General features: G+C 40.4%; 1 protein-coding gene across 5 annotated transcripts; it reads left to right on the top strand.

Moving 5' to 3' along the window:
• Positions 1–10961: 10961 nt before the first annotated feature.
• FILIP1 (filamin A interacting protein 1) lies at positions 10962–126888 on the top strand. Of its 5 annotated transcripts, none has more exons than XM_035543160.2 (8): positions 22279–22728; positions 50690–50830; positions 66058–66336; positions 84081–84254; positions 86013–86191; positions 111131–113936; positions 118945–119002; positions 126191–126888. In XM_035543160.2, the coding sequence occupies exons 3-8, from the start codon at positions 66064–66066 to the stop codon at positions 126229–126231; spliced, it is 3531 nt and encodes a 1176-aa protein (XP_035399053.1). In that variant the 5' UTR covers positions 22279–22728; positions 50690–50830; positions 66058–66063; the 3' UTR covers positions 126232–126888. The 5 variants fall into 5 exon arrangements, with proteins under 5 accessions (XP_035399052.1, XP_035399051.1, XP_035399049.1 ...); XM_050709983.1 differs by lacking the exon at positions 126191–126888 and having other exon boundaries at positions 22281–22728; positions 111131–113220; positions 113716–113936; positions 118945–120171; XM_035543159.2 differs by lacking the exons at positions 22279–22728; positions 50690–50830; positions 126191–126888 and adding exons at positions 10962–11092; positions 12283–12340 and having other exon boundaries at positions 118945–120173.
• Positions 126889–127318: the final 430 nt, after the last annotated feature.

Here is a 127318-nt window from a genome sequence, read left to right as displayed (position 1 = left end):
CTCTTCAAGTTTTTGAGGGAGTATTCTAATTAGTCAGCTGAAGAACAGTTCCTACTATAAATGTTAATAGGCAATCTTGGTTTTCTGAACTGGGTATGTGCAGTAATAAAAGAGCAAGTACCCTTGTAAATGACTTTGTTACCTTTTCAAATCATTCTTTTAGAACTATACTTTCATTTTTATGCTGCTTATCTTGGCCAGATTGTGCGATTAACATACTTTTGTTTAGAAAACAACAAAAAACACCTGTTTTGTCAGTCTTAATCTTTAAAATAGGATAAATGAACCATGGAAAGTATGTATCAATATTTCACTCTTCAGAAAAATGTACAAATCTCATAAAAGTGCCCTGTCATGTCCTTGAACTCTGTAATACAAGGATCCACAGTACGAGGACAGAAGTAGCCCAAGTCAGTATAAGATATCAGGAGGTATAGCACTATTTGATGACAGAACTTTTCTATGACTGACATTTAGTGGATGTTTTATAGTGGAGTTTTAGTGGACTGCATTTAGTGATGCTGTATTCTCAGAATAGCAAGCAGAAGCTTTGATATAGCCTAGCCCACCTTTGATTTCAGTTTCACATGGAATTGTCAATTAATTTTTTCATGTAAAGACTCAAGGATTCTACACATCCAACAGTTTTTCTTAGTTTGTCACAAGGGGGCAGATCAGTACTGTTCAAGTTTATCGTTTTTTCCCCTAACAATCAGCAGTAGCAATCTACAAAAGATGTATGTTCGGACTGATAATTTGAGAAATCCTGAAGTACATTGTTGCATACAGTTTAATTTTAACATGAATACTGAATTATTAGGGTTTTACTGAAATAGTTTGATTACAGAATGCGTGCTTGATTTGGAAGATTGTATTTGTAACCTTTAAATTCAAGAAATCAAATTAAACAATATAGTATGATGGATTTTCCACTCTACTTATTTCACTGTTCACATAGTGTACTATCAAACACTGCAAATGGTTAGCTATTGCCACTTTTGTATCATATAATTTATAAATGCAAATGAGAAACATTTGATTCTTTAAAGCTTGCTTCCAAAATTTCTGTCTCTTTCACAATTTCTGGTACTTCTGTGATAATAGCGTGTAGTATCTCTTAAAAATAAATTTGATTTGTGAAGGTAAATTAAAAAGGTAGAAATTTAGTTCCAGAAATACACCTCTTTCTTAAAAAAACAAACCTCTCTTTTACCCTTCACTTTTTGCAAACAGTGTATTCTTACCTCAAACTGCATCCCTCTGTTTATTTGCTACTAAGATAACTCAATAGCCCACTCAGTTGAAGGATGTAAACCAATTTAACTTGAATATTCATCATTTCCTGTGAGTCTTTTTTTCTCTCTTTTATGGATTCTACTCATTCATTGCTTTTCATTCTCTGCTGAAAACTAACATTCTAGGTTTCCTTTTTTGATATTCACCGAATTCAAAGCAGCAGCATTCAGTCTTACTTGTTATGGTTGGGCCTCACTATGTTTACATATACATATGTATACTGAAAGAGGAAGAGAGCTCCAGCTTACAGATCTTTCAAGATAAGGCTGATCTTTCAAGATAAGGCTGTGCTCAAGACCTTAAACACATAGTACAAGCTAGTACCTGGCTTGAAAGGATCCCTTGCATTTTGATCTAGGAAGAGAAAAGTGCTTTTTGTATGAGAGGAAAAATAGAAATAAATCTACTGAATACACTGTATGTTGTAAAGGATGGCCAAATTTGTATTTCTGGTAAAATTTTCCCTGAATTCTGTTGTAGCATGAGAATATTTCCTGTGCTGAGAAGCTGTAGACTGGACATGTACTGTAGCACTTTGCGCAAGTATTTTTAGAATATATGTACTAAACATCTCATTTTTAATACCAATGATTGTAGCAAAATAAATATATAAACAATACATCAATATATTTAGAAGTTGTTACCAGGAAAAAGATAAAAATAGCCAGTTCTGAGCACATATAACAGAAATGTGACCACTGTCACGTGGCAAAAGGAAATTAGAAGAAAAACAGATGATATGAAAAGAAGCCTACCTGAATTTCAGGGATGGATTTAACCAAAATCCTGTGTTCCACAGCATGGAATACTGTACAGACAGAAACTTCCATCTGTCAAACTCTTAACAAGCAATAAAATTTTAAGCACTTGCCTCTTAAGCATTTGCAAAATAAGACAATTCAGAAGGTTGCAATTTGATGACAAATAGTGGTTTTAAAGCATAAATACAACCTGCCTTCAGAAGTATCAGGCCTCTTGTGTAAGACAAGATGAAACACAGAAAAAATGAACCTTAATTTTAGTAGAGTTGCAATCAGTCTTTACTAGAAGGTGGCAAGAATTTTTCGATGAAATAAAATTTCTCAAACCAAATAAAAATAACCAGAGTCTGACACTGAGATCACATGTAGAAAATTCCAGCTTTAATATTTAAGGTATGAGAATGCTATAGGAAACCAAAGACAGAATCTAGTTAGTAGCACCACTTTTTTTTTTTCTCTTTTTCTCGGTATAAATAAATATACATGTATTGTGATAACAGTTCTTTCAAAGGAATTGGCATTTGACTAAAATATTCGGCACATTAAATTCTGATCCCATATTCAAAACCAAATTATTTAAATAGGATTAAAATCTTCATACATATATATATATTCATGTATCTTCAGATGTCAGGTTTTGTTACAAATAAGCAAATACTTTAAATATCTGTTCTCAGTTTGCAGGTCAAAGATACATGGGATGGAGTACAGAGTGGTAATTGTTTTGAGATCAAAAGAAAGGCATTAAAAAGCTTTGTTGAAATATGTACTCTATTTTTCAAAGAACAAGATTTCAACTGGCCTTTGCTTTTTTTCTACATCAAAACAGTGTTATTTAAACACATATAATTATTATGTACAATTCTATTGTTTTAAAGTGTCCCTTGGTAATAGTTAATGAAAGAAACAGAAATGTATTAATTATGCCAAATATTTATTCCATGCTGCCATTACTCCTACTGGTAAATCTAGTGTGTACTGACCTTATTCATTGTATCCAGGACATTATGTAAGGGAAAAGTATGCATAATGTTGTTGTGGACAGTACATCCCACACTTACACAGAATCAAAGTACTCTTTAAGACATTTTGTAGAATCTAACCAGTGATACAGACCAGATGGCAAACTTTCAGCATACTGTGTTTGCAGATTTCAGCTGAGCCCTCTAAGAAATCTTTCTGGATGTGAATGGACTTTCTACTCTCTATACATTTTAAAACACCATTGAGGATTTCTGTCAGATCTTTTCTCTTTAATTCTGAATTCAGCAACAAAGTCTAATGCCCAGAAATCTTTGGAAAGCAGTGACAAAGGCTATGGTAAGTGTTTTTTGTTGTTATTTGTTTCTTTTTAAATTCAGATTTATATTATAATGCTAGAAAAACACTTTAGAAAATTAATTTTGAAGCTTAATTCAGTGGATAAATTTATTGTGTTGTTTAATACATTTTCACTGACTGCATACTAAACACTTTGAATGAAGACTCAACGTCGTCTATTCTGTTGTTAATGATTATGCTGTTTGACTTGGATTTTCTAGAGATATTTACTGATACATAAATGTGTAGTATATGCATACATGTGAAGTGCATGACATTTTGTAAGTTTATTGCATTTAGAAAAAAAGTAATTTATGTTCTATCTTATTTTTAGGAAGGTATTTTTATCACTTTTACTGATATTGTATATATTTCTACAAGAAGAAAGAGGGCATACAACTGAATGGAAATTATAGAGTTTAGAAAAAGTCATTAAAAATGAGAAGGGCACCATGCGTTTTACACCTTACCCAGTTTTGCAGTGAAAATGTCTAGAAACCATCCTTAAGTGAAAGCTTAGTCTGCAAAGGATGTTCAGGAAACGCTGTGTCACAGAGCATCAGGTCTGTTGCCTCTATAATCTCTGTGGAGGACGCAGGGTGTAAGTGGAAAATGAAAAAGTTTCTGAATTATTTCCATGAGAAATATGTATGGTTCATTTTACCCACCTATTTTATATGGGGATCTAAGCCCAAAAGTGTTGATAACTTCTTAAGAAAGAGCAATGAGAGATGGTTGTCGCTCATGTCTTCAGGACTGTATGACAGAATGTCCACTTCTAAGTAGTGAAAAGGAAACAGGAAATGAACATGCAATGCTCCACGTGCCTAAATTTCAATTCCGAGTGGAGGCACAAAGATGGGAACTTTGCTGTGTAGTGGCACTGTGGTTGTGCTGTAGGCCTGAGAAAGTTAACATAATACTGTTGGAATATTCTTAAACCATTTCTTTCCATCCTAATCTTAATACGCTAAAATGTGGTTTATTGCTCCAGCTGATGACTATTTCTGAAGAGGCTGCCCCATCTCAGAACATCTGAAGGTTGGCTTCCTGCTTGGTGAAAAGCTTTCTAATAGAGACTCAGCTTTATGGAAGTTAGCTGAAAGAACAGCTGTGAAAAAATGAAGGGTACTTCTTTACTGGTAAATTAAGCTGGTCCAAAATAATGGCCTCAGCACTGCCATATGATTATACAGTTAAATTGTTGGAGCAAGACCCTGTGACAACTTTGGTTTGTACACACTAACACTTCCCTAGATAGTGCCTGGGAAAGGTTCAGGTTAGCACAGGCCAGGGATGACTCCCACTAGGCAGGCTGGAAGCAGGTGGAGGAGGGCCATGTGGGCACAATATTATTTACAGATGTAGCCAGGGATGGTGAAGCCACAAGCTCAGACTCAGCGTAATTAAGCTGGTAAAATGGAGACATGCAAAGACTGGTATGAAAGGGTGTAGTTCCAAAGGAGTCATATAAAACATCCAGTAGAATGAGAACCCCTGTGGTTTATCTTGCTTTACAGGGTACAGAACTATGCTCTGGGTGCTATGTGCCACATAGCCTGTTCTGCACTGGCTTTGAGGTGTGATCTTCACAGGTGGAGCATATATGTGAAATGTAAAGAGTTATAAATATATAATCAGATTATTTCTGGTGTTTGTCATGCACCTTATGTTTTCTTTTGCTAAAAGTCAAAATATATTTACGTCAGAATGGGTGCTATATATTTGCCCTGAGACTCTAAACAGTTAGCTATTTCTTGCTACAAATGGATAATAATAAGCTTTGAAATCTAAATGAATAAGCTTTGAAATGTTTATGTTTAGAAAATAAGTTTATTTTAAACACTAACATCAGAACTGTGATAGTTTTGGTCACCAATTGCACAATTAGACCTCCTAAGTGACAAACTTCAGCAGTTTTCAAAAGAAGTGGAGCCCTATGCCTCTAGGTGGCATTATGTAGTCATTTAATAACTATGGAAAGGCGTAGAATGCTGACAACCCATACAGATAATGTGAAAACCAGTGAGTATTACTGCACCACAATAAATCTTTTTGTTTTCAAGTAGTAATAATGTTTTTTAATGGTATCACTGCAAGAGCAAGATACAAAATTTGAATATGGTTTTTCTAACAGAATGCTGGTAATTGCTAGCTTATTAACTCAGATTAATATGCATTTAAAAGGATTTCTATAGAAAATATAGTAATATTAAAAAAGGGGACAAATAACAAAGGCATTGTGAGTACAATGCACTCACACAGTGTAAGGTTTTTTATGCAGTTCCTCCATTTTTATCCAGCCTTGACTTAGAGCTACAGATGGGTCTTGGTTAAAACCCTGGAGATGAATAACTCCAAACCCTGATGATGTTCAACACTCATTTCCAGTTACAAATTTTGCAAATGTTCCCCATATTTAGAATGGGACTAGCTCCTGGAACCAATTACTCATAATCTTTAGTGTGCTTGGAATCCAGTCTCAGATCCAAAATGTGCAGCCTTAGTACCCTCTCTACCAAGAGTACTGTGGCCTTTGGGACTTTTTTAACAAAGTCTGTTCAGTCTACCAGTTGCTATGATGGCTTCATAATGAGAGAAAATATCCATGAGAAACTAGTTTTCAAAAGCCTGAGATCTGCAGACAGTGCATGTAAGCCAGAGGATTGTCTCATTAGTAATGGCACCAATTCTGACCAGGCCTATAGCTGTTGTTGATTCACCTTTATAGATTAGGGCACATTTGGTCTTTAAATTTCTTGAGAATTTTGATAAAAATTTGAGTTTTACTTATCTGTAAGTTTTGTTTATAGGTGCTTTTAGTTTAAGTTTCTTAAAAATTTCTTATTTCTGAAGTGTATTATTAAACAGATGAAACAATACTTACCTTGAGCAAACTGTGTAGTCCTTTTCCCCTTAGCTAGTGTCAGGACTCATTAATCTAGTAATGGTGAGAAAAAGGTAAGCTTTGTCTTGGTTCTTTGCTGTCCAGTAGGTCAGCATCTGGATGCTACATTTCCGGATTAGAGGAGAGCCTAACTGTCAAGTCCATGAAATGCACAGCTTGTCATAGGGTAAGAGGGCTTCAAGTATAAAGTTTTAGCTTGGAACCATGCCTAACAGTGCTGCTTCTCTAAGCCCAGGACTGCGCTAAGTGATATGCCTGCTGCATGTACCCATCAGTGTGGCAAAACTACAGCTGGGACAGGCCAGCCAGCTGCACGTGGTGTGCTCAGTGCTGGGGCAGGAGAGTGGCAGTGACAGGACTATTGGTCCTTGAGATGCAGCTGCAGCAGTGGGAGAACCTGAAACTCCTGTCCAATGAAGATCATGCTCCATGTAAGGTACTTGACAGGTCTGCCAAAAGAAAACAGGTGTTGTTCTCCAGTAGTACCTACAAAACAGGAAAGGGAGCTCTTCCTTTAAACATTTCCCACTGTTTTTGATGTATGACATGTTTTTCTAAATGAAGGAGTCTTAATAACAAATAGGGTTTGGTGATGCATAGCTTATATGGTCTGTTGGTAATGGTACTGGCAAGAAGTGGAGAGATACATCAGTCTTCAGTTCATGGTGGAATTCCTTCATTTGTGGCACTGGTGTCTTTCAGACCAAGGAGACTGCCAAAATCTGCGGGCAGCCATTTTAGTGTCTGAGCAGGCAAATTCTTCAGTTGATTACTAGAGGAAGAAGATTTCCATCCCATATGCTTTTAGTATTTGTCATTAGCATATGTGAGTAGAAGGTATAAAAGTATACATTATTTTGATTTTTATTCTTTTTAGATTTAACCTAACAAAATCTCATTCAAATACAGGTATAAGAAATGTAACCTGTTCTTTCACCTGTTGCACTCATTCACTCTACGCATAATATACTAGTGTAAGATCTGTTCTATAATGAACTACATCTACATACAAATGTAGCTAATATAGCATGATAAGTCTGTCAGATACTGACAGAACTATCTCTGAGGCAGATTTTTTTTTTTTTTCGGGGGGAGGGCTTTTTTATTCCTTTGTTACACACTGAATATGATTTACTGTTCTTTATAAAGATCTGATGTAAATAAGGCTTGCATTTGATTAATAAAACATCCCTGAGATAACCAGGATGCTTTCAAGAGGTTTTAATGTTTTGTTCTAGGCCCTTCCTTGTTTATACTGGCTTCGGCTGTTGTAAGCATGACCACAGAGATAGTTTACTTCAAGTTCAAGTAGAAAAGTTGGGTTAAAATTTGGAGAAAATCTTTACTAGCTTAGCTAAATGCATTTGTTCCTGAGGTACATCTCTCTATTGACCCTTAGTCAACAGGTCTCAGCAGTCTTCACTGTCTGTGGCATGATTTTCTGGTGAAACAGAAGAGCTTAAGAAAAAATGAAAAACACAGGGCCACTAAATGTAGTGAAAATGGAGAAAGCCCATGAACAGAAGATTAGCTGTTTGAAATAGCTGCTGAAATGAAAACTTCAAGTTTGTGAAGGAAATACAATTGTGTTTTTGGAGTAGACAGATACCTGGGATCTAGAAGCAACAGTTAAGACAGCAAGGGTGAATGTTGTATCATCGAATTTCAGACATCAGAGAGATTTGATTTAATCTCACCATTTCACCAGTGGAGAGAAATAAATAATTCTAGGGAGTGATTTCACTGTCTGTGTTAGTAAGAGAAGAACTACGCTTTAGAAATGCTTGTTTCTCGTGACACCGCAGGGAGTCTGGACAGCTGGCTCAAAAGCATTCACGAACGCTATAGATTTCTATATTAGTACAGCTGAATCCCATGCTGATCATAATGCGTATGATCCATAGTGTAGATATCACAATGATGGGAAAGTTCGCTAGCAGCTGAGGTGAGAGTCTGGGTTAAAGAGGCTCCTGCCCCTGCTTGCCTCTCCTTTCTTTAGAAATTCCTCTGGTTTCAGATATAAAACTCTCTTAAACCAATAGGTGTTTGGTACCAAATGAATAAACTGCGTAAAGTTTCTATATACAATTTATTAACATCTTTCTTCTTGCAGTATAATACATAGTTATCTCAAGCTCCTTATGGATGTGTTTTCCTTCCATTTATGTGAAGTTCATTGGCTGAAGCCCAGAGTTACAAAAAGTCCTCCTAACACTGGACTATCTAGTCTGAAGTGTCCTCTCTTCAAGTATCAGCTTTCTCAGAGTCATACTGCTTGTATGAAGAGCAATTGTTGGACTACTTCTGACCAGTAAAAAAGTGATGCATTTCTATGTATCCACTACCAGTATCTTGAATTAGTCCCAGAGAGGTGGGGCAGAGTTGGAGCAATATTTTCATATTATAATATATTGAAAGGTTGCAATATATAGTTTGTTATACTGATGGAGTTAGACAAATAACAGAAGCTAATTGCAGAAGCACCATGCTGTTGTTTGTTTGTTTGTTTGTTTGTTTTTTAACAAATAGTGCATTAGTGAGGTGTTCCATAGAAAGAATGAGAAGATTGGGAAGGTGTGGGCAGTCCAGGAGAATGGGTATCACCATAATTCCGTTTTTTTCTGAAGGTCAGGTGAAGGCTGACTTGATTTAATGGCAGCTGAACAGAAAACAAACCTGCTTACGTTCCAGAGGAGTTAATTCAATGATTGTGGTGAAGTCAAAGAAGAGGAATTTGGGAGGGTTTGTTCATTAGGGATTTCTTGGAACAACATTTTGGTGCTTCATCTTTTCCTTTTATATGCTTTAACTCATTTATTTTTATCCTATTCAAACAATATAGAAAAAAAAGTCTTGTTTTTGAAGTTGTTATTTATAAATATTGTTTGCTATATAAATATTGTGTGCTTATTTGGTTGTAACAAGCAGATAATTTCATATTATTTTTGCAAATTAGAAATGTATAAATATTGATGTTGGAGAATTAATGGAACTATGAAAAATTTATTCTGCTGCTTTCTCTTGTACATATTCATTGAAGAAACCTGAGGCAAGATCTGGGATGTCAGAAATATTTACATAAAGAACAGGGAGATGTTCATATTCACTTCTATAAATACATTTAAAGTTTATTTGACCCATATATGTTTGGGCTGAATTTTATTTTATTTTATTTTATTTTATTTTATTTTATTTTATTTTATTTATTTATTTTTGTGGAATCTCTCAAAAGTACAGATCTTATTTTTGGAGTAGCCTATTTTTCCATTTATTCTTGTAATGTATCCAGGAGAAAAAAAAAAGGGGGGGGGGGGGGAGGAGGGGACAGAATAAAAGGACATGCACTAGCTAGGATTAAAGAAAAAAAAAAACAGGTACCATCAGTGGTAACAAAAATATGACTAACCAGTCAGAAGATATTCACTGAATTCACTATTCTGTCCATGACTTGACGACAGCAATGGAAGGACTTTTTCCCACTGTGTGCCTGCAAAGATTTTACTGGATTTGATGGAGAAAGGTCTCAAAGTAAGACGATACATCTCACTGGGACGTGAGTCCATTTCTCTCTAGGGTACAGTGTTTTCCTGCCTGTGACTAGTCCTGCCCGCGTCCTTCTTTCCAGCAGGGTGGAGGCTCTCTCGCTCTGTGCAGTTGAGCGGTACTTGTAACTTCAGACCCTGGCCATCCTTTGCTATCACGTGAGTCGACTGCACTTGACTACTGGTAAATTCCTTACAGTCAAGAGGATAAATGTGCAGCAAGCAGCTGGTCAGGAGCAGTGACTTTTCCTACCATCCTAAGAAAACTTCTCATATGTAGCTCTCACTCTACACCCACCTCAGTTTCACCTCTTGCATCCTGATAACTTAAGATGTTAACCCAGTTAACCACACAAGTAACTGGGCTACTTGTGTGGTAGCTCAGGAGTGTCACATCGGTTGCCAGCTGCTCCCAAATACAGTATTTGTCCAGGTTCACTTTGTCATCAGTTCTAAGTCTTCATGGGTGTTGTGGTTTAGCCCGGCTGGCAGCTAAACACCACACAGCCGTTCGCTCACCCTCCCCCCTCCCTCTCTGGGATGGGGGAGAGAAATGGGAAAGTGAAGCCTGTGAGTTGAGATAAAGACAGTTTATTAAGACAGGAAAAATAATAATAATAATAATAATAGTGTTAATAATAATAACGTGTACGAAATAAGTGATGCACAATGCAATTGCTCACCACCCGTTGACCGATGCCCAGCCTATCCCTGAGCAGCCGGCCCCCCTCCACCCCGGCTAGCCACCCCTATATATTGTTCAGCATGACGTCAGATGGTATGGAATACCCCTTTGGCCAGTTTGGGTCAGCTGTCCTGGGTCTGTCCCCTCCCAGCTCCTGCTGCATCCCTAGCCTGCTCGCTAGCAGGACAGAGCGAGAAGCTGAAAAGTCCTTGGCTTGGTGTAAGCACTGCTCTACAACAATTAAAACATCAGCATGTTATCAGCGCTCTTCTCATCCTAATCCAAAACATAGCACCCTGCCAGCTACTAGGAGGAAAATTAACTCTGTCCTAACTGAAACCAGGACAATGGGACATGCAAGGCCTGTGATAAGCTGCTGTACCAGGCAGGTTCCCCTTTCAGCTCCACTGACCCTCTGTGCTTCTGCCTGATGCACTCTGGTATTCCCAGGGCCTGCTCCAAACATGCCAATCAACAAATACAAAACAGTTATTTTCTTTATTTTTCTCTGTATTTTTTCCTGTACTCCCTGAAGGATGGCAAAGAATATTTCTTCCACAGTTTGATCACAGTGATTGGGGTGAGTATGTGAATGACAAGATGCTCATATGTGCAGAAACAGATGGAAAGAATACAAATTGCCTGCCCAACACCTTTACCACACACAGAGATATACTGTCCCTTCCTCTCTTGTTCCCTTCCAAAAGAAAATGCTCTGAAGAGACAACATTCATGCAATATTTGGACTTTTAGAAATGAATATTGCCCCCAGACAGGTCTCAGTATCTGAGTTAAAGGCCTAAGTGAAGCTGGAGTTATTATAGAAAGCTGCTTTCTACTTCAGTGTAGTAACTGCCTTCAATTTCAATCAGCACAGAAAACTATTTAAAATCCAATTCTATTTTATTATTTCTCATCATGTTTCTGTTCTGATATTACAACAGACCATGAATATGTCTTGTTTTAATGGCTTTTGAAGTTCATTTACATATTTGGAGGCAAACTGACTTTTTTTTTATATGTATCTTTCTATATAAATGTATCAAAATAATTGAATCACCATGTTTGTAGGCAAAGGCCTGCCTTGCTGGCTGTCTCTCGCCTTATGTTAAAGTCCCTGGCTTTGTTACAAATGCCAGAAATGAACCTCAGTGCAGGTGAAGGCTTGGAGCTCATATGCATACTGAAGAGTGTTTATTTTCCTTGGACTTGGAGAGACATATATTTAACAATGTCCGTCAGCTGGCACTGTAAGCCAAACTGATTGCACAGAACAGTCATTTATATCTTGTTAGGTTCTTAGACTGCCCTCATCACTGAAATTTCCTTATTTATGCTACAATACATTGAGCAATATCTATCCCAGCTCTTCATTTTTTCTTTTTTTTTTCTTTTTTTTTTTTTAGCATTAGGACATGTTTCTTTTCTTCTCTGTCCTGGTTGGTTGGTTTGCCTGTTTCCCTTCTGGGCTTTTGCTTATTGCTCAACAGAGAAAGTACAATTCCTACCGATATTTAAGGTGAAGGATGCAGAGCTCTCTTTATCAGATTTTTCCTCCTTTTTTGACAAGCAAGCTATTTGTTTGGTTTCTCTGTTTTATAGAGCACTAAAACTCAATGTGACAAACCAGCCGTATCCTTCAGCTACAGCAGAATTAATCTTGTCTTTAGGTGTTCAGATTCTGCTTCAGTACTTTGTTACCCTCTGTTGAGAATGATTTATTTCACTTGTTTTGCAATGTTTTTCTGATTTGTCTTGTTTTTAACTTAGGATGGTCATGTAGTTCTATTCTGCTTGAGTTAATTCTCAGATATGTCACCACGGTCTGGTGAGTATTAGCTTTTTTATCTATTGCTTGTTTTCTTGAAGGCTAAACTGTCCCTAGAAGAGTCTTAGTGATGGTGTCTTGGAGATCTGTTACCTGCTGGAAATATTTTATATCCCAATCCATCACACGTGTAACACTAAAAAACAAACAATGCAGAAGCCCTTAGTGGATGATGTGGAGGGCATCCTTTTGACAGAAATATAGAAGAATAATTTGAGATTCATGAGTGTCTTCTTGACTTTCTAGAAGGATTTACTTAGGCCTGAGGGAGAAAGAAAACCTGCTTAATATGGAAGAGTTGTGGGAAAAACATGACAATATAAAGGAAATGTAAATTTTTAAAGGTATATATGTGGGAGGGAAGCTCAAAACACTTACAGATCTTGGCCTCCCGCCTTCTGTAAAAGGAGTAACGTGAGGGCAATATTTGCCAAAAAAAAAAGATCTGTTTCTTGTTAAGGGAATCTTAGGCTTAATATAGATTCTAGGCATAATATGCTCTGTGTATCAGCTCTGAATATATAATTGAATCATACATTTCCTCAGTATCACTTAATTAAGCAGTTCAAGAGATTCTTTGGACTTCTCTTAGACAAACACTGACTTTCAAAAACAGATGCTGTGCTCTTCAGTATTGGAGGACCTGTGTCACTTAAATCACCAGGAGAGTGCTATCAGCTTGAACAACCAGCAGTACAGCTTGCTGCTTGACCCTCTATTATTTAGCAATGTACTAACCATGAAGACTTAGGTCTTGACATACAAAAAGTCTTGAAAACATAAAAATGACCATAACTGTAGGAATTTCTGGGAAAAAAAAAAAAATCTGCTTTATTTACTTTCTAGTTAAAAAACAAAAACAAAAAAAAAAAAACAACAAAAAGCTTTGCTTTTTGAAAATGTTACATTCACATAAAATAAGCACATGAAAAATACTACTAGATATATTCATGACATTAATATAAATTATTACTCTATTAAAATGATAAATATAAAATGTGGAATTGTGCTGGAGATCAGATTCTTCTGACATTACTTAATCACAAATGAATGTTTAATCATATCTTGAAGATGAAACAATTAACTGCGAACTAACTCAGATTGTACACCTAACTTAGTGATTGATTTAGGTGAGACAAAACCTGCTCTGATGTGCTACTGTTCATTTTGTGTGCTGACTCCATCCTTGGAGATACTCAAGAGCTGTCTGGACATGGTACTGGGCAGTCTGTTCAGGGTCAGTTTTCTTGAGCAGGAGGTCTGGAAGATGACCTCCAGAGGTCCCTCCCATTCTCAGCCATTCTATGATTCTGTGCCATCTTACGTAAATAAATAAATGAATAAATATTGCAAGTAGAAAGCAGCAATATTTGTAAAGAGAAAGGTGGCCTAATAAAGCAAATAATATAATTTGTGTATAAACTTTTTGAGCCAGTAGTAGCTCTGGCTTCTCTGCTCAACCTTCTTGGTTCTGGTATGCTTTTGAGTACTGAAAGATGGGATACTCACGAATTAGCTGGATGTAGAGCTACCTAAATAATCCTGATAATAAAAAGGAAGAAAACCTACATGGCTAGCAATGGTGATTGTTGCTTACATTTGGCCTGGTGTGTACCTCCTTCTGTTGAGGTTGCTTAAATCCTGGAAGCCAATAGTTTACAGGATACAGAATGTTTAAAGTATTCTCTCTGTTTGTCTCCCTTTCATTTTCCAGACAGAGATGCCTTGCTAGGCCTTCTGCAGTGCTCATGCTACCACTGGCTCAGGTTCCCCTCTGTATTCCAACTCTTGATTTCTGCACCATGCAGTTGCATATTTCCCTATTGCACAGGGATTCCCCATCTCATCTCCCATCACACTATTTTGTTTTCTCTAAAAAAATACATTTTTATTTACAAGGGCTGAGAGGAAACTCTAGTAACTTCTAACTTGGAAGGCTTTTCTTCTTGGTAATTTGCATAAGTAGGCAGGTATTGGACAGTAGTCCAGTGAGATTATCAGAGGTGCATTCTAGATTTTGGTTCAGGTGGATTTTCTAAGCAACTGTGTTGTCAATATATATGGAAAGGGCATATTCCATCAGTTTGCTATTTAGCACTATGAGCATATCAGAGAATCATGGAGTGGCTGAAGTGGGCAGAGTCCCCTGGAGGCCATCTGCTCCAACCTCTGCTCCAGCAGGACCACCCAGAGCAGGCTGCCCAGGACCATGCCGAGGTGGCTTTTGAAGATCACTGAGAAGGGAGACTCCACAGCCTCTTTGGGCAGCCTGTTCCAGGGCTCAGTCACCACCTGCACAGTGAAGTGTTTCCTGATGTTCAGAAGGAACCTTCTGTGTTCTAGCTTGTGCGCATTGCCTCTTGTCCTGGCACTGAGCACCACTGAAAAGAGCCTGGCTCCATCCTCTCTGCACCCTCCCTTCAGGTATGTATACACTTTGGTGAGATCCTCCCTGAGCCTCCTCTTCTCCAGGCTGAACAGTCCCAGCTCTCTCAGCCTCCCCTCAAAGAGCTTCATTATCTTGGCGGCATTTTTTTTTTTTAAATAAAATTCCTGTTGTCATCCTTCTGTTAAAATTCTGCTATCTAAATTCTCTTCCAGTGGTCAATAAAAAAGGCAAAACAATTCTCTCCTAATGCTCCCAAGTGGACTGTGCTCTTAGAGAACTGTCCTCAACACTGCTGCTTAAAAACAAGGCGTTTTGAAAGACCATTTCGTTTTTGAGTATCACTGGCGAACTGTCCGCATGCAAATGAGTGGAACAGCAATTTAACTGAGCACGCCTCGTTATTGTTCACCAAATTCTTAAATAATAGGAAATAGAAAGGAGTGCTTCAGCAGATTCCTCTTCCCCACACTCTGAAAGTAAAACCACAAAGTGTAATTTATGGCAAATGTACAGAGATACCTCAAGAACAAGGCCTGTTGTTTGTTGAACAGTATGATAGAAGTAAGCTGGCTTGCATGTATCTTCCTCTTCTTTATATTTCAAGGTTTTTGATACTTCATGGAGAATATAATCTTGGATTTCAAAGCCCTGCATCCACCCCCTTGCAGAGATGTTCTTCAAGCATGGATTTGTGCCTGACTCTAAATACTTTATCCCTTCCCTCTTGTTTTCCCCAGTGCATGCAAATTATTCTTGCAAATGATTGTCTTTGGGAGGCGTATGTGGCTGGTTTGGTAACGGGACTGGAGACAGTTCTTCATGAAAAAGGTAGTTGGACTGTATCAGGATCAATGCATCAGGAGTGCATTGGTGGCTCATCTCTGGGGCAAAATGAGGAAAGGCTGCTCCTGTCAGCCCACCCTTTCCTAGGTACAGAAGTCCGTGTGGGTACCAATTTTGAACCTCATGGGCTGCTTATATGTGTTTGAGGCACTCCTTTCTCCTCAGCAATTGAAGTTCTACAGATCCACAGATAATATAATAGCAATCTTGGGCTTCTGTCAACAAAATCTGCTGGAGATTTGCTCTTACAAATGATGTAAGAGGCTTAGCTTAAAATGCCTTAAGTAAACTTGGTGTAACCAGTCAGCACTTGACCTGACAGGTGTACATGGAACTGAGCTGGTGACAGAAACCATCGTGGTGTGGGAAATGCAACTGCAGTCTGGGGATGTGCAGTGGAAGCAGCTTCCCTCAGCCCGCAGGAAACCCAACCAGGGAACAACGGATGCTGCTGAAATGACTGCAAGGAGAACAGCCCCTTCCTGGTCCTCTCCCACGATCTCCCTTGAATTAACCCTAGCGTGCAGATAGGTGGCACTGTGTTCTTGGAGATGTCAAAACCAGAACTCCCTTCTATGAGCAGCCAGGAGAGCATGGCACTGTTTGCAAGGACAGAGGTGCTGTTCTTGGTGATCGAGTCCTTGGGTGTTGCAGCTTTAATAATGTATATCAGATGGTCGGTTTTGTTTGGAAAAAATAAATACTTCTGGGCTACGTATTTATTGTTAAATATTCATAGGTTACAAAGACTGCCATGTTTCACCCCAGACTGCTGCATTTCATTTGAAAATGACACATTCATAGAGAGGGGAGAGTTCTGGTAAAAAGTGCATCTACAGCAGAGGGATCTTACCAAGTTCTGATGATGTCTGTACTGCTACATAATCGCAATGAGGGAGTTACATCTATTTGATAATGTCACTTTGCCTACAAGCTGCTTGAACTAATGAAGGCAACACAGCAGAATTGGAGCCATCTTAAAGATAAATGGCCAGGCCCTTCAGTGGTATAAAACAGTTGTTGATCTACTGACAGCAATGAAGCTACAGTTTTCTGGTTCACAGCTTGTTAGATTTTTGAAAAGCATGAGGTACTAAGGGGGTTGAAAACAGTTAAGCTGAACTACAGGATAAGGATGTTTTATTTGGTCATATTCCATAAAAAGTGTAAGTGAAGTTTGTGTCTGTTTCATTAAAAGCAAATGTTTATAAGATTTTTCACGTGTGCTACTAACAATTACCACTGGCAGTTGATACCTTCATGTTTCTTTCCAAGCGTTTTTTTCACATAAATTTGCTTCAGACTAGTAGTAAATGGAAGGTGATATTTGGATTACATTACAGTAATTGATAACAAATCCGTTGGACTCCCTTCAGGGATGAACAGTGCACAGACAAATCTTGAGAAAATACAGGACTACCGTTATTCAGTGGGATTATTCATGAAACATATTCTAGGTGACTTTTCAAGAAAATATTGAATCCTCAAAATATATTCTATTTTTATTTTATGTCACAGGCTTACTCAGGTAGGGTGCTTGTTTAATTGCTTGATTATTTTTTAACAACTGTATGCAACCTGAGCAGGTCCTTTCATAATATGCAAATATCTGCTAAAGGATAGTGAAAAGTTCATGGAATTTAGTCTATAAGAGAAAAGGCTTAGAACGAGCTTGATTTTAATAACCTGCATAGGGAGAAGTGATTTAGAATTTCATTCTGTAATTCAAGGACATCTGTGCACTGTTTCCAAGGGGTTCACAAAACAAACAAACAAACAAACAAAAAAACAAGGCTACCTCCTGTATACTTAGACTTTTTCTGCAGGTGTATTAATCTCCACAGGAAATTTTTTAGGATTCCAGAAACTGAGAGAGGTTGAAGGCTGCTGACTAGCCATTGAACGGGCTGGGAGCTAAAGTCGGCTAACAGCAAATTGGAAATAAATTGCAAAGTTTTGGTTTGTTTGAAATAGTAAGAATAATTAGATGTTGTGGGTGCCCCATCCCTGGAGGTGTTCAAGGCCAGACTGGATGGGCCTTTGAGTGACCTGGCCTGGTGCAAGGTGTCCCTGCCCATGGCAGGGGGTTGGAGTTAGATGATCTTTAAGGTCCCTTCCAGTCCAAGCCATTGTGATTCCATGATTCTATGTTGAGTTGGCAGATTGTCCATATTTGCTTTATGTAACCTTTCTGAAGGATGTGCTTTAATTCACTGCAAGTTGCTGCTTTGCTTGAGGAAAATTCCCCTGCCTTTCCTGTGTAGGAAGCAATATTAGATTATCAAAGTAGCTTATTCTGGCCTTAAAAGCAATTAATCCATGCTCAGCTCATTTTTATCATAGTCTTTGAGCAAGTTACATACCACTCCTAGGGTGTGGCAGTGGAGCAAATAAGATGATTTGCTCCATTTCCAGAGACCTGACTTGGCACTTTCCTCCAGACTTACGCTTCAGGCTGTCTCCATTTGACCCAGCTGTTAGCAAGTGCCAGGTTTTGGAGCTTCAGACTCAAGTGTCCAATTCTGATACTAATCTTATCACTATTTTTCCTGTCATTTGTCATAAACAGTGGTGTGCCCCTCTAAGTCTGATGGGCCATTCGACATTTTTGATGTGGTTGTGTGTTTGACTGTAGTCATCTCAGAATTATGCCTATTTCATTAGGAGAAGACTTATGAAATGCTGATATTTTTGTTGGCAAAATGGAAAAACATCAAATTTAAAACAACCGAAATACCCAAGCATTTTAACATGTTTCTTTCATTAAAATAGTTTAAAAAGAAATTATTTCTGAAGAAAAAAATATAGATAAAGACATCATATGAAGAAACAAAATGAAAGACACCCTATTTTTATCTCATTGATAAAGCATGTAAAACTATTACAGAAAAGATTATAAAACTCCAGTAAGAGTTCCTGGAAATGTGTGGCTGTGGCAAGAATCTTAAGACACTGATTTTTTAGATATATGTCATGTGTTTACAATGAATAAAATTAAGATTAATGGCATATGTTTTTCAGATGTCAAAAAAAATCAGGGAGTAAAAGGTTTAAGCCTTTATAGCAGTGTTAATTACACAATTCCCTTTTAAACTACACCTAGGAAAATAATTTATGTATCTGGGAAAATATTTGAGTTGTGGAATATCACAAAGTTTTATTAGTTTCATTAATTTGGCAAGATTATAAAATAGACAACTAAATGAAATCTATGAACTAGGTGGCAGAAATGTTTTATTCTTTGGTTCTAAAAAAGCAGGTGCTTGAACTGAGGATATAGAAAATCTAATATCTAAAAAGCAATATCAGTTTTATGAGGTGACAATAGTATCTGGAAAAGCAGAAAAAAAATACCTTGCCTTCTCAAAATATAGATCTGAGGGGATGCAGCCCAGATCAGGTTAATCAAAATATGATCAACCATCCTCCCTGTCAGTTACACTGTAAAGCCGAAACAAAGCTAAAAGCAGCAGTGCAATCTAAAATAATACATCTTTTATGGAAGTGAACAAAAGTCTTATAAAACCAGGATGACAGAAGACCCTTCAAGAAAATAATTTTTTTTTTTTTTAGAAACTAAAATACTAATGACTCCTTACCCTTCAATGAAGAGCCGTCTGTACTCTTCAGTACCCTTCAATAAGGAGCAAAGTAATGAATAACTGACTGTAGTTGCTCTCACAAAATTTTACCCATAGTAGAGCTTCTCTGAACATACAGTGAAGGAACTCTAAACCCACTTGGATAATTTGTTTCTGGTATGTTGGGCCAGTTAATTATGATGTACAATATTTGAAAAGAAAAAAGGTATAAAGCACTAACTCTGGATTCCCCCGTGGCTTTAGAGAATGAGATATAGTTATTCACTGCAGTGATGGACAGTTGAAATAAAAATTATATAGTAATGCTAATGTATATTTTCCAGAAGGAGCTTATTTACAGACATTTTCAAGTCAGGTGGGACTGGTACGGTCAGAAGAAGACATCTGTTTTGATCTTGTCAATAAAAAAAAACATGTTTTTTTGTGCTGGTAATTTCTGCCTCAAACCACAGGTTTCTCTAGAGCAGCTCAGGACTTTTTTTTTTTTTTTTTCTTCTGTTTTCTAGTGAAATTGGTACAGAGAAATAGGACAGTGTGGACATTGGCAATACCTTTTCTATATCTGTAACTAACATGATCTACAAAGATGGCAACACATCCTGCACCTCTTGGTCTTCACTCTTTAGGGCTTCATTTGGTCCCTTTTGCCTTGCGTGGCTCTGGCCTTTGGTGTTTTGATGGAAATAATGTTGAGAGCTTCGTCTTCCTTTACAAATTTTCTTGGGAGTATTTACACTGGACTCTAGTATCCTGGCTACTTAATTAGAAGATATCATACTTTCTAGACTTAGTTGTAGGATGTCACTAGGCCTTGGGATGATGCTGTACGTTGACACTAAGACCTCATGTAGGATGTCAAACTAAAAAGTCTCTTCTATGGTTCAGTTTCTTATCTTACTATTCTCCAGCCTCCCCAACCTATGTTTTATAATTATAGTTTCTCTCAAAGCAGTAGGGAAAATACATACATACGTACACATGAAAATGTGAACCATTTTTATACCACACAAAGTTAGAAGTTTTACACTTTCAGGAATTGCGCTGTTATCTATGCTGTAAGTGCTTGTATTTTCTTTGATTTCTGTTTTCCCCATTTTTTTTTTCTGAAATTCCCACTGTTTTATAGGAGAAATATTTATGGGGCACAGCTGGCGAGTATGATTGCAAGTGCAGAAGAATGAGCAGACTTGCATCAGCAGGTCACTGTTGAAACCCACCCACAAGGGCTGGCAGCAGAGATTGTCTCCTAAGAAGTTGCATTGTTTTCCACTCAGTGAATATGCCACTAACTAATGGGAGAGAAATGTTGAGAATCACTTTCTCTGAGATTTATGAGCCTAGTTAATTGTTTTGTTTGCCTAATTTGTTGTAGGTGAATGGATAAAGTACTATTAATATTGAACTTTGAGCAAGAAGTTAAGGCCAGAATAGTCAAAAAGTTACTCATCTGCTTGGAATACCTCAATTTTGTACCAGGGAACAAAATCACATGGTCTTTTTAGAATGTGGATATACGTAACTCACTTCAGTTCAAAGTGGAAGTATGTAACACCAAGCTTTGTGCCAATATATTATCTGTTCCTACAATAATCTTCCAAATAGCTGTTTCTGCAAAATAGAAGTGTTTATATTTTTGTATGTTCTAGATACTCTGTCCAAGTTAAATATTTAAACAGACAACATGAAATTAGTGTTTATTACTTGGTCTCCAAAATAAAATGTATTTGATACAATGGAAGCATTTGGGACATTTATAAATCTACCATCAACGTCTAAATATCAGTTACGTGACATAATACCTAGTATTTACTATATGTTCTTTTTATAAGCTCATTGGGAATGGAAGTCTTCCTTCACTGTTCCTTCCTTGTTTAGAAAATATCACAGCTCAAGCAGAATGTAAACCTGTCTCATTCCAGAGACAGGTTTAGAGCAGCAAGCTACAGCTAATCCTACAGCTGCATCCCATGAGGGCTCGTACTCACCCCTTGGCATCTCATATAGTTGTGCCCAGTTAGGATCCTACATGTTGAAATCACCACAAAGAGCACGATACCTCTCTGCTTCCCGCCTACTATCTGCGCAGTGACCCAGCATCACCAGAGGGTATTGTTACGATTAGCGTGAATCTCCTGCTTTTGCTCTGAACAGATGGCATGTCTCCAGGTACAAATATGGATGTGTAATTTTAAAAATGTCTTTCTACTTTTTTCTTTCTGTCCTTCTTTCTTTCCTTCCTCTTCATCTAACCCTAAATGAATATGGCAAATTGTCACTGGGGTAAAGCTTTCCAAAAGAGGCCCATTTTGCATTTCACTCTGAAGCACATCTCAAGCCAGAACAGAGTTGTTAGGGCAAGAAATATTCCTTGCCAGAGACATTTACAGGGGCTGTTCTGCCATGACTTGGTAGAACTTCACTCCAGAGTCTGAGAGTGCTCAATGGTGTTCCTGGTCAGTTGATTTGGAGACATGGCTTGGAATTAGCATCAATAATTAGATTCAGAAACAAGCGTGGATACACCAAAGCGTATGCAACGTATTGAGTGATGTGTTCCTAATACTCGTTCTTGCCTGCTTCATATCGAGCAAATCAAGGTTTGTGTGGCTCTCCTTTTCTTCTTCAATAAGAGTTAGAGACAGAGTAGTGAAGCTCTTGGTCCTGGGGAAGAAGGTTGTCTTTGGAATAAACATCACGCTGAAAACTTTCCAGCCTAAGCCTTTCATTAATTTCTCTGTGTCATCTTAACAAATTTAAACTCTGTAAAAATTGTGCTGCAAGAAGTTCTCCCCACGTGTAATTTTTCCTCAAGTGAAGTGCATACCTTTCAAATTATAAACTTCCTACATGTCCTAGGAAAATCCTCACTGTATAAATAATTGAACGCATCTGCTGTGAACACAAGTATTCTTTCTCTAGCAGTCTAAAATATATGCCTAAATACACATCTTGTTCTTAGTGCTTTAAATAGTAATTACTCCTGTGAAGTCACTGGAAGCCCTTAAAAGGATTTGACGGTTTCCTCACAATCTTTTCAGTGAATGTAGTAGCTGGGCTGTGCAGTGCTACATCCACTGATAATTCAGCAGCTGAGGAACTCAGCAAAGCCTGCTCCAAACTTCTCAGCTGTTGACAGGCTTGACTTGCTGAGAACACTGGTTAAATATAGCACAAGCGAGCTGAGCTCAACAAAGTCATTGCTGTAACACTGTGTGAAGAGACCAGAAGAGGGGAAATACAATCTGAGAACTAAACTGCCAAAGCCTAACACCACCTAGCAACAGTTGAAAAAACTTTTAAACAAAAGTCTGGGTGAGACACAGAGTATACCTCCTACTTCTCCTGCCTGGGATTTCTGCGAGAAGCAACTCAGTCCTCTGTTCTCTACCCTATTTCCTTCATTCCTTCAGCTACTGGTAGACCTTGAAAAGTGGGAAAAGTTTCTCTCTTTGTGTTCTCCTGGGCTCGATCAGGCTACTGCTGTGGTAGTACTGTGGGACAAGCTACTGCGATCTGGCAGTGTAAAGGATCTATTCCTAAGTTCTTGCTGACAGGTAAGACTGAGCTAACCACTCTAATGAATTCTTTTTACAAGTGAGCTTCTTTGCTACTGATTATTGTCTGCTCCCTTCTATGACCAATCTTCTGCACGATTTGCAAGCTTTAGTAGATAAAAGCTGGGATAAATGTCTTGGATGTTTAGTTTAATGCTTTCATCACTGAAAAACGTTGCTCAAATAACTTTTACAGTTCTTAGAACAAGCGTAATCAAGTAGTTAGTAGTAATAGTAAAAAAAATGTGTGTGGATTTTGACACATATCTTGCTTATATCTGCTCACATGCTGACAGAAGACAAACGAAGATTTAAGAATAGAATACATATCACCCCTTACCAGTGATAGTTTAGCAGCTATTAAAAAACAGTGACAGCCTGTGTGATAAGTAAGAGGAAATAGCCGTTCAGTAACTGAATTCACTGCATAGTTTGTGACCTAGTATATTTGTACTTTTTGTGTCCTTAATAACTTTCAGTGCGCGGGCACACCTGGTACTTTTAGTACTGCTCCAATAGCTCTTGGTTCTTCCTCTTGTACTTATTTATACCAAGAGAGTATTAATCTGTTTGATTGATTAGCTACATAATCTGCATAAGGCAACTTTCCTAAAAACTGACCTTATGTTTGTTATATCCAGGTGTGCTTGAGCTGGGTCATTGTTTTTAAAGTGTTTGTTCCTTTTAGCAAAATTAATTAGAAATAAGTTCTCAGATCTTCTACTGTGACACCACAACAGAAGCCTGTGTATCTGTTTGAATAACCTGTGGTCTTGTAATGGTCATATAACTTAGGAGAGTAATTGCTCAGTATGATTTGCTTTGTCTAAACTAACAAAAGCTCTTTGGTCAATTGAGGAATGAATTTCCCTTGGTCTTTTAAACCCATTTTCTCCAAATAAAATAAATTTGTTATCCATTATTTTTAAATGATGCACTGATTATGAATTCATCTGTAATATGAAGGCAATGATTTAAAGAATGCACTTAACACGTGCAAAAATCCTCTCTGCAGATTTATGTAGAATTGTCTCAGATGAAAAATATTTGTCCTAAGGAAGGGACTGACTGAGTCTATGTTGACTGTCTACACTGTTTGACACTCAGTCTGAGGACTCAGGGACTGCCTCAGGAAGCGGAGAAGGTCTTGCTTTAGCTAAATCATTCTAGGTTCACCCCTGCATACTATGTAAATTACATCAATACCACATCTTAGCAATGATATGCTTGCAGATTGGATGAAACAAAATGCTCTGAAGCTACTTTGACCGGGTGGCTGAGAAAGTAACTGCCTGTGAAACAATAAGATAAATGAAGTGATAGGATGGGGAAAAATTCTTAAAAGCAAAAGTAATATAGTTTGCTTTTTATTTCATAGCAAGCGGCATCCTACTTAAGCACTAAATAGGAATATTTTTGGTGGCCATGATTTAATGTGATAATGATTACTGTGGAATTACTACAGCACTATGGTATCCCAAGTCTAAATCTCAAAAGGAAACTTTGATATTACTTTTTAATGTAGACATATCCTGAGAAAGTTATTTTTTCATAAGAAAGCTGTACAATAAGAAATAAAGCTGAGACAATATGATTTATACAGTTTTTGTCTTCTTGACATAAGAGTGAAAGTTACTGTTTCTTATTTTCATTGAATTAATTTACAAATAAGAAAAACTGTGGAGGAATGTCAAACTTCACCTTCTGAATACATATGAATGACAAAATGTGGGAAAATATGCTAATTACCAACTGCTTTTTGGTTTCAGTTGTTGCTCAGCATGATATACAACTTTAAAATTTTAGTTTTCTTGTGGAATTTTTGCATAGCAAAGCTTTCAAATGAAAAGGGGAAATTTATTAGCCTCAAAATTTTATCAAATGAAGAAACTTTGGAACAGTCTGATAGCAATTTCTAACTCTAACACATGGAGTTGTGGTTTTACATACATCTGTCTTCCTCTCCATTTCAAAATGGAGAAGGAGGCTAAAATTACTCTTCTCAACAGGTGTCCACAAAGAGGCTCTGAGATTTTCCAATCAGATCTGTGGAATATGCAATGTGGCTATTCAACAGATGGTTTCATTTTTGAAGAATAGCCAATTCTACTAATGATTACAGTGAAACCAAGCTCAATTTTATATCAAATCAAAAAGTAATTCAGGTCTTGGCAATATTCTCCTTTGTAGAGATTTTATTGGAAGACAAGCACACTCATTTATTTTCCCTCTTCTATATTATTTTGATTTTGTTTATATTCCCATAGCTGTGGAAAATGAATGATACCATTCATGGTGCTAAAGACTGTGTATCCCTCCCAATCTGAATCCACTTCCAGACTCTGCCTGTGGCTCATTCTTCCACCTTCATTATAGCAATATTATAATTTATGACCTCTTTTAGCCAATCTAGTCACAGTTAAAGTCATCATCTTAACTGAGTATCTTGTCATCACCCCCATCTTTCAATCTCTTTATAGAACATCTGGTTCTTTTTAACACCAGATTCAAAGACTTGAAGTTCGTCTTCAAGGCTCACCACTGTTCTGCCCCTGCCTGTATCTGCTGTGATTTACCCTTACTCCTCCCACTTGTATTTGGTGGACAATTAATCACAACTGTGGTGTTAACTGGTCCATCCTCTATGCCACAGGTTTCAGTAAGCTTGAGACTGATCTAGTGAATAAATTCTCTATTGTGCCTCTCAGTGTAGCACCTGGTGCTACTGTCACATAAAGACTAAACTTCTCTACAAACCAAGCTAGGCTGACCAAGGTAGGACTCCTGAAGTTGTGTTTCCTGGTGGCAGTTTGAAAGTAAGCACAAGTATGTCAGAAAATCTCTACTTTTTCTAGCATCTCCTGTTTTGGTCCTCTGGATCACAACTTTGCCAGTGTAGTCATTTCCATACTGAAAGCTTTTTACTGATATAGATGTATCAGTAAAACTCCTGCTGATAGGAATTCTGTTGGCACAAATTTCCACACGTGGTTAATTTAAGGCTTTTGCTAATCTTATCTAACTCAGTTGATGTGCCCCCAGGCATAAATTAAAAAAGTGCCTCACAGTTGCACTGAGGCAGAGGCCAAGTGTATGCCACTGAATTCAAAGTGAGTTTTCCTTAAAGTTTAATAAGATCAGGTCTTAGTGTTCAATAATTAATAGACAAATTTCCAGTCCCCTCAAGAGCATTTACCAAAAGAGATCATCTATATTAGTCCATTTTTTTTTTTCTCAAGAGACATCTTACTTTTTCTCTCATTTCCTGTTTCTTCCGTTCCTTTCTCAAGGAGCTACTGTTGCAGTTTGCCATACTGTTTTAATACATAATCTGAATCTGGGGGAGGGATTTTGCCCTACTGCATATCTGAAATGCCATTTGGAGAAACAGCTATAATGTGTTTGAAGAAGCCATATAAAACAAGACAAACTAGGAAGAGCTCCATCTACTGATACTTCCTATTTCAACAAACATATTTAGTATTTAAAACCTGACATAAGAACTGAAATCAAGAAGGAGAAAAATGTGCATGTGACAAGATAATGTTATCTGCTACATAGAAAAGTTTAAATGCTTCTTTGTAAGAAGCACAAGTGCCTGTACTTTTTGGTTTCACCATCTCATTCTGGTGGTTTTCTTTTTAGCTTTTTTTCTCTTAATTTCTGTCAGTGTTTCCTGCTGAAGGTTGTTTCCTGATTTTATACGTAATGCCAGCAAATTTCAGAGGTCACTTGTCATGTAAAACAGATGAGAAGTCAGAATTATCTAGGGCATAAAAGTTATTCTTGATACTGGATCTAATAATTAATATTTCTTAACTTCTCTTTTTATCACTTAGTAGCTAGTATTTGTACAAAGTTAGTGTTACTAGGGAAAAAAAAAAGGCATTTTTAGCACAGTCCTTTAATTATTCTTTGAGGTACTGGCATCCAAAGGACAGGAACAATTGTACCTGTTTCCTGTTGAGGAGAGGCTATGAGAGTCTCTAATGTTGCAGGTTGTATGATGCCTAATGTATTTGTGAAAATCATGGCTCTAATGAATTACATAGTGTTCTTTTTTTTTTTTTAATCGAAGATGGCTTTGCCCTATCACTCTCATTCTGCTTATACTTTCTCCAAGTAAAGCATGCAAATGCTAGATGCAAAGGTGATATGTAAAATTACATAGATTGTGATTGCCTCCAAAATGGTTTACACACTTTGCAATTACAGAGAATGAACCAATTCCTACAATTAAAGGCATGTATCCTAAAAGCACAATTATGGGCTATTTTGGAATTATTCTTCTAAAGATACACAGCTGTTAAAATACGTGATATATCCAGGGCTGTTTAGAGAGTGGTGTTATTGAGGCAATGAAATAGCATTACTTTTTTTCTTCCTTTCCAGTTAATAGAAAATCACTATATGTGGTATGATAGAAATGAAAAAAAAAAAAAAAAAAAAAGAATTCCAACATCCACATCCTTAATTTTATGGCTCTACGAGAGCTGAAGCTTAATCAGAAAAGTGCATACGTGTGTGCACATGTGCATGCTTTTTGTGAGAGCAGAAATGTTTTTTGGCATTACGGAATGCATTGCTGAAGGAGTGGGACAAACACATGCGAAGTACAGGGAAATGGGCTGGAGCCTGTACTTTTTCCCTTAAATGGGCAACCCGTCTAGTTGCTGTTAGCTGACACAACCAAAGGGGTGTGTGAATCTAAAGGATTGCTGTACGATGTCCAAATAAGTTTCATTTCAGAGATGATAAAGCTGCAATTAAAGTCTTGATCATTTATTTTGTGAATAGACTCATCCAGATAGAAAGCAGTGGGGTTTCAGAAAAAGAGCAAACACCTCACTGGATTAGCAAAAAAACATTTTGAGTTTGATTTATATACTTTAACAGCTCTTTAATACAGTAAGGATTGCTTTCTTTGCTTTTCCTTTTTGGGGAAATGGTGTCAAAGTGTATAATGTTTTGTGATTTATGTTGTTCAAAAAATTTTTCCAGTGCATGTGCAAAAGTAATATTTTGGAAGCTAAATCCGCTTTCTATCTGAAGTCCAGAGGGGCTTATATGTTGGGGAGGTGTGGAGAGTTATCTAACTAGTGCGTTATGGCTGTGGATAGCAAGAGCTACAGCTTCACTAACGAACTTTCAAAAACCGAGAAAAAGTGGATTCTACTGTAATAATAGGGAATTTTTAGGAACTGGTTTTAAGGCTGCTTCTTTAAAAAAAAAAAAAAAAGTAAAGGAAAATGAAAGGTCATGTGTCCTTGGTAAAAGAATTTTCATTAGAGTTTATCAGACTGCTTGCATTTTTCAGAAAATATAAACCAAATGAATGCAACGGAAAGCAGGAGACTCTTAACATCAGTGTAATCGAACTGCTGCCAACTTGCCTTGTTTATCTAAGAGATCTCTGTGAAAATAAGGTCTTTCCCACACATGCATGAGTCATAGGATGTAATGGGGCTAAGCAGGCTTGCTTCAAGCTTTCTAATGCACGCATATCTAAACTAACCTGTTTTAGTGCCTGTTCCTGTAACTAAATGAGATCTAGCCAGACAACAGGAAGGGAGAAGTGGTGGTGAGTTCATGATGCTATTTCAGTGCAATAACCTGAATGCTTAAGGAAACGATGCAATTTCCATTTATTGGGAAAATTACAGTTACTGTGACAACAAATATACACTAAAGAAAACATACATGATTTATCCTCAAGTTCAAATTTGTGAAAATAGTAGATAGGTTATTCATAAAACCTCATACTATCCGGTTATGTTACTCAAAGTACATTCTTACTTTTAAAATACATAATTCAGATTCTTGGAAAAAATACTCATTTAAAAACCGTAAGCAAGAACATACATGAAAGGGTGGCAAGACACACGTGGCTAACCATGATTGGTTCAGTGTTGAGCTGACAAAAATAATAATAAAAATTAGGCATATACTTATCATGCTAAGCCTATTCAAATCCTTGGCCTGTGATTCATAATTACTCCCAAAATCTCACTTGTCCCACATGTTTAATCACAAACCACTTTGGATCTAAATTTTAAGGTAAAGTTTACAGGTCTTCTGTTATATCTCAATTTTCCCGCTTTTATTATTCCACAAGGACTTACATGATAAAAGAAACCTGAATAGTATTTCAGTAGATAAGGATTTCAATTCCTCAATCTGGTTTAAAAAAAAATAGAGAAAAACTGACATTCTGATTTTTGACTTTGGGCAGTAGGCAGAAGGAAGGGAACCATGACCATGCTAGATGCCCTCAAGCATGTCAAACAGCACAGAACAAGATGTCCCTTCTGCACGGAGGGACACACATGGAACCAGAGCTTCTGAGTGCCAGGGAAGCCATGTTGGTATGAGGCAGCTGGCAGTGGGAACCACTGTTGCTTTGAGTGGCAGAAACGAAAAAAATGGAATCCAAGTGACAAGAGATATCACATTGCAAACAGTAAAAGATGGAGTCACAGCTGAATGTCCTCTGAATGGGAGCTGCCACTTACGGGATTCCAGGACCAGAATTTAAGTGTAAGGGAATGCCAGAGGCCATCCAGTCTCACTCAAAGCGGGGCTAGTTGTAGAGTTTGATCAGGTTGCTCAGGGCTTTGATTATTTTCAGTTATCTTAAGTGCTTTCAGGTCTCACGTCCTGTTTGGTTCACAAAGTTTTGAACATGGCTAGCTGAGTAATATTTTGCTGGTGATGATAATCACTGTATTCATATCCATGTGCTGTAATACAAGGTGACTGGAGAAATGGTTGAAAATAACATAAATCATGGTCCTTTGGTTGACACTTTCAGAATCGCAGAAGATGAAATATCTGTTGGTGTTTGTTTGTTTGTTTTGTTTTGTTTTTGTTACGTTTCCTGTAGTATATCCTTAAATAAGCATAATAAGAACCAAAAATCTCATTTGTAATTTGCTACCCTAGTTTATATCAGCTATTAAAATGTACACCCTCCTCCTTCTCCACGACACATTCTGTTTCAAAGCCAAACATTTAGAATTATGCCATTAAGATGACACGTTTCTGCAAATGAATTCTGAAAAAATGTCAAGTGTACTTCATCGTTATGTTTTCAGCTAGTCCAATAAACTGAAAGACTGGCATAGAGATAGTAAAGAATAAGCAAATAAGGAAAACAGAGATTTTGAGGAAGGAAACCCTGGAGACTGCCCCCAGCTGTTGAGTTCACTTTTCTTACTGAAAACCTCTTTCCAATTGTATCCTAATCAGGAACATTGAGCGATACACTTATGGCAAACAAGATTCCTAGATGGACTTCTGGTTAACCTGGGAAGAGCTTAGGCTCTTTTTGGTCTAGAAAAGCCCTTAGTTGTGGAAGCATCTTGATTTACCTGGTGGTGGTTACTGTAGCATAAAGCAAAGGCAAAGCAGTGGTCTTGTGGAACTCAAAGGGGTGGGACAGGCAGTCTTACCATACAGGATTTCTCACACCTATGGTACCTTTCTAATACGTAGAAACAGGTATTCTGTTTCTCTTTAGGGGGATCAGCCAGTAATATTCCTAAAACTGGATGCTGGAACTAGAATTTTGCCATCATCAGTAGAGACGAGTGGAAAAAGCCAAGGGAATTCTCACTGCCGGTGTTGTACAGAGGTCTTGGATCCCACTGCATTTGGCTAGAGCAAACTCAGCACTTGCTACAGAGAAGAACTTGAGCTAATATCACATGCACACACAGAGGTCATACATATTACCCTTGGAGCTTCTTAAATACAGGCTGCCCAAATGAAACCATAGGGGTTAAGTTAGTGAGAAAGCCACTGTGATGTAGGAAGATGGGACCATGCTCTGAAAGACACCAAAGTGGACTAGGACAGACAAGAAGTGCTTCAGCACAAGGCCAGCAAACGTAATGTTTTAAAGCTTAGGGCATCTAAATCACATGTTAACCAGATAATAGCATCTTTAATTACACTGCCTTGAATCCATATGGCCAGTGGTTTTAAAAGTAGTTTATGAGTTGGAGAAAAAATTAACTAAACTGATTTTCCTACTTTCAGAGAATACTTTCCTAACCACAACATTATTTTCTCTTAAACTAAAAGAGGATAGATTTAGATTATGCACTGGGAAGAAATTCTTCACTCACTGGGGTAGTGAGGCACTGGGACAGATTGCCCAGAGAAACTGTGGATGCCCCATCCCTGGAGGTGTTCAAGGCCAGCCTGGATAGGGCCTTGGCCAACTTGATCTAGCGGGTGGCATCCGTGCCTGTGGCAGGTGAGTTGGAGTTAGTTGGTCCATAAGTCCCTTCCAACCCAAGCCACCCTATGATCCTATGATCCTATGATTCTATGATTCTATGATTCTGTGATTTTGGAACAGCTTTTATGAGAAAGATGGAGGGGATACAATGTCAATAGCCTTGAGACAGAATTGATCTATTTGTAAATGGAAATGCAGGACGGGATTGTTGTGGTACATGAGAGGGCTCAGGAGGACATGTTCAGGGCCCGCTCTGTGAATGTGAAAGTTGCCTGGTTCTGGAAAAACAAATTCCCAGCAGTAATACCGGTTTCTTGTCCCTGCTCAGTCCCTGCTATGAGCCACATCACCTATAGCACCATGGGTCTCTGAGAACTGAAGTACCAGAAAAATATGTGAAGCTAGCTATGGACAGTGTAGTAAGTTTCTCCTTAGCTCCAGTAGTACAAAGGAAACACAGGAATGTATCAGGAATAAACTGAATAATCTATGAAAGTGTTCAGTAAATACCCTGAATGTAACAACAGTTTGTAGCAGCTTCTTAAGAAATAAGCAGGGCAGGAACACCAATTCTGCAGGCCACTACTGTCAGCTCAAAAAATCCCTCTAAGGCAGTAGCAAGTACCTAAGCATGTGGCAAGTGTGACTGCACGCAAGGAGAGTTAATTTAGATACCTCCAGCATTAGTTACATAAACAAAGACTAAATTGCACTACAGGGAATAGACTGTAAGAGTGACAGGACATCTGATAGATTGCTTATTAATGAGAAACACTGGTAAATTCATGTTTCATCTCCAAAATATTTGTGTCATGTTTGAATTTTGTTGTTTATCCCTTTCACGTAGTTTTACTATAAAACGTCAGGTGTTAGATACGTACTGTGGGGAGAAGAAGGCTGGTTAAATGGCTAGCTTTCACATCAGTGACTCCTTGTACGACTCCCAGCAGGCTATTTACTTCAGTACTTTTAATAACACCTGGGATGTTACAAGGATAAATATAGCAGTGACTTTGACACCCTGAGATGTTGCAGTATTGAACATCATGTCAACAGCTTTGAATAAGGAGATTTAAATAGCCTTCCTTGGAAACCAGATTCTACTGGGAGAAGTAGGAATAGCAGTTGAATTTATCTGAGTGACAAGAATATGTATTTTTAGAGGAGCTCTCCAGAGGGAAGCATAGCTGTGCCCTGACTTGTGGGTAGCAAGCAATTAGCCATATGCAGCAGAAAAAGGAAAGAGAAGGACCAGGGTTGTGACCAGGATGCTATGACAAGAAAAACATGCCAAAATAGGAGCCAAACTAGTGTCAATACTAAAAGGCTTCAAGAAAAAGAAGAACATTCCCTCAGATTCAGTTGTACCAGAAGTAATACACAGGGCAGAGAAAGTGCTGTCAGCTCCTGGGGGTGTTATTTTGCTAAGAACTGCTACGGAGCTAAAGGTAACAGAAGTCCCCATGAGTACTAGTGGTATCGGTGGTGGTCTGTTTGCTTTTTTGTGTCAAAAGGAAGGGACAGAGAGTGTTCAGGACAAGCAGCCTGGTACAAGAGGGAGGGTGCTGACGGAAAAAAACAATTTGGTGGGAAAATGTTGGTGCCTTTGAGGGAAGGGGTGGATATGTGGGGAAACACTGTCTGGCACATAGCTGTTCCAAATCAGCTGGTGGTGGGGCATCCCCAGAGCTGCCATGGGGATAAGGACAGGCCCCACTGACTGACTGTACTGGCTGGGGGAAGAGAGAGCTCCCGGAAAACAGGAGCAGCCTGCGGTGCTGCCTGGCTCCTGTAGGCCCAGCAGGTGGCTTGGGTCTCTAGGCCTGCCCAGTTGGCCAAAGCAATGGTAGCAGCTCAGACGGCTGTCTCAGCAACTGGCATTTTCAATAAGGACTTACTCTAGGAATTAGGTTAACATTACATGATTCATCTTTAATTAAAAACAGAGAAAAAATAGAAGAAAAACAAACAAACAAAAACAAACACCACAGCCCTCACAGCTTCAGGAGTTGAAGGCTACAAGCTCTGGATCTGACACCAGAAGGCCACTAAAAAGATTCCACAATGTATTGCTTTAAAATCTCCTGAACTCGTGGCTTTGCAAGCTTGACTCAAAACTTTGTACAAGCACAATTGGCAATATCATTAGACAGGGGATTGAGTCTGGGAGCAGGAAGGAGTCCAACACTCATCTATTTGCCATGGCACACGTGAGGCAGGCCAAGGTTTGCAAGCACAGCTGCCAAAACACAGCAGAAGGCAGCCCAGGGCTGTCACACTGTGCCCTGCCTTGGTTTAATGGCAGCAGCAACTGTGACAAAGGGCCCAAAGCTACTCGAGAGAGAGGTAGGAGATCTGGCATTATTTATTAGTTTACTTGAGAGCCTTCCTGTGGAGGGAAAGAATTGGGTAATAAATTGCCCTTCCACGGATTTCGTAAAAGGAAGATCAGCTCTTTATTGTAAGAGCTTCCCCTGATAGAAATAAAAGGTGCAAAACATGGAAGTCGAAAAAGCCACCACATACCTGGAAGGAAAGGAGTGACAGGGGTTCATCTGCCCCGTACGCCCTGCTCTGCCCCAAGCAGCAGTGGCATCTGTAGTCCTCCCCTGGGACAAGATGTGGGGAAAGGTTGTGGGAAGAGAAGGAAAGCACAGCTACCAAGAAAGGGAGAAGAGTGAAAAATGAAAGTCTCCTGGGTTGGTTATATTAACCTGCAAGAGCAGGGAGTGGAAAGGAAAAGAAACCAGCAGCACCCTTTTACAGGATCCCCAGCTAACTTTAGGAAAACAGTTATTTTTCCTCAATGTTTCCCGTGGTAACAACATTTTAAGGTCTGCAAAAACGCTAGGAAGCTGTATATGTATCATAGCGCTGTACAGAAATAGAGCAATGTTTCAGCAAATGCTTTATTGTTGTGGTGAGGGGAGCTCCTCCCCACGTGTATGACAGCAGCACCCATGCTCTTACAAGGCTGTCATAGAGCATTCATCACTCTTCAACACACCATGTGTCCAGAAGGTTTGTTTAAAAGTCTACAGTAAATCGCATCATATCAGTTTTTCGTTTGTTTGTTTTCTGAATTTTGTGGGTTTTGTTTTAGTCTCTTGTGTGTGTTGTGGGTTTGGTTTGTTTTTTTTTTGGGGGGGGTGGTTGTGGGGGTGGTTTATTTTTTTTTTATTTTTTTTTCCTTTTATAGAGAAAGAACAAAGTAAAACCTGCAGGGTTTTGGACCTGCTGTCCCAAGGCTGAGCCTAATATCTAATCTCTAAGCTCCCCTGGAAAGCCTACTTCATTCTTGTTTTCCTGGTATTCAAACAAGGGACTCTGAGAAAGGGACAGCCAGTAACTTCGTTTCAGGGTGGTCATTTGGTTGCTTCTTGAATCAGGCAGCTTGAGATGCTTAAAAACAACTCCGTGTATCTCCCCCAGAGGATACATATACATCACATCTCTGATGTGTCTAAGCTCCCTTGGCCTCTGTCCAGGAACATCCAGATTTCCTGACTCATGGCAATGTACCCTGTCTGGTTGTACTTCATTAGCAGCAGCTCAAAAATCAGAACAGTATTATGCTGTTGCATAAGTTTTTCCAAGCAGTAAACAATAACACTCCGCCACAAGCTTTATTACATTTATCTTGGAATTCAGGATCCCGAAGAGACTGCAGCTTATTATTTTCTTTAATCATTACCCAAAAAGACTGCAAGATGTTATTTTTTAATAAATATTTTCAGGATAGATACGTATCCTATTAATGAAATGTTCTGAAAAGGAAGAAGAAAATCCTACAGAAGCTACAATAAGATAAGAACTTTTCTTCCAACTGAGAAACGTGGTTATGATTTTATATTATTTTATCAATATTGTTGTCATATCAGCACTTATGCAGTAAAACACTGCAGGCAAATTTAGAGATGCAGAAGCTGAAAATACTTACTAGGAAAAAAATGCATTGTATAGGTGTAATAACATATCTCTCAAAAAGTCCCATTCTAAATTGATCTTTACTTGCATTTCAGGTTTTTGTTTTGAACATTTTAAAAGCAGGAGCATTATCAACTGGCTCAAAGTAGGCTTGAAAATAAACAGTCTACAGCTATTAATGGGGTTCATTAAAAGAAAACTCTGTCTGACTCGAAGGTTTATTTTGGAGCTACGATTGCTCCACTCCCCTGCTTGTGGCATGATGCAGCTGCTCTTTCTTTAATATTTTTGCTGACAGCTACAGCTGACAGATAACATTTCAGTTCACCCCAACATCAACGCTATCTGAAGGATCCCTTACTTAGGCTGAAAATGCTGGCTTCCTCATGGCTTTACCTGCATCACAGCACAACTGTGCGACTATGAAATTAGTCATATCACTCGTTTGTAATGGGGCACATATAGATAGATGGTAACACACTGAAAAATAGGTTCAGGGAGCAAAGTGCAAAGACTGGAGAACCTGAGTGGGTTCAGCGAGAAGGGGACACAGGAATAAAGTAGCCAGTGTTTTACAACACAGTCAGTCTCTAAAAGGCTGCAGTTAAGAGTTTTATTTTTATGAAATACCAGAGGAGACAGGAGTTTTCTAGCCAAGGGAGAATACCTTGGTGTTCATGTAGTCAAAGTGTGAGAGGATTTCCCAGCCTCAGGGCAGGCACAGCTCCAGCCTGGGTGAGCATTATGGCAGCAGCCAGGCCATGTTCTGGGGGAGTGCATGAGCCATACCACGATTGCTGATGGTGCAGCAACAGCTCCTCATCTTTTCCTTGTTTCATCTCCCCTCCCACACTCTAAGAAAATATGCTCCTGGATCTGGGAATAAAAATAATAATGCGTACATAGACATGCAATATGTCAATTGTTATTTGTTGCCATACATTAGTTGTTGCGATATATATATATTATCGAAGTAGTTTTTTATATTCATTACCATTGTTAATACAAAACATATTTTCTCCATCTTAATGCGTAATCTGCTAAAAAACAAACTTTAATTTCTCGGTTCATAAAAGTTTTTGGGTAGTAATCACTCAGTAGTACTGTGATGCACACAAAATGAACTTTTCACAAATATAAGACCTTTCCTCCTAGACAAAAAAAAATAAAAAATAAAAAATAAATTATACTTGTTGCAGAGCTCCCAGTTCTGCCCTTGAGCCTCCAAAGATGTAAGAGAGGGGAAGAAGAAAGTAGAGAATAGTTTTGAGAAGCAGACAGCAAGAGAGAAACCCAGACAGAATGGTGGGAGGGAGATACTGTTCAGTTAGTCCTTTAAAGGATTCCCAGGAAAATTAATTATCATTAAGTCTATGTATATCTTTGTACTTTTTGGATTGATGGTTGAACCTAAAAATAAAAATAAATGAATGCTTTGCTATATTTTTTCAGGATTTGCAGTGAGGCACATTAGTTTTTGTTTGCTTTAAATATCTTACCAGACAGCAAAATACTGTTTTTCTTATGGGGCTCCTCTAGCAAAATTTAAAGAACAGGAAGGCAAGTGGGAGTTTGGAACCATGAAAAAAAAAACACAAAGCAACCCACAAAGGAAAAGGTTAGGATACTTACTATGAGATAGGGATTAAATCACAGTCCTCCACCTCCCAGGAAAATACTTTAAATGTGAGTTATTCTGGGATGACTGCTTCATTCTCTGCATAGAAAAATTTTCTACTTTATATGAAATACTTAAATATTTACTGGAGCAAGAGCAGACACTTGGGGAGACTCAAAGTTAAATGCAACGTCATAGAGTTTTCCTTACTCCATGCGACCCAACACTCAGTCACGTCGAATACCTGGTTTGAATCGTGGACAATTTGAACAACAATTTCTTTCTGTATAGTAAGAACTTTAAACAGTACTTGGCCTTGAAAGGGAATAGGGACTAGTGAAAGAAGAGGACAGAAAACATTTTCTTACCATTTTTCAGCCTCACTCTGATAGTACCTCTGGCTTCTTGTGACTTTAGTGTGGGAAAAAAAGATCAGACATAGCAAAAGGAATTGTTTCTGCAGTTCATACACCACATTTTCATTTCTTTTCTCTGAAACTACATACTGAATTTAACCCGAATCTCCTTCAGAGTACTCAAAACCATGGTTTTAGGTCGGATGAGTTGTTTACTAGAAGATATCACCCAGCATAATTTCAGCTGCAGCATCTACTCAGGCTATTCTGCTTCCAGTCCCCCTGCAGTGGGAATCCTCGTGCAGGTGCTCTGGCTTTTCTCTAGGCCACGGGAACTGACTCGACACTGGAAAATTTGGAGATTAACTTCATATTCCCATTTCTCTCCATAGATATAAGAAGAAAGCATAAGTCATCGCTGAAAAAAAAAATCTACCAGTACAAATAAATAATACAGTGTCATCGTGCTATCAACAAAGCAATAAAACCTAGGTTTCCTGAGCCACTGTGAATCCAGTGGTGATAGTAGATTATGTAGCCTGTAACAGTCTAAGAAATACCTAGAGTATGTACTGTTGTGTTTTAGTTTTGATTTATTCTAAATCTCTTCTTTGGTACAATTCTTTTTTTCCACAGGCTTATCAAGGGTGGTAAAACTTTAGCATTTTTTCATGCAGTTCGCTCAGTCCAGCAGAATCTTTCAGACTCTAACTGAAGAGTAGTGTTGCATCTATGCAACTCCTAAAACCAAAACATTTATTTATTTATTTATTTATTTTATGGAAAGAAAGCCTTTCTTAAACAGCTTGTATTAAAGCTTCATTGTAGTTTAATAGGTCAGTATTCCCAAGGACATCGCAGAGAAATCTGGCAGAGCGTCGGATAGGTTCATCTTAAAAATGCTGTCATAGAGCATTACAGGCAGGAAAACATAAACTGCAGATGTTATGTTGTTTTTTTTATATGTTTTCAGAATGCTGCCAAAATAGGTCATTTGCAGATCAAATAAAGGAAAAAACTTAGTAAGCTTGGCTGAAATTGTTATAAGGAATATTTAGACATTTCTAAGGGCATCTGAAAATGTACTGTCTGTGTCAGCTCACCAATCTTCAAACCCTGTCCTTTTTTCATGTACACTCTAAGAAATCACGTAATCCACTGAGAATATGATAGTGAATGTGAGAACATACACTGCTTCTGATGTTTCATTTACAAATGAAAATATTTGTAAAATATGAACTGTGTTAACAAAAGCTGTGTCTTTATTTTAGCATCTTTTAAAAAGTTTTTTTTTTTTTTTGAACACAGAAGGAAGGGAATGCATTTGTTGATAAGCAGTCTTATGAACACAGCTAGATACATTCTCAATCTCATCTGTTTAATTCTAGCAAGAGAATTAGTTGATCTAAGTGAACTGTTTCAGTTGCTTTATCTTAAATTTTCTGTGCGAGTCCTTCCTTAAAGTCATGGGAAATCTGGGAAAATCGGGATGTTCCATCCAAATACTTCTGTGAGGCTTACACAGACTTCTCTGACCTAGAAAATAATCTGAAACTCTGTTAACAGAGGCATTTAAAGGATTTCTGTTAGTCTCTGTTTTGTCATAATGCTAGCAAAATATAGCTAATCAGCTCTGAATTAGCAAGAGATAAAACTTTGAAGTATAAATGTGAGCAGATATTAAGCTATATTAAAAGCCATGTATGCCAATTGACTTGCAATGATGTTAAGCTGGGACACAGAAGAGCAGAAATACTGCAGAGCAAACTTATAGCAAGACGTCTATCTAAGTTTGCCTGACAATTTTCATTAAAATATCTAGTATTGTATGAAACACAGTTGCTTACAACTTTGCCAAACTTCAGTTGTTCAGGCTGGACGTCTGGCTGAGTCTGAATTGTTTTTGGAAGTTCCAACTAAAATGCTTCAAGCATTTCCAAGAATGAGATGAGAAAAAAAAATGTTATTTGCCCATGTTAAAACAATCCCACAACCATTTTGCTGAAGTTTTAATGTCTCCGTGTTCCAGAGCAATCTACTGAGGTTCAGCTGGGGTACTGCTCAATGGCAAGAACTGACTCTTGCCATCCCTGTGAAAATTATGCCAGGCTAAGAGCCACTGAAAAAAAACATTTCACGAAGGTCACCTGGTAGAGATTGGTAGCTGAATTCTCAGAATAGTCTGTGTATGCTGATGCCAGTCCAGTTGCTCACACCTCACCTGTTGCAGCTGCCCTGTGCACATGCCGTTCCCAGAAAACACACCCATCTCAGGCGTATGGGGCTAAGCAGTGCCCTTCCCACTGCTGAAGCCATAGTGCAGGAACTGAGGTGATGGATCTTGTTCCTTCTGTTTCAACAATTCTTCCTCAGCACAGCTTGTGACACAGTGGGGATAAAAAAAATTAAAAACTGTGAATGGCATGATTACCTTTGCCACTGGGAAGGGAGAGTGGAGAGGAGTAGTATTGTGACAAAATGTTGTTTAAGATTTTGTACCCATCAGTCAGGAGCTCTTTGTTAGTGACAGGTATCATCCACCACCTTTGCCATGAGATGGAAACACTGTACAAATATGCTTCTATTGGCAATTTATTTGGGCCTTCAACTGACTCATTCAGAATCAACATTATCTCAGTTCATGTCTCTCTGTGGTCAGAGCTTTGTCATTGCTCTCTTTGGCACTCAACACTCCCCACCAAGTTGGACATCCCTCCGGGTCTCAGTGTCCACCTTGACTGACCTAGACTTCTAGAGCTATGAGCTCTAGAAGTGCTCTTCTCCGTTCCCTCTCCAACAGCTGCAGCAGCTCAGAGCCCAGCATCACCCATCTGCATGGCACCACACTTCCCTGCAAGGCTGTCTTCTCAATTCTCCACTTTGGATTTGGGCACGGGGCATGCTCCCGAGGCGATTTGCTCAGCCTGTTTTACTTGTGTAGGAGCAGCTATGGCAGCTGCTATTCCCATATTTTGCCATGCTCACTGTTCTCCTTCTCTCTGCTGTGCTCTCCCTCAGGAATTCATTCCATCTGACTGTACCATCTGTCTGAGCACTTCTTATTTGCTTGCCCCCCTCTCAAAAAACAGGGCTTTGCAGTTCTGTTGTGGTTTTGTAGAGCAACAATATGCGTTTCCACTTGTCACAGCTGTATCTTTGTTTGAAAGCAACGTGGTAATGTCCATACAGAAACTGTTAAGAATTTATGGATGACACTTTGGCTATGTCTGTTATCAGGAAATTAGACAATGCCAGTGCCAGTTCTCTGACCCTGAGTGCAATTGTCACTCCGTGGTCATACCTAGTCCTCAAACCTCCTTAGCCTTCAGAGCAGATTGGCTATGTCCAGTCTGCCAGCCCCCAGCGAGGCTGGTCCCCAGCCAGGGCCAGTTCCAGAACCCTTCCAGGATGACCGCTGGTTGGGCTGTGCCAGCATTTTACCCGAGCCCTGGCACTGTTTATCCTGCTAGTTTAGACATAATCCTCATGTCATACTCATCTGAGCACATCGGATGCCTGGGATTGTCTGAGCAATCACATGAAACCTTTTCTGCATTATAAAGAAATATTTTATTATTATTGAATCAGACTTCTCTGAGATCACAGATAGAATGACTGCTTTCCAAGAATATTTTGAACATCCAACACTGGAAAATTCTAACATTGGAAAAAATTTTGTGACGTGTTTAAAACCTTTTTTTTTTTTTTTGAGTTGGTTTAGGCATTATTTTAATATCTCCTCTGAATGCACCTTTGTTTGCTTTCTGCTGTTCTGCTTTGAATGTCTGTTTCCTTGTCCTCCTTTCATTAGATGAGCTTTAAAAAAAATTAATAAAGCTTGGGGACAAATGTTTGCACCTGAGCTATTGTTAATGAGCATAGCAGATGATACTTCAGTCAGATGAGACAAAGCTAATAACACTCCATTGGGTCTTCTTAGTTCTTCATGGACAAACAGCGCTTACAGCTACAGGCACAGTTGTGCACAGAATTTCTCAGGACTGGCTTTACCTCTTTTCAACAGGAAATGTAAGCAGGGAAAAAAATGTCTGCAGAAATGCTTATTTTAACCATATGTAGTTTTGGAGGACTGACTTTTATTGAACTGCAGTTCAATGAGCACCATAAAAAACTCATACGAGCAATTCTAAGCTCTGTCAGAGAAGGGAACAATAATAATTCCTTGATACATCAAAGGCTAAACTGGAAACAGCCAACAAGCCAACCAGAAACTCAAGTAACCGGTTTGTACTCTTGGCTTCATCAGAAGGGAGCACAAAGCTTTAGGTAGTGGCAATGTCACGCTCTGCGAAGCTTTCTGTATTGTTACATGCAGGACTAGAGCATTGGGGTGTGCAGTACCTCATAGGGATTTGATGCCGGCTGAATCCCTTGTCCTTCTCCCCCATGAGAGGACAGAGGCAGTGCCTTAGAGCCCCAGGAGCTGTTCCTTTTCGTGAAGCAGAACCTCAGAGGCAACTCTGTCCTGAAGTGATCACACGAAGTCAAAAACATCACCCCTTTACTTGAATGTTTCCAATGCCCCACGTACAATGCACATTTTCTTAACATTAGAAATCACAATTCTAAATCAAAGCAAAAGGGCTTTTATCTGCCAACATCCTTGTTCAAGATCCTTCTCCAAGAGCTGATGAAATCATCTGACACAAAGCAGAGCAGAGGCTGTATTCTTTGCAGAGCTTTGAGTGATGCATATTTTACCAATTCTGCCATGAGAATGGCATTTTTGAACAAAACTGCAAAGTGAAAGAAGACATAATTTTAAAAATATGCTTATGTGGAATTTTAGCTGTGACATACACCGTGAACGTTGCTAATGATTTCAGATATTAGACTATTCTGAAGCAATTCAATACACTGTTAAATTGTAGCTTGGAAAATGTGCCCTATGTTTCCACTACTTTTATCTTAAGTAGTCTTTCTGGCATAATAAAAATTTGTATACAAATTGTTTAAAACCAACAACTCCAGCACTAATGCAGCTGAAAAGTTTCTGAGAAGCAAATGTTGCATAAATAAATATAACTGTCTGAATATACATGTGATGAAGATCCTTGCTGTTCAAGATACTCACCTTTAATTTGTAGGTGCTTAAGGCATTACCGAAAGCTTAAAGTTATTACTGAAAAGAGTGCTGTGACATCTGAGCCGTGGCATGCAACTCATTTGCAGTGACAAACAACTTTCTCTACCCTTCTTTCTGTCCATGGGAAGAGTTGATTTTGGATTTAATTGAAGGGTGAGGCAACTGCTTTTGAGATAATGTTTTGCAGTTCCCTGCTGCTCTGTTCTTATTTTCAGGCCCATTAAATACTGTTTTGCGAGAACAGCTTTCTCATTTGAACTGCCCAGTAATGACAACAAATTCTTGTGGTTTAAGGCTAACGTGAGCCAGTTCCAGAGCACCTGCCAGGAGATATGATTTTTTTGTACTTCAGCTGAGTATACAATTAGCTTGTATAGTTGCAGAGTATGAATGATAGTTTTTATTCTAAAAGTAGAAGTCTTTTGCATTCGGACAATGAAGGAAACATAACATGTACTTTCAAAAGAATTCAGTGAAAGCATCCTTGGTGGGAAAACAATGTTTTTCATGTCAGTACTGCAGCGGGATAAATAAGCCTGCTTTCAAGGGTCCCAGCCAAGCCATAGTAGTTTAAAAGAGCTGAGCATCAAGTCCTTCAGATTTAGCTCCGCATCCTGTCATAAGCAATCAGATGAAAACAGAGAAGTTTGCTAAATTAGCAGTAAGCCACTGACAAATTTTCCCAAGGTAACGTTTAAGCCTTGCACTCTCTTTTGGCCAACCCCTGCAATTCAGTGAACTTGAAGGAACTCCACAGCATAATTTGCGGCAGCCGGGTACTGCATCTGTGCTCTGCCCTGGAAAAACAAACAAACAAAGAAGCAAACACACAGACTGATGGCCAAAAGCAGATAGCCAGGGAGAGCAAGTACAGGGCAAGGATACAAAACTTCTTCTGAGCACTTGCTGCCTCCAGATATTTTCAAGTTGAAGCTGATGTGGTTTATCTCATAGCAACAATAAGTGAGTATTTCTCCCAAGTATTTCTCCAGTCTCCCTCCAAGCCATGAAACCTTCTGAATCCAGAGACAAGGAGCTCTTCAGATCTGCTGTTCAGCATGAGAAGAACCACCTCATTTTGTTCATCTGCAGAGAGTTTCTGAAAGCTTGTATAAACTAAAAATAATCAGCCAAAGCGAGCAGGTGCCAGGAAGCGACAGGAGCATGCATTAATTTTCTGCTAGGACTCTGTCAGTTGGAAAGGTGTCAGTTACATGCCTTCCTGGCCTCCTATCCAGACATAGACTGAGCTCTGCTGAGCGCTAGATGAGCAAGTGGGAAGGCCGAGGCCCTTGCGATGCACAGAAATGATCAGATACGTCTGTGGGATTGTTGAGAACAGGTTTCCTGATGAATAAAAAGCCTGCACGTGAGTTCTTCCCATGGGGTCAAGATCTAGAATTAGTACTCTAAACTTTTTCATCACCCCTAGAGTGTTTACCTCCAATATTTCAGAGGATTAGAGACAACAGCAGTCCCTAGGGAGGTTCTACTATGCTTAAACTAGCCATAAATTGGACTTAAAGGCTATAGTGCTGGAGATTCCTTAGTGAAGCCATCTTTTATATCTGATAAACAAACCTCAGTGAAATAATGTGGCCTACTAGGATTTTCTTCGACACCTCTTAGGGCCCCGACATCTATTCATTGACTGTCTTATGAAATTAGTTCATGACCTTTGCCTTGTCAGTGTTCAGCAGCTCCATGTAGGGTCTGTGTGCCAAGATACTCTGGTGCTTTTGTTATGTGAATTTGTGGCTTTTAGGAGTTCCACCACAACCACTAATTCATTCCACAGAAACAACAGAGAAGTCATGAGAAAATACGGACTTCTGTTAACTACCAGCCTGGCCCATCATCACACAGGCATGTTGAAATGCTGTGTTTTAATCAGCTTTTGCTAAGTGTAGCAGCCATGCTTAAGTTATCGTCTCTGAATCAATCCAGTTTTATTGGACATGGAAATTATTTAGTTTATGGATTAGGGAAATCGGCCTATTTACACAGTAAAATGCATATTAGTCATTGAGAAAGAAAAGTAGAAAATGACTAACCATCTTTTTTTTTTTTTTACAAGACTTTAAGAAAAATCTATAAATTTTCAACTAAAGATTAGCATAAGTCAACATGTTACTGTTTTAGAACTACATTAGTGTATTTGTGATAAAGTAGTGGAAAAGTAGAAAAGAGACTGGACATTGCTTTAAATTGTTAGGTGACAGTGATTTATGTTACTTTTTATGTGAGAGGAAGAAAATAAGAATTAGCAGTCTGATGGGAAAAAAAAATCAAAGGAGTACATTTTGAAAAAAAGGTTTTGAATTGCAGATATGTAAATTCAGAAACCACAGTAAGAAAATATAAATTCAGCACATAACATCTCTTTTGCAAATACATCAAGTTTTCTCTTAAAACTGGTGAGGCCATTTTCCCCTATGTATAAAAAAATGTTCCAGAACATCAGCCTGCTGAAAGCTCATCAATCTCCATTTATTCATGACAAGTTTGTTTCGGAAAGTGTTTGGAGCACATGGACAGTTTCTGTTCAAATCAAAGACTACTTTTCCTTGAGATAAAATAGCAGTTTAAAGAGGAAATTAGATTGTTGGGATGTATATACATGACGTACAATGCTGAGGTAAATGGAGAACTGGAAAAATGCATATCCTTTCTGATTGTATCCTTATAAATATATAATGAGAATAGAAACAGATGCTATGATGAAGGTCACTAGCATTGTCAGCATTAAAAGTGAAACTGGGATTGCTTTGTTGAGAGAAAAAGGTATAAAGGAGTCATGAAGGGAGGATATTGAATAAGGGGAGGCTGAAGAAGATGGTTGGATGCTCCTTCACAATGCATGAGTGAACATACATGTGGTAAAAGCAAAAGGCAACAACAACCAGAACAACATGCAAAGCTATGTAGACAAACACATACATAAATGGGTGCTTGTTTTTCAGAGTGCTTGATTAAAGCCAGAAGCTTAGTGTGCTTTCAAAGGAATTTTTATATAAGACAGGGAAAGATGTTAAAAGTCAATAATGCAAGTCCTAAACCATCCATTAACTGATGACAATGGAGAGATGTTTTCCATTCTACTGGATCCTTTCTTTCTGAGCATATCATGCTGAATATGAAGAGCTGAAACTAGCATTTTCACAAGAAACTGGTGAGAGATTTTTAACTTTACTTGCTGAATGAACTGGTAATAACAAACCCACTTTAGGTGGGATTAGAATGAGTGAGATTAAGATAAACAAAATCTTATAGTTATGTTTTGGGCATCTTCATAATGAAATTTGCCTTCACTGTGATAATACACTTTATATCAAGATAGCATGCTGGTAATTCCTGTAAAAGTTTTGTCAAGGAGTGGCAGGAAAGCGAACATACACATAGCTCCATTGCAGCAGTAATTTTGTTCCATTCAAGGTGGATGTGTGTCTGTGCATTGAGAAAAAATACCTTTTGTAAATGATTAATTTTATGTAAAAATGCTACTGGCTTTGGCAAAAGTAGACTTTTTCCAAACTTTTTTTCCTTTTTTTTTTTTTCTCCTAAAAACAAGTTTTCTGCTTTGTAGAAGTTCACGGCTTTTTGCTTCAAGCTCAGCATAAGCTATCATGGAAGCATGAGAAAACTGAAGTTCTGTACAGTTTCTCCCAAAACAGACAACAGACAGCTCTCTTTTTAACAAAATGTCTTTCCTCTCACATGTACAACCCATGCTATGACCAAAGTAAATGAGAAACAATCATAATTCTGTTCCTTTGGCTATATCTTTTGGAAATCCTCCAACATAAAATGCATTAGCACAAAAATGTACTTGTCCTTAATTAATTTATAGCTTAGAGCAGAATACCAGAAATAACACTTGAAGTTCAGATACAAAGGTTTTAAAGTCATGGATAAAATATTGTATGAAATTTGTAATAAACCTTAAATAGTGCTGGAGGGCAAATAAAACTAATTATCAATAATCTTAGGAATTTCATTGATGTAGAACTGCATGTAAAAGATGTTTATCTTGTAAAACACTTAGATTCTATTGAATTTATTGTCATTTTGGGAGACAAAATTATTTAAGTTTTTCCACTACCCTAAACAAGTACATTTACTAAACTGAACTATTTTGCGGGTTTTGTTTTTGTGTTTTTGGTATTTTGTTGTTGTTGTTTTAAATAGCTTGAAGCATATAGAATATGCTGTAATATCTTGTTCTGAAGCGTGCATGCTAGAAGGTTACAGAATCTGTATTATATAGTACAGCTTTATATAGGAACATGGGACTAGAAAGGGTATAATGGATCATCAAATTTATTCGCCTAATATTGTAGAAATCACACTTTATAAATCCCCTTCATAAGTTTATCAGGTTTCACTGTAAGTGTCGTTAGGATTTTTGCTGCTGTTACTGCAACTGGAAAATTGTTCCCAAATCTCAACGCTCCAGGTGAGAACCTGTTTCTACCTTCTAGCACAGAATAAATTCTGGCCAATCTGTGCTGTTGGGTTCCCTTGCCAACACTGTCATGTAGTTTAAATGGCTCTTCCATCTCCCTGATGTTTTCCTCCCTGATATATTTATAGACAGCAACTGGATCGCTTAACAGCCCTTATTTTGCTAAGCTAAACAAGTCAAGCTCTTCATTATCTCTTCTCATATGATAGGTTCCCTCTTCCCCAGTCACCCTAGAAGTCCATCTTTGTACCTGAACAAGTCTGAGGTAATGTACTACAAATGACAAAGTACAACAGTCTTGTATAATAGCGTAATAAAAGAAGCTATAGCAAACAGAGTAATAATTTCAGGCTTGCAAGGATGTGCAGTGCCAAATATTTAGGAGATTAAGTAAGGGTTTTGAAATCTTCTAAGGGGATCTTTATTAGAAAGAATGCTTTTATCTAAGCAGTTGATTGAAATTGCAGTATAAAATGTTTTAGGGTTTAATCAAAAGCTGGGAAATCAATGAAAATCATAATTTGGTTGAGAGTTTCAGCCAGCTCTGTATGCAGTTGATTAGACTTGTGACAGCAATCACAGAAGAAAGGGGTCTGAGATTTTCAAAGATTGTTTCACAATAACTGAGAAAATTCCTGTGAATGCTATATAAAATGTGATAAATCTTTCCTGGAAAAGCCACAGTTATATTCATATGATGTCTTTAAGAAATTTCAATGGAAGAATTCGGCTGGTTCCTTGGAGTGAGTGCTGCAGAGTAGGGTCCTTGTTGAGGACAGGCACTGTAAAGCAGAGAGAGTGTGGGGACAACTGATCCCACCACCTCCCAGAATGGTAGAGAAAAGGATATTTGATCACATCCAGTATCCCCTGGTTTCTTGTGTGATAGCTTCTTGGAAATCTTCAGGAAACTCATGACTCCCAGATGTTAAGGCTGTGACAGCTATCCGTTGTTTTTTGTTTGTTTGTTTGTTTGTTTTAATCCTTACTGAATCAATAGTTTCATCAAGTCTAACGGGTAGCTTTGTACAGAAACTTTTTCCTAGTTGTGCTGAACCTGCCATCCCAGAGCTTGGGGAGTCACTGGTGTGTAGGATGCATCTTAGTTTGGAGATGAGAGGGATTTTTTTTTGTACTGAAATCCTTCTTTTTTAAGGAATTAACACACTAATTTCCTTTTAGCTTTTCTCTGTCCTCTAAAGAAAAAAAAAATACACTGTAGGAAAAGAGATGCACTACTTTTAGCTGGTACACAGGCACACAAAGATCAGTGAAAATGAAATGCTCTTAAAAACACAAGCTATTTCTTAAGTGAGAGCAAAGGGGATTCCCATCTGTGGTTAGGAGCAATTCAATACATGCTGAAGAAAATACACGTCAGGGCACTGCACAGGTGGCCAGGGGCTGGGAATGGTGGGCTCCTGGCGCCTCCCTGGGGTGGGGGACAGGCCGTGGACCCGTGGGTGGGCCTGGCTCTGTGGGGCCCATGGCTAAGCATGGCTGGGCTGTGGGGAGCTGGATCCGGCCCTGCTGCAGCCTCACTGGGGCAGGGGGTGACAGCCCCAGGGCTGACTGGGATCCTGGGCCCTTGGGGCCCTGACGATAAATTAAATGGAGCGGCAGTTGTAGAAAACATTTCTAGCAGTAACAGGGTAAAATAAAGCCACAGAATTTGTACACGTGTCCATATGATGCAAAATACCACCAATATGATTGAGCAGGCAGTGGTAAGAAGGGAAGTTTCATCAAAGCTGTCATTAGAGTATCGTGGTCAAAACGCCAAAGAAGACTTCATCTTTCCTCCTGCTTAATTTGGTACCCCAGTCTATGGTTTCTCCCCACCAGGGAGAAAGGGATATGTATATGTGAAAGGGGACAGCTGAGGCAGAGTTTCTCCAAAACAGATTTATAGAGAATCAGTAGCTTCACATCACTACGTTGAGAGTAACAAACAAAAATTAACCAATTTACATTTATTCAGTTAAATTGTGATGTTTACACACCTCATATTTTGATATCATGCGCTTATACAGCTGGTGCATGTGATCAACACCCTCAGCAACGGGCATGGAAAAATGGGGGACAGAGGAGCCCAAGAGGCATCCTGCTGTGAAGGGGTGGGATGTTTTCATAGCCCTAGTGGGTGAGAGATGCCAGGGGGCAAAGTCTGCAAGCAAAACTGCTGCTTTGGTTAGCCCAGTGGGTGGTTAGGAGTGGTTTTGGTGTGGTTGTATGATCAACGTTGGTGAAATCCTTCCTGAACATCAGGAAGCACTTCTTTACTATGCAGGTGTTGGAGCACTGGCACAGGTTGCCCACAGAGGTTGTGGAGTCTCCCTCCTTGGGGACCTTCAAAAGCCACCAGGACATGACAGTGGCTGAGTGACTCTAGGAGTCTATGGCAATGTCTCCTCTTGGGAAGATTTAGGAGTAGCTACTACACTTAGATGACTTTAAAACTATATATTGTGGAAGCAAATTACTCTTAAGGGCATGGTTTTAAACCAAATCTCCTGTGAGCAAGTTTTTTTTGAAAACCATGCACCAAGCCACTATTTTGCATTGAGTACATCAGGTTTTAAAATCATTTAAGCTGATGAAAATCTGGAGTGGTTTTGTAAACTCAGAAGAGTCAAGACTCTTCAAATATGAAGTCAGAATTTAGCCCATTATGCCTTGGTCCACCTTTTTTTTTTTTTTTTTTTAAATTTTAATAGATTAACATGAGCTGGTTGACACAAAACTGTTCTTTATTTCTTATATTTTGTGAATCGCACTGAAATTTAGGCTCTTCATTATGAGTACATGGCTCACTTTCTTTTATCAGTTCTAAATAGTTGCATGCTAACTTTTAAAGACAATAATCTTGCTGCTTTGTTTTTCAAATTAGTTAAAAAACTTTCACTGACTCTTCTGAAGGACAATCTTTTTGTAGGGCAAAAAATTAATTTCTGTAAATCCTATGTTCCTCATACAAATTATCGCCAAATTGCTGTTTGTAAACTGCCATGTCAAATGCGATTCAGAGCTTGTGGGTACAACAGTGAGATAACCCGAGTCCTTGTGCTTGTAGCAAATGTTTTGCGTGATAAATAAATTACTAAATAAATAAATGCTCTACTTTCTTCTAGAACTTGCTGTTCAAGACTGAAGTTTCCAAAACAATTTTTCAAGAAAATTTAAATATTTGTCAATGAAATAATCTATAAAGCTAAAAGGGTTTGCACCAGTTTAATTGTCATTACATCTGGTTAAGACATCTTTACTGTGTCTATGCTTACATTGCTCATAATCCAGTTAATCATGTTCTGTCAATGTAGAGCAGGGACAAAAGCCATCTGTAAATGCCAAGCTGATATTTACTATTTTGCAAGAATTCACATACAGTTTATTGAGAAATAATGGGGAAATGTGTCATACACTGTTTTAGCTGCTTTAAGCTTAGACACTATAGTGGTCCCGCTTTATTCTTTAAGTGTTAATCCCCCCATATGTCTGCATTGTTATTAGGAGAATTATATAAATGATTTAAATAGCAGTCGGTCTCTCAGTATCTGCTCTACTTCCATACTTCCATGGTTATTGGAGTTGTCACCATTGTCCCAGCCTTATTTGCCTTGCAGGCTGTGCAAGGTCTGCAGCTCCTGCTGTGCTGCTGATTGCCCAGCTTGGCCAGGCAAGGGAGTCACACAAGGGAGTCTGTGGACTATGTGCAGTGTGATTACTGGATGGCACAAGCAGGAGAGCTTACTTCTCTGCAGTTGTTTCATCATTGCGTTGCATTGCATTCCATATATTCTGCAGAGCTAGTCTACTCAGTGAGGAACCCAGCATATTACCTACCATTTTTTTATTTCACTTGTTACAGTTACTCTCTTTTGGAAGGAGAGTTTTACTTGGTATTGATTGCTAAATTCGAGCAGAAAGCTGCAACTTGTGGCACCACAAGGAAGCAGCAGGAGTGCAAGGTTTTACTGCCGGGATTGGTATTTCTGTATCATATCTTCAAGTGCATCACCTGGTGTATTCTGAATTATGTGCTCTGGCTGTTGAGACACCTAGATAAAGTCAGAGGGAATCTTTAAATTAAATATATATATATATACACATTTTCAAGCCATTTTAAGTCTGGCAACCTGTGTTTTCCAGCTGGCCTGGTGGCCAGCAGGCTGAGCAAGCATAAGATACTGCTTCTCTGTTTTGTCATTTTTTTGTCAGCCCCTGAGCTTTATCTTTTCTCCAGGGAGCAGCAGGGACCCCAGTCAGCCCCAGGTGGGAGCAGCAGAGCGATGGCACAGGGACAGCTCCATCTTCGACCCCCTCCTACCCCCTCCGGACCTAGATTCTAGCGAAGCCCCTGCTCTGGAAGCATCCCTCAATACAGGTACTGCTGCACACCACGGGCTGCCTGGCCAACACAACATTTAGGAGTTGCAGTTGCAATAGCATGGCTGGAAAGCAACTCTTGAGTTTCCTGCAGATGTCAGCTCCAGGAGGTGAACAAAATAACTTATGTCATCTGCTGCCTTTCAAAGGCTCATTGGAATTGCAGGGCTGTCAGAGCCCTCAGGGATTGCTGAGGATTACCAAGGACATCCTGAATGTACAATATTTTCCCTGAAACCCTTTAGCATATTTTTTAGTTCATAATAAGCATCCTGAGTTAAGGAATTAGTGTAAGGATGAACCCTTCAGCAGGCACCACAGCCTCTAATGACCACATTGGATGCCTCAATATTGTTTGGGATTTTGCTTATCTTTTAAAAGCCCTGTTGCTAGAATTATATGGGTTATACAATACTCCTTATTTCCAGTTTTAAAATGTCTTGTGGTGCTGGAATGTACCTTGAAATTGAGAACCCAGATCAAAACCTGGAAGGCAACCACTGACTAGTTTTCTGAAAATCTCAGAACTTTAAGCCCAGTATCATATCATATTTTGAAATGTCTGACTCATTTGGAAAGTTTGGGATTGTGTATATTAATTATGGCCCCAGAAGATCTATCTTAACAATCAGAAAGCAGCTCCATTTGTAGTCAAGGATTGCAAACACAATCTTCCTGGAACTGAAAATTGTACATTGTGCAATTTTTATGGCTTGTATAGCTTTTCTATTTTTGGTGGGTTGAAACCTGCAATACATCTTATAATCCTCTTTAAATTGTCATTCATAATGCTAATTTCCATTAACATGGCATAACTAAGTTTCTATCTTAAATTTATATAGTTACTATTTTACCTAACAGTGCTACACAGAGAAAATTTTGTTTTTCTCTGGCACAAAGCAGATGTGAGTACAGTTAATGATGTGTTTCTAGTTAATAGATTTTTAAATCAGATTTAACACAGTATCTTCTGTTTTATTTAAAAATGTGCATGTGTTATGAAGTTCAATATCTTTTCCATTACTTGAACAAACCATTTATTTAATCCTTCACCTTTTTAGGCATTTGGAACAGTTTCTCTGAGGTTTGGGAAAGCCTAATAAACTTAGGCTTTTCAGCCTTTAGGAAGATACAATGGGAAGAACAATTCTGTTGTGTTTTTTTTTGTTTTGTTTTGTTTGCCTTTTTAGAAATACCTCTTCAAGGTACAAGAGATCATTACATGACAAGTTTTTATACACAACTGTCCAGTCTTGTTATTGTTAACCTAAATAGAGATAATGCCATGTATTTTGCTACCTGTAGAAGCCAAGTGCACATTTTTTCATACCCCACCTTGAGTGCAGGGGAGATGTGTGTGCTGCTGGCACACCAGTCTGTGGCATAATGCTAAATTCTAGGTTCTGACAATATTTTTATTTTCTAGGCTTTCTTATCCATCTAATTATAATCCGTTAGCTATCTTAGGTCAATCATACGGCAAACTCACAGCTATATAGAGACTTTCTAAATATTGCCATTTCATCGCAGGTCAGTTTTATAGCCCTAGAGCCAACTGGCAAACTACTGAGTGATTATTTTTATTATTTATGCTGTTTGTTTGACATACACTCAATGATGTTGTATGGGAGTAATTTAAAGGATATAGTAGGATACGAGCTTTTGAAATTAACTTTGATTAAGTGAGTTACAGAACTTAATGTGGAGGCCAGTAATATTTTGTGTGTTTGACTGAGTTTTACAATTACTCTAAGGCAGTGATATACAAATACTAAAGGTCTGTGCTGATTAAAGAAAACCATAAAGTGTGACTGGATAGAAATGAACATGAACTGATGAATTTCATTTACCTTTCTAGCTGATAAATATTTTAATAATAAACAAGTGCATGTATTCCTCAAATTACAGTTAGTTTAGCAGTCTTTCAGGTTTAAGGATATAAAATATCCTTAATAATTTGGTAAGGAAATATTTATTTAACTTGAGGACTTTGTCCTGACTTTTCTGAAATCCTTTCAAAGTAGCCTCAGCATATATTCACCAGAGGCTCAGCTGGCTAGTCTGAGCGTGCTTTTCCTGGACTGTCGTGCTCACCAGTCGGCTGCCCTGAGCTGTGGTTTAACTCTCAGCTGGGCAGGTCTGAAAAAAAAAATATCTTTCACTTCTGAAATTCCTGCAGTGTGCATGTGAACAAATACAGATAAGGAAAAGCTCTTATCTGTGGGCCATGCAGGGAATAGCAACAGGAAAGAGGTTGTACTCAAAGTTCACGTAGACATTTGCATGAGGTATAGGAACATGAGAGAGCTGGGAATAAATTGTGGGGGTGGCAAAAAATGAGCATGTGAGAATAGTTTCTGTTACATATTGTTTCTTTAGATAGCTAAAAGAGCACTGTAATATGACGAGATGAACTTCCATCCTCACAGGAGGAAAACAGGTTAATCTTCCTTTCTCCAGACCCCAGGTGAGAAGCTAAAAAGCAATAACAATATCATTTTGAGCAATTAAGACACAGGAAGAAAAGTTAGGCTTTTGATCATAACCAGTATTTATACCTCTTGTTGCACATAATCAATGGGATTTCAGTATCCTTATTGCCTTTTAAGATCAATTCCCATCCGTTACAACAACAATTTGGGAAAGAGAGAGAGTTTTATTCGAGGTTGTCCTGAGGCACTGTTGGGGAGGGGACCCAACGGTCTCTGCCTTCCTCGCAAGCCGCAGGGTTTTGCTGTCCCGTGCCAGTCACAAATCTCTGCCTCCCGAAGCATCCCACTGCCTGGGCCGGGGGCTGGCTCCCTCCCCGAGCAGCCAAGACAGGACGGAGCCGCCAGCGCTGCCTGCCCGACCACGGCACCACCTTGCCAAGGCCACAGGTCCGCCGCACAGCACACCGGAGAAGCAGCCCAAAGTAATTTCTCAGTCACCTACGCTTCCTTGAAGGCAGCTGAAAAGTATTTAAGTAAACAAATAAGTAATGCTGAGACATTACATAAGTGCTGGGAAAAAATATTTTCTCAGACTGTTTTTCAGTAACTGAAGAGAAACAGATTCCTTTTTTTTATATGCCACTTTCTTACATGACTTCTTTACCCGATTTACCAATCAGACTTGCAGATGCCTCCCCCTGGATTTTTTGGGTAATGACCAAATTTTTGGCATCTTTATGAAAAGTCAAGTCAGCCTTTTCAATCTGCATTAAGAGACCCAATGAGGCTATGATATTTAGAGGCACCCACCAGTTTCTTTCAGTAACACTGAGAACCAAATAGCTTTTCTGTCATCTGTCTCCTCATAAGAAACAGGCATTTGAAAAATTTACGATGATTTTTTTTTCAGATTTACCTTCATTGCCAAAACTGGGTCTCTGAAGTATTTCACTTGCTCTAACTAAAAAAATAAAATAAAATCTAACATAGATCCATTGCTTATTGCTGTTTCTGAAATTATTTGTTTTGGACAATAATAGACAAATTCCTCCCCCGCCCCAAGTTTTTCCCTGAGAAGAAGAGTTCAGCACAAGGACTTGTGGCTGGATAGTCAAATGAACTGCTTTCCTATTTAGGTAACCCAGTAAGAGTGAGCTTTTGGCTCTTTTGGATACTTTTTAGAAACATTGGGTTCTCTACTCCTCTCGGCCAGAAGTGTCCCTGAGACAGCGGTTTGTGTGATGATGCCTCGTGGAAAATCCACCCCCAAAGCAAAAGTCACTGTTTATAACTTCATTAATGCAACACTGATTATAGCAGGGACTGTGGGGGGAAAGGGGAGCCCAACCTCTGCCATGTCCTAACTTTTGCCACCGAGTCGGCACTCTGTCAGATGCTGATAATGAGGTGCCAAACATGTGCCCTTGCCTCCCTGCCCAGCAGCAAACTCAGCCTTCATGATGTTGTGTTTATATATACAGCTCCAGTTTATCAGCCAGCCAACAGAAGTGCCCAAATTAGGGGCACAGCCTCTTTAGTGGTGGCCCTAAGGGGTAAAGCTGAGACCTCCCAGCACTTCCCAGGGGCAGGATGCAGCAGTGTCCTCCAGCCAAGTCCTCTCACAGGGATGCTGGAGCATCACTGGCCTCTGCCCACTACCTTTTTCCATGGAAAGAAAGTCAGGGGATGCTTTCTCTGATAGGCAGGAGCCATGGCGGTCACTGAAGCTGCATGACCAAGGATGGGGACAATCCTGAAGTCTTGACATAGCCTCAGAGAGCTTGGGCTCCATTTCAAAGACATTGCAGATTACAAATGAAACCTAGAGCCCTAGTTCAGTCACACAAGTGAGATGCTTAAAGCTGAACAGTGTGACTTTGTGCCAGTGCAGATGATTTTATCTTCATGTAGGCTTGTAAAACACCCTCTCTGTTTGTAGAAGCTCCTTTTAATATCTTTCCATGGCTCTGAACTGAAATTACTTTCTAAGAAAACAGCTAACATTTTTTTACTCTACCATAGTGGAAAAAAAAATGAAAATTCATCTTTTTTTTTTTTTCTGTTTTGTTTTATATTCGCAGCGAGGCAAATGAAACTGACTTAGATTTTATCCCTGTTGAAATTGGATTTAAAGATGTCACAGACATTAAAGCAAGGTGAATCTGGCAGCAAGTAATTTTAGTTTTGTTAATGCAAGACCATGCCGGGGTATTCATTAGCATCTTTTTTTCTCTCTTCCTCTGCTACTCAAGGTAGCTATGCTATGTTTTCAGCTTAGCCTGATTTTTTTTTTTGCTGTGAACTAAAAAGCCCAATGAAGATTTGAGCAGATTAACAGTGAGAGGATGTTCAAAAAAATCAAATCTGCTCAACCTGTAGATGCAGCTTAACTATTTAACTTCATTCTTTTCAAGTGAACAAATTGTCTAGGGATTTTGAAACCAAGGTGTTAGAAGAGCCACCTAAATACGGTTTCTATATCTGACAACTATTAAAGCGGATGAGACCATTTTCAATGCCCAGGTGAACTTTCTGAAAGTTTTTATGCTGCTTCCTGTCAGCATAAGGCATTGGTATTATTTAAATCAGTCAGGCTGACATTTACTCCTTTACTTTTTGCCATGTGTTCTTAAGTCAGTGGAAAGCCTGCAGGAGTACTGGGAAATAATGACAGTCACTGGGCTGGCACTGCCAGGAATGAAGTAAGACTCTCCTTTCATTTTACCTCTTTACAAATGGTAATGACAACTGAAGGCCAAGGTTCTCAGTAATGCAAGAGCCTGTGGAGCCCCACAGTGCTAGTCTGTTTATCAGTGATTTGTAGCAGAAGAGCTCAAATTTTGTATCACCAAGCTCAGCAAAGGCTGGTGTGAAGTGGGGATGTTGTGCCACCTCTCTCCTTCAGCTGTGGTGTCTCTTAGTGATCAGTGCTGAACTGCAGTACTATCCACCAGTACAGACTTAAAAATACACCTCTAGAATAAGTAGTATGCTTTTGCGTGCCTTGACCTAACTTGCTTGAGAAAAATATGTTTTCTTTTCTGTTTTCCCACCACCCTGAGCTTATTTTCCCTCTGTAAACTCAGTATTTATGGTGAGTTGCACTTTCCCTGTGCAGAGCTGAGTAGTTTTCCATTTCCTTTGTTTGTAAAGAAGCAGGCTGTGGAGGAGAGAAAAAGGCTGGAAATTAAGCAGTGCCAGGGCATGAGCACGGATACTGGGAGGTGAATGTCTGTGCTCTTAAACAGTTGGAGTGGTCCACGGCACGCTTTTGGCCTGGCCACTTAACACCCTCCTGAACCATTTGAGAGCATGCTTTGGGAGTCAGCAGAGGCTAGGAGCTATTCCCAGTGGGCAGTGTGGATGCAGCCAGCATGTTATGGATGCTAAGAGGGCTTAAGAGCCTGAAGGATTTTCCAGGACAGCTGGCCTCACAGTCAGAGAGCAGCCCTGGCCATGGTTAATCTCTAGTGTGCGTGTAGCCAGAGAATTCCTTTTTTTTTTTCCCAACAAGAATGATATTATTGTAAACCCACCAAAATTGATAGTGAAACTCAAGGGCAGGTTTAGCATCAGAGGCTTTTTTAACTTCTTGTTTTGTTAGCAGTTAGACTTGACAGTTCTACCTTTCAGGAGGTAGAACACAGCCCAGCTTAAAGCGGGGGGTTAAATTCACCTCTCACCAATAGGCCAGGCATGCATGTGCAAGCTGGTACTCTATGTCTATCAACAACTGAAGCTTCCCACAAAGAAGTCACTGAGAGAGATTTGGAACTTGCTCCCTGCTTTGGTTGACAGCTGAAATTTGAGATGCTGCAGATGTGTTTTTGCACTGTTGTCTCTTGGAGACACTATTTGTAGAAGATACAGGTCCTCTGTATAATTCTTTTTTTCCTTTGCTGTAAAATCTGTGAGCGTATCTACATCCTAGTTCTTTTTGGTTATTTTTATAAAACAAAAGAAATTAAAATGAGTCAAATATAAAATATAGCTATAGTTGTTTACTAGCTTCTGTGAAACCAGAGCTGTGCAAATCACAGCTACTGAAAAGAAAACAGGCTTTGTGTCTGGTCAGCAAGAGACAGCAACGCTTTCTTGGACCCAAACCCTGAACTTTGCTTTGGGGACATTTAGCTTTTTGTCTTGTCTCACACTTGTTAAAATCCAAGTCAATTTTATAATCAGGTATCATTTTGAAGTGAAAAGATGAAATAGATTTTGTAGAAAGCTAATAATAGTTGCCTCCTTTCCTAAGAGTGTTCCTTATTTGTCATGTGGTTTATCAAAACACGTTTCTAGGTTAAGGCAGGATTGCAAGGATGACAGATTGACTTTACTTTCCATGCTGTGTTCCCTTGGTGATACATTGGTTTTAGGTATTTTGGTTGGTCATTGTAAGGATAGGGACAAGGGACCTGGAGACAAAGCTGTGATTATCATCAACTAGCTCCTGTTGCTACTTTCAGCAGTTTTCTGCCACCTTGGAAGCAGAAAAACCACTGTTAATGGAGCAGCAGTCTTTAAAAACTACTTAAAAGAGGTATGGCATGGCTCATGAGTCCACAGTATATTTGATCTTGCAGGTTGTAAGCGTGGTTCTATGGTGTCAACAAAACAGAAATGACTGTTAAGTAAACATTAACACCAAAGATTACCCATTTGCAGGAGTGAAGAATCTTTGGTAGGCCAGCTAATCTGCATCACCTCTCTTACCATTTTCCAGGCGCGTTCTGGCTGTCAGATGATAAAACAAATGTTTAGTAGGTTCAAACTGAAACTGATGGTGACATTGCTAGCTTTATCTTCATGTGAAGCTCAAGGTTTGATATTTCACTCAAAATGGAATAACCAAAAGGGCTGAAAGCTGTAAAAGAAGATGCAATGAACCGCAACAAGGCACAGCGCTCATCCAGCCCTCAATGGGTGGCCATGTCTCAAGAGAGATGTTGAGCCCCATCAGCCCCATCAGCTAGGTGTGAGGTATGTGGTCCCAGGAAGCCATCTCCTCCAAAGATTCGTTCAAGTCAGGAGTAGTCCTGGGCACAGGTCACTCCAGCAGGGTGGAAACAGGCCGTGAAGAGGGTTGAGTAGGAGCCAACCTCCTCCCATCTCTTTCAGCCCGGCTGAAACATGCTAGAAAGGCCGCACCGCAGGCAGCTAGCACTCTTGCCACCTAGCTTGCTCCTGGCCAGTCCCTTTCAGCCACTCTGGAGAATAAATAACTAAACCCTCATCAGACCTAGAGGCATGTTTGTCTAGTGGTGTCAGCTACTTGAGCTGGCTTCTCTGCAACTCCTGTTTGTACTTTCTGGCAGCTGGGATGCACAGTAATCAAAACACGGATGGAGTGATATATAAAAGTTTATTTTTTTGACTGAATGATGATCTAATAGCTTATCATTCCTCATGTCTCATGCATCCAAGATGTTTTTCCAGATGAAGCCTGGGAAACATGAATTTCTGTGAAACAAGTCTATGTTACTCCTTAGTTCGGTCAGCGTGCATTACTCAAGAAAAAGTATTCCAGCTGAAACCACAAGTTTGTCTGAAAATGACAAAGTTAATGGAATTATACCAGCATAAACTCTGTTCTTTGTAAAGCTGTGCCATAATTTAGCCAGAGAAGAGTTTATCTTGGAGTTAAGAAAATGGTGTTAAAGCAGTATAAATCTGCCTTAGTGATGACTGGGTTTCCTCCTAGCTCTGCGAATTTCTTTTCTGCTTTCAAGTAGATTACACCTATTCAGAATGGCAACTGGATATGGAATTTGCAAAAATCTTTTCTTCTTTCAGAACACTCACGATTATCCCTTTCCTTTCTTTTTCCAAGTGAAGGAACTATTATGAACATGATCGCTGGTGAATAGAATCCATGTGCTGTTATGCTCCAGTGTTACAAGAATCAATTTTAGAAGCCATAAAATAAATTTTTGATAAAACAAAAAGGCCTTACAGAATCTCATGCTGTACCTCTACAAGTGTACCTGCTATAACTTTGCTAATGTTCTACCCTATTTGCTAGCAGCATAGAAAGAAAAATTGACCAAAATGGATTAGGGAATAATGAGCTAGCAGTGACCCGATAGAAGAAAATAATGTGTGTCCTGCATTAAAATCAGTCACTGCATTTTTGTCAGACAGCGATAATAGAGACAAATTCTCCATTTTTCTGATAGTTAAAGCTACTCAAATTTATTCTGCCCATGGAACAATGTGTATCAAGAAGTGGGGGAGACACCGTGATGGCTGTCTGTCATAGGGCAGTGTCTCCTTCCTTCCTCCGAGCGATTCCATGACCTCTTCCCCTCTCACGAGCTCAGGCAGTGGGTGCAGCTGGCAAAGGGTCCTGTGGGGTGGGAAGGAACATGCAGAGCAGCACTTGCAGTGCAGGCGGTGCAAACCCTGCTACGGAGGTAGCATCAGCAGGAAGATGAACATGAACATCTTGTCTTTGGTGCAGGAGGCTCAGCACGTGTGCTTTTGGGTTCTGCTCATCCTAACTCCAGTGTGACAAGTGTTTTTCCAGCTCCACAAGTGGACCAGGTGAAAGGATGAAGGCAGCAGTGGTGTTGTGTAGTAGCCACAAGTGCTCTCCTAGTCTGTATAAGAATTAGGGCCCTATGGCTTGGTTATTCAGGCAGTTCGTTGAGTAGAGAATTGCCCCTATTCATAAGGTACCACTGTGCCAATCTCCAACACTGAGGACAAGCAGCTAATGCACACTCTCACAAAAGTAACACGTATAATGTATGATAAGGCCAGAAGGAACAGAAACCTCTCATTGTCTGATTTTGCAGATAAGTCATGTGTGTGAGGACAAGAGACCAGGGGACTCTCTTGACAAAGAGTACAATGATTAGTGCTCCAGTTACGAATGTTTAGAAATTCAGGAAACTCCAGAACTGCAAAGGGAGATATTTGTTCCGTTCTTCATTGTATTAGTCATTTGGTTTGACACTCTCCTCTGACCAGAATGACTGAAACAAACACTGGAGTCATCTGCGAAAGCAAACCAAGAATGAGGTCTGCATTCCCTTGGCACAGCATCACTTGGCTATCACAGAGTCCGGAGTCTGACATACGTCTGCTCTGTGCAGCTTCTGAGTCCAACTGCACACAGCACAGCCGTCAGTTCCTACCAGCTCCTTTGGGAATGCACTGGTACCCCCATCCTTTTTATTTCTTCAGGTCAGTCAAAACAACAATAGTGAACGTTTGCAGAGTTCAGGAAAACAGCCTACGCAGCAATACTTTTAACCAGTCTCTGAGGTGGTGTGAACAGTTGTGTCTGTAAATGTTTTTCATGTAACCACCACACTACTGAGGCCACATAGCCTTTGTTCTGTCTATCCGAATCCCTTGGGGCTAAAGGCATCCGTCCTCATCTGGAGTGGTCATTGCTGAAGACTTTTCAGGGAACAAGGTCAATTTGGTGTCCCTATCTTCCTCTCTTCCAGAAGTCTGAAAAGGTGCTGTCTTCTTTTGTTTTGTTTTGTTTTGTTTTGTTGGTACCTATTGCTTGCAGATACAGACTAATATTTTCTTCAGTCTTCACTTAGAGCATATTTCAAATTACCTTCCACTTTTAGTGCTCTTTGGAGATCAGCAGTCTTTGGGCAGAGATCTCCACCACATACCAGGTCCTTCTGCACCATGCACTGCCCTGCTCCAGTGGCCTGTCCAGCAGAGCTGCTGTAAGTTGCAGTTCCCCATCATGTAGCTCCCAAAGCCACAGCTTAGAAATAATTCCAGTTTTGACTCAGGAATAACACAATGGCACTGACTCTACCATCAATTGTTAGTCTGTCAGAAACCCAGCACTTTCATGTGATATCTTAATCAGTTAAATCTGCAACTGAGCTCCAGACTACAAATTTACAGCCAAAGGCAACAACCATATCATGGCTGTAAATCAACATTATTTATTTATTTATTCTTGTATTATAACATTGTTAGTATTATTATTATTATAAGGGAAAGCAGTACAGAGCCAAAATCAGCATGTCCAATTAGCAGGAGGGACTGCACATTAAGTTTAAAGAACCCTTTTGCACTATCTGATTCTAATAGCAGAAATAACAGGGCCTAATCTGACCCATCATTTCAGAGCTATAGGGAGAACAAATTGCCGTCGATGGGGGAAACGTTTGGAACAGCATGCAGCCTGTCCTCTCCTGACATCCTACTCAGCAAATTCCTCACAGATTTCCTCCCAGTGTCAGTACAACTAACATAAAGGTTACTTCATAAAATTTTATGTGGATTGCTAACTTGTGAAAACCGAAGGACCCGTGCCCAAAACAACAATACAGACTCAAGTAAATAATCATAGCATTTTTCCTTTATGCTTAAAGCTTCACAGACAAACGCAGCAGAGGAGAGACTGAAGTTTCCCAGCCAAGTACCAATACTGTGTGCACATATCGAAATGAGTAGCCAATAAATGTCGAAATCAAAGTGACTGATCACATAAAAACTTCTTGTTTGACTGGCGACTGTTAGGAAAGGTTTCCAGTTTAATGTGCAATATGATGAAGGGTGGAAAAAAAAACAGCAGAATTAAATATTAAATGCTAAAGTCATTATAAATCATACCAGCTATTTCTTCAGCAGATCAGGAATGCTGTAAGACACAGAGGTGTGATCAGGGTGGACAGGAGGAGGACATTTGTTACCAGCATTAGACTGGCAGTGTCCCTCAAACCAGTTGTGGAACCTTAGTGAAACAACAGATAGGCAAAGTTTTGGAGATTTGATATTCGCATACCAAAATAATGTCATGCAACTGGTCAGAAACTTTTCTTGTTTATCATGATGCTATCAGAAATGCAGATGGATATCCAAAATGATAATACTGAGCTCTCATTCCCAACATACAGTGTTTCGGCCAAGATCACTGGTATGTTCTGGCTACTTCACATTGCTCCAATTAAAACTCAGTCAGTCTTATGATGCTTTGTATTCCTAGAGCAGTGCAGAATAGCTGGATCGTGCCATTGACTTTGGCCCTCAAACTGCTTGGAAATTACTATGTCAATATCAAAACTTTGGCCCTTTCTGTCATTATTTAGGCTTGAGTTGACCTGCATCTCTGGCTTCAGCATACAACACCTTCTCATTTGGGTAACATGTTGGAAAAGTATCAACATTATAACTGAAGACAGAGTAGGTGTCAGCGTAGCACTGATTTTGGCAAGCTTTTACACAAAGAAAGGCTGTTAAGGGTAATGTCCCTGAGAGTAACAGGCTGTCTGCCACACTTACTGTGATGTAAGACTTGCTGCAAAATAAACCTACAAGTGCTAAAGAAATTAAAAGAAAAAACTCAGAGGTTTGACTTCCTTTAGTGACAGCCATAGTCTAATTAGCTGTTTGATGCAAAGCTCCAGATCAATTGGTTAAGCTACTCTGCTGCTGTATTAATGAGTTAAAAAAATAAATTTGTCATCTGTCCTTCTGGGCCTGTATTACCTATATTGATTCACACCAAGTTAAAGTGCACTTTAAATATGCATTCTATCTAGCAGCTATCTCTGCTCCCACAGAGACTGGTGGATCAAAGTGGCTGTCTTGAGTTATGATTTGACAGGGTGACACACCAGCTTTCATGAAGTCTAACATACCCAAGTGCATCTGTTTGATTATGCTATGCTTGAGGTGGATACTGTGTCTCAACTTGTCATGAGTTAAATTTAAATTTAGTTGTGCACCTTCAGGTTGAGTCATCTTTCTACGGAGAGATGTTACTAGGCAGTGTAATGTAATAATCTGTTTTCCACTGGAAAACATGTGTAAGACACACTTGCAATATTTATTCTTAAAACATGTAGGATGTTCTAGAGCCACGAGGCCATTCACGGTAAGCCATGAAAAATAAGCCATAGTTAAGAGATGAAAGTGGCTGGAGGCTGTGGCCCACAGGGACTCAGAAGGAAATACTCAGAAAATACAGACAGCTTGAATCCCAAGTGCTCTCTCCTGAGAGGAAGCATGGTTGGAAAGTTTAAAATCCATTAAAGTTAAACAAATTGAAAAGCCCTATCTGAGAGGAAACATAGTACAATGTTTATTTTTCCATTACAAACGTGAGACCTAAAAGATTTCCTGAGGTTCTCAGGTATTGTTCAGGGTTATAATGGAGATCTGTTTTTAGAAAGTGTAATTCATGTGTTTAATCCAAACTATTTGATGAAAAACACACTGCATAAGCATTCAGGAAGTTAAAGGCCATTGTATACCTGTATCACACATTGTTTGGATAGGAGCTGACCTACAATGCAAGGAATCTCATCATGAAACTCTCTTACTCAAAAACATTGGGTCTAATTCACTCCTCATTCATGCTGCTGGCTGAATTCCACTGAATTAATGAAGTTAAGACATGAGTAACCAATGATAATAAAAAGCCATTCTTCCTGCTGAGTGTGAAACTACCAAAATGCAAGGCTAATCTGAGTAGGAAATTTATAATACTGGCCTACGACAAGTAAGTAGCAAGCCCTAGCAAGCCCAGCATAACATGAGCCAAGCAGATTAGTCAATGTATTTTAGGGTTTGCCCCATCACTACTGATCTGCCGCTCTGAGATCCTTATCAGCAAAATGTGCGATGTTAGCGATGTTGAGAAGCATCTGTTTGATTAACGAACAAGCTGCAAACTGAATCCAGAGGTGAACTTAAGTGAAAAGAAAGATTTGGAAGCAGAGGAATATTCCTCATTAGATTTACCGATACAGAAACTGGGCAAGTTTAAGACATACAGACCCTTCTTCAGCTTTCTTCCATTTGTTTTGCTCAGGCAACTCAAACAAGATACATCTTTGTACAGATTTTACTTCTCCAGTATTCTTAGGCTATCTTGGGTAAACGAGACTTAAGTAAAAATGGAGGTAGCGGGAGATATGACCATACACATAATTAAGTTGAAGTTAGGCAACATAAATTTCTGGTGGTTTCCCTTGACTGCTACACAAGCAATTTCAAGTAAGATGAATTTTTAGGAGACCAACCTAATTTAAATTTGCACTACCTTACATTTTACCTCTAAGTTTGACACTGAACCAAATCTAAATTCACTATTGCCTTTTTATTTCATATGGCAGAAATATCCTGATCCCAAATAACAATCAAGGCCACCTACATTTAAGCATGGACAATAATTACAAAGACCTACTTCAACACAGGAAGGCCACAGAATAGAAATATGGGTCCATATATAAGCATGTCTGAATATGTCTTGTACATCTTTTTAATACTGATAAGTAATGAAATACACACGGTTGAATCCATCTTGTCTTCTGCCATTTTTGGGTAGTGACAGAGAATGAAACTTTACAGGATAAATGGGATTTTAAGGGGTGTCAATCTCCCCAGCCAAGTCTGCAGGGTCAAGGGAGAAAAAGGAGAGACAGTTACAGGAGGAGAAAACGGAGAGGGAGATTAAGCTAATTTTAGTTGAATGTGTTGCATGGTTGATAAATCAAAAAAGGGATGACAGATAAGAAAGAAAAGAACTGTGAAAAAAATCTGAAGACAAGGGCAAATTGTTTAACTTGATATTGCTGAACGGCATCCAGCAGAGGGAATCATCTTTGATGAAGATGATTCACGGAAAGGATGATTTTAGCAGCTGTGTTTTATGTGACACCAAAGCTACGTTACTTGTAAACTAAATGGTCCCAGGGCCCCATTCTGTCCGTGAGGTCAAACAACACAACCTGGCCATGCTCGCACTACTGAGCTCTTGTGTTACAGAACAGGGGGGCTGCATCTGCACTGTCTTTTGGACTGATCCCTGGTGTGCGACGAGAACTGTGGGATAAGAACTGGCTGGGAGAGTGGCAGTTCTCCTGGACCAGAAGTGTGCCAAGGATCTGCAAATAGTGTGATAATACAGAAGATCAAGTGTCAGAGCTCAGTAACATTTACTTCACTGATGTCCTGGGATAGACATAGCCTAAGCGTGCAGTGTAGGTGCTTTAAGAGAACAGAGACGTGAGTGTTCAATAACCAAGACCTAACATTTTGCAGAAACAGTGAATCTTCTGGAAGGACTGCTTTGATCATGCCCATTTACCTCTTAGTGTTTTCGTGCCTTCTTGCGCTTCTTATACAAACTTCTTTTCAGCTTTCCTTCATCGCACTTGCAGCCTAATAATCTCATGCAGTATTTATCCTAAAATGCAGTTTACCACTTGATTTAGTCTGCATTCCCAAGTTTTCTTAGTTACCTGGAACAAAACCAATGCTTCACTGAGGGGAGCTATACAGTGACCATTGCTTATCATGCATTGTCACTCCACTCTCTCATAAAGAATTTATACTTAAGGAACATACTTTTTGAAAATTTAAATTGCATTTCTGCCTTTCAAGTAAACCTCGTGTTAAAATAAGGCCTACTTCAACAAGCTGTTTTGTTCAGTAGTGGTTAATTGCAAATGATCAAAACGTTGACTTTTGGAAAGGTCACCCTGGAAAATGTTTGTTATTATTTTCCTGCGTCACTTTAGGCTCCATACATTATAGCTCATATCAGTGTCCTGGCATGCTGACAAGCAAGGTTACTCTTACTTTAGGACTCCATTAAATTTCCATTAAAAAATCCAGTGCTCTGGATTCACTGTCTGCCACACATAAAGTTACTGAAAAATTTGAGCTTTGTGTCCCCTTCCTTTGAGCATGACAGTATATTTCTGTATTTAGAAGACTGTTGTTCTGCCAAAAGGTGGTATTTCTGCTGTGGCTTTTTGTAAATAGTTTTGTTTATAAAATGCACCTTTATGTTTCTTTCTAGGTAGGGATGAGATCCCGAAACCAAGGTGGAGAAAGCTCGTCTAACGGGCACTTATCCAATTCCAAGCCTGTCATCAGCCATGCAGAGAACGAAAAACTCCAGGATGATGCCAAGAAAAAGAACAAACCTCATCGGAAGGAAGATGAGGTCATGGTTTCAGCAACTGTCAAACGGCACTCAAGATCACCTGGGCCTAGTGAACGAAAGAACAAGAAGTCCATAGAGCTCTCTAAAGAGGACTTGATCAAACTCCTCAGTATCATGGAAGGAGAACTGCAGGTAAGCTAAACAACTTTTTAAACTGTATTTTCTATTTATCCATATATTTTTAGGCTGTCCAAGAATCATGGGGCTCAAGAGACAGTGACATGCAAATGTAAGGCAAAGGACCATAAGGAGAGAGCAGTGCTAGCTGGTTTCTATCAGGATAGTCACAGTTTTAAGTTCTGCTTTATTTACCATGTCTATCTGCAGCTGCCAAAGCAAGTGAAATTACAAACACCTGTCAGAAATGATGAAGAAAGGGGAGTCTGATGGTCTTGAATGCTTAAAAAGAGGCACAAAACAACCACAGGAGAATCAGTTCAGAAAAAGACAAGCAAATACAGTGAGTGCAATTACAGTCTTAAATACAAATATTCAAGGGAGAAATCCAGAAGTCTCTAATACTGGAAAAGGACTTAAGATGGCCCAGGACCTTGTGCATACTCACGGGTGTTGCTCAGGTCTCAGCCAAAGCTCTGCCTGTGCCACCTGACCTCCAGCACTCTCTGCACATCCCCTTCCTTGCAAAGGCCCATTGGTTTTCTTTCCTGGAGCAGTGCTCACTCGGAAGTTTTCTTAGTTGTCCTGATTTGCATGTTTATTCAGCCCAGTAATAAGTCTGCTACGTGAGACAGCTTGAGTTTGTGTTTAACTCACATCCCCTAATTTCCATTCAGTTTCAAGGGTTCTCTTTAACAATAATAAATCACTGAACTCTCAGGAGTCTCAGCCATTAAGGAAAATGCAATTTCAAAATGAAAAGCTGAAACACAGTATTTGAAAAAGTCAGTGTGAAGACTTCTGACTTTTTATAACTTATCCCCATCTGCATTAGGACTGCTTGCCAAATTTATACATTCTTTTGTTTCCACTCTAATGCTATTTTTCAGTTCATCTGTGGACATGCAGAAAAAACTTGCCCAACCTGTGTGAAAACATGCTATGTTGTTATACCTTAATTCCACCTAACCATCATTATTTAGCATTTCATATAAGGCTTTACTTTTTCCATGAAACCTGCATTCAAAAAGTTGTTACTTTAATTTTGGATTTTTTATCATCTTATCTGATTAAGGGAAGCAATTGTTTTAGAAGTGATCCATTAATTTCTTTGGTATATGAGTCATCTGAGTTATACCAATACTGCAACTTTGCGATTTCATCTCACTTCAAGTTGTCAGAAAGGACTTTCAAGTTTCAGGAAATATGCATTTAAAGTAAACAGTTGTGTCACAAAGACCAAGAACAGTCATTTGGCAGTGAAATACTGGGGAAAAAAGCAAAAAAATCTGTTGAATGCAATTTGCTATGAAAAAAAAGTATCATTATAGAAAAGTAGTCATAGCCATAGTACTTCATTTTACTTTATATAAAAACTTGTATATGATAATTCCTAAAATATGGAGCTAGCATGCAACTCTGGGGGTGAATAGAGCCAAACCTGATTAAAAACATATTGTTCTCATGTAGTTCAGAAAGATTTACCCTGAAGTAAGTACTCAGCAGTGTGCTCAGGTGGCCAAGAAGGCCAACAGCATCCTGGCTTGTATAAGAAGCAGTGTGGCCAGCAGGTCTAGGGAGGTGATTGTCCCCTTGTACTCGGCTCTGGTGAGGCCGCACCTCGAGTACTGTGTTCAGTTTTGGGCCCCTCACTACAAGAAGGACATGGAGGTGCTCGAGAGAGTCCAGAGAAGGGCGATGAAGCTGGTGAGGGGTCTGGAGAACAAGTCTTACGAGGAGCGGCTGAGGGAGCTGGGGTTGTTCAGCCTGGAGAAGAGGAGGCTCAGGGGCGACCTTATCGCTCTCTATAGGTACCTTAAAGGAGGCTGTAGAGAGGTGGGGGTTGGTCTATTCTCCCATGTGCCTGGTGACAGGACAAGGGGGAATGGGCTAAAGTTGCACCAGGGGAAGTTTAGGTTGGATATTAGGAAAAACTTCTTTACCGAAAGGGTTGTTAGGCATTGGAATGGGCTGCCCAGGGAAGTGGTTGAGTCACCATCCCTGGAGGTCTTTAAAAGACATTTAGATGTAGTCCTTAGTGATATGGTTTAGTGGGGGACTTGTTAGTGTTAGGTCAGAGGTTGGACTAGGTGATCTTGGAGGTCTCTTCCAACCTACACGATTCTGTGATTCTGTGAAGTCACCTTTGTGGTCTTTAAAGGGGATGTGAAGAAAGTCACTAATACTTCCTGCGTGACAATAAATGTGGTCTTTATTCTTATCTCTGAGTAACTCTCTTGTTCAAGAAAGGTTTCACATGGAGCTGTGGCTCTTCGCCCTTGTCCTCCACTTCATAGCCAAGTTATACAACCTTTAAAGGGCTGCCCACATTCTCATTATCCCTATGAGGAAGATGGAGCTAACTGCCATCTGCTGTTAATATGGACTGAAAATCCTCACCAAGGTTATACACACATTGTCCCACACAATACTCTTAGGGATATTCCTACGTAGAAGCCCCACAGAGATGTTAGGCTGCGCTAAGGCATCCCAGCATCACAGGAGGCTTCTGAGGACAAACACGCTGACAGCTGTGAAGTGCATCTCCTCTTCTGCTCCGTACAGACAGGAACAAGAATCATTTATGTTTTTAAGCCATAGGAGATTTTAATTTCATTTCAAAACCCCCTGTTTGAGGCAGTTATTTACCTGGTACCTGTGTTGAACCGTTACTGAAGTGGGCAAGCTGCAGCTCTTTGGCCTGAGATGAGAGCCCGGCTTTGACACTGCAAACGAGGATGAGCCAAGGCAGACTCCAGCCAAGTAAATACTCTGGTATTACCTCCTGGCTGTCACAGTGACCTAATACACTGAGTCATTTTGTGGCTTTTCATTTACAGTTCCGTACAGACATCACTGGTGGCTGGCTGGCATTTTGTTGGACTGGCAAATCAGACTGTGGGTTTATTTTGAAGCCACTTCAATATTGGCAAAGAAAACAGTGTACAGGCACATGTAAGGAGATTTTTGTTTTGAGAATGACAGTGGGCCATACCTATAGGGTCATCCAATAATTTCTGAAGAAAAAAGTGCAGTAAAATACGCTGTTTACTCAGCAGCCATCAGCAGAAGAGGCCTCACATCTGCACTACTGAACAGTGTGCAGGGTGACACTGCCTTGCACACTCCAAACAGTGAGCTCAGCTGGGGATGCCATGGTCATGGCAACCATGGGCTTCAGCAGACTAAATTAAAATCTCTACATATGCTTCGTGTGCTTAGTTCACTATTATCATCTGGCATCGTAGCAAACACAGTCAAAAGCCATGTTGCTCCAAGTATCAGTTCTGAGTCCTTACTTTGGGACCCGATCTCCCAGCTGTAATTTTGAAAGGTGAAAGTGCCAGTGAACTGTGAAGACATGTCCCAGCAGTGATGTTTATGTCTTTTTTTTTTTTTTTTTTTTTTACTCTTTATTATAATGACCTCAGGTAGCTTGCCTTTGTTTAAGCTTCCAGTGCCAAGTTGGACTTGGCTTTGCCTGTCGTCAAATTTCTTGGCTGGGCCCTCTGCTCTTACTGCAAGTAGAGAAGAGAAGGTTTTCATCAACTGCTGAGGTCACTGGGGCTTAGGCCTTATTTTGTAAGAAAACAAAAGGGGAGAAAAAGTATACAGAAGCTGCAGTGATGAAAATGTGTCCCAATATACATGGCAGGAGAGCTCTTAAGTACAGCCTCTCTGGAGGAGAGCAAGAAGCAAATGAACTGATGACAGGAATTGATTTGAAAGGCCTTGTAGCTCAGTAGAGGGTCTTTTTTCTTGAGGGATCCCACTGCTTGTATAATAAACCAGTGATTACATGGTCTCTAAACACGTATAGGATACACAGAGGTAAAAGACCCATGAAGGTGTTTTCTTCATATATATGGAAAAAAAAAAAATCTGATAATGCCATTGGAATAAATTGGACCATGAATCACGGTGTTAATTTGTCTGATTGTTGCAGTGGTTTCAGTCAAACCAACGTGTAATTATTACTAATTGCAAAGCAGCACAGGCAGCATGAATCTCTACAATGACTACATAATCCTATCTGTGGTTCACAGATTCTTGTCCAACAGCCCATGTATTTGTCCTGTATGCTTTCTGACCAGTGACTGTTTTTCTCCAGCAATATCAGCACTGATTTTCAACATTTCCTGATTAGGGGTCTGAGAGGAAATGAGGGGCAGTATTCATACATTTTTACCATGCACTCTTTTATTGCATGTTCAGGGAAAAAAAATTAAAAGTCTGTTTACAAACTACAAATTATTGAATTTTTCAAGAAAAATCATTCCTTTGTTAGGTTCTATGCCTGTTGCTAGACAGATGAAACTTTAAGTTTATGAGGTAGTTTTCTATATTTCACACCAATTAAACCAGGACCAACTTTTCCACTCAAGGCCTTTGTTATAGTCTGTGCTTTACAGCATTTCTGCAGTGCAGAAATGGCATCACCCCCTGCAGCTCAGCCACCCGTTCTGGTGCCTCACCCAGTGAGCTCCCTTGCACTCTTTAGGACAGATGGACAGGCTTCCAGCTTTTATTTGACAGAGCCAGGTAGAGATTGCCTTCAGGCTGCTTCCAGACATTCTCCTTGACCTGGGCATTTCAGGGGAGGGTTTGCAGAGGTGGTTGAGGGCTCCGTTGTGTTTTCTCTGGGAAATACTTAGGTACAAGCGGCTGTACATCCTGCTGCAAGGGAAATCCTCTCCCATAACAAACTCAAATAGCTGGTTCCCACATGGGTAATATAGTAGCTAGAGCATGTTAACATTTTAAAAGACATTTTAGCACTTTACCACCTGCCTTTCTATCAGAAGACTAAGCTTTGTAAATATAAAGGGTGAAAGGAAAATTATTTCCTGTTTCCATTTTCTGCTTTCTGCTTTCTTCCATTTTTATATATGTACATGTTTTATTAAAACATTTTATTCTATGATAACTCTGTTCTGTTCTGTTTCCTAAGAGAGGCTTCCCCTCCTTCTTTTGCTTTCCTTCCCTTCTTTATTTCTCCAGTTATGACCTTTTTCCTTATTCTACCTTTTTGTCACTTCCTAACTCAGGTTTTCTTCATCCTCGTATTGTGGATGCATTCACTGACCCATTTTCCTGAGAATCCTTGATGAAAAATTGTAGATCTGCTGCAAATCAGTTCCCTCCCACTAATTCTTTAGACAACCAATTCATTTAACCTTTGTCATGAATTTATCAGGATGTGTTATAAGACTAGGTAGGTTATTTACCTTGATTGCTTCTACTGGAAAATAGTTCCAGAACTGAAAAGCTTTGATGTTTAGCAATTTTTTCATTTAATTTCCAGTCCAAATGTAATTATGTCCAGTGACATCCTTATGAAACTGTGCTATACACCAATCATGTTTTAAATAGCTTACCTCTCTCTCTACTGTTTAATGTCTGACGTGTTTGTAGATGGCAGTCACACACCTTTTGAGTCTTCACTGTGCTAGCCTTGCCACCCTTGTTTACTCTCCTCTAGCAGAAGAGGCTTCCTACCATTTCAATCGCCCCTTGATTAGCGCCAGTTGCACTCTAGCTTCATCTTTCCTAAATGTCTGCAGCTAGAACTGCACAGTGTCCCAAACACTGGTTTTAATATTTCATTTTCTATGCTGAAATGGCTTTACTTGGCCCTTCCATCCCTTGATAATATGATTGATATATGAAATGGTTTGACTCTGTTGCTGTAGTTGTATTATTTTATCTCTGTCTCTTCTTCGTCTTGCTGCAATGTGTAAACTTTCATGCAATGCCTTAAACTGCTTTTGTTTGTTGAACTGCTTTGTCAAGGAAACCTGAGTTTCCTAAGAAGTTGAAACACCATTGTGACAGACATCTCGATATTACTTAGTTAAAAACACCATACAAACTCCTTTTTTCTTCAGAGACTTTCTTGATACTCTTGAATAAATACAATTGAATACTGAGTTCCCCAAAAGCTCAAGCTCTGGATATACTTTAGTTAGGTGGGTGGAAATCAGAAGTGTTTCTTTTGGGAAATATTAAAGTTGCAAGAGAAAGCTGGGAAAACATGCAACACCGATCCAGAGGGAAGAGTGCAAAGCACAGTGAAGAGGAAAGAGCTTCCAAATGGTCACTAGCCATATCTCCCAGTTTGAGAAGCTGTAGTTACCTGGTGAGAAGCTTGAGTAAGTAAAGGATAGGTAAAGCCACAGAAAAGTGTGTGTAAAGTAGCTTTGCATAAGTGTTTGTAACTGTGAAATCTTGTTAATTGGATTGAAAGAGTTTAGTATTTTCTGAACATATCACGCAGACAAAATTCAAATTCCCCTACAGAAAAACATTGGTATGGACAGAGCTACAGGGAAAAAGTGAGGATGGGGTTAATCTGAGGAGAGAGAGGTGACTTAAGGATAATAGAGTGAGAGTAGAGTTTGGGCAACAGAAGAAAAAGAGTGTAAGGAAAGGGGGATGCAACAGTGATAAATGGATCTGAGCTAGAGACATGGAAAGGGGATGTAGAAATGACAAGATGGTCAGGAGACATATGGTATCCACATTGCATCCTAAAAATGCCTGGCATATGAATATCACTACAAGGAGTTAAACAATTCTCTCCTGTCTGACTGACTCCTTGTTTGTTTGTTTGTGTTTTCTTGGTGGAGCAGGCTATTGCAGGACAAAATTTAGGGTAGATTTCAGACCACAAATGCTCTCTTCTTTTTATTTTCATTGAATAATTTATAGGCAGAGATGAATTTTGCCTAGAATACGGTGTTTTTCTGTAATTTACAATCATTGCTGTGAAAATTGCAGGAAATACAGGGTTTGTCTAGCAAGTCACAGAAATTATGAATTTTAAAATAGAATCCTGCTGGTTTATGAGAGAAAAAAAAAGATAAGACAATATACTGAAATATAGTTAAGTTGTGCTATTTGGGCAATTTGCTACTCCCTTTGAAATCAAGGGCAGAGGTACTATCAATTATAGTAATGAAAAAATCACTGAATGGTTAGGGTTGGAAGGGACCTTAAAGATCATCTAATTCCAACCCCCTTGCCAGGGGCAGGGACACCTCCCACTGGATCAGGTTGCTCAAAGCCCCATCCAGACTGGCCTTGAGCACCTCCAGGGATGGGGCATCCACAGCTTCTCTGGGCAGTCTGTGCCAGTGCCTCACCACCCTCTGAGTAAAGAGTTTCTTCCTTATGTTTCTTCCTTCTAAATCTACCATTTTTTAGTTTAAAACCATTACTTTTTGTGATGGTTTTGTGATGGACACTTTTGTGATGGATACTATCATCTCTTTGGTGATAAAACTGCTTTAGAATTGCATGTTTTTCAAAGTCATTATCCTCAATAAAATGTCAGTATCATTGGACAGCTGTAGGCTGAAAACCACTTAACCACTTCCACAGAGAAGTTTTAACATCCTTCTCTGCTAATGCCTGAGCTGCACTCACCAGAGCTAGATCTATCATGTTGTTTAGACTTGGAGGGTCAGCTGGAGAGGAAGGAATACTGAAAAAACTGTCTCTGATCCATTGAACATCTTGCCTAGAGGGGAGGGAAGAGGATGAGCAGCTTGTTTTTTTTTTTTTTTTAATTAATGTACTTCTGTACAAAATGTAACAGAAAGTACTGCCCCAGATCAACTTTAAGTTTTGGTCTTGGGATCAGTGTCCTTAACTGATCCTCCTTTGCAATCTTCTTCAAATCATTTTAGTCACCTGATGTCACTTGAATAGGTTTTTTTGTTTGTTTGTTTTGATTTTTCATTTACTTAATAGGAATTGTACACTCAGTGCAACAATAATGAGAACATCAATGTCATTTCTCATTTTCCTGGGAAAAGGCTCACTCTGTGGGAAAGAACATGGCCAACCCATTTGTGATAGATGCTAGATGCATGGGCTTTCTGGCTTTAAAATATCTGGGATTCTCGGGAGAGCTTGCAGTGAGCATATCTCTTATGTGTCATACTGCTGTCCAGTCCTCTGAGTCACCAGTTGTTAACTTAACATTTCAGTTGTAGCTAAGTCTGTTTTTATTAACTTTGCTGTCCCCGTTGTGTATTTATTAAGTTTGTGTCTCCTATTCTCCAGCTGACAATCAGATAAGCTCTTGAGAGCAAAAATGATTATTTTCCATCCAAAATGAGTTTTAATAAAAGCAAATATAAGCCTTTATATAACAACTGTGAGAACATGGCTATCTGAGAAAGTGTCTTGTTTCTAGGGTTAAAGGCTCCACCTATTGGTTGACTAAAATCAGAGAAATGCAATATTTCAATATAGAAAACGGCTGGTCCTACTGAACATCCTGTGTCTTGCCACATCTTTGCGAAACTGCTGGCTTCAGTGTAGGATTTTGCATGAGGGCCAAAGTAAAACGAGCTCAGTGACATATTTCTGAGAGCTGTGCACACACGGCACTCAAACTGATGCAAGGCTGAGAGATTATTAAAGGAAGTCCTTTTCTAAGACAGGAATGGTTTACATTTTTGCAAATGAAGAGTTTCTTACCTTGGAAACAACTGTTTTTCTTTGGAAAAAAATAAAAAATAAAAACAACATAAGTTCATCCAAGCCAGCAAAATTAGTGGAACTGACTAACCCAAGTACAGCTAGAAGGTAACTTCCAGGCATTTGTGGCCTTTATGTTTAGAGAAGATGGGAGCAGAAATGTTGATGGAGTCAGCTTTATAATGAAAGCCCAGATTGTCCCAAGCAGTTTCAGCAGTTCAGGAAAAATGGCAGTTTGAAAGCTCTGGTATTGTTCCTGGGAATGCAATGGGGAGATGGAGAAGGGAGAGGACATCTGAGTGAACCTTGGGGAAGACAAGAGGAAGGATGGATGTTGAGCACAATCAGGGAGATTCTGGAGAAATCGGGAGGCTGTGAGGACATTGTGGGCATGGGCAGGAGTCCTCATTCTGCACCTTTCATTGTCTGCCCTTGCTAAGTCACTTCTCTCTAAGAGCTCGCTCCACTTCCCTTGTCTCCTCTGACAATTCCCCTGCTCAAGTAATTGGCTTTGCTGGTAAGTGCTCGCTGTAATGCAGCCCTACTATTCTTGCCCATTCATCAGTCATCAGTAACTTGAATGCATATCTGTGGAGCACAGAGCACTGAAAAACAGCTTGTTGAGGCCAACAAAATGCTTGGACAAGAGAAAGTTGTGTATACAGTTTATTACACATGTATACATGCTTGCTGCTGTTGGTATCCTGCTCTGAGTTAGGCTCCAGCCTCTGCAGAGGAGGCAGAAGGATTTCCTCTGAACTTCATCATCCTGACAGCTACAGCCCCAGTGGCACCAGCTTGTCTCTCACTCTGACCTGCTCCACACACGCTCATTCCTGCCAGAAGCCAGCTAGATGACTGCAGAAAGAAATACCTGTTTGGGTTTGTTCCTCTTGGAGGAACACCAAGAGGTACTTACACTAGCATCTTCTAGTACCTACCTGATGTTCAGGTCAAAGCATCTAATTTCAAGTGCTTCAGATCCTTATAGAGTCAACGAAGCACTTTCAAAAAGCACTTTGGAAAACCTGAGTTGCATGTCTAACTAAGAAGCTTTTTCGTTTCCCACGGACTTCAACAAATTGGACGGTAACGTAGAAATACATAAACATGGAAGAAATAGAGGAATACGGTGAAATGAAGAGAAGAGCAATGATATTGATGTCACAGTGCTGTATTTTTTGTAGCATTCATAACCTTAGAACCTGGGGATCTTGTATGTATTTATGAATTAAGCCTCATGGCATTTCTGGGAAGTATTATTTCCTTTACAGGATGGAAACTGGAGCATTGTGAAGGTTAAATTATATGTGGTAAGCACTGGAAGGTCAATGGACAGAACGTGGATCTCTTGAGTTATGGTCCAGACTTGTTACTATAAGATTAAAGGGAAGATTATAACACAAGAAAGAGGAAAAGAAATGCTTTTCCTGTTATTACCCTTTCATAAGTCATCTTTTTTTTTTTCTTTTTTTTTTTTCCTCTTACATATGTGCTAACTGATCATAAAATAATTTGTGGTTACAAAGGGAAGGCTTCAAAGGAAGGCACCTTGCTACACCAGTCCAGCAATACAACAACACCTTAATGTGTGTGAAACATGTTGCAATTTTACTGATTTCCTCTACTGCTAAAGTGCCTCATGATCTGCCATTCACCTGGGATGTGGAAAGCTGCAGATCATTTCCTTAGCATGAAAAAGGCAGAACAGGCCCTTAGCCATTGGAGTTTTCCATGTCTGATTTGGCATACCACAACCAGGGGGTCTCCTCTGCCTTTGCAAGTGTCGTGGTGACTCTGCCAGCTGCTCAGAGATCTTAAGCTGCTTTGTTAATTACCTCATTTATTAAGTTGCACACCACAACACAGCGGCCACATACCAGCCATGAACTGTGAAGGCAGTCATCGCTGTGCTGGCATTAACTATTCTCCCTGCTCAAGTGTCCAAAAAGGTGCTTTAACAGATGTTCCTCCTTCTCCCTGCTGGCTGCTTGCATCAATGCGGGGCCTCCGCTTGTTGCTGGGCTTCAGGTCATGTGCAAAATGTTATTATACGCTTAAAGTTGGCTGAGACGTATGGTCTGAATGGCTGGATATAGTAAACCCAAACCAGCGGGGTTAGCCCTGGCGGTGCATTCCTGAAGCATGTAAAGCACATCCCAACATGCAGATTTGTGCACATAATTGAAGGTGACCTCCTGTGTCTGTCTCTCCGTGCCGACTAAATCATGACACTGTAATTCTTCATGCTGTAGTAACTGCCCTGCGATTTGATAATATCGACCAAAACGCTCATTCAGTGTGAAAAAGCAGGATAACCCAGACCCTAATAATTCTGAAAACATCAAGCAGTGTGGAGTTAATACTTCTCGGGGCCTTACCATGGGAATTTTCTGGCTCTGGCCCAGACTACAGATAATTAATTATGTCAGTGAAAGGCTCTGGTGGCCTGTTTTCTTCAGAAAAAAAGTGACATCATCCATGGAGCTCTCTGGCAATAAAGCAGAACAAAGCTGTGTGGGCAGGAAATAACAGACAGATGTCTTCTAGTGCTCATTTGATCTGTTTCGAAGCTTGCTGTAAGAAGTAATATACTGTTCAGTGCTGCTTCTCCCCAGCTCTCCAATCTTTAGTGCGGATGTTTTTAAACATAAGAGGCCAAATTAATTCTTCTGGAGCCACTTCAGAGGATTTATGAGCTGGTCTATCACGTGCTTCTCCTTCAGTATTGATTTTAGGAGGACTTTCTGTGTTATCACTGTAAGATAACTCACAGCAGGATGAGATACACCGTGTAGTTCCAAGGGCTTTGTACAGGGCCAGAAAGTTCTGTGTGGTGCAAACAAGACAGGACAACCCTGTTTTATATCACCAGTGTCACATCACTTGCATTTCCTGGTATATTACACTAAACTTTTCTACAAAAAGCACTGGAGGTCACTTCTCAGCACTGAACTCATCTCTTTACTTCCAGTGCAAATCATTTACAAAGACCTGAGTCCAAAAAAAGAAATCAGTGCAAGTGAACTCCACAGTTTCAAGTATCAGGGAATTTAGCTAAGATTACAGGAAAGAAAAAACCTTGCATTGTCTTCCTTGCAAGAAAAACGATGCATACATGTCATTAGCTACCATTTTCAATGGCTAGAACCATTAGGTGAGTGATATAAACATGGCTACTTCAGACATCCAGTATAGGAGACAAAAATATTTCTTGAGTTTCTAGAAAAAATGAGCTTTTCATGATGCAATATACAGTAAAACATCTAACTTCCTAACTTTAAAGCAATAAATGCATCTGTACCTGAAAATACGTTTCCACCAAGACCTCACAGCAGTTTGTAGGGATAGCTTGGGGAAGCAAGCCTGTAGCAAAAGTGTTGTTCTAGTAGGCAGGGTAAGTTTTATTCATTTCTCTATTTGTGCTCATAGTATCACAATACAAAATGAATAAAGTTTGGTTTCTTTTTAATTGCTTGAATTTCCTTCCAAGGTAAGAAAAGAAGGGAAGTTACTGAGTATAAACATGCGGATTAGTGTTAGGAAAATTTTACAGATAGAGTTTTTCAACTACTGTTGCCCAAAGATGCTGTCTTCATTTAATTAAACTAAACAAACATGATGTAGGAATGGGAATTTTCAGAAACAAGACTATTCCTGCTGGCTGTGACACAGCATGAGCATGTCCTGGATAGTGCAGAAAGCAGTGTGAGAGCATCCTCCCAATTTCCTTTAGAGGCATGCTGTGGTCGTGATGTTTGTTAGCTCTAGGTGAAAAGTTTGCGAAGTCTACTGGAATTTAGGAAATCAGCCACTGGGAAGATCACAACATTGCACGGAGAACCTGTGACCTTATCTAGTTTCTGATGCAGTCCGGGGCAGCTGTTGCACTATTAATAACCTGAACTGTGTGAAACACAAGTAACAACACCACAAGTAACAAGTTAAGGTTCCTGTCTGTGGTTTTATAGTTATTTCTTGCCATTAATCACTAGCAAGAAAAACATGACTTCATAAACATTAAACCTCTGTTACTTGGTGCTTTCACTCGTGCAGACATAACAGGCTGTCATGATAACTGGAAAAGAAATACTCAAAAGATGGAAATATCAGAACTTCCAAATATTGTATTACTGTATTCCCTGTTAGCTCTGCTTCTGGTCCTGAATTTTCAGAACTACTTTCAATAAATTGAGAGGAATCTCATCATGTTATTGAAGCGTTTAGGTCGCTCTGAAGTCATTAGATGTATTTTAGATTGAACACTGAACTGTAAGGGACATGGTTACAGATTTAGAGAGCAGTAACACTGTGAATTTGCAGGAAGACAACTTATGAACAAACAAAATTCATGAGAACAGTTTAGGAAATGGCCTGGCAAAGGATCTCAAGTTGGATTTTCCTCTCATCTGACAGTGATTACTTTGAATCCATTTGGCCCATCTTGAATGCAACTGAATTTTTTTCCCAATTTACTAGACGCCTTATATGAAACGAGTTTGACCAGCCCGGTCCCATTTCCCAGGTGACAAATGGGCTATTGCAAAAATTCTCCGTTTAGTGGGTGCTAAGTTTTGTTCACAGTCTCACAGGAGAGGCCAAAGACTGTGGGAATGGGGAGAGAGGGCTGTGGTAAATTGGCAGGGCAGGGCAGGAGGAGGAAGCACGTCCGAATGCTGGGCTTGTGTAACAGTCTTTCCATTGACCAGGAATTTGGTTGCTAGGCTGCCAGTCCCCTTTTACAAGCAGCAGAGTCATGCTATTGTTTCCTAAATGGTTTCAATTTTATGCAGGGACCTCTTTACATCCCTTCTATATCATTTAAATATTTTACTAGGCACGTATTAAAGTGAGGTTTGGAACTCAGACCCCTGCTCTACTCAAGCCTGTAAGCAGAAGAAAGCCCTTCTCTTTTATTCTGCCAAAAAGTGAGTATTTCAGGGTAACCGTGCGAAAAGTGGCCTCTCGTCGGCCTTCCAGCTGGGCAGCCAGTGTGCAGGCCTGAGGGGGGGAGAGCGTTGTGCTGTGGAATTCCTGTTCCCAGGTAGAAACACAGACCCCGTCACCTAAGTAGGTGCTGCAACCACTGGGCAGTAGAGAAGTGGGACAGGAGAGCAGGAGGAGCTGTGTGGGACAGCAGTGCTTGGTTGAATTTCAGACCCTCTGTGGATGTGCTAGAGATTTGAGGCCATCATCCTTTAGATTTTGGCACCTCCAGTAAGGACAAAATGAGGCTTAGACAGATGATACCGTCTGACGTTGCAGTTTCTCTCTCAGCAGGGACAGTAGGAGTTTGGTGGGCAAGGAGGCTCTAAGCAGGCTTTGCTCCTGAAGAAAACGAATGTGGAAAAACACCTCTCAACCTGTATGACCATTTGTGTTTCTTGCCTTGAGAGTATTTCTAGGAGGTAAAAGTGACCTGCTCATTCATCTGACTTGATCATTCCTACGGTTTAGAGGATGAACTGTTTGAGAGCACTTTATTAGCAGAAGAATGTGTTTATTTTCTAAGAAACCACAATCTCAACAGTGAAAATATAAGCTTATCTTCAAGTTTTCTGGAGGACAATTTAAGTCATGACATACTAAAGAGGAAAATGCACGTATTTTCTAAATTCTGTACCTTGGCTTTAAAGAGCTTCTCTGGCTATTTGCAATCTTCTGGTCTTACACAAATAATTGGAGTATTCTCTCTCATCAGAGCACCACCCGAAAAAAAAGTGGACTTGAGAGAGGGCTTTCCTGTGCCAAGCACAATGTTTCTGCCACTAAAATAGCTAACAACTTTAGCCTGTGATTTATATACAAGTTTACTTCCCATTTGAAATCTCTTCCTTTTATTTGTCTCCTAGCTTATGATTTATGCTAAACAGCATTGTGCTTTGAGGCAAGGGAAGCACATAAAGTAGATGTCCATCAGTAGGAACAGCTTGCCAGTATAGCTCTTCCTAGCTAGGAAGACGGACCTCTCGTACCTCTTTGCAGGTACATGTGTTGAAGTAGCCCAAGTGTTCCTCCACAGGATTATTCTGACTTGTTATCTGGAAATGTTCTGTGTCCTGAGGTTTAATACAGTGATGGTTGTAACCCATACATGGAAAGTAAACATCTCCTTATGGGTCTTCTAGTTTCAGTGGAAAATGAGTCATTTGGAGGAAACAAGAAATCATGAATAATACAGGCCTGCAGTTTCAGCTCCTTCCCTGTACATTTATCCTAAGGAGCTTCAGAGAGGTTAATCGGGGTTTGCAAATCCCAAGGCTGATGGAAAGTTAGGATGTAACTACCCAGACGTGGGGTAGTTGCACTGCAGAATCTTTGTGCTGAGGCTTTGACTCTGACCAAATAAAAGGAAATTTCCCTCCAGTTTATTATTAGCACAAGGCCTCTTTTTTTTTTTTTTTTTTTTTTTTCTCCAGTGCTTCCTAGCAACCTGAGTGTCTGTTTGTTAGTTTTCTTTTCACAAACTGCTATCATAAATCCATGGAAACAGAGTACTTGGTGAAGTAGGTGATACCCTTGAAAAGATAATGACAGTGCACTGGCCAAATCCAGAAAAGGCAGAAGGCATCTTGCCATGCTACCATCATCCAGGTCCCGAGTGCCCACGAAGGGGAACATGAGGGGGCAGGTGCCATCCAACCTGTCCCACAGGCTGGCAACCCTTCCCTCGGCCTGCAGAGAGGGTCTCTCTGCTCAGGGTTTCCAGGGCTCTGCCCTGTGCTCTGGAGCTGAGCATGTCACAGCTTTCTTTTAAAATGGCGAAGTAAATAATTGGACATGGTCGTCCCTGGGACCCCTTCATTAGGTGGTCCAGCTTGAGAAGAGAGTTGGAGCAGATGACCTCCGGAGCGCCCCGCTGACCACAGCCGTTGTGTGGTTCTGTGGTTCTGTGAACAAGGACCTTCAAATCTTCAAAGCGCTGCCTGAGCTTGGACACCTTCCCTTTTCTCACTTGGGGTGTCAATCCTCTGTTCAGCATCAGCTGCTTCCTGACATCTCTCCTGATGGCTCTTGGGGGACCCAAGCCTTCAGCATCCAGAAACTTCTCTTAACTGGCAAGTTTTAAGGTGTTTCAGGGACTTTCTCATTCCCTCCTGCTAATGTTGCTCCACTTCAGTCGTCAGTGATTAAAGGCTAATGAGGCTGGAAGGAAAGTATGCACAGCCGTGTATAACTGGACAGGAACTAACGTACTTGCTGGGAAGGGCAGTTTGGTCCCTCTGTCAGCTTTGCTGACACTAAATCACCACACCGGAGTTGTCTCTGTTTGCTTTACCTGTCAATGTTTAATTATGCCATGTGGGGCCCGACAGCTGCAACAGGAGAGAATGAATTCACCCTCCTTCCCTTCCTCCCACCTTCCCCCCCAGTAGCTGAGGCTCCCAGGTGGGCTTGTTCCTGACAAGTGAGGATTTGGAGCTCCCTGTGCTCAGCACTAAAATGAGCCAAGGTTTCAGCATGGTTGTGTCCGTGGCTCTTGGTGCACAGGGCAAAAAGCTGCTGCGTCCTTCGTCCCCCCTATTTTCAGTGCCCCCCATGAGCATGTCTGCAGTGTGGGGCCCGCAATGGGACACCGAGTTCATGCCTTGGGATGACACAGACATGGCCTGGAAACTGAGGTGAAGGTCCTCAGGTGCCATTTAGTGGGCTCAGCAGTAGGTACTAACCAGAAGAGTTAGGTGCCAACAAGAAGAGTCAACCATTTATTTTAGGAACCCAGCGTAGTCATTGTCTGTTGATTGTAGTGAGGTGAAGGGACAGAGAGGTTTCCTACTCTCTGCCTTGCCAGAGCCTATAATGGTTATTGCATTCATTCACCACAGAGGGAAAAAAACATTTCTCAGACTAGAAGCACTAGCCTCATAGTAACAAAGACACTAAGATAACTGTTATTTCTACAGGAATATAAATACTGTATGTTCTTGAAACTGTCTAAAACTTTCCTAAAATACCTTTTTTTTTTTTCTTCTGTTCTGAGAGTGGCATATTCCCAGGACATGAGGCAGGGAGGTGGACAGGCTCTCTTGGCATTCCTTGTGACTGGCCTGCATAATTCACTTGTAGTTTTGACATCTGTGAGCGATGCACCCTTCCCACACTCATGCTGGAAAAACTTTAATACCATTCCAGTCTGTTATTTGTATCTTGCAGACAGAGCAATATGTAAAGCTTTTACTTAAGGTTACACAATGTTGTAGAGGGTAAGCCCCTACAGTTAGCTGTTTATAATTCATCTAGCTCACAATTGGGTGGCATGATCTTTGCCTTAAGCTCGTTTTTTATTTATTTTCATGTTACTCTATTTTATTAAGAAAAGATTAAATGGTCTTTGTCATTTCCTGAAATTATTTCCTTGCTCATTTTAAAAGCAGATGGTTTTGTAGAGCTGTGATGTCTCTGTGGTATTGGGTAAAGATTTAAGATTTGCTACAGGGATAATACAGAGTGCCATTACGAACACTGGAAAAGCATGAAGCTTTGGCCAGTTCATAAATCCTAAACAGTCATTGCTTACATAGGGGCTGGATTTGCAAGAGATTTTTCCTAAAATATCCAAACTTTTCCTTAGCTCTTAATTTGCTTCCCAAGCTCACATGGTTTGAGTATCTGAAAGGCAAGCAAAAGAAAAATTGGTGCCTGTACCCTTCTGCTTTGTATCCCTTTGGGCTTGTGGGAGATATGCCCTCCAGGCAAACCAAGGAGCTCCCCTGTGGGTTTTGTTTCTAGTTTTTTGTTGTTGGTGGTGGTGGTGGTGGTGGGTTTTTTAAGCAAAATAAAGTTAGAAAACTTTATTTAAAAATCTACTTGAAGAGAACCTGTAGTCACAAAGTAAGGTAGCGGGCTACTAGGAAATACTTGACACGAGGCTGTCTGAGAAATATTAATTCAGTCTACTTGTGCTGCTTGTTTTACTCATCCCCCTACTGCAGTCAGTAAACAGCATGGGCAGGGAATAAGTGAAAAAGTACATGAAGACTAATGATGTTCCCTGGCTTTACTTTCAACCCAGATAAAAACCCACTGCATTCAAATGTAATGACAGGCAGGAATAGAATAATTAATGCCTACAGGGACTAAATTTGGTTTACTCAGATTGTGTTTACTCTGATATCTCCCAAAGTTTTATATTTGCAATGGCAGCCCAGCATTCTTCTCATTTATGTTATTTTTGTGTATGCAGTCTGTACATATGAAATGGCCCTATTTTCCCTGTTTCCCTTGTTGGTTAGCAGGTTGGCTTATGGTACTGATTTGCCATGTTACAGGCAAGAGAGGATGTGATCCACATGCTGAAGACAGAGAAAACCAAACCTGAAGTTTTAGAAGCTCATTATGGGTCTGCTGCTCCAGAGAGCGTACTGCGAGTGCTACACAGAGATGCCATCCTTGCCCAAGAAAAATCTATAGGGGAAGATGTCTATGAGAAACCAATTTCAGAGGTAATAACTTCTTGATTTACATCTACAAGTCTGTGCAGGGGGGATCCTAACCAAAAGGGAAGCTCTGTGTACTTTGCATGTGTGCAAAGCTCACAAAAAGATAATACAATTCTTGTGCAAATTACACAAAATCGAAGAAAAATTGGATATTCTTGTTCTCTCAACCAGCAGAATAAATTGTAAGCAAAATCACTGGGTTTGAACACAAACAATATAGACCTTGTATGCTCCTTAGGGCTGGTGTAGGTAAGTGAGAACAAAATCTTTTGGTGTTGCATTTCTGTTTTCTAAATTTCTTTCAGTTATAGGCTCCAAACTTTACTGCTCACAGCACTGGTAAGTGCTCTGTGACTTTCTTGGCACACTAGATCACAGCAGTAGTTAGGAAAAGAAGACCAACAGAGATTGACTTTGACCATATTTACAGGATCACAAATCCCAAATCATTTTATGTCTCTTCAGTTCCAGGGCTGTGAAGTCAGTTCAGCCCCTTAAGGAGATCTGCAGGACATTAAACCAAAGATTTAAACCCCTGGTTTAAAATATAAGCAATAAAGAAATGTAGAATAGACCTGGGAATGTCTGAGGCCAGTGTGAATGCCAAAATAAGCAACCACTGCTTATGGTTATAGTTTCTTAACAGTCCAGGGCATGGAGAAAGAGCATGCAATAACATACCGTACAGTACACTGTAGCATCTGTCCAACTCTTCATAGTTCCTCGGTTCAGAACATTTACTTTTTTACCAGGAATTGAGTCTACCACAGGGTATCTTTATACTTTGCACCCTTGTTGCAGTATCTTCTGGGATTTTGGAGGGGTGATACTAAATAAGGAAAGCAAACATTAGCATTTGGAAGTATGCATGAAATACTGGCTATCAAGAGTAAAAGAGCTTAGCAGGTCTTTTGTCTAAAGAAGATGATAATTTGACAGGGACCTCAGTCTACAGTAACTTCTGTCATGTCTAGGTCCACAGAGGTTATGCAGGAGCTAAAATAGGATGGTGCAAAAGATCTACTCTCAAAGGCTGCACCCAACCTGGTTCCTTTATAAAATGGATCGACTCTTTTTGACTGTCATGGTCAGCTTCTGGAGGGCTGCTTGAGAGCAGCTGCAGCCCTCCTGCTCTCCTGTTTCCCAGTTTGCAGAGGCAACCTGTGAAACAGCAGCTTTCTGGTGAAGCCAGGGCAGAGGGAGATGCAACTCCCACAGGGTCTGGGCAGTGGGTGGGCAGAGCAGGCTCCACTCAGACTTTTTATCTCAGCAGTCCTACGGGTACAACTGTGTTGAAGATGAAGTTCAAATTTCAGCCTTGAGCTTATATTTTGCTACTCACATAGGTGTCCATGTCCCTATAGAGGTACTTGAACTTGGGGTCCTAGGGTCTGAGAGCATGTATTCCTCCTGGGGATTTGTTACTGCTTTTCCCATGTGAAATGAGGAAAGTGCATGCAGGACCTTGTCACAGGAGGCATTCTGCACTGCAGCAATATTGTTTGTTACTCTAAAACCACATGAAGCCCTGTCCTTTGTGTATCCAAGAATGATGTAAATGTTTATTGCAAACGCATTGTCCAAAAAAATCATTATTTTTACAGGACAGTTACTCCTATTTTTAGGCACTGCTTTATGTAAAGTGCAGGATGTAAAATTATGGGACTTACATTTACCAAACATGACACTGTTTGTTAATAAATCAGATGAAGTAAGCAAGGAAACCTCTAAAATAACCTATTCTCCTTTCCTACAACCCAGCTGGACAGGCTTGAAGAAAAGCAGAAGGAGACATATCGACGCATGCTGGAACAGCTTCTTTTGGCAGAAAAATGCCATCGCCGCACAGTTTATGAGCTTGAAAATGAGAAGCATAAACATACAGATTACATGAACAAGAGTGATGACTTCACCAACCTCTTGGAGCAGGAGCGGGAGAGGTGAGTACCCACAACAGTGCAAAGAATACCCTCGATATCCCAATATTTTTCAGTTCAGCAGTGACATGGTCTGGTCTTTCCTGTGTTTAAATGGTACTAACCTCATGTAAACCATTTGTAAAAGTCAGTCCTCTCATGTTAGTGGTACATTACTGTGCAAGTCTAGAGCTGGAAGAATACCATTGAACATTCCTGCAGTGTGCGCTTGAATTTAAAAATGAATTTGTTTTGAATTACTCATGTCCATTTTGGGTTCATCTCCTGATAGCTTTTGAGAGATCAGATGTTATTTATGTTGGCTAAAGTTTGAGCTGGCCTGCTCAGCTGAGCACTGCATTTTGTGAAGGACAGGGCACTGTGTCACCATAGGAGGAATGGGTAAGGAAAACAACCCATTTGGATATTGGCACGCAAATGGAGGGAATTTGCCATGCCCTTCACATTTAGGCTTAGAAAGTCACAAAAAATTTGCATTATTTTTCATATTTCTGAAGGAGTATGCCTCAGGCAAGATCTACATCCCCCTGGAAGAAAATATTTTCATGTTTTATAAAATGTGCGCAGCCTGTGATGGACTACCTGAAGCTCTTTATCTAACAGGCTCAATGCTCCATTTTCTTCCCTTCAAGTATTTGTCCTCATTGTAGGAGTAATTTGTCCTCTAAGTCAAAAGAGGACACCTTTTGCAGCACATAGCTTAGGTGAAAAACGAGCACTTGGCAACAGTCTGAGTTTTGCAATATGAAATGTCATGCTCATACCAAACTACTTGAAATCAAACCACAAAGTTTGGTGAAAAAAAAACTCTGAGAAGAATACTTAAGGCAAGTTCAAAGAAGAAATGCTTTTGAGGAAACCACAGTCTGGTGGCAGACATTTTCAAAAAGCCAGGAGCTAAATTGTTTAGTGAATTTCCTGAGCTCTGTTCAGTGCCAGCTTTGAGTAGGTGGCACATGAGCTAAAGTGACCATATTTCCTTGTTTAATAGCTGCTGTTTTTCTGGCTCTTTGTCTTCCTGTATTGACTGGCAAACTTTAAAGGACAAAAATGTGTCTGCATATTAACAATTTTATTCCCTTAAGAGAAAATAAAAAATCTGTTGTATTTCCAAGTAAGGAGTAATTTCATATCTGATTCTCTTAGATGTCATTTTTTCTCTATGATGAATATCTGTGTATGTGTGGAGATGCAGGCAACTGAATTGCTACAAAAGTAAAGGCTGTATTAAAATACCATTTACATTTCTCTTTACATTTTAAATTCAGTTTAATTTATCAGTTGCTGCCTCCTTATTATTCCAGCTGAACTCCTGAAGGCCACTAAACAGCCTAAGTTTATAAACTGTTTGCTTTGAACCAATTTCCTTTAATGAATTGATTTAAAAGATTTCTGCCTCACATTACTACAGCTAGGATATCAGCTCCCAGCCCCAGGGGCATTTTCACGTACTCTTCCTGCTCTTCTGTGTCTTTTAAACCCCAGTTTTCCTATACCCTACAATTTTTGGAAAAACAGCAATAAAAAAGGGGAATTTGAGTTTGAACATGTGTTGAAATCTTTGAGAATAACCAAATCCTCTAGCTTTAGTCACCAGTGCCTCTGTACTGGTGGTTGCAGGTGAAGAGCTGCAGTGCTTTTGGTTTATGCTGAGTGACCAGAGCAACCTGGTGTTTGCTACTTAATCCACTTTGTCCAAGGTACTAATGAGAAAAATCACATCATGTTTAGTAGCAACCAAGCAGAGAGGACATGGCACATGACTAAACGTGGAAAACCAGCACGCACATCCCTCCCTCTTTAGGCTGTTCCTTCTGCATCCCTTTACAGAGCGGGTTAGAAAAGCCAGGATGGCCTGGAAACCACTCGCTAGCATATATTCTGAATGACCTCAACTCCTCATCTCTGTTTGCTGAGTGCACATAAAACTCAGGATTCACCCGCATCTTTGTAGGTTTTGAAAACTGGAAGTAGTGTGCTTCGAAGGCTGTTTTCCAGGAGAGAGCAGACGATGGGATGACTTCTCAGGCCAGCCCTGTAATGGCAGCCAGCAAGAGATTTTTGTCAAAATGACAGAGTTTGCAATAGAAAGATTACATTGTGATATGTTAAAATATATATATATATATAAACACAACACCATGCTCACTTAATGTGCATAATGGGACAGAGAACTGGCCTGCCTAAAGGCAGTTCATAGGCTCCTGCCTAGCATTCTTGTTTTATAAGTATCACCGTATACATATTTTTTTTTATTGTTGTGCTTTGAGGCCCAAGGGTTACTTTGTTAAGAGCTGAACAGACTTGTAGTCGCCATGAAAAAGGAAAGGGACACTAAGGTGAACTTTGTCCGTCAGCCGCTCTGCTACACGCGCAGTTATAACGTTAATGAGACAGGGTGAGCAGGAGGAAGAACAGTCCTGTGGGACGGCCATTTCACAGCCGTCTGGTACAATGACAGCAGCCATAATTTCTGTCCTGTTTGCAAGGAATAATTTCTGCAGTGCTTTACCAATCTTTCCTCACTAATGTTGTCCACACCAGCTTTTAGAAGCCACATCTGCTTTGCCGTCCTGTGAGAGTTCAAACAAGATAAAATGGGGAATTCTCTAAGAGCAGAAATATCCCTTGGTTCTAATGCATTTCCAGCACTCTCATAATGCATTTACTTTGGAATATTTATTTGCATATACTTTCACACATGAACTCTAATCCATCCACAACAACATACTATGAAAGCTAATAGTCTCTATGTGAAACTAATTATTAGGCCAGCCTTGCACAGCGAGAAAGAAGCAAGAGAAAAACATAATTTGTCAAGAATAATTATGCATGAAAGGTATAAAAAAGAGAAAATTGTACACAAGGATATTCGAAATGTAGACAGCTAGGAGGAGTAAAATGAAGCAGTGAGGAGGGCTTGGCTGTTGGTGCTGGCTCTGCAAGTAAACTGTAGAAAGGCTATAGGAAAATGTCAACACATTACAGGAAAATGGTAGAAAATAATGACAACACTTTGCCAGATAGAGATGAACAAAATCTGATGCCTTTAGTGGAAGGCGCTTCTATAAACACGGTGGCTGAAGTGTTTTGCAAATTTCCCTATAGTATGCTAAAGTCACTGCATGAAGATGAGTATGTCTTGAAAGTTAGGGACAGTATTTTCAATTTTTTCCATTTGACCAAAATTCTCCTTTTCCACACCTGTATGCCTCAGCCACTGTCTCCATACCATCAAGATCTCCTTTGGCACCTTATCTCCCTTCTGTAGGACTGCAAATCAGCCTTCTCCCTGCAGCCTCCTGGCTAGGCTGAGGAATAAGGAGAAGAGCTGGAGCCCCCTGGGCCTCCACAGAGACCTTTGGTGGCAGACGGTGGGGTGAGGAGTCTCTGGTGGAGGATGAGGGGTCTGTGTGGAGCTGCATTGACAACGTGGCTTGGACACCTGAAGATCAGGAGATCCCACAGCAGCTGCAATGGTGAAGTTAGTCCTCTCAGCACAGGCACCCTCCTGGTTTTCAGTGGCACATTAGGGAATGAGCTGGTGGCATGAGCTTGGTCACTGGGTGATCCGGCCGCAGCTGAACCAGCTATGGGCACTTCTATACCCCAAAAACTCTTGTACAAAGCTGGGTGAACATGAAGTTAAATTTGGTTGTTCTCTGGCCTGCTGAGTCCCAGCCCTCAGGCTTCTTTAGGGAGCTGTAGGGGAGGAAAAAGTAAATCTTTAGGATCGAGTATAAATGTTTTTGTCTGATCAGCAGCCCTTTTTCCTCCCTGGAAAGAGGAAGAGCTCTGTGTAACCTTGGTACTGCTTCAAGCTCTTGATTCGACCTAAAAGGTGAGGTTTGAAATCCTGACATTTTCAGAGGTGCTAATCTCTGAACAATTTGTCTTGTACTCTTCTTCTAATCCAGTTTGTTGACAGCATATTTTGTTTCTATTAAAAGCACTGGAAAGCTCCCATTGATTTTAATGGTTCAGAAACAGGCCTCTGGTGAGGACGGCTGCGGCAGTCCCGCGGGATGGCAGAAATAGCCTGCAAGTCTTCCAAATGTGTGTGTGGGGTGTTCTTTCAGATGCACGGGACATTGTTTGCTGCATACATGGTGTGATGCGGCAGCAAGGCTTTGTTGGAGCTTGCTGAGGGTGATCTGTGCGACAGCTTTGTGAGTCATTTGATCATTTCCAGCATGATCCTCGAGACTGCTGAGACTTTTACTGCACCACACAGCGTGTCAGTAAATCATACTAAGTATCTAACATAAGCGTTGTTCGTATGGATGCACTGATTGTACGTATGGTCACATTTTTATGGAATGCTTCATCGAAGCAAAGAGGATTTTAAGTTGGTTCTTGCTTCTCTTGCTGTGGCTTCAAGTTATTCTTTACAACCAAAGGGACAGCGCTCCCTGCACACTGAGGCATTTTGCGCTTTCCTCAAAGGCAGGGCTGAGAGGACTCATTCTGTACTCCCTAAGCAATGCCCTGTTGAATCTGGTTTTAGTTAAACCCTCTTTTTGAAGTACACAACCATAATTAGATCTGCTTAGAGGAGACAGCAGGACTGTGACCCCAGATCTTTCCTCTACAAAGTTTCCTTTCAGTCCTTGCGTAAAATCATCTCCTCTCTGCCTCCCCCATCACAGCACCCCCAGCAAGGAATGCACTGGCGAGTCCCTCTGCGGTCTGTGATAATGCATTCCTCTCGGCTTCGGTCATCCTGGCACTGAGATGCTCTTGGCTGCTCTGCTGGTGATGTAATTCTGGGCCCGCATCACCTGCAAAGGAAACCGATCTGCAAGCAATAAAGCACACAGCCGTCTTGAAACAAAAATGGGAGTGTTGATGTTAGCAGGTTTTAGAAAATCTTCTTTTGTTTTCCCTTTTTACATTTCTGCTTTTTTTCTTTTTTTTTTTTTTTTTTGGTCCAATCTCCCCTTCTTCCTCTTCCCACGAGACGGCAGCACCAAGCCTTTCACTGGGGAGCACTTGCATTTTTGTTTCCCTTTATTTACTGGACCCAAGCAAGTGTAGAGGCTGCAGCGAGAAAGAGCTTGGAGATTTTGTGTATGTTACCTTTCCAGTTTGCATTTTCTCTTGATTTTTTATTGAGACTGTAAAATAAAGAAGCTGGCAGAAAGACAACAGGGCAGAGCCTTCATCTCTTGTATAGAGAACAATCAAGCCAAAAGTATGAAGTGTTCAGGGCTAATAAATCTCTGTGATTTACCAGAATAAGGCCAAATGCTGTGATAAGAATAGCCCTATTCCGAGATATTGGGGTGAGGTGCATGGTACAAACAGATAGCACAGACTTTGGCCTGTAACTGTGTAATCTATTGGTGGTTCCTTTAAAGTATGGAAATTAAGATCTTTTACAAATTTTTTTTTTTTTGCTGTTTCTTTTGCTCCAAGATTTCTTAGCCATATTTGTACCCAGACTTTAGGTTTTCTCATCTGTTCATTGTTTCTCTGTCCTAGTTTCCAAATTGTGACCCAAAAAAAGGGAAAGCCAGCCCAATGGGACTGTGGCAATTCACCATTGCCTACAGTAGTTACTCATCTTTCCGCACATTACTGGCTGTAGTAAAGCATTGAGTCACTCTCTGTCTACTTTTCAGTAATTGCATTTCTAAACCTTTAATCTTATAATGTAGAAGGCAAGGGCTACAGTTTAATAAAAAAAAAATAAACAGTTTTTATTCTTTTCTTCTAAGCTGACATGCTATCTTATTGTTTGGAAACACTTTTTTTTTTTTTCCTTCCAATGTAATACATTTGTAGATCACAGATTACAAATTCTGTGGTAGTCTATTAAAAGAAATAAATGAATAAACCTGGCAGTGACAAATACCAGTTCTGCACAGTTAAGTAAATCTGAAGGTCATCCATTTTACAGGTCCTGTTTTACAGTTCTAGCTGTAAAGACTGCAAGGCCATGGCTGTTCCCTGCTGCTTGAAGCTCATGTTTTAACTAATGATTCTGGTCTCAAGCTCCAACAAAACAGCTCCAAAGGTAGTTTAAAAATGAGAGAACAAACAGCCACATCAAACTGTGGAGAAACAATGTGAAAGTATTGCGAGTCTTACACAATGCAAGGCTTGCCATGAGCTGGGACTAGTCCAAATCCATCTCTTCACACTTGGATAGTCTTCAAAACTGTCCAGTCTTTCAGTCACTTCTGGGATTATATAAAATAGCATCATGTGTTGTTTCAGCTATTCTTCCAAAATTATTTCTAAGTAGGCATCAGCTTCACAGCCCTTGAGAGAGAATTATTATACAAAACTATATGTAGTTCATTATTCCTACCAAGTTTGCTTGCTAAAATGCTCCCGGGGTCAGATGGGGGGGAAAAAATTACTTCATTCAAAATCTACTCACGGACCCAAACTCTGTCCAGGGTGCAATAGGTAACAATTTGAACATTTAAGGGGCCTTTGGCATGTTTCAGAGTTATTATACTACTGAAATAAATATCAGTTCGCGGTTCTATTGAGGCCATCTTTTTAAGTTGTCATTTTTTTAGGCAAAGAAAATGAGAACTGAATCGGGGTCATGTTGGGAAAATTGCTTCCTCATTCAGAAAGATTAGAAACAGGTTTTAGTGAACGTGCCAGGTTTCACTGAATTTCTAAACATTTTAGACAGATGCCACTTATTTACAAGTATAAATATATGCTAAAAAGGCACTCAAGCTTGAACGTGTTAGACGTTTGCTTTATGTATAAATGTAAGTTTAACACTGCAGAGATGTACAGAATGACTAGCGAAGAATATGACATACTATGTTAATTAACGTCCTGCAGATATTCAAGACATGCTCTACACCATCAAATAACTTTCACTAACTTGTGTGAAGAACCTCAGGATTTCATCTGATCTGGGGGGCTGTTCTGACTCAGTGAGCTTATGCAAGGAGCTGTCCCAAACCTAAAAAGATGCAATGCTTTTTCCGTCCTTTGCTGTTGTTCCTGCCAGGATCTCAGGTGCCCTCTCCTTATAGATATGAGAATGTAATCAAGGGCACTGGTAGAGAGGGGGTGGCAGAAGGAAGAGAACTGGGAGAGGAATGGATGCAAGTGAATCTCTCAGTTTGGCATAATTGAGAGGGTGACTTGCTGTGTTGTTGGGGGAAACAAGAACTGAGTCAAGGTCTCCCCTAAGGATTTATTTTCTTAGGAAGACCAAAACAAGGTTTCAGTAAAAGTAACAGGTTCCACTGAAATCCTAACAGTAATGCTGCTATTTGGTCCCTGATCATGTCATTTCACCTCTTCATGCCACGTTTTTGTTCCTTCCACACAGGAGTATGTATCTAACCAGCATGGGATAATTGGTAAAGGTTACCTCCATGGCTGTGAATTAATCCCAACTGCCTGGAAGGAACTTGAGGCATCCCTGTTTTGCTGAAGCTGCCAGGGTGACCCAAAGCTGCAGGCAGGACCCCTGGCTCTGTGCTGTTTCTGGTATCATCTCCCCAGCCGTAATCAACAACACAACATTGGGGAAGAACTGGCCCCAGTCTGACGCAGTATAGCTCCCCTTACGTTCTCATATCTGTGTAAGCCAGAAGAGCCTTTTGGCAGAAGTCCTTTCTACTTGTGAGTTTAAATGCCAAGTACCATGAGGCAATAACATTATTTAAGACCTCTGGACAATGCTGGCAAATAATGGCTGATAGATTATAGGCATGCCACCAGCAGCAGAGAATACCAATAATGAGTTTTATGTTTGCGTCATTTCAGTTTTCGTTTCTTTTTGAGTCTTGTATGTGGAAAAATCTTAAGGCAGAATGAAAAATAATAAAAAAATAAAGAACAAGGGGATGCAAAAATCCAAAGTAAATGTTCTCATGAAACTTGCCATAGTTTGTGCAAATGTAAGGGAGGAGGAATGTAGAATAAAATATGTATAATTGAGCACGTATTTATAAAGCACCTATGATGCTAATAGTGAGTTGTCATAGTTTGCATTTGGACTAATTATTTAAAATTCTGTTTTACAAAGGCCACTTTGTGTGTAAGAAGACTGTTAGAAATATCACCAAAGGAAATCTACTGGCTTAATTCATAAGACCAGCTAGTCAAAAAACAAAAACCAACAAACAAACAAACAAACAAACAAAAACCATACCAAATAACCCTGTGGTTATGCTGCTCACCTGGACTGTGGGAGACTTTCAATTCTCCCTTCACCCTGATGGGATCTGAAGTCACCTCTTGGAGGAGGCCTGGTCACCTTGTTGCATCACCTGGGGAGGTCTGTTCCCACTCTTCCCATGTAAAATTTTTCCAATTTTACAAATCATTTACATGCTTTCTGAGTTCTTTCCACCCAAGGGGTGAAAATGTCCTTGTAGGTCAGTGCCTGGGCATTCAGACTCCCCAGACACAGGAATTCACTGGGCTGGGACTCTCTGTCTCCTGGAAAGGGAGGATTTCTCACTTGTTGGTTTGGCAAATGGTGCCAAGATATTGCCTCCCTGTCTGCTGCTTTTCTTAAAATGACAAAGCTGGAATGAAATGGCTTATTCAAGATGAACAAATGTTTCACTGAAATCCACTTTTTTTCTTGAATGAGAGAGAAAAAAAAAGCTTTTATTATTATTATTTCCTTTGATAATTACTTGTTGAATTTTTAGATCAGCTAAGGAATTGAAAAATCAATTATTCACACAGCTCTGTTATCCAGTTGCTTATGTTGGGAAAAGATTAATAGTAACATAGCTGAATATGTAATGCCCTAATGAGAAAGGATAATGATATGAGCAGAAAATGAGGCTAAATTACAGCAGAGCGGCAGCAGTGCTTCTTTGATGGTAGCAATTATGTCATAGGTGAAAAAGTGCCTCTTGGTGACAAGTATATATATCACAGGCTGAAAGTTCCTCTACAATTCCATATGAAATGTTTATTTTCAGAGGAATTGGAAATGGATAGAAGTATTCTCTTTCAACATTTGCATATCAGGCTTTTCCTGGATGACTTAACTAATTTTAAAATGATGCATAGCTTTCAGCGTTTTTTATTTTGCAAATTACTGGATGGGATACCACCCGGTTTCCAAAAGTGGCAGGGGCAGAGCACTGTCCATCCCAGTGGTGCGGCTGGTAGAGCTCTGCTGCTCGCAGTTGTTGCACGTCTCGTGCTTCTGTGTGCCGCTAATCCTTCGGCAAAGACCGTGTCCTGGTTTGACTGGCTCGTGTCCTCACCTGACAGGCCAAGCGCTGCTGGTCCAACTTGCTTTCACTGACAGGCACTATTGTTTTGTGCCCATCATTAGCACACCGAGCTCCCTGCATCCAGCTTCTTTGGGTCTTAGGAAATAACTAATCCGTAAAAACACCAGCCTGACCCTGGGTTTCATGAGCACAAAGCTGGCACTGGTGCAATTCCTTTGAAGTCAGGAGAGCTCTTCTTGATTAATGGGATAAATGAGGCTCAGAGTAGGAACTCCAAAAATGCATATATAAATGTAGCACGTACACCAGTTAGCAGAGTTACAGCTTCTGAATAAGAGTTTGCTCTTCAAAAAAATAACGCATCAACAATATTTATTTCCTTTATGATTGTATTTTTATATAAGCTCTGTCTGCATTTATGTTCATGATAATACGCATTTAGGACCATACTATTTTAAAATAATTTCTGTAGCCAAATAGTGTCTTCATATTTCGAGTTATTTTGGCCACTATCGCCTATTGGTTCTGCCAAGGAAGCTGTAAGCTTTTCCAAACTGTTGCCTCTCTTGTTGTGTGAGGCATCATTTGCACTTACATCACTACAACATTTTGAAAAATAATAGCAATTTGTAAGTGAGGGATGCTCAGTGGAAGTCGACAGCTGAAAAGCAAATACACAATTAGAAATCAGTGGGACCAGGACACACAGGCGGTGCAGTTGTTCAGAGGGCAAGGCAGAGGTGGTAGAAAAGAAACTGTAAGGCAAGCAGAGGCAGGAACAGCATCTTGCAATTCACAATTACTGTGTGAGATTGGCCTCATGTCTCGCATCAGCTGCAAGATGGGTTGATGGGTTTGGCGTTATGGGAGAGCCATGGGCTCTGGGCATCCAGACTCCCAGTTTTTTTGCTCTTAGCAAATACAAGTATGAGGTTAAAATAGCAGGCTCAAACCCTGGGGGAGTCCAGCCCCTGGGTGAGTGCTGTGGGGTATACAGCAAGGGCATTCTCTGCTGCAATGGCCTCTCAATAGACACACATCTAATACAAGCAACAAACCCGACAAATGCATGAGCTATATCAATTAGCTACGTGGTAGTAGAAAAGCTTTGTGTAAGTGTAGGGATTTTTTTTTCTTTTTCCCATTTATGCTGCACCTTCAGAACACAGGGGCAGAAAGCACTGGCAAAGCTATGGTTGTGAGACAGATGTGGTGGGCATGTGTGTGCTCCTTTGTGTTCCGGGCAAGAGCTGAGGGTCCTGGCATGAGTGTTAACAGAAATACATTCTTAGCTCTTCAGACTGACAGTTGGGACATGGCATATTAGGATGTGGTGAAAGCCAGGATTACTCAGTGCTGATGTTGTTAAAATCTATCAGTCTCAGTTTAGGTCATAAAAGGAGCAGCTGATTGCTCTTGCACAGTATTTGAAGCTTTTACTGAGGATCCATTATTTGCTAAATCACAAAGTTTGGAGCGCACAGGAAATTATGTTTAAAAACTAGGAATGAATCTTCTTGAGATGATTTATTTTTCTCTGTTTTTATAGGTGCATGTTGCTTTATCCTTACGTCAAGCTGTGACTGAGGTGGCAAAATGTAATATAAAACAACGCAAGCATAGCCTGCATTTCTAAGAAAATCTGAGACCCTGAACTGAGGGAGAGAGGTTCTTTTACTGACCCCACTTGGGCAAAGTCTTGTTCTCAGGCTGCATGGCTGTTGTACAAAGCAGCTGGAGAACAAGCTTGACTAGCACAGTGCATGCAATTACTTGAATGATGCTGCTTCCTAAATGTAGATTGTTAAATCTCTTCACTCTTTTATTTGTAAACAGTCCTCCCATGGCTGAGACCCTGTCATGGTGACACTATTGCTTGGATTTGTTGATGTTAAAAAAGAAATCAGTAATTATTTGGAGCCTGTTATCTTTCATTTTTCCTCCCCACTGGTTTTATTAACTCGTTCAAATGCGTTATTTCAGTGACATATCAAATAGGAAGCAGTGAGGTGGACAACTTTTAGTTTTAGATGTAGGACTCGGGTGTGCCTGCCTTCCAGCCCCAATCGGTCACTGGATCACATTTCTTTGAGGAGAGGTCAGTGAGAAGAAGCACAAAAGAAAAGGAAGTCAAAAAAAAAAAAAAAAAAAAAGGTGAGCTGGAGTTAAAGCAGTTAATCCCTTCAGGAGCAAGAACTGAACAGATGGAACAGGAAGGTAAAGGATGAGGAAGAGCAAAGAGGCAGGTTTAGGGCAGAGGATGGCAGCTACAAAGCAAAGAATATGGGAAGTGAATGTGAATTAGAGTTTAATGTGAATTAAAGAACCAAGGGAGTGGTGAGGGGAATGAAGTGTTGGTGGAAGCGGAGTCCTGTAGGCTTGCCAGGCTGATGACAGAGGGAAGAAAGATGGTGAAGAGGTGAAGATGGAGGACAGACCGAGCTGCAAGCAAAGGCAAGACTGAAATGCAGAAAGATATCTAAAGAGAGATGCACCAAAAATAAAGCAGAAGTCTTCATATTGATCATGTTGTTTGACACATGGTCAATAGCACAGGCAATGGGACTTCCCAGAACTTGTTTGCACCAGAAGATCATACACTTAGGGAGAAAAAAAAATACTTCTGTGTTGATTTTCAGTTTCCAGTTAGGGGATATTCACTGCAATTCTTTATGAGTTACTTGCTTTAAAAGTTATTTACAGTTCTTTATGAGTTTCATGCTTAAAAATGCGAGCCTTAACTCTGGGTGGAGTATTTCTCTTTTGTAACCCCATGCTCAGAGAAGTCAGATGAGAGGGTGGCAAACGAAGGGGCAACACCAGAGCCAGCTATCAACAGAACAAAAGCAACACACGGGTGAAAATCAGTCAGGCCTACTCCTTTGTTATTAATGTCATTCTTTCTTCCTGTGATAGCCACCATCATTTCTTACGCTGTATATTGTAGGAGCACTTGGGACCCTTTGCCATCTGAGGAGGCTGAATTGTACAAATACAGAATAGGAACAGTCAGTTTTAAGAGCTGCTTGAAAGACCCTGAGATTTGTCATGCCACTCTGAAGTAAAAGAATTGCTCTAAAATGGGAAGTCTGAGGGAGAACATTTATGGAGAGAGAGAGGGTGCTGTGTGAAGGAGCAGAAGCTGGGTTCTGCTGTGTGCAAATGTAGTATGGCTGCTACAATTAATTTTCTCTTTAAGAGAGTCTCTGGAAACACGTCAGCCTGGTCCCACACCCTGGGCCCTTGTGGCTTGCCGTCTCTAAGTTCCAGCATTAAAAGCCCTCCATCACTAAGGTTTCCTAAGAAAAAATGGTTTTCTCTGAGACCATAGTTTGCCATGGCACATATGCCCTAGGAGAACTGTGAAGCTGCTCGTGTCCCAGACCCAAGTCAAGCAAAAGAGGCCAAGACACCACCAAAAGATGAAGTATATCTCCTGGTAATCTGCAAAAAGCCACGGCTCTCCCTGTTCTCAAAGCCTCAAGCTCACTCCTCCACATCATTTTTCCATATGAACACCTAACACATCAAAAGTGAGTAAATTAGAAAAACATGAGAAATGATAGGGACGCAGCAGAAAGGATGCTCTGATTAAGCACAGTTGTCATTAAAAATGGCAGGTCTACAGGGGGCAGCAAGGAACCATCCTGAAATGTGGCATTTCTCTGAGGTCCCGGACACCTCTGATGCTGACTCCAGAGACGCTTTGGTCAAAGGGCCACAGCCTGCTTCTATGACAGTATTGGTGCCTATTCACAAAATAAAGATCAAAACATACTATAAAAATGTGTCATTGACTAGGTATAACTAGTGTAAACGTCTCCTTTTTCATCTGTAATCATCTTTATTTCAAGGAGGGCAGAGGGTACCCGTACCCCCAGTAAGTTTGCAGATAACACAAAAGGGTTGTGCTGCCATCCAGAGGGATCTGGACATGTTGGAGTGGTGGACTGATAGCAAAATCGTGAAATGCCAAGCCCTGCACCTGGGAAGAACAACCCCATCCACCAGCACGCACTGGGGGCCACCCAGCTGGAAAGCTGCCTGTCAGAGAAGGACTTGGGGGTCCTGGTGGTGGACACAGAAGGTTCCCTCTGAACATCTGGAAGCACTTCTTTACTGTGTGGTTGACTGAGCACTGGCACAGGTTGCCCAGAGAGGCTCTAGAGTCTCCCTCCTTGGAGACCTTCAAAAGCCAACTGGACATGGTCCTGGGATGCCTGCTCTGGGTGTCCCTGCTTGAGCAGGGGTTGGACCTCATGGCTTCCAGAGGGCCCTGCCAACATCAGCCATTCTGGGATTCTGTGAACCCCACCAATGCAGATTTTGCTACTCATGGAGAGAAGAAATGAGTGATATGACCTTGTGTGGTGCATTTCTGTAATCATCTATGGTTTGCAGTTAAATTTGCTCTATTTATTTATTAAAATATCTGAGTCGCACATGAAATATTGCAGATACTAAGTTTTCCCAGATACCAAGAGGATACACACAAGTGTTATGGAAGTAGAAAAGCAGAAGAAAAAAAAAGTGGAAAAGAAAAACAAATCCAGAACTGCTTTTTTAAACTTTTGAATCATGCTTCCATAAAAGGCAGCATGCCCTAGTGTAGGGCAATTTTCATGCTGCAAAGAGAAAAATAATTTTAAATCTAATCAGCATGACATATTTAGAAAGATCTGGGGAGTAATAAAAAAGCCTGTGTGTGAATGTGTGCGTGTGTGTGTGCGTGCACAGTTTTGTTTTTTTTTAACAGCTGCATGGAACAACCTGTTTTAAATAAGAACAAAGGTGAACAAAGCCAGTTGTCAGTGTAGCTCACCAAATGAAGTTTTTAGTGTGCATGACGTAAGCCATATAAAATGTATTGCCTGAGATATAACAGCACAGGGTCCAACTTGAAGTCTTTTTCTCAGGCTTTTCCTACGAAGTCATGTTTCAAGAATTTATTACATCTATCTTCATTATTTATTTGTGTTCAGAAGGCACAGTGTATCACCTTGTTCACCATATCTTCAGCAGCAAATTAATATCAGCCTCTCCCCTCCCTTGATATTTGAAGTTTTCACATTTTATCAAGATGCCACTGAACTCATATTAGTATGTTATGCTCAGAGCAGGCAACTGGGTGAGTAGAAATTGGAGGATAAGTTTGACGTACAGATGAGTTTGGCCTACCAAAAGGAAAAAAATGAAAAATGATGGAAGATTTCCACTGTTCTTGAGGTTTTATGAACAACAACAACAAAACAGTCTTGCAAGCTACACAAGGTACTTTTTCATGTATATAAGTAAACACAAACTCAGGAAAAGCTTTGTTCTGTTCTGTACAAATAAAAATATTTGGACTTTTTGTTAGATGATAGAAAACTTGGAGAGAGTTGCAAGGGCTGCTTTCCTTGTAAATGTTACATATGTTTCTACACAGAAGATAAAGAGCCAACAGAGAGTAGGGTAGTCTGCTGGAAAGATTACAAAGCCCTGTTTACAGAGAATTTTATAATAAGGCAATCATTTGTTACAAGTCTCTACGATCTACAAGAGAAATCCATTGCTGTGCACAGTTCAGTGAATTTTAAAGAGAGCTACATATCAAAGAAATGTGTAGTCTATTAGCACATCATTAAACAGTTAAACCAATTCCATCCTTTGCTTCCCAGTTACTCTCCTCTATGGCAGAGACAGTGCCAGATGCACAGTACAACTTCTGACTTTCAGAGGTGAGCTGGAATTTGGGATTCCTAGTTATTCCCTCCCCTGCATTTATTTATTTATTTTTTATTTATTTATTTTTCTTATCTGGCCTCACCATGTTGCAAGTGCTGCTTTAGTCAGGAATTCTTGGACTACATCATCCCAATATCCCAATGAAAGCATAAACAAAAAGAGACATGGCGTTCTGGGGAGCAAGTTAGATTTTTCCAGCCTTTAATGTGACTTAAAAGTGATGGTATTGTTGAGCAATAACAACATACAAAGTGTCTTTATACTTATATACATACACCATTCAATTCCCTTTCAGTAGAAGTTGTGGAGGTTGAAAGCCTGTTTGGCCTTTGCTGTGACATCCTACATGATATTTTCTGTACCTCTGGCACTGCTGTAGTGGTGGTACCTGGAGCAGTTGGCCTGGTGGTGGAGAACACTTTAATTATTAGGTCCAGTGGGGGCACAGACATACCTCAGCTAGTGCAGGCTGTGCAGGCATGCCACTGCCATGCTGTGCCTTCTCTTACAAGTCTCGCATCTGCTGGCTCACAACCAGACGACTTCTGTGTGTCTGGGTTCCATTCCCTGTGCTTTTATTTCTAAGTCACGGAGTAAGCTGGGAGAGCTGGTCGTCTGGGGTAAGAGTCCTCTGGGGCAAGCTGGTGGTCACAGGTGCCACCAGTGGCTGTCGTGAGGCAGTGTATGTGGTACATGTCACCTCGTGTCGGTGATCCGACCTAATTTTAGTATCTTCCAGCATGCGGTTGGGCAGGCCCTGGAACAGGCTGCCCAGAGAGGTTGGAGGCACCTGAGACTCAGGTAGAGCAGGCCCTGTGCCTGGACCTGCTCTTAAACATCCCCAAGGTCCTTTCAGACCTCGACTGTTCTGTGTTTTTATGATTCGGCACCCTCCAGAGGATGCCATGGGCTTCCTTGGGACTCTGCTCGCACCAGGGTGAGCGGTGGTGGCATTCTGTGATGCTGCAGCCTCCTCAGAGGCCTTGCTCTCCGCTGCTGATCGCAGTCCAACCCGTCCACTAGCAGATGGCTCAGCAACTTGCTTGCAAAGTGCTCTGCACCCTTCTGGTACAGATTGCCTCAAGGCTGCCAACCTGCTGTTGCTACAGATTATTTTGCTAACGCAGGTTGCAGACTTTTATGCAGGTGATCTAAAGGATCGAAATGCTTCTGGCAATCACTCTGGGTGCCAACAGTGGATATTTATTGTAGTGTTTCCCACTGTGTATGTGGTTTTCTCTGGCAATTCTGTGCTCAGCTGAGACTCTGATGAGTGTGCGGTAAAGAGGGCCTTGAATAAAGACTATAACATCAGTCATTAAGCACCCACTTTGCGAACAAGCACTGCCCAGCCCATATACAGAGAGGCAACGGTCCTAAGTAAAAATAATGACAGAACAGGGAATTAAATAGTTTCCCAGAAATGTAAATACACACTGGTCCATTTTTGTGGATAATATTATTAGACATGATAAGCTTTCAGTGTTTTGGGATATTACAGGCTTCTTGAGGAAAGGGAATGGGAAGAGGAAGAGGAAAAAAAGGGATAAGGAGAAGGGAAGTGGGAAGGGCAAGGGAAGGGAAGAATGGTTTCTAGTTCTCCTGGTAAAGACTGAAGAGGTGACCATGGCCAATCTAGGGAGTCATTTGGCAAATGGAAAGAATCCCCAAATTCTTTTGTGTTGGTTGGGGAACAGAGGTGCTGCTGCAGGACTTCTTAATACCAGGAGTGGGCAGAATGGTGCTTTGCAGACTTTATGCGTACTCTCGGTTGGCCTTGCTACTGTGCATGAATTTTGGAGAACAGATAGGCACACACATTAAGTCCACAGGGGACTGTCTTCAGGTATTCGTGCTTCCACCAGCTGACCCTACCAGCAGCAGGAAGCATCCTGGTGAGGGTTCCCCGAGGATCCTTAACCACTACCCCACAACCCCAAGCCCGGAGGGGACCTGTCGGGTCCTGAGCTCGGCGAAAGGCCACTAAGAGGAGATGCTGCCCGAAGCCTCCCGCGGGCCGGGCAGGGCAGGGCAGCCCCCTCCCCTCTGCACCCCCCTTCTCCCCGCCGCACCCCCGGCCCCGCAGCCCGGCCGCCGCCTTCCCCGCTCCACCCCTTCCCCTGCCCCGAGCCAGCGCGACCGGCGCCGCGGCCGGCACCGTGCGGCGGGGACACGGCGGGGACAACGCGGGGACAAGGCAGGGACACGGCGGGGGGACTTGAGCGACGGCTCCGACCCGCCGGGGGCTGCGGGCTATTCCTTTCGGTAGCTTAAAAAAAAAATATTAAAAAAAAAGTATATATAAGGTAAGATAATGCCAGTTTAATAATTATTTTATTTATTATTATTATTATTATTATTATTACTGTTTTTAATTGGAGCAGCTCCCATCTGTGCACACTCCACTCGCGAGCTGGATGCCCGGCATAAGCAGGGAGCGGGGGCTGCCCGGGGAGGGGGAATTTTGGGAGCTGCTTCTGGGGCCGGGAGGGAGCCCCCCCCGGTGTCGAGGGGTGCCCTGGAGCTTCCTGGGGAGGACTGAGCCCCGAGGGGTCAGGGGAGGACAACCGCGGGGCTGGCAAACGCGATCGCTGAGCGGAGCGCGGCGCCTTCCTTTCCGACGCTCTGTTCGCCCTCCCTCCCGGCTGGGAAATTAATGGGGGTGTCTTAATTGGGATCGGGGGCAGGGGGGTGGGAAAAAAGTGCCTGTCCGGTTGTAATGCTGTTTCATTCCCTGAGCAAGTTTTGGTTGTTCTGTTGTTCGTCGAGATCTTTGGTGCGTTCCTTACCTGGAGAAGGTACGGGCAGGTCGGTGGGGCACTGAACCTCGTAAGGGTTCCTTCTCCTGCCTTACTCACCGTGTGGACTGACAGACAGCCTCGGCACCGACGGACTGCTTTGGCACAGGGGAATTTCATTTGTACAAAATCAGGGTTAGAAATAAAAAAAAATAAAAATAAAAATAGAAAAAGAGGAAAAGATCATTGTATGAGACAATCAATGTCAATGTAAGACAATCAATTTCCTAAATCATAAAAAAATATGTTTTCCATGATATAATTTGGGCACTGTCATGTAGTTTTGAAATAGCAAGAGGATTAATTTGCTTTTGGTATGATTTTATACAATCACTTCTCAAAAGTTAATTCTGCAGTGAAGAATACATTTGTTGTTTTTTTACGCTTTAATTTTGCATAGTATATAGCCACAAAAATGTGTCCTTAGGTTCGCTAGAACTGGTAACTTTTTTTTTTTTTTAACAAGTTTTATTTGTTTTCATAGTTGACCCTGTGATAACAGAACAGCATCTCGGGAAGTTCTGTAGCAAGGCAAAACAAGCAGATGCCTCTTTGTTAGTTGGCTTTAAAGTCTGACGAGTAGAAAGGAGAAAGGAGCACAAATGTAGTTTGTTTATTGCTTTTCCTGCCCTGGGACCTGATCTCATTCACATGTTTCTTCTGTCAGCTGAGATGCATGTAAGTGTATAAGCTATAATCAGGCCTGAAGCTGATGATTTGAAAGAGCTGCCTAATTTTCAGTTGTTCAGCTTAAGTGTTGTTAGGCTTGATTTTTGCTTCCTAGGGAGCTTGGCCACCTTCTGTCTCTGCTTGGTTTGAGTTGAAATTGTAGGTGCTCAGAGTCCCTGAATCTCAGCCTGGTGGCTGGGACACAGAGGCAGTCAGAAATGGAGAAGTGGAGAATTTCCCAGTGGCCATAGAAATAATCTTCAAAATCAGCTGTTGTACATTAAACAGAAAAAAAAGAAAAATGAAGAGGGAACTGCTTTATTAAGTTAAAGCACGTCTTGGTGGTGTTTGTCCTCCCTGGATTCTAGCACTCAGCCCCTCACATCACCTAATGGGCAGCAGCTTTTGAGCTCCTGCTAGGAAGTTGTCTGGTCTGTCTAACACTGCACCAATGCAGTACCAAACTCTTGAGGGCTCAAGTGGGAAGACAGGAGAGAGGAGCTTGTGAAGGTGTTTGCTTGCCCAGTGCTTCCTCAGGACAGCTGTGTGAGTGGCAGAAATGCTGCCAAGTGGTGCAGTTGGCCCTGTGTGGAGGAAGCAGCCTTCACCAGCTGCCAGTCAGCTTATCCTTGGAGTGACTGTATCCTCGTTAGTGTGCTTCTCTTAACCCTCACTTCCCAACCACACACAAAACAGGGTAGAAGTCATTACATCGCATCACAACAAGCTTTTAGGAGTTGAAATGGTGAAGGAGGTACTACAGGAGAAGGACATCTGAGGTGGCTTTGTGCTAGAGCAGCAGTGAGGAGCTCTGTGGACCTCCAGGCTATGTATAAGCTTAGCTAAAATGTGCTCCAGAGATCTCACCTGCTTCCCATCCTCCTTCCCATCCTTCTATCTGATGTTCCCTCTGCTGCCCCTGGCTTGATAGTGCAGGAAATACCTCTTCACATCTCTCTGGGTTACTCTCTGCATTGGTCCCTCTTGTGGGTTCTTCATTAAACACTTGGAGATACCTTGAAAGCTTAACTTAGTCTTCTTGCACCGGGGGGGAGCTAAACTAGGCCAGCACAGCTGAAGTGTGGTGCCAAAATGTTGATGCACACATGAACTGCTCGTTTCAGGCCATGTTCTGCCTTACCAGGGTTTCCTCGCATAGGTGAGTGCCCATTTCTGCCCTAGAGGTGGGAAAGGTTGTGCAGTCATTGGTGATGTTTGTCATACCTTGATGGAAGTACTCTGACAAATGGAAATGGAAAATGCAGTGCAAACTCTGGTATAATTTTCAATAAATGTTTTGGGGGCTTTTCACTTTTACATGCTCTGCTTTAAACATTCTCAAGTGAATGCTTCCATAAGAGGACAAGTGGCTTATTGGAAATCACTGAACATCTTGCCCTGGATAACTGAAACTTCTTTGTATTTTCTTAGAAGATTGTAAGCCATCTTGAAGAATTGCTCTCTTATCAGCTATCAGTGCTAGGAAGGGCTTTTATACTTCCCAGTTTGCTATTTTGATTATAATTCAAATGCATTCATAAAGATTATGGTCCTTTAGAAAGCAAGAAAATGCTTACTGATCACTATTTGCAATCTTTTTGCAAATGTAGGCAAGAACTAATGCTTGATTTTGGCTCAGGTCTTGCTGCTGTTACTTCTTCTACCATTTACAAATAAAATAAGTCCCATCTAAAATCCAGTAATGCTCATCTAAGTTCTTCTGGTATGAAGTTATCGCAGTGTCTTTCAAAACCACGAAAACATTGTTCTCCAGCTCTAAGTTATAATTTGTGTTGGAGCCTCACTCAAGTCTGAGAGGAGACGCTGTGAAAATGGTACTGTGGGGTTCCTCCTGCACGTCTCAGTGAGTGAACAAATATGCAGAAATAAACAAAAACAGTGTATATGGCTAAACTAAGTCTGTAGCTTTAGTGATTCAATTAATTGATCAGAGTTAAAGGAACGTTAAACCACCCTGATGGTTAACCAGCAGCATTAATCCAGTGCAGATTCCAGCAAGGAGCCCTTCAGCCCTTGTTCATTCCTCACTGGAAGGACTAGGGTTAGCCGTCTGCGTCCTCTGTCACCCGTATCTTCGGGGCACAGTCAGGGCCCCCCGTAAGGCAGGAGCAGTGCTTGCAGCAGGCTGAAGCCCTGCCTGTGTCGGAGACCTCTTCACAACATACCCAACGTGCCTCTTTACAAACCGAGTCTGCACTGTAATCCAGAACCGTCTCTTACAAAGACGTTGACACAATAGCCAGACTTTCTGGCAGCAGGCATCTGGCTGAGGGGGGAAAATTGTATGGTTTTGGCCAGGTTTCCTATATGGAAAAAATGCCTTCTAGACCTGAAGGAGTGATTAGCCCCAGCCTGAGCAAGTAATTTGGGACAGGTAGGACAAAGCATAGACATATAACCATAACAAAAGAAGTGCAGCGATATCCCTGGAGGGACAGGGCTTGGCAGATAGCAGCATCCCAGCCCACTTCTGACAAGCTGAAGTGTGGAGGAGGGAAGGGGAAGCAGAAAGACCTCGTGCAATAAAATGCTTCAGCACCAAACCCGCAGGAAGGAGAGCAGGGAGGGCCTGGTGCCCACCCGCTTACACCCCCACCCTTGCTGGCTGTTTCCAGCACATGGCTCATGGAGGAGGTTAAAACCAAGTCTGTAGCTGCTCTTCCTCCACTCCTATGTCTGCAAGCTGAGATTGATTTATGAAAATCTTCCTGTTCTTAATCCTGTGGTTGGTTTTGTGCTGTCATGGCGCAAACCATGCCAGGCTGTGCCAGAAGCTTCAGTAGGCCCACGTCCTGCCCCGGCACCAGGATCAGGTGCATCTGCTGTTGTGGTACAAAATTATGGAATGGCATTGTCCCAGGATGTTTTTAACTGAGGCAGCTAACAGTTTGCACGTAATTGTACATAAGGATTTGCTATTTTATTTACCCAGTTTACTATAAAGGGGAAAGGAGGGTACTGTGCCAAACTCATCAGCACTTTCCACTGAGAAGCAGGTGTTATGGTGAAGCAGTCACAAGGCATTGAGCAGATCTGCCTTCCCTTCATCCCCACTGTGGTCTGTCTTTTGAGGCCTTCATACTCTTATTGATGAATGCATGTTATATAATTTTATCAAAATATTTCTCCTCATCTTAAAAAAAAAAAAAAAGCAAACCAAGACAGAAAGTACAGGGACTGGACTCAGAGTACCAAACTGTTGACTTGTCAGTGTTTTGACTAGCTCACATTTCATTATTAAAATGCTGCCTTTTTTTTTTTTTGCTTTCTTTTTTCTCTTTTCTTTTTTGTTTATTTTCACCCTGAGTGCAGGGGTTTTCAACCTCCTGACAACCCAGAATGCAGTTGCTCCCGATAATACATTAAGGACGCACGTGCTCTGAGTCTCTGAGGTGCTTTCAGTGTTGCATTGGAGCCCACGCAGGTCGGCATCACTTAGCAAACACGAGCAGCAGCAGCAGCAGTCAGATGAGAAGCCTGGTAGCAAAGCAGTTGTGAGGGTCAAGATGGGGCAACATCACTTTGCAGTCCTGCTGAAATTCTGGTTTAGCCACTGAGGTATGAGAGTTGTACAGCAGACAAAAGCAGGAGTGAGCTTCAAGTCAACTTTATTCTAGTGGTTAGAAATTTCACTGAAAAGCTGTAGATATTGTTTATTCCTCTGGCACCTGCACAGCTTTCCCATCCATCCCTCACAGAAGCAGTTTCCCTGGCCGTGGAAAACAGAAGTGTCATCAAGTATCGTTGTACTTCTGTGAAAGCTCACTTGCCAGATCCTAGGCAGTCTGGTTTCACTGTCTAAAGGCTGAGGCAGAATAAAATGCTCCATGGTGCTTCCTACCTTGTTCAACATGCAATATGTAAGCTAATTTACTTAGTTGTATTAGCACAGTTATGGTATTTTTGCTTTTCCCAGAGGTGCAAGTCCAGTTATTCCACACTGCTGACTCTCCTGAGAGTTGCAGCACGGCAGTGACAGGGCTAATGTTCTTTCTTCTCCAGTTGCTCCATCTCATCCCTGGCATTTCTTTGTCTTAGTTTATCAATCAGGTGTTGGTTTTTGTCAGTGTGTTTGTTTGTTTGTTTTTTCAGTGAGGGATTGTCTCAGCAGCATTTCCCACTAGGCTCTCAGATAACCTTGTGGCCAGTGAATTGTTTTGCACTCTGCATAGCATCCTGGCTGCAATGTACTGCTTGTAGCAACTGCTGGGTAAAAATCACATGTGCCCTTTATGAGCAGCCGAGGAATTCAAAATCATACACAATTTTCTGAGCATCATAGGCTTTCAAAAGGGAAGATTTTTTAAAAGAGAACAAAAGAGTCCTCTGTTAGGGCCACTTTAAAATTTTCTTTTTTCTTTTTTATTTTTTTTTTCTTTTTTTTTAAAAGATCTCACATTCTTGTTTATATGTTCATGACTTTGGGAGCTGGGTCGTTCAGAGCTCCAACAGGCTAGTTCCCACTGTTCTGTTGTGGCAAAAACATAAATAAATAAATAAATAGTGAGAGCACACATCCTATTTCTTTATAAATGTAGCCTGGGAGAGAGAGAGGGGGTTCTTGGCAGAAACTTTTGCATGAAGCAGTGTGATGGAGTAGCTAGGGAATATATTTCATGCTAATAAAGTTCCTCCTTCGGTGTGAAAAGGGAGTGCTTTGTGAGTGGCAGCAGGTCTTTTTTTACCTTTTGACATTCTAACGTGACCCATAGTGAGGCATATGCCAACATGTCTTTTCAGTCCTTTCCAAAGAGTTGCCAAAACTAAAGAGATTTTTTGTGACCCAGCAAGGTTGGCTGCAAGGTTTGTTTGTTTTTCCCTCTCCTGCTGGTTCCTACTATTCTCTTACTCCCACATCCTATCCGACTCTTGTTTTCAAAAGCATTCTTCAGCCTTCTCCTTCCCTACCTACTGCATCCTGTCCTGCTTTCTGACTTCCTTTTCTTTTCTGATAGCTTTGCATTCTAGTTCCTGTTCGTTCTGGTCCCTGAGGGACAAGGAGTGAAACATTAATAGTTGCTGGAAAACCAAGTGAATGTGACTGGTTTTATGAGTTTAGAGTTCAGGTGAGCGCTCCGGGAGACATCGCTGGTGTTTTGCATTGTGCCCCCGGAGCTCCCTGCACCACTTCATTGCTGGGGCAGCAGAGAGGAGTGTGTACCTGTGCTTCACCACCGCCACGTACAGTACAGCATTTTACATAGCAGTACTGATTAAAGTCAGTCTTTGCTAAGATTTGGATCTTTCAGTTACTACAAGTGAAATTGTGGTGGCAAATTGCTCTGCTGTTATCACCTCATTGTTTGTCGCAGTTAAAAGAAGTTTAAATGTTTCAGGCATAGGGTGAGCAAAGCAAGTGGACTTGAAACAATATGCTTCTTTATATGGGAGTTGTAGGTGCTTTGACAAACATGTAATTTCACGGTAAATTCAGCATGCATACCTGTGTCTTTTCTAAATCATACTGCTGTTTTTAAAGTAAAGCTTTTATATTAGTAGGGGATATATCCCTGTGTTATCTGTACCTCTTTATCAGTTGAGGATCACCATCCTCATAAATCTGTGCTTATAATATGTGCAGTTGTCAATGCAAATGTCTTGTGCTGATGTCAATGTATTCTCACTATAAATCACAGATACAAAATACCTATCAGTGTGCTTCACTTTCCCATTGAAATGTTGCATAGGTAATGGATAATGCATTTTCCCATGCTGGAAAATGTAGGTCTATATTATCGTTCTGAGGATAGATCTGATTTGTGTTTTTATATTGTCTGAAAATACAGCTTTAGAGGCTATAAAGGAGAGCATTTTCCAACTATGGTTAGCTGTAGCCAAAGGTTTGATAAGTCTGACCCTTGTAGTCAACAAAATCTGCTATTGGAAATGGAAATGCAACAGGGAGAACAAACCTCAACATAATAATTGCTGTGCTAGCAAATTTCTCTTACTGCTGATTTCTTATGCCTGGGATGCCCAGATGGTTATCAGTCATGTGCTAACATAATCTTTTGTCTAGCTGGTTTATTTATAACCAGGATTGATCCATTTATCTATGGTTGCGTTAGTTTTCTTTCTTTTTTTTATTTTTATTTTTTTTATTCTTATTTTACATATTTTTATGTATGTAAGACATTATTGAGGAAATCACCTTGTAAAAAAAGTTCAGTATAAATGGATTGGTGAATAGATATACCTGTCCTGATATACCCTTATCAACGTCATCCTAGCTGAGAAATAAATGTAAAGGAGTTAAAAAACGATGTGTCTGCTATGTATACATATATAAAATTTCACTGCTTTTCAGAATTCTAGATGACTTTGTATAATATTCTGTTTTTTTATAATTTAAAATAGTTAGACTGGGAAATATAAGTTTGATAGGTAGTTACTTGTTGAAAGACTACCTAAGTTATTAATGGAGAAAAAAAGTCCTAATAAAATGAAAGTTAGTTAAAAATGGAGAAAAAAACCAAATTGAGAAATGTGCCAAATATGAATATATTTTAGTTTAATGCCTTTGTAATAACTTGTTTCAGGTTGAAGAAACTTCTTGAGCAGGAGAAGATCTATCAAGCTCGTAAGGAGAAAGAACATACAAAGAGACTTAGTAAACTACGAGAAGAACTTGTCAAGCTCAAGTCATTTGCACTCATGCTGGTGGATGAAAGACAAATGCATATTGAACAACTTGGTCAACAGAGCCAGAAAATACAAGATTTAAATCAAAAACTAAAGGAAGAAGAAGAAAAGCTTAAAATCATTACTGCAAAAACAAAAGAGGATGGACAAAAACTGATGAAGTTAGAGACAGAACTTGAACACAAAACATCATCATTTTCTCAAGAACATGAGGAGATGACGGCTAAACTGGCTAATCAAGAGTCACATAACAGACAGCTAAGGCTTAAGTTGGTTGGGTTGACTCGCAGAATAGAGGAGTTAGAAGAAACTAACAAAAGTCTTCAAAAAGCTGAGGAGGAACTTCAAGAACTAAGAGATAAAATAGCAAAAGGGGAATGTGGGAACTCTAGCTTAATGGCAGAAGTGGAAAACCTTCGCAAGCGTGTGCTTGAAATGGAGGGAAAAGATGAAGAGATCACAAAAACCGAATCCCAGTGTAAAGAGCTGAAAAATAAACTGCAAGAGGAAGAGCACCATAGCAAAGAGTTGAAACTTGAAGTGGAAAAGTTGCAGAAGAGAATGTCAGAACTGGAGAAACTGGAAGAGGCTTTCAGTAAAAGTAAGTCTGAATGCACCCAGCTACACATCAACTTGGAGAAAGAAAAGAATTTAACTAAGGATTTGATAAATGAGTTGGAAGTGGTGAAGACTCGAGTGAAAGACCTTGAGGCATCAGAAAGTAAGTTGGAAAAGGCTGAAATAAGCTTAAAAGATGACCTTGCAAAGCTGAAGTCATTTACTGTAATGTTGGTTGATGAACGGAAAAATATGATGGAAAAAATAAAACAGGAGGAAAAAAGGGTTGAGGGCCTAAACAAGAATTTTAAAGTTGAACAAGGGAAAGTTATGGATGTAACAGAGAAGCTGATAGAAGAAAGTAAGAAATTTTTGAAACTGAAATCTGAAATGGAGGAAAAGGTGTCTAGTTTGACAAAGGAAAGGGATGAGTTGATTGGCAAACTGAAAAGTGAAGAAGAAAAATCGTCTGAACTAAGCTGCAGAGTTGACCTGTTAAAGAAAAGGATTGATGGTATGGAGGAAGTAGAAAGAGAAATTACGAGAGGTCGAGCCAGAAAAGGACCAGAGCATGGTTGTCATGAGGACAACAAGATTAAGGAGCTTACCATTGAAATTGAAAGACTGAAAAAACGTCTCAAACAATTGGAAGTGGTTGAAGGAGATTTGATGAAGACAGAAGATGAATATGATCAGCTAGAGCAGAAATTTAGGACTGAGCAGGATAAAGCTAACTTACTTTCTCAACAGCTGGAGGAGATGAAGCTCCAGATTGCCAAAAACAAAGCAATAGAAAAAGGTGAAGCAGTGAGCCAGGAGGCAGAGTTGAGGCACAGGTTTCGTTTGGAAGAGGCTAAAAGCAGAGATTTGAAAGCAGAAGTTCAAGCTCTTAAGGAGAAAATCCATGAGCTGATGAACAAAGAAGACCAACTTTCTCAGCTTCAGGTTGATTACTCGGTTCTGCAGCAGAGGTTTATGGAAGAAGAAAATAAAAACAAGAGCATGGGACAGGAAGTTCTGAACCTAACAAGAGAGTTAGAGCTTTCTAAGCGTTACAGCCGTGCTCTGAGGCCCAGCATAAATGGACGAAGAATAGTCGATGTTCCTGTGACATCCACTGGTGTGCAAACAGATGCTGTAAGCAGTGAAGCAGCAGAAGAAGAAACTCCAGCTGTGTTTATACGTAAATCCTTCCAGGAGGAGAATCACATCATGAGCAATCTGCGACAGGTAGGTCTGAAGAAACCCATGGAGCGTTCTTCAGTCCTTGAGAGATACCCTCCAGCAGCGAATGAACTTGCAATGAGGAAATCGTGGATACCATGGATGAGAAAGAGGGAAACTGGGGCTCAGGCAACTCCGGATAAAGGAACCCGAGCCCACGGTAGTCCAGCACATCCTGGGGAGGTTGTCCTTTCTCCAAAACAAGGTCAGCCTCTTCATATTCGGGTGACACCAGACCATGAGAACAGCACAGCTACTTTGGAGATAACCAGTCCAACCTCAGAGGAGTTTTTTTCAAGTACCACTGTCATTCCTACTTTGGGAAATCAGAAGCCACGAATAACCATCATTCCTTCTCCAAATGTTATGCCCCAAAAAGGAAAAGGCAGTGAAAGTCCAATGGGCCCAGACCGTTCTATGTCTCCCGTCACTATAACAACATTCTCCAGAGAAAAGTCTCCAGAGGGAGGGAGAGCACCCTTTGTCGACAGACCTGCATCACCGATTCAGATTATGACAGTATCGACATCCGCAGCACCAACAGAAATCTCTGTTTCTCCTCAGTCACAAGACACGACCATGGGAAGGGCCGTCTTCAAAGTTACACCAGAAAAACAAACCGTCCCAACTCCAATCCGGAAATACAACACCAACGCCAACATTATTACAACAGAAGACAACAAAATCCACATCCACTTAGGTTCCCAGTTTAAACGCTCTCCTGGTGCCACGCTGGATGGTGCAAGTCCTGTGATAACAGTCAGACCAGTGAACATAGCAGCCGAGAAGGAAGTTGTCACTGGAACCGTCCTTCGATCACCCCGGAACAACCTGTCCTCGCGACCTGCAGCGAGCAAGGTGACAAGTACTATCACTATAACTCCTGTTACTACGTCTTCCACACGAGGAACACAGTCAGTGGTAAGCAGCATGGTCTCATGGTCTCATTTTGTAGTATCTGTTAAGGAGAAGGGAGATCATAGTTTGGGTTTGGGACACCGGCAGGGAAAGAATGGGTGGGAAGAGGAGACAAACTCTTGAACTTCCCTACATGTATTTCAGATATAAGCTTAAACATAAATTCAGAATTTACCCGATTCCTCTGTGGTGGAAATGGATATTTTTATGCCAGCATTGGACACTAGTATACTTTTGGCATTATCTCCCAAAGGAGTAACTCTGAAAGGAAGTTCCTGCAAAATTACTGAAAATAATGTCAATCCTGTAAATTTCCAACTGAAAGAAAGAGAGGGACAAAGAATGATGGAGATGACAGAGCAAGAAACTATATTTTTATTTTTCCTAAGTGCAAATTCTGACTTCTGAAAATACTCCTAATGGGTTTTGGCCCAGCTGGAGAGTCTTTAGAGTCTGATCGCACAGGCTGATATTTCTTTGGTAGAATCCCCTTACATTTATAATTTAATTAATATCTGCTGTGCTGAACTCCAAAGGAATGAATAGCCAGACATGGTATCATTGCTTTTGGCTCCAAGTCTTTTTCAGCCAGTGAATACTAAAGCTCTTTCTGTTCCTCTGACGTTCTCAGCTTTTATATGGGCCGTGTTACAATGGTGCTTCCTCTGCAATATTAGAATCATAGAATGGCTCAGGTTGGAAGGGACCTTATTTTTTGCTGCTTTCTCTCTGTGTCTCTGTGGTGGTTCCCTAATTTCTTTTTCATAGCAAATCAAATTTAAATCAGTCTCTCACCTCTGTATTTAACCACATTGCACAAGATTTTTTGATAGGCCTCCCTCCAAGGTTTACTAGGCCTTGGACATCATTTTGCATTGTTTTAGTTGGGAAAGAAGATTTTGACCAAAATATAAAAGCAGCAGTACTGAATTAGTCCAAAATCTCATTTAGCTAGACAGTAGCTTGTAGCAGATGCTTGGGGTAGAATTATTTTAAGTGAGTAAACATAGATTAATGTTTCCCTCAGTGTCTGTTCCCAGTTTTTGGCCATAGGTGGGTACTTCTTTCTGAACCAGATCTTGTAGCCACCTCTTCGTGTTTAATAGACTGTGGTAGAGTGGTGTTCTTTTTTTTTTTTTTTAAAGAATTCCTCATTCTTTATTACTGGATGTCTGTCCCTTCTGTGATGATGCACTGAACCATAACACATAAAAATTGTTTGTTTTGTTTTCAACTGGCTAAAAAGCGGCTTCTTTCTTCACTTCATCCCTGATTTGGAATGTAAGGAAAATAGCTCGACAATGCGATTTACTTTATCTTATGCTTTCCTTTGTTTTTTAAGACCCCTAATCAAATTACCAGGGAACTTCTAACAAGCTCAAATGTGCTTTTACCTCCCCATGAAAAAAACTAAAAAAAGAAGAAGAGAAGTTGTATATTCACTATCTGTTTTGCAAATGGCTGTTTTATAAACACGTGCAATACCCCTCATCGAAAAAAGAAGTTGTAATCATTTACTCAGTAACACTAGAAGAAACCAACATTGATACCATTTTGAAGGGGTGAGTTCATAAAATCAAAGAAGACAAACCAATACAAAGCTGCTTTCTTAGCTCACAGGTTTTACTTTTTTCTAAGCTCTCCTCACACAAGATGCTCTGTACAATGTACTAATGCAGTACCAAGATCCAAAGGGGAAAGTAATTCAAAGTTTCTAGCTCTCACCTGCTGCTACAGCAAATTTGCAGTTACTGTTTTCATATCTGAAAACACGTGACTCTTTTTCCAATTTGAAGTTATACAGTCATCTTCTGTACTGCAGGCACGGAAGCAGTTAATTTTAAGGTGCACACATGGTACTTTCATAGATTCAGCCTGACCTGTGATGTCTGCCTGCCTCACAGTCCAAAAACAGAGACTGGTTTTGTGGTGGAGCAGGTAGGCAGGCGGAGGACTACGGGGCGTTACTGTTGATTTACAGCAACTCTTCTGGTTCTCTTCCGGTGACCGAGGGCACAGGGCATGGCTGAGAGGCTGTTGGGTGCCAGCGCTCACTGGGCACACATTAAAGTAGCTATAAGGCTACTCTCATTTGGGCAGCATTCAGGTTGAGATCGGCATCTAAATTTAGCTCTTCGTAGGTGTCCAGTGGGCTCCCCTGGCTGCACTTTCTGCCTAGGTCTCAAGTCCCACCCTTTCAGTATTCAATTGTCTAAACATACTTCTTTCATGCCATTTAAAGTGCTCTCAAGTAGGCTGCCTAACTTCCAGCTGCTTTATCAGAGGTTGCAGGTCTCCTTAGATCCTCTCTTATCTACCAGCCCTGTGCAGATAGCTTGAATAGCCCAGAGCATCTCAAATTGCACTGGATACCTTTGTGTCAGCCGCTGAACCGAACTGTTTTTGTCCAGGGTAAGCTGCTCCCCGATCTGATCAAGAACAAATGCTGAAAATGCACCTCTGTTATTAAAATATCCCCAAAGTGAACATGTGCATGAAAGCTCTCTTTTTGTGTATCCATCAAATGCACCACGCAGAATCTGTTACAAACCACTAAAACGCAGTAAATGTTGTGTACATTCAAATTGCTTTTCTCCCTTTAATGCAACTGTCCAACCTCACTGATTAATGCACTTGCAAGTGAGCTCTGCTTATTGACCCAAACAGCTTGGTGGCTGCACGTATTCGTCCCGTGGTCAGAACGCAGTAATGTGTTCAGTGGCCTGGCTCTGGCTGCCTGCACTGCTCCCAGGCTGCCTGCACTGCTCCCGTACCATGCACAGCCAGCTCACAGCCAGGCAACTTCACCCTGCTTTCCTCTGGAGCTGCTTCACTGCCAATTCGTGCTGGCTGCACAAGAATTGAGTGGGTTTTCTGGGGTTTCGGCCACAGACATGACTGAAGCCTCCCAGCGTCCCATGCCTGCTTCTGCCATCACTCTTGCTTGCACAAGGGGACGTCTTGCTGAAGAGCCACCTTTGTGCTGTTTTTCTTTGCTTAGCAAACACAAAATGCTTTTGCAGCCGTCTGTGAAGCGGGCATTAGCTTCCACATGATCAACATGTTTGTATGCCACAATGAATGAAACTAAAAAATTTAAAACAAGTTAAGAGTTCTTTTCAAAGTGATTTTGAGTGATTTAGGCTTGAAATGAGTAACTTGAAAGCACCCAAATCCTTAGCTAATAATTAACATGCGAATAAAGCTGAAGAAATGCCTGAGATTCCAGCTACTCCATTTGATTGCCTCATGTTTACACACTGTGGAGCTCTTTCAGGGAGCACAAGATGTTTGTCATTTGGGTTCCCTGGGATGTTGACATATTTTCCAAGGCTGATGGAATGCATTTGCATGTTTTGCCTTACAGAATTGTATGGACCTAACTTGTTTTGACATCTACATGTGAGTTCCATATTAGCCATTAGACTGCTATTGTAAATGTTGCTTTTAGTTATTGAAAATGGCTTCCTTCCTGCCAGGCAGACAGCATTCAAGTTTTCCAATTGTGATTTTTTTTTTGTGTACACATAGGGTTTTGAACTGGTCTTAGAAGATTAAGGAATGGCTTTCCTTTGAATACTCAGGATGCAGACAGACGGCTCTGATGCTACTGGCTGGAAATCCTTCGAGAGAGAAAAATGCTCCTTCGTGGAGCATTTTTAAAAAGCATTTTAAAGTAAATGTGCAAATACGTGTTACAATTGACAGAATCCCCTAATCCAATCTTCCTCAGCAGCTTAGTGTTATTTTGCTTATATGCCATAAGTTGCAGAATTTAGTCATTTAGCAAATAGATCTCGCTAGGATTTCAGGATCTTATGAAAAGTGTTGCCTTTTGTGAGATCAAAATCTTCATTGCTATCTGAAAAGAAAAAAGCCAAATTTGACATTCAGCTGATACAGAAGTTGTCCCTGTTAACGTGTGTCTATATTGCAAACTACAGAAGGTAAATGCACATTTTCCTCTCAGGACTGTCATGGTTGCATGTATTTCTTTTAGGTTGCGGTCCATAAGGGCTAGCTTCCAGTTTTGGCTAATATTATCAGGCCAAAAAAAGACCAGTTGGCTCTTTTGAGTCTTTTTGTCCTATCCAAGTGCTCCTTGTATGTTTACACAGTGGGATTTGGTTGCCTGAACCTATCTGTGGATTGCCGTTTTCAAAGCCATGGGATAGTCTGCCTGGCCGCCAGCTGGCACTGCGGATGGGCACAGATCCCTGGTAGCTGCTATGTGCCAGCCCCGTGCAGAGGGCTCTGGCCCTCAACTAGCTTCCCTCTAGAAGAAATAAACATTAAAAATTGCTCTGGGCCTTTTTAATTTTTTTTTTTCTGATGTCCCCTAACTTGAGGATCAGTGTGCTAGGTAGGCTGTAGTCAAGGCAAAAGTGACCACCTCCATGCTGCCCTGTGGTAGGCCTGGAAATGTGGTCTGCTTGCTTCTCCTTTGCCAAAGGTCAACAGGTCGTGGCTATGGCTCCCACATCCTTCCTCCCGCAGGAGAAGGAAATCCAAATCTTTGCCCTGTCTCTGCCCTGGCCCTATTCGCTTCCTTCTGCCTCCGTACTTCCCGGTGCAGAAGTAAGTGGCTCCAGCCATGGGAGAGCAAAGTTGAATTTTATTTACGTGGCTGAGAGATCTTGTCCCACCTCTGAAAACATGGCAATTAGTCAGGGCTCAGCATTAGCCAGTGGTTCAGTAGCCTCTGAGTGAGCCCTGCACAGTGTTGTGCTGCAGAATCAGTTCTGCAGGGATTCCCATCCTTAGGACATCCTGATCCAAAATGCTGCACCTCAGCTCTGGAAAACTAGTTTCACCCTGATTTTGTACCTTCGGCCCTGCTCTAGTAGCATTTGCTGCTGCCAGGTTTCAGATGCGAGCATTAATTTGCTAATAGGCATGATTTGGGACATTGTTGCTTGAGAGGTAAATGAAAGGTGTATGATGAGAACATATGAGAAGCAAAAATCCTCAGTTCACGTCATTTCTCTCTCTCTGTGTCTCTCTTTTGCAGACAGGACAGGATGGGTCATCCCCGAGACCTACACCCACCCGCATTCCTGTGTCAAAAGGTATGAAAGCAGGAAAGCCAGTAGTGGCAGCCCCAGGAGCAGGAAATGTGACAAAATTCGAGCCTCGTGCCGAGACTCAGTCTATGAAAATAGAACTGAAGAAATCTTCAGGCAGCAGCTCTGGCTCCCTGGGCGGGGGTCAGGGCTGATGACGGTGGCTCAGGGGGTATGGTATGTTCTGCAGGTGTTACTGCTACCATGAACTCAGCCCCCTGTCTGTGTTTGCCCATACTAACGAAGCCCGGTCATTTACAACAAACTAATGAGTGTGTGCTTTGACTACTTCAGTAACAACATCCTTTTGTTTCCTTCATGAAGGGGGGAAGAAGCCACCAGTATATGCCAGGTATATGTTCAGCTTGGGAGGTGAGAACGGGCAACCACACCAAGTTATTAATCCAGCCCAGGAATTCTTAATGATAGGCTCAATCAGTTTTAAATAGATTGAAGGAAGATCGGTCACTTTTAACAGATTGTCTCCCATCTTAACAGATCGCTTCCCACCCTGGCTGCTGGGTGGAGCACCTGCCTGTAACCCCATTTCTGAGCTGCTGCCTTGTCCAGGGATGCAATGCCAGGATGCAGTGCCCTTGAGGTTTTATTTCAATAAAAGCTCGTGCCTCAGGTGCAGGAGGGAGAGGCAGAGAGAAAGGACCACACTTTGTGACCAGCCTTCTCTCTAGGAATCTCTCTTATAAATAAGCATTTCTCACTTGTGAGCTGCTTTCTCAAGGCAGTGACAGAATCCAAGGGAGTATGGAGGCTGCACAATGCAGGCAGCAGCAGCACTAAGCAGCAGTGTATTTCTTCCCTAGTGGGGTCCACGCTCACAGTCAGTGCTTACAGTGCTTACAGTCAGGGTCTCCATTCTCTGACTTTGACTGGGTTACTGCCAGCTCTGGAGGCTGGATGGAGGGAGGCAAGTGAGCCAAAAGGTGTTTAGTCTTTAAAAAGAGCTTCAGAGAAACATTGATCTGGCCAAAATCAATACAGTCCATTTTTGCCTGCTCGAAAGACCACCGAAGTCTATGAAGCAAGTCATTCAGTTGACTTCATTAGGTTTGCAGTTTTCCTTGTTGGATGGACTTGTGCTCTATAGTTAAACCTGAGTTCCCAGGCATCCTTATGGGTGATGTTAGAGGGGAAGTCAACACAGATGTTAGAGGGGAAGTCAACACAGATTGCTGGCAGCAAATTGCTATCTAAAGACACAGCTTGTGTACGGGCAGTCAGAGAGATAGGGTTTGGTATGTGAGTTATTCTCAATTCTCATTTGTTTGAAATATTTTGCCTTAAATACAGACCACCTAAGAATACCACGGAGATTCATCTTTTTTCTCTCTTTGCAATTTCTTCATTTACATGTTTGCATTTTTAAGCATGTTTTAAGGAATTGTTCCAGCATGGAAATGGTGTGGATGTTGATGATTGTTATGACTATTTATTTAATAACACTAAAGTTATTAAAGAGCATTTCCATTAAGTGATCAATTTTCACAGGAGAAAGTTGCAAACAAAAGAAACTGAGCTGAGCAGGCTGATAAATAAGGGTTTTAAAGCTTGTATGTCTCAGCCACCACGGAAGACTGTAAAGGACCCAATGATTAGGAATAGCTTTTGGAAGGAAAGGCAGGAAGACAACAAATAAATAATAAATACAATTCACAGAAAAGAAAATGCACCAGTGGGTGAAATATTAAATAGCTTTCTGTCTGGGAGAAGAAATTAGATGGAAGAATCTGCCACAGAAGGTCAGCAAAATTATATTCAATCCAAGCAATGTTTAGTCTTCAGTCTGCGCTTTGCAATGCTCTCCAATTTAAGATCCAGATATGGCCATTATCCCAGAGTAAAGCTGGCATTTTTTGATTCACGTGAAGGACACTTTGTCTGTGATGTAAAAGCTGCTGTCACATACAAAAAGAAACAGGCTTCCATTTCTACATGTGCGTAGCACCTGCAATACCTGCTAATTTTAAGGTTCTGGATCCTATGACATCTGCAAATCAGATTCATATTAGCAGCATTTTTCATAACATTCGAGTATTTTGGATAAAACTTGGAAACTGGAATTATCAAGTGGTGTGGGTTACCATCCGAGAAATGCATCAGATCCTCTAACTAAGTGTTATCACTTAAAAGCCTCAATTTGTCAATAAATGGTTGCTGAGATCTTACTGTTCTTATTGTAAGATAGACTTTTTAGCAGATGTTTTAAGAAAACACGTTATTAAGAGCTTTTAGCTGGATAGTCACTCTAAATACTGGCACTGAAGCAAGTCTTTAGTTCAAAATAGTCATTTAAATAATACTGCAAACATGAGCCCCAAGCTAATGTGGCTTGATACAGTGATGAGCTACAGCTGGCTTAAGCCCTCCTTCTCAAATACTTTTTTCAAAGAAACTAGCTATTCCTTAGTTAACTGTTGCCATACCCAGGACAATATTCTATGTGTGCCTGTGGTTGAAAAAATTGTTTTGCATAACATCCGAAAACATTAATTCACCTGAAGAAAGAAGCCAGAATTAAAGTACCTGAAGTCCAGGACATGCAAATCAGCACAACTGAACCAGAACTGCAGGCACAAGCTAAGAACTGCTCTTGTAGAGTCAGTAGGATTTTATGAGACAGACTTGAGAAATTCCAGACAGGTCAGACCAAGGATCCTGTTATTTTTCCCAGGGGCAGCACAACAAAAAGGAACTTTTCCTCCATAGCCAACCCAGCAGAAGTCCAGAGAGTTGGAATCAGGCAACCACTTTGACTGTTAGCTAAAAATATGTATTTAGTTATACTGCACATTTTTTAACATCTGTTTTAATTGACCTGAGATTCTTCTTTCGTAAAGGCAGAAAAAACGTAAGATGATACAATAAAAAAATAGAGAGCCTATAGTTTAGAAGTCTTAACAGTTGAAGGCTCTTGGGCCAGAAGAAGAAAGAGGGAAGGTGTAGGAAACCGGTGGCTGCATTAAAGTGGATGTAGAACCATGAATGACTCCCAATAGGGGTGTGAAGGGGGTATTTCTATTCACAGGGGTATAGATGGCTTATTTAAAAAAGCTTTTGATTGAACCTGTCTTTCAAAGGTACAAGACAGGTCCCCCTTCTCACCGGTATCTGAAAAGACTCAAACCTAGATCATCTCCAAAAGTTCACCAATAGCACTGACAGACAGTTGAGGGGGAAGAAGATGGCATTCTCATTCCCTCCTGTAAAGGCTGTGCTGTGCTGAACGGAGGACTTCAGAATTCACTGAGCAGAAACAGGAGAGTGGTGGTTGAATGGTCAGGATATTGAATCAGGGAGCGCCCCAGCTTCTGGTCTCTGTTCCAGAGGCTGCTTTTTTGAGCCTGACCTTTTGTGAAAAGAAAGTTTATAAGATGAAATATCTGTCTGTGTTCACCCATCCCTCCACCTGTCCTCCATTGATGAACAACACTGAACATATCAACCACTTTCAACCTGACAAAGCAGCAGAGGTCTCAAGAGGAAGTTCTTCCAGTTTAATGAAGACGGTGACTGAGAGAAGGAGCAAGACCTTAGCAGAACCCCATTGCACAAAAGAATGTAGCATGAGCTCACCTTCACACAATATCAAAGAACAAACACAAGAGAGTGACGGCAGAAATGCCACAAGGACAAGCTTTGCTCACACCTCAGATTTCACTTGGTACCAAAGGATCAGACTGTGAGAAACAAATTCATAAGAAATTATCCAGGCCTTTATTTACAGGGCTTCATTTTGTGTATTTTACATAACTGGATTACAGTGCAGAAACCAATCTTCCTCTGGCCAGGTGACCATCAGGGATTACTCATCCTCATGCTTTCTCTCCCTTCCCTTTTTCTCTATATTGATTTTTTTAATGAAGTGGAACAGTTTCAGTAGCAAAATGCATTCAACTCAGAGTAGTAGTGGTGGTTACAGTGGTCTTTGAAACAGGGGAGACACAGATTTGAATCCCTTCAGGCCCAGGTGAAATTGAACCTACAGCCCACATATTATGGAACACTTCTCTTACCATGGAATATTTGTGTAAGAAGTGAAAATTTCTGTTTCTTTCTCTGTCTTTTAAGATTTTCAAATATTGTAAAGACAGTGAGAGAAAAGGCCTGATTTTCTGTTTTCATGAGATCGTTACGGCCTGTGAGTGTGTAACCGAGGAAGGAGCCTCTGGCAAGGCTTAGCAAGACACCTGAACCTCAGAGGTAGGGCAGGATTCAGAAGTTACAGCTTTGTCCTCAGCATTACCCTCTTGGCTGGGTTTAAGTGTCTTCCTGCTCAGCATGCTGTTTTGTCTGAATCCAGTGCTGAGTTCCGTGCTCTCTGTGGGTGATAAAGATGACAAGGCATCAAATACATAACTCTTAATTTCAGTAGAGGAGCCAGCTTGGCAAAAGCAAGAACATGGTGCCATGAACATTTAAAGCTGGCAGAAAAGCTCCTCTTTGCCTTGCCTCCTCCCATTGCCTAGTCACAGTAGTGCCAAAGACCTCGTTTGAATCCGGTCACCACTGAAAATTCATGTTACTGCCTGAGATGTGCTAAATGTGTTCTAAAACACGCTCAGTATTTACATGGCTATTCGGTGGTTTTGATCAGAAACTGGAGCACGTGTCTTCAGAGAGAGCAAGTCACCACCCTGCTGCGTTTCAGGTGCTTGGCACAAGCTGCAGCAGTCAGGACAATTTTCAGACCAATTACATGTTCCTATCACACATCAGTGGCCGATTTCACTGAGTCAGTTTGAAACCTGTAGTTTGCTGGCAGGAGTTTCTGTGAGCTCATCCTTTGAACTCGTTTTCATTTAGGGGAATGTTTTTTTCCCCTTTGTCACTGTGAGTTATCCTCTTCCCTTAATTCTGACTGAGCTCATTCTTTCAGACCCGTAGCCAACATTTCTAATCATAGATATTAACTTCACTTCGAATCTCTCTTGCTACATGCACACTGCTCTTAACTTGGCTTTTTGGAAGATGCAATCAGGGTTAAATACTCACAGATTCAGAGCTGTCAGCTCTGAGATTCAGGTACAAATCGTTCAGGTATGAATGGTTTCTCCCTTTAAAAAACCTTTTCAACAGGATTTTAAAAATAGAAATGCTGATACATGATTTGCTTCTGTTGTTTGGGTGTGCACTTTCTGTGGTACATACATTTCTGTATCATTTGGTGGTGTTTGTATATATTGTAAGAAGAAATTAAACTTCATATATAAAAATTATATCAGTTGATGTGGTTCATTATGAGAATTGGTATTTTTGATAGGCCAGCTGTTAATGCTGTGTTTCCCTGAGAAATTCCAATTTACATCCGGGAGACTGAAATCAGAATTAGCATTTTTACATAAACATACCTTGGTTCTCTTTTCCTGTCATTAAAATAAATTCAGTTGCATTTAAGTGAATTCACAGCACCTTGAAATGTTCAGACCTATAACCCTAGAAAAATCCGTGTAATCATATCCTACAGATATCGTATTCCTACAGAGGTTACTCCTGCAGAACTGTGACAAAATCTACCCTCCTATAATTTCAGTTTAATAACTGTTTGAGCACCTATTTTAGTTACTACAGTATGTATATAATGTATACACATTACATATATAACATTTCAACACAAAATTGATTATTAGAAAAAAACAATGCTTGCAAACATATACGTGTGGGTAAGAAATTAATGAACAAATTAATAGTGGAAGTGGATATATATATTTTAAATATCTTTCCTACTCTTTTCTGCAAAATTGTTATATTTGGACTGTAGGAGGAAGACTGATTCAGAAGCCTATTATATTTTTGCTGTTCATTCAGGAATTGAGCCTTTGCAAGGAAGATAATATTTTCTGCAGCCCATTTAGTTCTTAGAATTTTGTAACTAAACTCTGGATTAATAGAGAATGTGCAAATTGAATATTAAGGAAGTGTTTTTATAGAGTTCATATGACTCCCACTGAAGTAAAAGGGAGATTTCACCTGAGGTTATAATCTGATACTAAGTAAATGCAGCTTTTTCCATCATCTTCAAGAACTTGAAGTTAGAGAACAGCACTGGTTGTAAGGTAATTTTTTTTTACTGTAGTTTGTGGTTCTTTCATATTTATTGCTTGAATCTCTGAGAACAGGTATACTTATATTTTTGAAAATAATTTTTACCGATAAATTATATAAAAAGGAAATGCTTTTACTTAGGCAATTCTATTATTTCATCTGACATACCATACTTTCTTGAATGCTGCCTTAAGTCCTGCTTTTCTAGTTCAACGTGGATGAAAAGCATAACTGGAATCTGCCATCTAGTGGAAAAGGTGTGGCATGACGAGTACATGAAAAACAGCGATTCTCTTCCGTCTTATAATGTAACTAATTCAAGCACCTTGCAAATATTTGCAGGGAAAGGCAAAAGTCAAGGGAAATGTAAAAGGGAATAAAGACATGGCTAGTGTAATTTCTTGGGTTGCATACTTTTTGAAAAATCTTCAGGCTATTGAGAAAGAAAACGTTGCCTGTCAGAGCAGTGTACTCAGAAGAACCAAAGACCAGGTGATCACCTTGTATTTCAGCAGAGCCTAGAGATTAATCAGGGAGCTCCCGTGTTACACAGAGCAAAGTTAAACCCAGCCTTTCAAAGACAAGGCAAACACTTCGTTTTGCATACTGTGGTTGGAATTTATGTGCATTAAAGTCAATAGCGTAATTCATGCAGACCTGCTGACTAAAATCAGCATAGGTTTCTGATGAAAAATTCAATTAAAAACAAGAAATGAGCCCATACGTCTTTCTCATCCCCGTTTCAGAATTGCCAGCTGGTTTCTGATGGCTTTGCTCAGATGGGATGCAAGAATCCCAATTTCAATCATCCTCTACCTGATGCAGGTGTGGGACTGTAACTGTTGTGTTCCTGTGGTTCAACTATACAATATTCAATTATATTATTCTTTTTCCCTATGGATGACCAAATGGTGGTCTCGACACTGAAGTGGAAGCCGAGGGCTCCTGGTACTAACAGAATTTCCCCTTGTAGCACTAGTCAGGGCACTTTTAACCAAACAGGGATGTGAGACTAAGTCTGCAAGATACTTCTTGAAGAAAAATGCATTGCTGATGTAATTGTTCTTCTTTATAATAACTTGCAACTTGGCTACAGCTTCATAAAACCAAATGTTTTGCTATCTTTTCTTTTAGAGAGCGTCATCATTCACCAGTTACGCATGAGCTCCAGATGAGTTACCAGCCCAGTAGATTCTCTCTGTGTGCACTGCCCTCCTTACCAGTTGGATGGATCACTGGAGAAGCTCTCTACCATCAACACCAGGGTCACTTGTGCTACTGATTCTTCGTGGAAGTTTTTATTGCTTCCATTACATTTTATGTATTTTATCTTGGTAGAGCTTTAAGAACGAAGGGCCTTGCTGATATTTTGAAAGATACAGGCCGGGATACAGGGAGAAAAGCAGCCTTTCTGCCAGCTGAATTTCACTTTTATTTGCAAAGCCTAAGGCACGCGCTTGATTTCGTTTGATGTTTGCTATATAATTTATTTTTATAATACACTTTGTAAAGTAACTGTCCCAAAGTTGCAATTCCTGTTGTCCATGGCGCATTTATTTGTAGAATACACTGTCAAATTCGCAATTCGATATTTTTGTAATATAGAGTATGTAAAGAAAGAAAAATTTAACTTCAACAATGTTTTGTTTTTAAATGGAAAAATAACTCAGCGCAATTTTTTTGCCACCATATGATTCTGTGAGACTAAATACTCTGAAGACTGCTGTATGGAATTTGTACTATTGCAGAATATTTCTTGCACTGTGTGACGGTTTGGCATAAAACTATTAACTGTTAAAGTCCAATGTCTTGAAATACAACCAGATTTACTCATTTTAAACAATGTAAGCCGGTTTTTAAAGCTGTGATTTTTTTTTCTATGTAATGTATGTTTTTATTCTGCCTGTACCAAAAAAGTTGATTTTCACTACACTGTAACTAATAAATTTTCACAACTATGCAAATGTAAGCGTTTCAATTTTAGCTCTAATTTCTTAATGTTGACAGTCTTTGCATACGCATTTGTTTATAGAGACAGAATGTATGGCTTTGGAAGTGACTTTCTGACAGGTATTCCACTGCAGTATCACAGTAATACACCTAGTAAAACTGACTATAATACTGTTTATGATACGAAGAGGGTTCTATCACCAAGCACTCAATGACATAATTGTGCTAACCTGGTGCTTTCACTGCTTTGGCAGATAGGTTTGGTTGATATGATCAGACTGTTTAGTGCAAGACTAATAGGACTGTATACAT

The sequence above is a fragment of the Cygnus atratus genome, chromosome 3, assembly GCF_013377495.2.
Source record: "Cygnus atratus isolate AKBS03 ecotype Queensland, Australia chromosome 3, CAtr_DNAZoo_HiC_assembly, whole genome shotgun sequence".
Taxonomy (NCBI): Eukaryota; Metazoa; Chordata; class Aves; order Anseriformes; family Anatidae; genus Cygnus; species Cygnus atratus.
The sequence above is the reverse complement of the archived record's forward strand: the minus strand, read 5'-3'. Positions and strand labels throughout refer to the sequence as shown.

Coding starts and splice junctions, on each gene's coding strand:
- FILIP1 (XM_035543159.2), top strand. CDS start 66,064: ATGAGATCCCGAAACCAAGGTGGAGAAAGCTCGTCTAACGGGCACTTA. Junction 66,337..84,080: donor TCATGGAAGGAGAACTGCAG/GTAAGCTAAACA, acceptor GCCATGTTACAG/GCAAGAGAGGATGTGATCCA. Junction 113,937..118,944: donor CACGAGGAACACAGTCAGTG/GTAAGCAGCATG, acceptor TCTCTTTTGCAG/ACAGGACAGGATGGGTCATC.